At 42.1% G+C, this 144,179-nt stretch overlaps 1 protein-coding gene and 1 pseudogene across 1 annotated transcript; one reads left to right on the plus strand and one right to left on the minus strand.

Moving 5' to 3' along the window:
• Positions 1-10,490: 10,490 nt before the first annotated feature.
• On the minus strand, positions 10,491-87,959 carry SGK3 (serum/glucocorticoid regulated kinase family member 3). Its single transcript, XM_075549610.1, has 18 exons — positions 87,845-87,959; positions 86,730-86,786; positions 71,572-71,787; positions 63,540-63,623; positions 60,794-60,866; positions 48,897-48,972; positions 42,173-42,260; positions 36,547-36,596; positions 33,806-33,863; positions 32,377-32,460; positions 32,118-32,249; positions 30,001-30,113; positions 29,873-29,909; positions 29,364-29,450; positions 26,387-26,482; positions 23,482-23,637; positions 17,926-18,015; positions 10,491-12,300 (listed from the first exon to the last, which is right to left on the minus strand). The coding sequence occupies exons 3-18, from the start codon at positions 71,647-71,649 to the stop codon at positions 12,130-12,132; spliced, it is 1,473 nt and encodes a 490-aa protein (XP_075405725.1). The 5' UTR covers positions 71,650-71,787; positions 86,730-86,786; positions 87,845-87,959; the 3' UTR covers positions 10,491-12,129.
• A 44,380-nt stretch (positions 87,960-132,339) lies between these two features.
• Positions 132,340-133,637, plus strand: LOC142448784 (adenosylhomocysteinase pseudogene; annotated as a pseudogene).
• Positions 133,638-144,179: the final 10,542 nt, after the last annotated feature.

Here is a 144,179-nt window from a genome sequence, read left to right on the forward strand (position 1 = left end):
TCCGTTCTAGGTGGGAAACGAGAGTCCGGGCAAAGCAGAGGGCAGTGACAGGGAACGCTCTCTGGAGACTCGATTTTGGCGGGCAAACCAGGATGGCTCCATCCCGCGGAGTAGCAGCTACCACAGCCTAGAGTGGCTCATAAAAGTGAAAAAGCCCGATAAAGCTCTGGGTGGCCCGTGTGCCGCCACGGTCCGGGGTGGTGGATTAATTTTCCCAAAAGGGAAAAGTGCAGGTGAAGACACGCAAGGCGGTGAGAGTGCCCTCAGTCAGGTACCGGGAGAAGCTCCACGTCTTCCCACCGCCGGCACGACACGGGACGCGCGTCGAGGTCGCGCGCTCCTTCCCTGGGAGCACTCGGAGGAGTGCGTGAGGGAGCGGACAAAGGCAGAACTGAAAACACCTCACGGCTCACGGAGAAAGGCGGGTCAGAGCGGCAATCCCCGTCCAGCAGACAACCCCGCCCCCGGCCCCGCAGGGTGAGAGAACGCGGGCCGCTTCGCACCCACCCGCGAGGCGCGGCAGCCGGCGCGCGCCACCTCAGGACGGAGATCGCGCGCATTGCGCACGCGCGCACGCCCCGCCCCGCGCGCTCGCCCCGCCCCCACGCAACCGCCCCGCCCCGCGCATGCGCACCCCGTCGGAAGGCGCGGGCGCAGGGACTGTGGGGAAGCGGTTTGGTGGGAGCCCGCTTTCAGGAGACTAGCTCAACTGGTTCCTCGCTCCCTTCGGTTGATTCACTCTTGCGAAGAAAGTGGAGGCTGACCTATAGTTTCCTTGTCGTGACGGACCAGGGTGTTGATGTTTCTATTAAACAACAGCAAGAACACAAACGGTGGAATGTCAAAGGTACAGCTTTGGAAAACAATATGGTAGTTTCCCGAAAGGTTAAACCTAGAGTTGGAATACGCCTCAGCGATTCCACGTCGACGCCTGAGAGAAATGAGATTTGTCCACACAGAAAAGTACACGAGTGAGCACCCCGTGGCCCTTGAGGGAATCTGCCAGGATTGTCCCTGGGAGACCCCCTGAAACGACCATAACCTGAGCTCCCCTTTCTGTTCTGAATTGAACTGAGCCAGCAGATCCTTCGGGAGCCACTGTTTTGACTGAAACTTACTTTCAGAACCCAAAAAACTATCATCATTTGTCTTATAGTTGCTTTAAAGGCTGATGGAAAGATTAGCTCTTTTTGAGCTAACTGATATTTTCACAAAGCTTATTTCTTTTGGTACTTTTGAGAAGGCTAAGTCGAGCGAATTGGTGGGAGATTTTGCTGCTATTCACTATTCCAAAAGACATGTTTAAATAAGTTACATCTGGAATAAACTCACGAATGCATTGAAACTCTAGTAGTAATTCTTGTACGCTAGAAGCCATCTAATTGTACAGTTTAGGTGGGTGAATTGTATGGTGTGAGAATTATATTCCAATAATACTGTTACAAACAACAAAAACACAAAACTTTAAAAAATTGTGCTGACACCCTCCCCCCCCTCCCCCCTTGCTGGTGTTACTTTGAATAGTTACCATCTCCGTTTCATTGCTTGGCATATGGGGTAAGAAAAACTGGGCCATTTTTCATGAGAATTAAGTCCATGCTTTCAATCCTTAACCAGGATGAAAAACACCTCAGTTGGTTTAGAGGTGGGAAATAGAAGCAATGTGAGTGGCTGCTGTGTGCTGCTGAGTTCATTAGGGAACTGCCCCCAGAGGATGTCCTAGACTCTAGGAGCAGATGGGCAGGTCTTGTCTCTGAGTCACTGGTGGTGGTTAAACCTTTTGATTGGCAGCTGAGTACGTGACCAATGTGCCTCTAGAGTTCCTGTGTTAGTTAGTGGTACGGTGAAGAAAGTGATTTCCTATGGTACAAATAAATGCCCAACAGCAAAGAAACGATATTTTCTGTACTTAAAGTCTGTGGTCATTAATATTATTTAGATAGGAAGGAGAGGCTATGGTCTGGTGATCAACCTTGTATTTTAAGCCAATACATTTATTCAAGAAGTTATCCATATACTTTAAAGTGTAATTAGCGAATACCCATACGTGTTAATTTCTAGGCTAAAGTAATTATGGATTGTTATATTGACCGAGTTTATGAAACTTCTAATTTGCCACTTTAAAGGCAGTATTTAGTACATTCTTTAAAATATGTCATGTAGTAAAAATGTTATTGCTATAAAATACTTAAAAATACAACCCATTGCTGTGGAGTCAACTGCTCGTCACAGCAAGTCAATAGGACAGAATTGAAAGGCCCTACAATGTGTCCAAGGCCCTAAATCTTTATGAAAGCAGGCTGACTCATCTCTCTCTCCCAGAGCAGCTCATGGGTTCAGCTGGCTCACCTACAGGTAGCATCTGAATGCTTAACCATTGTGCCACCAGTGTTCATGAAATACAGTACTTTATTACTACAAACTACTACTGAACATCACATATTCTCAGGGTAACGTGAGACACAGAAACTTTCTAATAGGTTGAATATTCAAAGTAGATGTCTAATGTGCAAAACAAGTACATATTATGAAAGGAGGATGGTTGACTTTTAGTTATATTCACACAGAGCCTTTGTTGGGAAGACTTATAAAGTTGAATGCTTTTTAACCAGTAGGCTCATCTAATATTTTAACTTGGGTAGTGGTGGTGGTGTGTGTGTATGTGTATGTGTGTGTGTATGTGTAAGTCTCCGTCCCCCCTCAGAGTTTTTGCCTCTCTTCCAGGACCTGCTAGCATGAATTTTTTGAATCCTACCCCAGATTGTTATCTATCCCACAGTGTGTGTCTCATCTTCAAGTTTTCCCTTTGGTCCAATTTCCTGATCTTTTTTATATGTAATATGGTAAAATGGCTCAATATATTTTTTAAGGTGGTGGGATAGCAAATATTTCCCTGGTCTTTATATGAAGCCAAACTAAGTCCACGGCTGTCCAGCTGATTCACGCTCCCCTATAGGGTTTCAGAGACTACAAAAAGCAGCTTTGTCTTCTCCCAAGGAGTGGCAGGTAGGCTAGCAGCCCAATACCTAACCCACAGTGCTTTTAGGGCTCCTGTACCTTTTATACAGCTGACTTAAATGGATATGTATCTTTTTTTCTCCTTTTAGTATTTCTCATTGAGGCACTGAGGTGTTAATTTACAAACAGCAAAATAAACAGATCTTGAGTGTGAAAGTTCAAGAAAGTTTAGCAAATATAAAACTGTGTTTTTGAAATATAATTGATGCACGTTAATATTAGAGTTAACATCAATGCATCATTAAGAAAAACAAAAAACTAAACTCATTGTGGCTGGGTCAATTCTGACTGACAATGACCATACAAGACCGAGTAGAACTTCCTCCGTGGGTTTCTGAGGCTGTAAATCTTTACTGGAGCAAAAATCTTGATCTCTCTCTTTAGCAGCTGGTGGGCTCGAAATGCTGACCTTGTGGTTAGCAGCCCAACATGTAACCCACTACACCACCAGTGCTCCTTAGTCATTAGCAAAGTAAGCTATAATTTTAGCATTATTACTATCACTGAGGCATATGACCAAATTCAAACACAATAAGGCTATACTAATTACTCTCTGTAAAGACTGGAAAGAAATCCAACACTCTTGAGATAAAGCTTAACCATTTATATAGGCCAATTTTATTGTCTACAAACTTTCTGGGTTCATGAATTAACTAAGAAAGCAAACATTGACACCTCATTGTGGAGCTTCCTAGGAAGCTAGAACAAAAGTTGATGTAAAAATTCTGTTCCCCCAGGGAGGGAGGGGAAAAAAGAGGACCCGATGCAAAGGGCTTAAGTGGAGAGCAAATGCGCAGATGTGCTTTACACAATTGATGTGTGTATGGATTGTGCTGAGTTGGATGAGCCCCTAAGAAAACATTAAAAAAATAAACAAAAAAATCTGCTCCCCAATAAAGTGAACAATACTGAAAATATAGAACCCATGACAAGTCTATGAGATAAAGAACATTTACTACAAAAATTTACAATTGATATTTGAATAAAAAATGTTTAAAATTCCAAACACACCTAGTTTTTTCAGGAAACAGGGTTATCTAAAACCCCTGGTGGTTTTGAACTACTGATCTTTCTGTTAGCAAACCATAGTCTAACTCACAGAGCTACCAGTGTTCCTTTTAGATTAAAAACAAAACAAAACCCCTAAACCTATTGTCACTGAGTCAATTCTGAATCACAGGGGTACCCAGAGTTTAGAACTTCTTTGTTTTAAACTATACCCCAAGATTCATAGTAAAATAGTTAAAACAGTCTGGTACTGATACAATGATGGCTTCACAGATCAATGGAACAGAATAGAAAACCCAGAAATAAAAGCAGCCACCCATAGGCAACTGATTTTTGACAAAGGACTAAAAACCAACCAAACAAAACCAGCCCATTAAGTGGGATAGGAACACCCTCTTCAACAAATGATGCAGGAAAAACTGGGCCTCCATCTTCAGGAGAATGAAACAGGGCCCATACTTTGCCCCATGCACAAAACTAAGTCAAGATGAATTAGAGACCTCAATTTAACCCCAGAGCTATCAGGATAATAAATAAGAAAATTGGGGTAAACTTAAGGGCTCTATTTCAGGGCATATACAGACTACCAAATATAATAAAAGCAGCAACAGTGGAAGGCAACATAGATGACTAAGACCTATTAGAAATAAAACACTATGCACACCAAAAGACTTCATCAAAAGAGTAAAGCAGGAGCCAATGGGGTTGGGAAAAAGCCTTTAACAATGACACAACAAACGAGGGACTAATCACTAAAATTTATAGAATCTGTAACAACTTGAGAAAACAACAAATAATCCAATTAAAAGGTGGGCAAAGGACGTGAAGAGATGATTTACAAGGGACAATACTCAAATGGCTAGCAAACACATGAGGAAGTGCTCATGACCACTAGTCTTCTGGGAGGTTCCACTCAAAACCACCATGAGGTATCACCTTTTACCCACAGTGAAAGCCCAACTGAAAACAGAGAACAAGGGCTGCAGAGGGTGCAGCGAAATTGGAACTCATACACTGCTGGTGGGCTCATAAATATACACACCCACTGTGGAAATTGGTATGGCGCTACACCTGGGAATAGAGATACCACACGACCCAGCAATAACTTTGCTGGGCATATATAGACCCCAAAGAAATGAGACAGACCGTGAACAGATATATGTTCTCCCACGTTCATTGTGGCACTGTTCACAATAGCAAGAAGCTGGAAGCTGCCCAAAGTCCATCAGTAAAAGAATGGATAAAGAAATGGATATATATACACAGTGGAACAAAATGAAACCACGAAACACCTCATGACATGGAGGGACCTGGAAACTGTTTTGCTGCGCTAAGTCAGTCAACTGCAAAAGGAGAAATAGTGTGAGTCCACCACTAGAAGGATCAAAAGCAAGATGCAGACAGTCTTCTGCTCTCAGTTCATGTAATCGAATCTGGTTGCCCATGAAGTCGAGAGCCTGCCCACTGCCACGAACCATAGACCACTCCTATATGTACATCTTAAAAACATGTCTAGAGAGCAGACCTTACCTCAGATGGGATCAGTTTCACAGACCATTCAGTTGCTGTTAGCACAATATTGTGCTCAGGTCACCCCAGATCAACAGACACTCCGACAAGAGTGCTAAGGGAACCTTACTCAAGTCAAGATATGGGGAGAGGGCCATGCATGTCTCTGAGAAAACAATTACACTTCTCTTGGTGGGCACACCAGTTGGGTCACCCTCCCGTTGGCAAAAAAAACCCGCTTAATATTTATATGGAAGCCAAGCGGAGAATGTGTCTGGTATTGGACCCTTTTGATCTAGTTTCTATCCAGCCCTTGGTAACCCAGGCTGTGTGCTGTGAACTGCTGGGAAGTTAGATTCTCTCTTCTCAGGGTGCACAACATCCTTCATAGACCACACCAGGGTTTCATGTAGAACCCCTATTAAGCAAATAGGGTTTTATAGTAAACTCACCGGTAGCAGGCTTAAGGGATTGACATACGCCCTTGAACTGAAACATCCTAGTGTGAGCAGCAGATGACTGCTGTCCCAATGGTGGTCATTGACCTGTGGTTCGAATCCTTTGCTTGGAGGATGCCCAATGAATGGTGACCTGGGACTACCATACATTTACTATTTTAATGTTCTCCTTGCTTTCTTATGATATTTATAAGTCTGGTAGGCTATGTATAAGTCTGCCTTTGTGGATGAGTGTTACTGAAAGTTTTGTTCTATCACCAGCTCCGGTTGTTCATGTAAATAGTGTAGTCACTTAAGCATTTAATCTGTACAATAATTCACATATTGTGGTCTGAAAAGCCAGCCTATACATGTATAACTTCCATTTCTCAACAGTGTTTAAAATTCATTATAATTGGTTAATGACACTATTATACCCTGGGGTGATTCATAATGATCTCTATAATAAGATGATAATGATGTCGTTAAAGCAAACCATTTATATACACCACAGATACATGAATAGATTCGGGGCACTTAATTCTAGCCTCAATCTATAAACATTTAGTTCTTATAACATGGCCCTACCCAATAGCCATCCTCATGAAGAGATCGCTGAAGATGTGTGTGTTATAGCCGTGTGGTGAAGAAACCAAATATTGCCTGGCTATCAGAAAGAAGTGTTTGGGGTCTTAAAAGCTGTTTTCAAACAAGCAGCCACCTAAGCAAGATGTCCACATGGAAGAACCACACCACCGGCTTATGTGATCCAAGGACTGTAAATAATCAAACCCGAATCCAAAAGGAGTGGAACAGAGCTCACACCTGGTTTACAGATGGCGATGGATGGCAGTGGAAGTCCAAAATCCATTTGCAGGGCCCCTCAGGTATTAAACCTGTGGTGCATTTCCTGTGACCACAGTCAAGGCATGTGTCAGTAGCTTTGCTCTGGGAGAGCATTGTGAAGTTGATTGTGACCGATGTAGTTAGGTTAACATGTAACACCTTGTCATTTGATCTTCCTTAGGACCCATTTTAAAGTTATTTCAGTTGTTACTATTTTCGTTCGGCTTTTTGATTCGAGTTTGTCTTTAGGTTTTTATTTGCTTCATGTTTTGCATGATTTTCTGCATATGAAATCCAGAACAGGTCAAACTACAGACAGTAACTGGATTAACAATTGACTAGGGGCATAACAGGAGAGGTTGGGGATGGGTGGGAATAAGGAGCTAGCAATATTATGAGAAGAAAATGCCCTGAATTTGTGATGACTGCACAACTCTTAATGACTGAATGGCTACATTGTCTGATAGGTGAATTATATATTTAAAAGATACAAAGTCACCCATCACTTCCTACATAAAATGTAAAAATATGTCTATTTTTCTTTTGTAAGATCATCTGAAGGAGCCCTGGTGGTGTAGTGGGTTGCGATGAGTTTACTGCAGGGTTAGTAGTTTGAGCCCTGAGGGGAAAGATGGGCTGTCTGCTCCCTTAAAGACCTCCAGCTTCAGACGTTGTATGGAGCAGTTCTACTCTGTCCTGTGGAATTGCTGAACCAGAGTCAAGTTGATGGCACTGAGTTTGACTTTTGCTAGGATCATTTTGCTAAATCACTGCTGTAAATATCACTTTTAACTTCTGATTCTCTACTGGCCTTTTCCTGTGTGCAATGTTGCTTTATATTGTTTTGTATTTTGATTTTAGATATATTGTAGGCAAATATACATTTTGAAACACATTTTCTTCCTGGTTTAACTGCTGTAAAAGCCAGCATAATATAGAATAAAACAGCAAAATGAGGATTACCTTTATGCCTGGGTCTTTTTAATGACTAAAGAATGTCTATATATCTAGGTCTATAGATATATAAAGAGATATAATTAATACATAATACCAATAGCTCAATCATATTACAATGGGTTGTTCATAAAGGTTGTATTTTAAAGATAACAAATGACTACAATATCGACAAGACAAAAACAGTAAATGATTCTCAAATTTCAATGCTATCAATAGAAGTCAGCAATTTCTCAATGTTGGTGGACAAAAGAAAAAAAGTAGAACTGCAATCTTTTCATAGCAGTAAACCCTTTGCAGCATTGGCACAAAATGATGGTATATGGAATAAGCTGCAAAAGACCCAAACTCAAACATAAAATCCACAATAAAAGGCAGGTGGCAGAAAATTGCACATAAAAAAAACCTAACATCAAAATTGCATATCTGAAAAATTATCAATTTTGACATGCATTAGTGAAGAAACCATTCCAGTGTATCAAAAATCTTCCTGCACACTTCCACTTCCCAGATAGAACATGGGATCTCAAATAATGTTCAACATATTTTGTTAAAAATATTTTTTAGTTTTGTAATATATCATAAATTATATTTTATAATATGATCCTGTCTGTGGATAATCATTGTACCAGTTAATGGCACACACTAAAAAGATGTTGGTAATTGTATTTTATAGTGATAAATTTAGAATGCTTAATTCACTATTAAAAATTTACCATGGTTGAAATTGTATCTGACTAGTATTTGTTGGCTCCTTTTGTAAATTTTTTTTCTTTTCTTTACATTTTATTAGGGGCTCATACAACTCTTAGCACATCCACACATATACATACATCAATTTTATAAAGCACATCCGTACATTCTTTGCCCTAATCACTCTCAAAGCATTTGCTCTCCACTTAAGCCCTCTGCATCAGGTCCTCTTTTTTTTCCCCCCTCCCTCGCCACTCCCTCCTCCTTCATGAGCCCTTGATAATCCACAGATTGTTATTTTGTCATATCTTGCCCCATCCGGAGTCTCCCTCCCCCCCCCCTTCTCTGCCGTCCATCTCCCAGGGAGGAGGTCACATGTGGATCCTTTTAATCAGTACCCCCTATCCAACCCACTCACCCTCCACTCTACCAGCCTTGCCCCTCACACCCCTGGTAAATTTCTTAAATTAAAAAAATATTTTGGTATATTAAAGAAGGAGCCTGTGATAAGTAGGTTTGTTGTGCCAACCTGGCCAATAGGAACATGTGGGATTAATCAAGTTGCAGTTTGATTGGAGGGCAAAGATATAAATGGCTTGGCAAGGCCTGCCCCTTGCTCTCTGGTGATCAGAACAGTGTGCGGCTGATTTAGCTAGTTTTCTGCCTCAACTTGTGAGCTATCCTACCTGTGGGACAGCCAACCTGTGTAACCTATTGCTAGAGCTTGAGGTTCCTTCAAGACCTGCTTCACCTTGCTGCTGGTGTGTACATTGCTTGAGCTTAAGGCTTGTGGATCCTGTCATCTTGCACTGCTTGAATTCAACATCCCATCCAGGCCTGCTCCGCTAAGCTCCTGACTGTTGGTGACCAGCCCTGCTGTTTGCTGCCTGTGAGTGTACTCTGACTGCATTGCACAAGACTCAGCTGTCTGCTTCCTTGACCTTGGACCCAGAAGCCATCATGAGTTGAAGGACTTCCAGCATATTAACTGGTCCATGAAAGTGAGTTGAACTGAGACTTCTGTACTGCTGTGTGGACTAATTAGCAAATCTATCTACCTAAAATCATAAGTGTCCTGGTTTAATTTCTCTAGAGCAGCGGCTCTCAACCTGTGGGTTGCGACCCCTCTGGGGGTTGAACGACCCTTTCATAGAGGTTGTCTGTTTCAGAACAGTAGCAAAATGACAGTGATAAAAGTAGCAACAAAAATAATTTTATAGTTGTGGGGTCACCACCATGAGGAACTGTATGAAAGGGTTGTTAGGAAGGTTGAGAACCTTTGCTCTGAGAACCCCGTCTAACACAGAGCCCTAGCAGTGCTATTTGGTAAGCGTTGGCAGCTAACCGCAACGTTGGAGGTTCAACCAGTCACTCTTAGGGAGAAATATGAGGCTGTCTGCTCTCCTAAAGATTTAGAGTCTGGGAAATCATACAGAAAGTTGTTATAAGTTGGAATTGATTTGATGGCAGAGAGTTTGGTTTTGGATGTAGAAGGGAACTTCAAAGTCCCTTTGGAAAAAATGAAATGAAAAGACAATGGAATTTTTCCAAGAGCTTTTTGAAACCTACTCCTAGTAATGCATTTTAACTGCTGCTGTATCTAAGTAATTAATACTTCCAAATAAAGTTTATAATTTTCTGTATGGGTTTAGAAAGCACTATACTATACTGTTTGCAATAAAATTTGAGCTATATACATATATAACATGAAGAATTGTCATTTACACCAATGAATATATTTTAATCATGAAATTATTCAAGTCTTCCAAAGGCATAAATATTTAGAAAATATTAGAGAACAGATAAACTTTAAATCTGGATTTTGCCTGTGATATTACAAATCAACTTGGAAAATTTTGCAATTTACGTGTATCCCCATATATTTCCTGTTAATACTTTGTACTTTTCTTCATCATATAATTTATTTTTATAATAATTTCTTGTATTAATTGTATTATTGTATGAATTTCAAATGATGACAGATGTAGTTGGTCATTAATCTTATTTCAAATTTTATTAGCTATGTAGATTTTGGGATCTGAGAAACATCAAAAGTTTATTTAAAATTTGTTCTTAAAAATATACAATATTGCACTTCCATTTTTGGCAGTTTAAGCAGTGGCTGAAGAAGAAATTATACAAGAAGCTAGTTTTTTTTCTATAATAAGTAAAGAACTGTATATAAAGTAGAATTTGCACAAGTTACTTACAGTAGTGCCAAATAAACTAAATACAGTGTAAATATTAAGGTCTTATCTCTGAAGAGACTCAGTGTATTGGATGTAAATAGCATTTATTTAAAAATGTACTCCATCCCTCCTCCCATTCTGCTGAACCTTTTTAAGCCCAAGGGGATTGACGTCATATATTTTGTGATTTCTTTCTTAAGACAAATACATTGAAGGAATGTTCATTCTTAAAGCACCAAAACTGGGACACTACATGCTTTCACTTAGAATGTTTCCAAGTAACCCGAACAACCTTCACACCAAACTAAGCTTAAACAGAATTCCAAGTTAAGCCTTTTAAAAAAAGTTTTTCTGTAATTATTCTTTTACAAGTGTACAAGTTAGTTGCTAGGTAATAATTTTAAGGTCAGTTCTTTTTACTTTTTCTGAAAGACTTAAGATCCTATATAAGCATTTGCTTAATTATTTTTAACTTTTAGTATGTCATAATGATACAATATATCTTTCTACTGACCCAGAATTTGAAACTCACATTTTAATTTTCAATAAGGTAAATACTCTAAGAAGCTCTATTTTTTTTACTTATTAACCAATTAGGAAGATAAATAGTTATTTGCAAAAGCAAATGCCAAGATTTAGACCAACTTTACAGTGTATTAAACATTCACAAGACCAAAAACTAACAATGTGAAAATAAATAGACTATACTTGTAATATAAATACATGACACAGAAACACTCACTTTTGGCACCACCTAAAAAGATTCCCAGCAGTACTTATTGTTCTTCATATCTCTGGGAATATATTTAAAATTTTAATGATTTTCTCCTTTTCTTCCAGAGGGAAACATTTTTGCCCACCAACTTGAATTGGTATTTCAAAAGCCAAGAATTTCCATTTGTTTATCTTTAAACAATCTACAAAAATGAATGGTATTCCAATATGCTAATTATTCTCTATATTTCAATCCTACAGTGACTTGATTTCAAACAGTGATTAAATGTAAAGGATATTGTTTCTTAAACAACCATGTACCAATTGCATAGCTCTGATTTGAAAACAAAAGCCATAGTAGAGTTACAAAGTTGGTAATACATATATTAATTGAGCTGAAACAGGTTATTGAAAATCAGTCTATTTTGGGCAGAGGTTAGTGTAAACTTAGAGGGAAGAAACAGTCAATAGCAAAAGAGTCTTTTTTAAAAAAATAGGTTAATGCTAAGAGAATAGCTTTTAAAATTTCTTTTAAAAAATAAGCTTAATAAACAAGAATACAAATTTTAATCCAAAATTTAGCTCCGTGAAATGCCCTAGTTCTCTGCACACAGCAGAAGGTACAGATTTCATAGTTTTCAACATTACAGTAAAAAGGAGGCACTAGTTAGACATCGCTTTTATAGATTCACACCAGAAGGAATTTCAGAGTCCCATCCACAGGCTTATATTTTTTCGATGTTTTCCAAATGGCAAATTGTTCACAAAAATAAGTCTTCTGAAGGAGGCGCATAGGAGAAGCCGATGAATGCATCGTCGGCCTCTAGTACGCTGGCGTTCACTACAGAGTAGTCAGAAGACACGCACACAGAGTAGGGGACGGCTTCTTCTGTAAACGCTGCATCGAAGTTTCGGATGTCATCTGGTCCGGCCTGAAACATCAAAAGCATACCATTATCATTTCCACTTTTGTTATAAATTGCATTGTGTTCCCCTCTTAGCTGCATGTCAACAGGGCTAGGCCGTGATTCCAATATTATGTTTATATATTCTCCAGTTTTAGATTTTATATCATAATCATATGTATTGTAAATCCTAACCTTTTATGTTATGTTAATGAGGTAGGATAAACCAAAAACCCAAACTCACTGCCATCCAGGCAATGCTGCCTCATAGTGACCCTCTGTGGGTTTCCAAGACTATTTACTGAGTAGAAAGTCCAGGAGCTGATGGTGGTTTTGAACTGCAGACCAAGAGGATGGCAGCCCAATGTGTAACCACTACACCACTGGGGCTATAATCTACAAAAGTAGACTGTACCTTAAATTGATCTCTTGTGAGAGAAGAAAGGTATTAAACAAGTGAGCAGAGATCAGAGGGACCTCTTATCAACAAGAAAGTGGGGAACAGAGCTCATCTATGTACCCTGAACCTCCTAAACACAGGGTAAGATTGATGCCAACAAGATCTCCACAGGTGTTCAAAGGAAACTAGGGTCTTCCCTCCAGAGTTGATACGGAGAGAAATCCTAGAGCCCCGACTTTAAGCCTCCTAACCTGTGAGGGAATGAATTTCTGCTCTTGAAAGCCATCCACGAGCTGGTATTTCTGTATTGATAGTGCTACATAACCCGCTGCGGTCAAGTTGACTGGGACTCCTAATGACCCCATAGGATAAAGTCTGTTCACAGGGTTTCCAAGGCTATCAATTGTTACAGAAGTAGATTGTTACGTTTGTCTGCTGCAGAGCTGACCTTCCGGTCAGCAGCCAAGTGCTTTAATTCTTGCACTAGAAAACTGAGACAGAATTTGGTTCTAGGACTGGGGAGTTTCTGGGTGCTTGTTGGAGGAGCTGGGCTGGCTGACACATACAACATGGTACCTCCTATCAATAGAGCTAAAGATCTTTGCAACAATTGTTTGAGCTAATAGAACCTGGGCCACGTTAAGAGTCCTGAGTGGCTGAGAGATTACGGAACCAAGAAGCAGAAGCTGAAAAGACAAGGAACTCAAGAAAGAAGGGCTTTGAATCATAGTGGTATAGCGGTTATGAATTGGGCTGCGATCCATAAGGTCGACAGTTCAAAACCACCCGTCACTTCTTGGGAGAAAGACAGGACTTTCTACTACCACCAACCGCTAAACAGTCCCGGAAACTCACAGGCACAGTTCTACCCTGTTCTGTAGGGTCCCTGTGAGTTAGAACTGACTCAGTGGCAGTAAGTTTTATTTATTTTTAGTTTGGGTCTCAAAGGCTGACACCATGGCCTCTGGGGTTTCAAGGGATGAACTCACAGTCCACTAGGTTTCGGAGTCCGCTCTTCACCAACTCAGTTCTGGGGTTGCAGTTCATGAATGCATGGGGGATGGGGCCACCTTGGCTGCCCTAAGTTGAAGAGGTGGGGCTGCTATGCCCAGGGGGCAGAAGAACTGGGCCTGCCATGGTGAGGGGATGGGGTTACACTCAGTTGCACTGCATGGACAGGGCCTCCCACGGCTGAGATGGAGCTGCTGTCCTAGTGGGTCTGCAAAGTAGAGCTGTAGCCCAAGGAGGAGGGGTCTTCACCCAGAACCCAGCGAGCATGGCCAGCACCCCGTGTCTGGAGGGAAGGTCCTGGAGAGCTAAGGAAAATGGGTCTGTTGTTTTTGGTCTTCATGCCGGTTAGGTCTTCTACATGTAACAGGGAAATCTCTACCTGTGGCTGATGCTTCTTCCACCACTGTACTCTGGAAACAGTTAACTTTTATTCTAGATTTTACAGGTTCACCGATGAAGAAGAATTTCCCCTCAGGAGATCTCAAACTTAGAGTGGTTTGAAAATTTTTGGTACATGATGGGGTAAAGGTAGTTTACATATAATAAGAACATACGTTTGGGGGGAGCCAAAGGTCAATGTTACGGGATGAACTGTGTCAACTTGGCTGGGCCTTGATTCTCAGTATTATGTAATGATGTCCATGTTATGCTCTGGTATCATGATCCTATGTATCATAAGCTCACCTCCAGGATGTTGAAAAGGCAACATTAGAGGCAGATATGTTAATGAGGCAGGTTGCACCTGGAATACATTTCTTTCTTTTTTGTTTGTTTGTTTTCTGTCAACCTATTTATTAGCCTCAGAGAGTGCTGGCATTGTGTTTACAGGGTTATACCTTTGTCTCCATCACTAGGCACTACATCGAAGAAGAGGAGTAATGCTAAATTAGCCACTCCCTCTTGACTCCGTCTTCCTGAGAAACAACTGTGCTGGTCTTGTTAGATTCCTCAGGTGGGAAATACCTCAGTCGTTGGTCTCTCAAAGAAGCCTAGTTTGTGATCCAAGTGAGTTTGGATACAGGATAGAGGAAGTTTCAGGTTTACACAGGCACCCTCAGGGCACTTCACCCCCACATGTGGCCACCTGAGGCAGAGACACCGCAGCTCGGCCAGGGAGCAGTGGAAAAGAGGACAGTGGGCTTCTGACACTGGCTTTTCAGGGCTCTCCACTGGGAGGTGTGGTTGATGGTACTGGTTGACCCCATGGGCTGAATGAAGCCCAACTGGCCTAGATTGGGGCCCTCCCAAGGGTACTGGTTTCCTGGCTCAAAGGTCTGAATTTGTGCATGGCCTCTAGCTTTGATCGGCTTCCAACTTCCGGTAAAGAGGGAAGGGAGGCCTTAGCGTGTAGAGGGACAACCCCTAGTTTCTGGTTTAGCTACCTAAAAGTCTCAGATCAGAATGTCACTCACATAAATTTTGTTGAACTCCTTAGTTTCTCAAGGTCATGAGAAGGGGACGGATAAGGTAAAAGAATTCTTTCTACCCATTCTTTCTGTTTGTTTTAGCAGTGATTCTAGCTATTCTTTGTGGACGCCTCTTCCTCATTGAAGAGCTGGAATACATTTCTGACAGGTGCAGATCGATCACCAGCTCTTTCTCTAGAGGAGGGGCGTTCAGCCCCCTGACCTCTTGCTTAGTAGGTGAGTACACAACCTCAGTGCCCCAGGGTTCCTTGAAGTAGCCCAGTGCTACTCCCCTGTTTGCGGTTGTCTGCTCCTAGAAAGATTGTCTTGGAGCCCTAAGGAGTGGCTCTACTATGTCCTCTGTTGACCTGTTTTCAGTAGCAATTCTTGAATGAATGAAATTGAGAGATCTACTTCTTGAGATGAGATAAATATTTGGTTATGTAAACCTAACTATAAGGATTAAATAAAAAAATCCAGATATACTCATTTTATCTACTTTAACAGGAAAATGGATTCTGATACTTTCATAACAAAGACTATGTGGACACATGTAACTGAAGTAAATACTTATACATATAAATACTTTATAGCATTTTCTTAAACTACTCCCATTAAGTGCTAGAAGCATTTATCATAGAAATACTAAAGCCGAGTATGTTCAATAACCCAACTATCCCCCTTTCAAGTGACTAATCCTATTTAAAATTTAAAACACCAACCAGATTGAAATATCAATGAATTCAGTTTGTTGACAGTTAGAAAGAATACATATTGAAGATAATCTCTGTCAGCTACGTTTCCTCTGGAGCTATAGCGATACACTCTCTGTTTTGTTGCTCCCCACATTATATATTTCAATTCAATCCATATATCAGAATGCCTAATACACAGAGTTATTTAACTTCTTTGTACATACATTCTTTCTCTTTAACTGTAATTTTCTTGAGGGCATATTTATTTGTATAGTCTACCTAAATGCCTAGGTGTATTTAACTGACAAACCCCATACATAAGGAAAGGAAGAAGGGAACTGATATTGATCGAGTGCCTACACCTGGAAACACACTCAGATGCTTTACAAGTATCATCTAAATTAAGTCTCATAACGTATGCCATGAAAAAGTAAATTAAGGGCTTAGAGGGGTTAACAACTTAAACTCTAATGAGATACTGAAGAGAAGAGCAAGATTCAAATCTGACAGTAGCTGACTGAAATCAATGCTATTTCCAAAGTTGCTTAGAAGGAGTCCATAACGCCTTAGTGTTAGAGGACTCATTTCTCTGACAATACCTAAATGTAATGACTCTCAAAGAAAAAATAGAAGAGTCCTGGGTTCCTAGTATAACCTTTAGAAATCAGGGACAGAACTTGTCCTTCCTAATCAGCTTTGGATAGCTACATGAAATAATTCCGCCTATAAATATCATAATGTAAAAAAGTGTGTAATGTCAGATCTACTAATACGTAACAACTGTGAAGCTAGCACAGGATGGGTCGAGCTGTTTTGTTGACATGGGGTTGACATGAGTTGATCATTACGAGTTGACGGCACCTAATAACAACAGTGAGCTATGTATCAACAGACTGGGTAGATCAAATAATACTTTTCTGCAGTATATGTCATTATCCTGCTCTAACATTTAAAAAGTACTAAATTTTACAGCAACAGCAAATCTTTAAATAAAAAACAATTCATCTAACATTCTGCCACCCCAATGTGGGTTTATATTCTTTTCCCATCTTTAGTTACATTTTTGCAGCGATAATGATGTTACAAAATCCTTAACGACTATGCTTCCATATAATAGGATAAGGATGTCATTCTCATGTACTGGATCAGAAAGGTAGTATGTTTGACAGAAAGAATAATGAAATAGAAGTAGGAGCAAATTTACATCCTTGCTCTTCTGCTTTTTACCTACTTTTATGACATCTTTGAGTTTCTGTTTCCTCACTTATAAAATGCACTGAGTAATAACAAAATTAATAACTTGGTAGCTTATTGGAAGAGTAAATTGTGTACTGTGTGACCGGTGCATAGGCATTCAGCAACAGTTAGTATCATTACTGGCCCAGGGATGATTAATATGAATTCCCCTAGGGTTATGCATTTACCGCATATACTTGTGTATACACCGATTTTTTCCAGCACATTTTAATGCAGTTTTTGTGGTAAAATTAGTTGCCTTGGCTGATATTCAGGTTGGCTTATACTCAAGTATATACGGTATTCCAAAACCTTTCAATCTTGTTAATGCTGTGAACGCATAACTATGGAACACTGTCATATTACCATTAACTCTGCTTGTCTGTACCTGGCTTTATGTAAATCTTGAAAAAATGCATATCAATGTTACTTATATGCTTGTTGATTTAGCAGGTAAGAATATTGTAAACCGAATAATTAATTTACATTAAAAAATAATGGGTTGGCACCTTTAAAAAACATGCTTCATAAAAACACTCTACAATTACTAAGCTGGAAGATATTTTCATCAATCTAATATAATCATACTTTACTGGTCCTCTGAAAAGGAATATCTCAGAAATAGTGAGGTACTAACTCCAATTCATGGAGGTCAGATTTTGAGATCTCTTGCTACAATTATAATGAACTAGTTACATTATTATTTTAAAAATCATTTTATTGGGTTTTTTACAGCTCTTATAATATTTCACACATCAATTGTATCAAGCATATTTGTATATATGTTGCTATTATCATTTCCAAAAACATTTTCTTTCTACTTGAACCCCTGGTATAAGCTCCTCTTTTTTTCCCCTCCCTCCCACTACATTATTTTTTAGAAAATGTTTGGATAGATACATACCACATTAGGATTAAATGGTGGTGGAATCTTCTTTTGTACAAGGTCAGTCCAGCTGAGTGATTCAAAAAATGGATGGCTCTGAATTTCAAGCTAGAATAGTAAAGAAGTATTTTTTACTGATTCTGAAGAAAATTTGAGATGCCAAACCACAAGCATTTTGGCCCTTGGATACACATTTATGCTATTCCTATGATCGAACAGTGTATTGCAAAGACCCACAGGCTAGATATCAAAGATGGCCACGGAGCACCGCCTACCTAAGTTATCATTTTCCCTGTCCCCACTTCCTCATGGGGAACACGGAGTTAGCATTTCTGCACTGGATGCCTCACGAGCTTGTTTTGAAGGTGAACAGATAATATAGAAATAACGGTGCTACAAAAAGCACAATTTATACACTAAGAATTATTACTGCTGCCTGCATAGGTGATTTAAAGAAGTCAGGGCAAGTGAGTTTCCCCCTGTGGGTTAGAGGCAAAGCCAATGTGCTCATTACTACTACCAAGAAAACATCCCGCTCTAGTTAGCAGAGTATAGCTTCCAGTCTTGTTTTCCAGTAAGGTGCCATCAGAGTGGAAAACGAGTTTGTCAGTTAAACAACACTTCATAGGGAAAATGATGTCTGATCACAGATCTAAGGATGACTAAGAATTAGTTGCGAAAGTGAATGGCGAACATTTCAGGTGGAATAGGAAGTTCTGAGGTGGCAAAGAGGTTGGATTGGTCACAAAACGAGAATCCAAGATGGCTGCAGAAGCAGGAAGCCGCAAGACTGTCAAATAGGTGAATTTAAAGATGTAGACAGGGGCCGTGGAGACCACATTCACTTTGCCAAAGGGCAGAATGTTGAGGGTTGGGAGACCAGTAGGGAAGGAAACAGGAAAACCAAGGAGGAAGTGTGACAACTGATGATGCATCATGGTGATACCAGGAGCGTGGAGGGTGGCTGGGGCAGAAAGGGGGAACTGATCACGAGGATCTATACATAACCCCCTCCCTGGGGGAAGGGAGAAATCAAACACTGCAAGACATGACAAAATAATAATAATTATAAATTATCAAGGGTTCGTGAGGGAGACGGGGAGGGAGGGGAAATATGAGCTGGTACCAAGGGCTCAAGTAGAAAGCAAATGTTTGGAGGATGATGATGGCAACAAATGTATAAATGTGCTTGGCACAATGGATGGATGTGTGGATTGTGATAAGAGCCGTACGAGCCCCAACAAAAGGATTTCAAAACAAACAAACAAAATTAATGAGACATCAAAGGGACTGCAATACACACAAAGTGTGTAAGAATTGTTGAACATAATACTGATGAGCTACTCTGTAAACCTTCACGTAATGCACAATTTAAAATCTGAATCTTATTCTAGGGTTATGGGAAACTATCAAGAGACTGTAAGCAGGGAGATGACACAGTTATATTATTATTACTTACGATATTTTGATTGTAACAGGGAAATGGATTAGAGAGTCAGGGCTTTAGAAAGGAAAAATAACTCCTATTGTGCTCATGCAAACATGACAGAAGCTGGGAAATGGTAGGGACAGTGTGGCTAAAGAGGAGTTCTGGGGAAGGGAAAGACGTGGTTGGTACATGCAACAGCACCTAGATGTTGGGTGAATATAAGAGATGAGAATAAAGAATGACTCTCAGGTCCCGGATGTGAACAACCAGATGGACAGTGATGCCATTTAATTAGAAAGGGAATCCCAGAAGACGTTTCAATTTAAAAATGCTAAGTTTGAATTACTTTCAAGCAAACCAAGTGGTGATGCTGAAGAGATGACGATGTAAGTCTAGATCACAACCCCAACAATTCAGATTCAGAAGAGAGGTCTAGACACAAACATGTGAGGTGACAGCATGTTCCTAATGAAAGCCATGGTACTATTTGAGACTGTCCGGGTAGAGATTATAGCAGAAGAAAAGAGGATCTTGGGGAAACCCCAAGAAACTCAAAACTTAATGGTCAATTTAAAGAAGTGCCTAACTTAGTTGGTAGGCTATTGGCGGCCTCAGAAATTCAGGCAGCAAAGTGTGAGATGAGTGTGTGCGCCTGCTAAAACCTAGGAGAGTAGGCGAGAACTACACGCTTACATGCTGTTGAGAGCTCCAGCCAAGGAAGAGACCAAAGTCTCTCCAAACTCACTGCCATCAAGGAGATTCTGATTCACAGCAACCTTAAAGGACAGGGTAGAACTCTCTATGGGAGTGGAATGCCTCATCTTTCCCCTGAGGAGCAAGCTGGTAGTTTTGAACTGCTGTCCTCGTTAGCAGCCCAACATGGAACCCAGAACCACCAGGGCGCCAAGGAACAGAAGTATCCCAAAATTCTGGAAACTATCCTGTGGTAGAGCAGAGATTACGTTTGGCTATGAAGGGAAGATGATATAAGTAGTACCTTGGAAGGCAGTGGGGTTGAAGGTTTTTGATTTGCTCTAAGATGAAGGTGTCATGACTTAATTATGGTTTGGAAAGAACCAGAACAAAAGGGGGCAGTTGTTTTTACAGAAAAAAAGTATTCATAATAGAGTTCCTTGCAAAGGGGTGGGATTTAGGGCTCAGGTAGAAGCAGCTGACCTCCACTAGAAGAAGGCGTAGGTGGGTAAAGATGCAAATATGACAGTAAGAAGCCAAGTGGTTCTATTTTCCTTATCAAACATCTACTAAAAGTGAGGAAGCCACGGAGTCAGAAAGTTGAGCGCATACTTGAAACAGCAATTGCAGAGAGTAGGAGAGAGCTGAGTAGAGCATTGGGGCGGGTGGGAGGGGTGTCTATTATTTGCGGTTATCTATAATTTGTCCCATCAGAAGAGCTTGTGGCTGTTAGATGCCATCAAGTTGATTCTGACCCACAGTGACGCTACGCACAACCACGTCTAACACTGCTTGGCCCCGCAGCATCCTCAAACAGGCTACGTTTGCTCCCATTGTTGTAGTCACTGGGTCTCAATGAGGGTCTCTTCCTCTTTTTTAATGGCCTCTGCATTACCAAGCATGGTGTCCTCCAGGAATAGAGTCCTCCTACTAACATGTCCGAAATATGTAAACTGAGTTATTGACATTGTTTCCAAGGAGCATTCTGGCTGTACTTCCTCCATTCTTCTAGCAGTCCATGGTATGTGCAATCTTATACATCAACACCATCATGCCATGGCACCGAGTCTGCTTGTCATCCTCCTTCATGGGCCCGCTTTCTCATTATGAGGGGGTTGGAAAATATCATGATGTGAGTGCAGAGTGGAGATCCACAGCCCATCTGCAGGCAACTGGACATCCCCTTACAGAAGGGTTTCAGGGAGGAGACGAGGCAGTCAGGGTGTAGGGTAGCAACAATGAAACATACAACTTTCTTACAGTTCTTAAATGCTTCCTCACCGCACTATCATGATCCCAATACTACCTTACAAATCTGGCTAGACCAGAGCATGTACACTGGTACAGATAGGAACTGGAAACAAGGGAATCCTGGGTAGATGATCCCTTCAGGACCAGTGGTGTGAGTGGCGATACCGGGAATGTGGAGGGAAAGTGGGGCAGAAAGGAGGACCCAATTACAAGGATCTACATATAACCTCCTCCCTGGGGGATGGACAACAGAAAAGTGGGTGAAGAGAGACATCGGACAGTGCAAGATATGACAAAATAATAATAATTTATAAATTATCAAGGGTTCCCGAGGGACGGGGAAAAATGAGGAGCTGCTATCAAGGGCTCAAGTAGAAAGCAAATGTTTTGAGGATGATGATGGCAACAAATGTATAAATGTGCCTGACACAATGGATGGATGTATGGATTGTGATAAGAATTGTACGAGCCCCCAATAAAAGGATTAAAAAAAAAAGAATCCTGTTTGTCATGATGCTGTTTACTGATACAGTTGTGAGGAATTTTGTTTCCTTGTTGAAGTCTAATCTACACTGAGAGTCACAGTCCTTGACTTCATCCACACGTTTCAAGTCCTCTTCACTTTCAGTGAGCAATGTGTGTCGTCTGCAAATTAGCTTATTAACGAGCCTTCCTCCAGTGCTGATGCGGCATTCTTTTTCACATAGCCCAGCTTCTTGGGTCATTTGCTAAGCATAGAGAATATATGCTCAGTATACAACAGGTGGTGAAAGCATACAACCCTGAGGCATACCATTCCTGATTTTAAGCAGGTTGTATGTGAGCACAGTTAAACACTCTGAAAGACCCATTATTTGCAATGTTATCCAGAATTTGTAATACTCCACACTGGCCAAGAAGAGTTTAGGGACTAAGATTTTACTCAAACTCACTGCCATCAGGTCGATTCTGACTCATAGCAACCCTGCAGGGAACAGTAGAACTGCTACTCCTTAGGGATGGATCGAGACTGTAACTCTTTAGAGGAGTAGAAAGCCCCATTTAGTTTTGAACTGCTAACCTTATAGCTAACAACTCAGTGCATAACCCATCACATCAGCTAAGCAGATAACCCAGGGCCTAGTTGTCTAACTGTAGTGGTTAAATACTTGGCTACTAACCAAGTCACCAGTGATTTGAAGCCACCCATTGTTCTGCAAGAGAAATATAGGGCATTCTGCTTCCACAAAAGTGTATAGCCCTGGAGACTTCTGGGGGCAGTGCTGCTGTCAGATAGGGTTGCTATGAATCAGAATCGACTTGATGGCAATGGGTTTGGTTTCTTGCTTGGTGTTATTATAGGGGCATTATTAGTCAAAGTCAAGTGGGGAGCAGTGAGTTAAGGTTCAACAGACCAGAAGGTGAAAGATGGTTGGATTCACCCAGGGTTGTGACTTCTGCCACTGAACTCAACAAAAGGTCCGTAGCGTGTGAAGGTCAAGGCTAGTAGCAAGAACGACTGAAACTGGACGGAAACAACGGAATCTGAGTTTGAGGACACAGACTGGGGGGAAGGGGTTGGCAAATACTGGGGGCAGGAGGCAGTATTATTAGAAAACTTCACTTGTCACAGATCAAGTTCAAGATAGATAAACAGCCTCCAAGAATTTCTGAGAGGGAAAAGGAAGAGTCATGTACCTCACTTGTTTGTAGCTTTACCGACACCTAACACAACACTGGTAACTCATAAGTTGATTACTGTGATTTAAAAAAACCAACCTGCAGATTCCTTATCTCAAGGAGGTGTCCCCAAGTTCTCCTAACATTGTGACGTAATGCTGGAGCAAAGCAATAAGTATTATACCTCACAGCAAAAGGAACTCAATATAATTCTTGCTAAACAAATGACTTTACATTTTAGGCAGTTTGAAAAAGATCATACGCCATCCAACATTTTTTCGAAAGAAAGGATAGAAGAGGAAATTTTATAAATTAAATAAACTTTTTATGAAGATCAAATACAAAGAGCATTTGGAAGTATTTTGAACACTGTTCAGTTCTACATAAAGGCTGGCGACAACTGCTGAAACATGCCTGCTTCCTTTCCTGGCGCTTTTCTTTCATGACTACAGTTATGACATTAAATACCACGTAAACTAAGGATCCATTTCCCAACTTTAGAGAAACCAGATGAAGCCAGCAGTGGGACGGATGTTACGTACAAAGTCTTCTTTGGCACCAAGTCGGTTTTGCCTGTCTTTTTCTAAGAGTTCTTCCAGAATGGACCAGGCTGTGAGGCTCACTCCGGGCCTCAAGTTTAGGGGCTTGTGTAGAATATTGTCATACATTTCAGCAACATCTCGGCAATAAAAGGGAGGCTGGAAAAAAAATCAAAATAAAGACATTATGTGGTAAACAACTATGCCAAGACTGGGGTTAGAATAGGAGGGTCTGACCTCAGCCTGCATGTGGTGGTCTGGCTTTGGGGACGTTTGTAGCTGGTCTCCCGAGGCCCTGAGAGGCCGAGGCCTGGCGCACCCCTGAGCTCACGCCATGCTCACCGGGTGAGTTAGGGCCGGCTCATTTGTTCATTCGCACCTTCCGGGCCTGTGTTGGACTGTCTGACTTCTAACAACAGGTTTAGAGGAAGCAACAACTAACCTCCCCACCGGCACAGTGGCAGAATGACTGGAAATAGAGATTCCACATGGACTACACTATGTACCTTCTTGAAGATTTGGGAATAAACTAAAGGAAAAGTGAGATGGAAGCATGGGGGCAGCAATCCTTCTCAAGGGTGTTCTTCATGCTGAGGAGACAGTGTCAACATGTGAATTAGCCAGGTAGACATCCAGCTTCTGTTTTTCACAGGAGGAAGAAAACCTTTACTTTTTAGTTTAAAAAAAACCCCAAAACTATTTTAAGTAGGTAATTAAAAATTAAGCTTCATTTGCATGGCACAAGTATCATATATTTCCTTTGGATTAACAGCATTTTATATGTAGCTTTGGTATTTTCCAAGTCTTCAAAAGAAATTCAAAGAAGGTTGACCTAAGTCTCAAGAAGGTAAATAAGTAGCCCTGGAGAAAACTTCAAGCACCTATCATGTGTGTTAACATTCATAAAACCAGAGTATTTAACATGGGGGTTATAGTCAATGACAGAGATGCTGCTGCCTTTCTTCATAATCTCATCACTATTAGCAACAGGGGAAAATGCTCTATAGTGTACCTTTTGTGCAGAATTTAACTGAGAGCTTCAGTTTTCCGGAAAAACAAGAGAAACCCAGAAACCCAGAGAGGTCTCAGGGACTTCAGGATCTGGCTTGTACAGTGGCAGCTTCAGTGGATGGTTCTCAGCATGATGTTATTGGAGAATAAGGGGGATCAGGAAGGGAGCCTAGAATCTCTTCTGAATATTTCCAAAAGTAAAAAAAAGCAAACATTTACTTCCAATAAACGTGTGTTAGCTACTAAACTCCTGAAAGTGTTTGGTTTTGGTTTGAATGTTAACTCGGTGCAGGAAAACAACTCAAGTTAATCAGGAAACCGTGCTGCCTTTCTGTCCCTTTAATAAAAACTGGGGAAATTAATTAGATAGTAAGCATCGCTTCCCCCCCCCCCCCCCCCGTGAAATCCTCAAGACAGCATTTGTGAGAAAGTAAATGTACAATCCCCAGTGGTGAAAAGCTGAGAATCAATATATCAGTGAAATCCTACAACAACACAAACTACAAGATAAATGCTCTAACACGTTATCTTTGGAATTAAATAATAAACTGATGTGATGAAGGGAAATTATTTGGTATGGATCTTCCACCCATGTCTGTGTAACTTCCACCAAATGTCTGGCTGGGGTCCTGCAAACAGAGTGACACACTAATAGAGGGGACAGGCCCGTTTTGCCATTCCTTTGAGTGTAAGAGCACCCTCTCAGAAGCAGGAGTAGAGAGAAATCTGTGATCATCAGGAAAGAAGAGCCCGGAGCAGGAAGCACGTGGGTCCCCTGTCTGAGACGGCAGAGGCGACAGAGGTCCTGGAGACCACGGCACTGAGGTCACGAGCGAGCAGCAAGGAGCAGTACTGAGAGTATGAGGGAGAGCGATGGCCTTCCCAGCCCAGGAGCAAAGAAAGGGGTCAAAGGACCACAAGGCTGACAATCTGAGGACTAGAGCGAAAGAGGTGCAGCCAGCATGGCTGGGAACAAAAGCACTTGTATCCTTAACATTTTGTGACTTATAAGCTTCCCCCGTAAACCATGATAATTGTGAGTACTGTCTGAGTTCTATGTGGCCAGTGCAATGACTTATCGAACCCAGCAGTGAAGCAGAGTGGCGTGGGGGAATGGCTGGTGTCAGAACAGGGTAAAGGAGGAGAGAAAGATGGAGGCCTCCGTCCTAAGGCCATTGACCTTGGGCTGGTATGGAGTTGGATTCTCCTCCTGTGTACTGAACCCAGAAGAGGTCAGATGTGGCTCCCACGCCATCTCCTCCATTGATAAATACAAAAGTGTTTTCCTTTCATCTTTTTAAAATTACGTCGGCGGGCATGGTATTTGAGGTAAACCAAATGAAAGCAGTCACTGTGATTTTTATCAGAAAGACACCATTTCAACAGTCCCGACATGTACAATCTGCTGGCACTGTTTCCATTTAAGTGGTGCTACCGCTCACCAGCCCAGTCCAAATCCCTCCACCACCCACAACATAAACTTTCCTTGAGCCTTTCCTGTGTGACCCGAGGGGTCACTCCTTTAAATCATACCGAGCTCAAGGCAGGAATGCTTTACCAACTAAGCCGAATTCTTGTTTGAGTCAAAGGAAAAGTGGGTAATCTAAATGCTACAAGCAGGTATCTATTCCTAAAAATGACAGTAGGATGAGAAGAGCTGAAGTAGTGATTAATTTGACATAGAAATAATTATATCAATTAAAAAACTAAGGGCATGATAAAATTACACTTTTTGTGCATGTCTCTGATGTTTTTTTGATTCACTTAACCAAGTTATTATTTTGTTCTTTTGTTAATGTTTTCTAATTGCCCTAAGATTATCAGCAAGGCAGGAGGAGGGAATCCCTTAAGTTAATTGTAATTTATTGAATAGTCATAAAAGCATGAAAATACATACCAATCCATACAGCATTTCGTACAGAACAGCCCCAAGGCACCACCAATCTACGGTATTATCATAGGGCTGCTTTCTGATCACTTCAGGTGCAAGATACTAGATAAAAGAGGAAGTATTAGAATGTTTCAATCAATAGCTCAATACAAATTTAGGAACCATTTAGGTTTAACAGCTTTTCGGCTTTCCTGAAACACAATAAACCTATTCCAGTGGCTGGAGGTGTTCTCATTCTATCCCAGTGTTGGTTAGTCAACTGGGGTCATTTTTCACTTTTTTCAGTCACCTTCCCAGATACTGTGATGCAGTTAAGATAAACCGAAGAGTGTGGCAAATGTCGAATATAAGTGGATAAAATATGTGTTTCAGGAGGAAAGTCTCTCAAAAGATTGATTTTTAGAAGTTAAAATTTAGAATTAAAAATGAAATTTTAGAAGTTCCTTTGGTCATTACGTTGATCACATTCTTTTCCTGCAGATTTCTTAATCTATCAACTTTAATCCTTTTTGTTTACAGAGAAAGAAAAAAGAAATTCATTCTATTTTTTCCCCCACTAACCCACCCAAGGGCAGGGTATTGTTTCTATCCAAGAAATTCATTCTAAATGGCAAATTTCAATATTGATTTTCTAGATACATTATTTGGGAAAGCTGCATAAAAGCTATATGATTGTTGTGGTTGCTAAACGCTGTCAAATCGGTTCCAATTCTTAGCAAGTCCATGCGCAACACACAAAGGAACACTGCCAGGCCGTGCACCATGCTCACCATCTTTCCGATGTCTGAGCCCATTACTGTAGCCACTGTGTCACTCCATGCCATTGCGTCTTCCTCCTTTTTACTGGCTTTCTATCCATAGCATGGCCAAAGTAGGAGATGGCAAGTCTTGCCATTCTCCTATCTAAGGCACCTTCTTGTACTTCCTCTAATATTGTCTTTCCAGATGTCTGTTCTTTGCCAGTCTGTATCAAATTCATATTCTTTGCCAAATACCATAATCCAGATGCACCAATTCTTCAGTGGTCTTCAGATTCATTGTCAAGTTTTTGCATGGATGTCGGACAACTGTAAAGAACATGGCTTGTGTCAGATGCCGTCTAAGTTGTCAAAGTGACATCTTTTAATGAACACTTTGAAGAGGGCTTTGCAGCAGATTGGCCTAGTACAGCAGTTCTCAATCTGTGGGTCGTGACCCCTTTGGAGGTCGAACGATCCTTTCACAGGGGTCGCCTAAGACCATTGGAAAACACGGATTTCTGATGGTCTTAACTGAGACACCACTCCTCTATCCATCTGCAGGCGGGTCCGCCCACATGCAGCTACGCCCACATATGAGTACCTGGTGTGAAGACTGTTCCCTGTGCCATATCATGCTTCAAGACAGGGTTTCATTTATTTGTCATTAGAAATAAATAGTTCACAGTATATAATTACATATTGTTTTTGTGATTAAATCACTATGCTTTCATTATGTTCAATTTGTAAGAATGAAAATGCATCCTGTGTATTGGATATTTACATTATGATTCATAACAGTAGCAAAATTACAGTTATGAAGTAGAAATGAAAATAATTTTATGGTTGGGGGTCACCACAACATGAGGGGGCATGAGGAAGGTGGAGAAGCGCTGGCCTAGGAAACAGATTGTATGACGTCTTGAGGGTTGCTTCCATGAGGGTTGATTCTGGATCCAAGTAAAATGGAATCTTTGGGATCAATCTTTTCTCCATTTATCATCATGTTGTTTGCTGGTCCAGTTGCAAGGATTTTTGTTGTAGCACACCGAGGGTGTAATCTATACTTAAGGCAACATTATTTGATCTTCAATCATAAGTGCGTCATGTCTTTTTCCCTTTCAGCAAGCAAGGTCATGTTGGAGGTTGTTAGTAAACCTCCCTTGGATCCTGATATTGTTTTGTGTTCGTCTTTTAAAAATCCAGTCTGTTGGGTTACCTGCTCAACCTAGATGGAGTACACATGGTGACAGGAAACGCCCCTGGCACATACTCTAGATTTTAAAGGACTCAGTATCCCCCTGATCTGGTCCAAAACTACCTCTTGGTTTGTGAACACTTAAGTGTCTGGAAATCCCATTCTTTGCAATGTTATCTATAGTTTGTTGTGATCCAGATAGTCGAATATCTTTACACCGTCAATAAAACACAAGAAAACGGTTTCTGATAATCTCTGCTTTTAGCCAAGATTGCGCTATACGAGCAATGCTATTTTTTCTTCTAAGTCCTCTTCTGAATCCGGCTTTATTTTCTGGAAGCTTCCTGTCTATGCACTGTCACCATCATTTTGGAATTATTTGCCACAAAATTTTACTTACATGTAATTTTAACAATATTGTTTGATAAATTCTTATTCTGTTGGCCACTCTTCTTTGGAATGGGGAAAAACAGGGATCTCTTCTAGTCAGCTGGTAGCTGACTAGGTAGCTGTCTTCCATATTTTTAGCACCTCCAGCTGAACTGTGGCTTGAAGCATTTCTAGTGGTGTTTGGTCAATTCCTAGGTCCTTGTTTTCCACCATGCCAATGATGCCGCTTGGACTTCTTCCTTCAGGACTTTTGCTTCTTGATAAGATGCTGCCTCCTCAAACGGTGAACATGGACCATTTCTTTGTGGTATAGTGGTGGTGTGCTCATCGTTTTACTTCTGAGGCTTCATGCATAGCTCAGTATTTGGCAATGGGATTCTTTCAATATTGCAACTCAAGGCTTCACTTTACTTCTGTTATCTCATAATCCCAGTTAAAAATATCTACTTCAAAAAATATCTGGTAGATACTATAAAAATATCTACCAAGAAACTCTAAATGTTCATGGAGATGTTTATCAGAAATTTCCAAATAGCTAAAAGTAAAACGACAATTTTTAATTCTATCTTGTTTTTTTCCAAATTGGATTTTACAACTTGTGGTTCACATCGGCATTGTACATATGATTTGTAAATAAAAAATAAAACCTATTTCTTACCTCTGGTGTTCCACAAAATGTTGTTGTGGTATCAGAAATATCAATTCCTTCTTTACAAAGCCCAAAATCAGTTAAGACAACATGTCCCTGATAAACACAGGAGCAGAAAGATAAAATTATGTTTAAAAAACACATAATTCAACAACGATTTTAAAAAAATGAACAAAAGACCTTTTCATTTTGAAATAATTATAATCTCACAAGAAATTGCCAAGTAGTATGCTGAGAGTTTCGGTTACCTCTCACTTCGTTCCCCGCAATCTGGGAAACTGATCCTGGCGCAGTACTACTTCCCAGATGCCCAGCCTAGTGTGGTTCCCACTATTTCCCATGTGCACGTATTTACGTATGTGTGAGTTGTAGGCAATTTCATCTCACCTACTGATCCTTCTAACCACCACCACAAAGGAGTTCTTGGGGCCCCCTCCCCTCTTTTATTCTTGTACTCCCCACCCGCCTTGGTGCCTGGGCCCTGGGGAACTAATGGATTTTTTAAAGATAATACTTACCACTGAATCCAAAAGGATGTTTTCTGGTTTCAAGTCTCTAAAAGGTATAGGAAAGAAATGCTAGATTGACTATCAACGGGGATAAAGCATTAAAAATACAGTGTTACAAGTAATATTTTAAACGTTACCTGTATACTATTTTGATGGAGTGCAGGTAACCCAGTGCACTGGCGATTTCAGCAGCATAAAACTTGGCCCTGTGTTCTGGAAAGGACCGTTCTCTTTGTAAGTGAAAAAACAGCTGTAAAATGGGAGGCAATAAATGTTCCAACTCATAAAACAAAACAAATACATTCTGTAAATAGTAAAACAAAAACTTCTATTATTTTAAACAGGAGATAAAAATGCCCCAAAGCACTGAACTGGGTCACACAAAGCACTCTGTGTCTCCGCCTAGCAATCTTCTTTCCAACCACATGTCTCTTTTCCTTGCTGAAGTTACCGCTCTGTTGCTTTCTCAAGCTTCCAGCTGACAGTAACTTCACTGCTCCGGGCCACAGCTCCAGCACAGCCTGATGACCAACACCCTCGAGTTTGCCCTGCACTTATCTCACTGTGCCTTTTCAAAATATTCTTCCGTTAAAAACCAAACCATTCAGAGGCTGCAAAATTGTGACTGGCAGACAAAGTACAACACACATATATAATTCATATTTTTGTTTCTCAGGGGGATGACTGCAACGTTCGGCTTAAATTCCAGTGTAGTAGCAACTGGCTGGAGCGGATTTATTTTTTTAGAGAAATCCTGGCTAGTCTTGAAGCTGAACTCACTCACATGGCTAAATTTTCACCCAGATAATCTCTCATGGTCACTGAGTTGGTTCAGACTCATAGTGATCTTATAGGACCTGGGGAGAACTGTACTGTACTTGTGGGTTTCTGAGACTGTAACTCTTTCTAGGAGCAGAGAGCCTCCTCTTTCTGTCTCAGAGCAGTTGGTGGTTTTGAACTGCTGACCTTGAGGTTAGCAGCCCAACATATAACCCTATGCCAACAGGTCTCCCAGGCAAACAATGGACAGGTCTCTAAGGTGAACACCACCACTGGGGAGGTATGTTTTCCTTAAAACAACCAACCCTATGAGATCAAAGGGCCGTATTTGTCCAAGTGCACAGTTCAGAAGGCAGGAGGGGTTAGGAAAGATAGAGGAATAAAAATAGGAAACCTGGGGTAGAATTGGAATGAATGATGTTACATTTTGGGGATGAGATGAAAAAGTGGTTGAATGGAACTGTTGAATGGAAAACTGATTTCCCCTGTTTGTTAACTTTCACCCAACAGTCAAAAGAGGAAAGACACAAACCGTGGCTGTTTACGGCAGACCTGTCCTTCATAGGCTTAGCCATTAGGAATCACCACGGAAGCGGTTGAAGGGAGCATTTTCCAAACCCATTTTACCCCAAAAATCTTTATTAGAGGAGCCCTTCTTCTGACTGGCATTGATAGTTCACACATTCTAGAAAAGAACGGGCTGGACTAACAGTTATATGCAAATGTTAAAACAAACTGTTCTAAATTAAAAATGCTTTATTCTAATGTTTCAGGATATTACTCATGCTGTCCAGCTTAATGACAAACCCATACAAGAAGTCTGAAGCTTCCTCCATACCAAGACTCCTTCGTAAGCCTTACCACTGGCACTGTTACTTAAGGAAAGAGCTTGTAGTACACTTCTTTGCATCTTGAATGTGCTTATCTAATACCTCGAGTACTTGAGCTATGACTGCTGAAACATCGGTCTCCTTGACCTTGACACCCGATGAACTAGATGGTGTCCAGCTACCATTATAAACTGCTCTGAAAGGAACCACATTACAAGATCCTGGAGAAAGTGGGTGAAAAATGTGGAACAAAATTCAAAACCATGAAAAAGACCAGGTTACTGGTCAGCTAGAGACTGGTGGGGCAACTGAAATCCACCTGTGTGTGAGAATAATCAACCATTTACGATCAAAAGGGTGGTACGAATCCAAGGACAGAGAGGTTAGGAAAGGAAGGAGCAAGGATGGAAATAGGAAACACATGGAGGAAGTGGGGCAAGTGATGCTACACTGTGAGGTTTGCAATCAAGGAGATGAAACAAAATACACATAAGTTGCTGAATGGAAAACTGATCAGTTCTATAAACCCTCAGCCAGCTCATAACAAAAATAGGGGAAAAAAACCCAAAACTTGTCATGAGAACTTCAGCTTTACGTTATATTTATCAGACATCATCCATATCAGAAAACAACATAGAACTCACCTCTCCTCCATTAATAAAATCCAAGACAAAGTAAAGCTTTTCAGTTGTTTGGAAAGAATAATGTAATCCAACTAAAAATGGATGCTTCACGTTTTTTAAGAGCACATTACGTTCAGCCATAATATGCTTTTGCTGGAAAAGAAGGTAAAAGATTAAGTCATATATCATAAAATAATTCTATCAGTGAGAAAATGGGCTTATGAATGCTCCTAGTTAAAATGGTTTAATAAAAAGAATGCTTATAGTAATCTTATTTTACCTCTTTTCTGTTGAGAACAACTTTTTTCTGTAACACTTTGACAGCATAAAATTTTCCATCCAGTTTCCGTTTTGCAAGAAGAACCTGTTAATAAACATTGTGCACAGCATTTGACACCTCAATGTTCTAGATAGAAATAATTTACTTAATAAATACAGTAGTATCTTTTTGTAAAAAAAGGTAACATTTTTTTGCTCTGAAAATTGAAAAACAACTATTTAACTTTATTTCCATAATTCCAGTTTTCCTTAGTTAAGAAAATATGAAAAAAGAAATAACAACAACAAAAAGACTTGATCATTTGAATAGCCAGCACATTTCTTTGCTATTTACTGTATTTATATTTTAGATTTTCACTAGTGGGACAGTATCTCTACTACTTAAGAAAATCGTGTGTGTGTGTGTGTGTGCACAGTGTACGTGCGAGAGAAAAGAGTAGGCAAGTTCTGAATGCTGAGAAATGCCCTCAGAAAAATAATGAGGCTTTAAGCTGCATGCGTTTATTAAAAAAGAAACAGTGTCTACTTTTAGGTGATCAAAATGCATCTTTTTAATATTCAGATTTTCTTATAGGCCGTGGATTCAGAAGAAGTGGCACATGCAGACGAATCGCTATAATGGGCTAGGCTGCATGCAAACACTTTTAAAGAGATGGCGATGCTGAAGCCAACAGATTTTTTGGGGAAATTGACATATGGATTCTAAAAGTTATATAGATATGAAAAAGGCTAAGAACAGCCTCTTTCAACTATGATTTCATGGGGGGCTAGTGAGTCCCCTCAAGAACATTTTGAAGCCCTCTTGGGTATATTTTAGTGAAAATAAAGTACAACAAAACATAAGACAGTTCAACAGTTTCCACATGTGTAATTGTTTAATTTGGAAAAATTATTCCATCGCCATGAACATAAACTCAATATTCCTAAAAACTCAAAAAAACCTCACCACTTATATTTTCACACCCACCCCTGGGAACCACTTATAACTTCTGGTTTCTAAATGTTTGCTTATCACATGGAAGTAAGCTCATACCACATGCATCCTTCAGAGAATGGACTTATTTGCTCAGCACAATGATTTCACGGTTCACCTCTGTTGTCACATGCACTAGGATGCCAATTCCCATACATTTTTATATGGACTATTTCTCCTACTAGAGTGTAAGTATCACAAAAAGAACACGCCAGGTCAGTTTTGCACAACACTATCTACTCAAGGACCAGCAAGGTGCTCTGCATTCATACTAGGTACTCAATAAATACTTGTTGAATGAATTTTATTTCCAAATTTAAGTAAATGTCTTATCCTCCTAGGTAGTCTGAAGTATCTTAACTCTATAGACTGTATAACAAGCCTTATGGTTTCACATATATAAAGCATACATTCCATAAACACTTATTTACTAAAATGGAAAAATAACTACTCTTACCTTGCCAAAGCTGCCTTTTCCAATAACTTTTAAGAAATCAAAGTCTGTTGGCTTGGCACTGAAACAAAGTAACAATGGCAAGAATTAGCTTCATAGAGACCAGAGATGTTAACTTTTAATCATTTCTTAGCACCTCACTTTATGCTTACTATACTATAAATTTTGGTGAAATTTAGACTGCAGATTAGGTTCCCATTTTACAATTTCTACACATATTACTTAGTGACAGTGGTTACACTTTCCACAGGGCATCAACATCTCATTTCCATCCAGGTGGCCCCATTTCCATCATTCTTGTTTACCTGCCCCCTCTGACCTTCCATCTATTTGCTCTCAAATATACTGCTGCTGTTTGCTTTTTAAAGTATCTAACAGGAGCACCATGTTCATGGGTTTCTTTTATGAGCACAGGCTCTTTAGTTGAAAAGTAAACTCTGCCAGCGGTTTCAGTTCAAAGTGTAAAAGGTGATAGCTTTAGGGGTTCCTTAGGTCTCTGCTGGCCCAAGAAGTCTGGCCTTTTGAAAGACTTTAAGTTTTGTTCTGTAATGTATCCCATTCTACCCAGGGTCTCTCTCAGAACCCTAGTTTTGACAGTCATTAGAAGTAGCCTGGCATTGTCTAGTTTATTTTTGGTTTCTGGATAGGTGAGGCCATAGTTTGTGTAGGCAACTTGTCCCGGTTGACTGGTTCCTTTTTTGAGTCTGGTTTCCTTCTATGTCTTTTGTTCCAGATGAGACCAATAGTTGTGTAGGCTTCCCCTAATATCAGAAAGCGGAGCATTCCTAAAGAATATTTTGTAAGCCAAAATGATGTCAAGAAACAATTACCACTAATATATATGGCAATGTTTTGAGTGTTCTCAGACCCAGTATGACAAAAAATCTAAAATAACACTGACAGACACACAGTGTTCAGAGACAAAGCTACGCAGACTTGATGCTGAGATGCGGGGCACAGCTCTGGGGAAAGTTTGGTGGCACCACTCGCTGACTGGGGTGCACCCTGCTTCTGTAAGGGTTCACTGCAAACAAAGGCTGCGTGCTGGCTTTGTTTTCTCCCGAAAGGCAAGCAAAACTCCTTTCCAGATTTCTTTCTTCAGTTACTGAAAATAGGTCTAAATGTAGGCTGTCCAGAAGACCAAAATGGCCACTGTGAAAAGGTTTTCGGTCAATGTGGCTGGGGATGGATTCTCAGTGGGTTGGCAGCGAGGACCTAATCCCCCACGTTGTGACTTAGCACAATGTAGTCACTGATGTAATGGGTTCTGCTAGGTTTGGTTGTAAGATTAGGGTGCGGTACCTCAGTTTACTCAGGCCCCAGACACGTTACCATCAACTGAAAGACAGTGGAGGAGTTTTGCAAAGAAACGGGGTGTTACAATTGATGGTAACCCTAACTGAAAACAAATTTTCCTTCTTGTGCTGCATGATCAGCGGACAGAAACAGAGGCTCCAAACCAAATCTTCCAGACCTGTTACCAGCCCATTTCTTTGCAAAACTCCTCAATGAAGCTGTTTAAGCTCATGGTCTGTACCTGTTGTCCCCTACTTTATTTCTCTGTTCGATGCTTTCCTGTCAGGTCCCTGGACTTCCTACGACACTGGAGCTGCCCACGGATGGCTACATTATTAAATCCAGTGCTTAGGTCCCAGTCCTCAGTGAACTTAACCTACTGCCACATGACCAGAGTTGATTCGACTCTCCTCCTCGAAACATGTCCTGCCTGACCTCAGGACCACATACTCCTCATTTGCCTCCAATCTCTCTAGTCTCTCTGTCTCCTTCACCAGTGCCCTTCAGGTCTGAATGTGGAGGGCTCCCTGCAGCGCCTCAGGCCCCGTTCTGGGACAAGCTGTCTGGTGTCCCTGTGCTCACTCCTCAAGTGGACAACACAGGGCAGGGGAGAAGAGCAGCCTGGGACAGCAGCCCAGTTATTTCAGAATCAATCTAATATGCCTGCCGGGACCGTTAGAAGCTAGGACGGACAACACTACATTCTTCCTGTGCCCCACAGTCAACACTACTCATCAGTTGGCGCGCCGCTTCAAACGGAGGCAAGAAGTGGCACTGCAGTTCTTCCTCAACCTCAATTAACTGCTGGGGCTGATGCGCAGGATGAAGTTAGGCTATGTCTTGGCTGGTCTTCAGCACTTCTCCAACTGTGTTCCTCAAAAAGTTAAAAAATAAAATAAAAGAAGAAAGAAATTTCCCTTGTGGTAAAATAGCCATGGGCATATGGGGAAGCCCAGCTACAGGACGTTTGATAGCCTTCAATCGGCTAATGTCCATCATACCTCCTCTGAAACAACCTGGCTCAGACCACCAGCAATCGTGAGGACCAGAAGGTTGATGAGGCGGTACAGAGGCTTTTACCACGAGACACCTCACAGGACAGTGGTCCTTTGGGAAATACGATCTACTGATGAGACACACACATGCACATGAGAGAGAGAGAGAGAGAGAGAGAGAGAGAGAGAGAGAGAGAGAGAGAGAGAGAGAGAGAGGTGGTAAAAAGTAGCAGAATTCAATTAACAACTTGTGGATTCGAAAGTCCCTCGGGTTCTACTACAGTAATGAAAAGCGAGAGGACTAAATTAGCCAAGCTTATGAGCGTACTATATTCACCTTAACTACAGTTTTATTTCTTATGCTGCAGGTTAAGTTGGTATAATTACCAGCATCCATAAAAAATATCTTTGCAACCTTTAGTTGAAAGGTTGTTTGGAGAAAAGCAGACTTACTGAGGATTTCCAGACGGTCCCAGGTTGATGGTCTGTGAGGTAGAGTGGAGCTGTTTGGATGGAAAAACAAAACGCTACCATTATGAATGGAGCTTCAAAGATTGCCCGTCAATGCGTGTTTCTCAGTACTCGTATAGTGCTGTTTAGAAACCTAATCAATCAAAACACAGTCATTTTATTATGGTGGGTTCCAATAGCAGTTTTAAAGAAAAAGCTAACCGATCAAGCTTGAAGCTGGCAGATGAATAACGTGAGCTGTGGCCAGTGCTTTGGAAAAGGTAGCTACTGAAACCATACTCTAAGAAGAATCATTGTACATTAAAACATTGGCTCAATAACTGTTGTCCACATTTTAAAAGAAACAGCCTATTCGAGACAGGACACGATGACCACAAACGCTGTACTTTTGACGTTAATCTGCTGACTGCTCCTGGTGGTGGTGGCTGCCATCAAATCTGTTCTGGCTCATGGTGGCGCCTTTTCAGAAGCAGATCACCGGCCTTGCCTTCCCAACGCCTCTAGATGGGTTCAAAGTGCCATGCTTTCAGCTAATACTCAAGAGCTTAACTCGCTGCACCAACAGCACGGCGTACTGTGTTGGTGTGCACAGGCTGTGTTGCTGGGAGCGGCACCACCAGTATTTCAAATACCAGCAGGGTCACCTGGCAGGCAGGTTTCAGCTGAACTTCCACACAAAGACAGACTGGGAAGAAGTCAGAGGTGGATTACTCCTGAAAACCGTGTGCCGGAAGATGAGCCCCGCTGCTTGGAAGACACCCTGTATAGGACCGGTGAGGAGCCACCTCTTCCAAGTAGAGCTGGCCTTCAGTTGTGCGATGGCACAGGAGCAAGCAGGGCTTTGTTCTGCTCCCCGACGGTCGACATGAGTCAGAGCTGCTTCCATCGCGCTTAACAGCAGCAGCAAAGGCAAGTTGACCAGCCGACCTGAACAAACCCACAGCTGTCCAGCCAATTCCAATGCACAGTAATGCTCCACCGGCTTCCGAGGGTCTAAACTCTTCGAAGCAGACAGCCTGAACCTCGAATGAACTATAAACAGGGCTGTTTTTCATCCTAATTGTGCCGTCTGGGCTGGGGGCAGATTTTGAGGGACGCCTTTCTCTCTGCAACAGTGACGACTGAAATGGTAATCCCTGTCCCAATGCAGAAGAAAATGATATGCTTCATCTTTTCCTAGTAAAAGATATTTCCTGTCCAATGGGTACAATATAATATTTTACATGAGATAGACAATTTGATAATTGTGTGTAAAAAGTGATTAAATTGAATTATGTTCTCGGAGCTAACTCAATTATCTTATATTAACATGGCTTTTACTAATTTATTCCGTTCTTCCTCACATTAGTCCAAGTTAACATTTTACTATATTTCTAAAGAGCAAACTGTGCACATCTTTTCCTATTGTATAAAGTAATTAGAGTAAAGATAAGAATACTGATGTTGGGGTAAAAATATGAAGAGCGTAAGTGGAGAGCAAATGTTTTGAGAATGATGAGGGCAACGAATGTACAAATATGCTTTATACCATTGATGTATGTATGGATTGTGATTAAGAGTTGCATGAGTACCCAATAAAATTATTAAAAAAGAAGAAAGGATACTGAGGTTTCCTAGAAACCAAGTGTGAACCTGTGGTATTCTGCTTAGAACAAAAAATGGTGATATAAAATTTTAGTTTATTCCTTCAGTTAGAATAGAGATCAAACTCCATTCACAGTGTGTAACCCTTATATTTTTCAATGAATTGAAAATGTAAAATATTTTTCAATAAGTTGAATATCTACCTTTGAAATTAAATGGCTCACCAAGCAATTATGTGTTTTTTTAGCTGTACGCATTTATATTTTATTGCTTTCATAAGTAAGATAGCCATACTTTCTCCACCATGTTGTAACATGTAACTAGTCGGAACTAAGTGTGGGCTCGAGCTTCAGATCTTCTAGTTAGCAGTGTGGCCCCACGCACGCCCGTTCAGCTCTCTGCCATCAAACAGGAGCAACACTCACTGTTGGCTCACCTGCTTTATATGTTAAGCAGACCTAAGATTTACATGAAAAAGTTTTGCGGAAGTAACTAAATAGTCTTAAACTGCTTTTCAATACTTGGCTGCCATTTTGACCAAAATAAAGATTATATACTTTTAGAAGTACAAAATTCAGTAGCTATACAAGGTAAATTAAAATAGTAAGCTCGGTGTGGTCATTATATAAATTCATGTCAATTTGATCAATAGGATGTCGGGGTGGAGTTTAGCCAGTCAATCAGGTCAAAAGGTCACACCCATCAGAAAGATACTGGGAAACTCCCCTTTGTCTTCCTGTAGACAAGCCAGGTGGAGCTATGCTGAGACCTGAGTGAGCCATGTGGTAGAGACCTGTGGAACAGCCCTTTCCGGCTTCCACTGCCATTGGATCCACTAGCGCTTTCACCCACTGGCCTGTGATCTTCCTGCATTTGGCATCATTACAAACGCTGTGTGAGTCTACAGAATAATTTATGGACTAGTATTGGACATATGGGCTAATATCAGACTTACGGACCTGATCTAGATTGGGTTAGGATGTTTTCTCAATAGACAATTGCTCTTGCACACACATGAGTTTCTCTGGATTTGGTTCTCTAGTCTACTCGAACACACTTGGTTGTAATACTAAATTCATTAACCCCTTACATTAAAAATAATACTAATGATAATAGTAAATTTTCTTTTTATTGATAATAGTAATTTTCATAAAATACTCTATTTAGGATTTCTTGCTTATATATAGTATTCATCAAAATAATGTACAGTGAAAAAGTTAATGGAAGGAGTTTATAATTTTTCTCCAAATGAGATAAAGAATACAGCAAAAAAATTTTTAACTAGATGATCAGAAAACTTGTGATGCCAATGTAAAAGGGAGATGATGCCAAGGTATCCATGTAGAAAAAGAATATTTGGAAACTGTGGTAGCAATTGTATAATTCTGCTTGACATGATTGACACGAATGATATGATTTTGATGTATGTATTAAATCCCAACTAATAAAGAAAAAGAGAAAGTCATACATCAAAGATCAATGACTCTAGAGACATTAAAACAAACAAACAAACAAACAAAAGAAGGAAAGCTCACTGCCACGAGTGGACTCTGACTCACAGCAACCCAACAGGGCAGAATTCCTCCTGTGGGTTTCTGAGACTTCAAATATATACAGGAGCACAGCCTCATCTTTCTCCCAAGGGTCAACTGGTGGGTTTGAACCACTGACCTTGTAGTTAGCAACCCAATGTGTAAGTCCATTACTCGAGACACTAAACTCAGTGCCACTGAGTTGAAACTTAATCATGGAGACTCTATAGGGCAGAGTACAACTGCCCCAGTGGGTTTCTGAGACTATAAATCTTTATGGGAGTAGAAAAGCCTTATCTTTCTCCCCTAGAGACAGTAACAAGCAAGCAAGCAGAGTCACTCACTGCCACCAGGTTGATTCCAACCCAGAGTGATCTTCCAGGACAGGGTGGAACGGCCCATGCGGGGGTTTCCACAGCTTTAACTCTTTAGGGAGGATCAAGTCTCCACTTTCTCCTGTGGTGCAGCTGGTGGGTTAGAACTCAGGCATACCTCACCTCCTTTCCACCTTTTTAAAAAACCATTCTGACACCAGCTGTCCTCCCAGGGCACTCGCTACTCCTCTGGTGGGCTGGAGAACTCCTTGCGATGCCCGTACAGAGCTCAGAGAGTCCTCATGGTTATGAGCTACAATTCAGGGTGGTTACGTAGGGCTGGGTGGTCCAGAGAAACAAAACTAGTAATACTCAAATATATAAGAAAGAACTTTTTAATCAAGAAATAGCGTATATACTCGTGTATAAGCCAAGTTTTCCAGCACATTTTTAATGCAGTTTTTGTGGTAAAATTAGGTGCCTCGGCTGATTTTTGGGTCAGCTTATACTCGAGTATATACATTACTTTATATCAAGGAAGCCTTCTTGACTCAAGTCCAGAAGTCCAAGGATAACTGGAGTCTTTTTCAGACTCATGGCTACAGGCTGATGGTGCAGAAAGGTGAAGCGGAAGACAGGGAGAGCACAGGCCAATGGGTGCTGAGTCATATGGATCCAAGATTGGTGAAATCAAGGCAGAGCACTGACAGTTCCCAAGGTTGGTGGCCCACATGGGGCCATCCCTGGAGGCAGACACAGAGTCCAAGCAGGCCAAGGGCCAAGAGTGAGAGGTTCCCAATGTCTCTCGTATACAAAGGCCACAGCCCCCAAGAAGGCATGACCAGGCTACCACCTGATGGACAGAATAGACTTCACCCCTACCATCACACAGGGCCATCAAGTTGACCTACTCCCTAATGGCCAGAGATAGAGTCGGAAGGAAAGGCACACCTCAGGATACAATTTCTCAGCCAGCTGCTTCTTGCCCCTGTTGCCAGGTCCTCCTGGGACTCTGTTGCTGCTGGGCCCAGCAAGGGCCTTCTGCTGCCAAGTCCTCCATGGGGCTCCCTGGGCAGGTGACAGCCCTCCCACAGCCGTCTTGTGCGACGACCACCCGAGCTTCTGCGGTGCCACAACCTCCTGCCGTCTTCCATATGCTACAGTGCTCTCGCTCTCTCTCTCATAGTTTGTGGGACTATGGGGTTCTCAGTGCACTGATTCCAGGTGCTCGATTTCTGGCTCTTCTTTCTTGTTGGTAGTGAGTCCCACCCTTCTTGCTTCCAGGACGGCTTATTGTGAGCCTAACACCGTGGCAGTCCCTTCATCAGGGTTCCATCCACCTTATTTGCAAGGCCCCTCCCTCACAAGGGTACCATGGACTTAAGTTGCATGATTAGGCTGCGGTTCAATCCCTTGTTTGCCTTCCCTCAATCACTGGCCATGAACAAGTAACCCATGATGGCACTAAGGACTGTTCTACTTATGAAAACCTGACGAGGCAAAGGAAGATGTATGTAATGTTCTACTTGAAAAGGCCTTCCCTGCTGACCAAAATTCACACCACAATTTCAAGTATGCCGAGGATAATGAAGACTATCTATAATGAACAAAAATTATGATCTAAAGCAGCAGTTCTCAACCTGTGGGTCGCGACTCCTCTGGGGGTTGAACAACCCTTTCACAGGGTCACCCCATTCATAACAGTAGCAAAATTACAGTTATGAAGTAGCAATGAAAATAATTTTATGGTTGGGGGGTCACCACAACATGAGGAGAACTGTGTTAAAGGGTCATGGCATCAGTAAGGTTGAGAACCACTGATCTAAAGGAAAGAAAAGATATGAAATTGCATATGGTGCTTATTTAAGATTAGATAATTTTCAAAACATCTATTTATCAAAAGAAGACTGAGAAGAAAACTACTCAAGTATTAACAATTACTAGGACTGGGTGGTGGCAATATGGGTAAAACTTTTCATTGCATTTGCAAAACTTTCTTTAAATGCTGTGTTACTTTTTACAATAAAGTATACTGTCTATAAATTTCATATAGTGACCAGAATGAGGTGCACATGCTTATTTTACATACTCTACAGAGTAAAAAAAACTACTATGGTTAAAACGACTTGACGTAAAAATCCTGTCCTGTAGGCTGCTTCTAATGTCATCTTGGACTACCTTCTGCGTACTTCTTTCATCCTCGTCCTCGGACGGATCTGACTGGTGTTTCGGACTGTCCATCTGCAGGAATGCTCGGACATCTGGACTGAAAATAAAAATGAACGCTGTCAGGACTTCAGAGGCATCTTCCCACAGCGTTCCTCCCTTTTAAAATGAAGATTAAAAATGACAAGATTAGCATGTACATCAAGAAAACCAAACAAAATCCACTAATATTATAAAAGAAACAAAGCTAAATGCCCAACACAAAGGTGAGAGATGCCACTAACAGATGGGCAGAGGAATGCGCGCAGAAATGAAAAGCAACACAGTGAGCAAATCTATGAAGATGTGAGACTTCACTAGTCATTAAAGAAATACACCTGGAAATGATAGCCATGTATCATTCATAATTTTATGTCTATTAAGTGGCAAGAATCAGAACCGGATGAAACCAAAAGGAAAGCAACGGCCTCACATGCTGCTGAAGAGTGCAGGAAAGGGAACTCTTTTAGGCTGCACCTGGCAATGCTTGGTAGCATGGTGGTGCGTTTGCCCGAGCCCAGAAATTCCATGTTTATGCCTTGGAAGAAGTACAGTCAGAACCCTCCTGGAAAGCGAGGAAGGCAAGATTCCATCTAATGTTCTTTGGACACGTTACCAGGGGTGACCAGTTGCTGGGAAAGAACATCCTGTTTGACAGAGTAGAAGGTCATTGAAAAAGAAGGAGAGCACCAAGGAGGTGGGCAGATGCAGTGGCTGCAACACTAGGCTCAACCATAAGAACTGTGAGATGCCCGAGAGATGAGAAAATAAACTATGGTCACTGCCTGTCAGAAAGTATCAGGATGTATTCCAGAACAAAGAACAGGAGGTGCCCAGAGTGCATAGAAAGGCCTTAACAATAGTTATGCCGGAAAAAAAAAAAGTTTTGCTGGAAAAAAAAAACAACACATTGAGATCTATATTATAGTATGCGATAGTTAGGTTCATTGTGCCAACCTGGCTAATAGGAACATATGGGATTAATCAGGTCGCAGTTTGATTAGAGGCCACAGAGATAAATGGCACTGCAAGGCCCACCTCTGGCTCTCTGGTGATCAGATCAGCATGCTGCTGCTTTAGCTAGTTCTCTGCCTCAACCTGTGAACCAAGCCAACCTGTGCAACCTGTAGCCAGAGCTTGAGGCTTTTTCGAGACCTGAATCCTGCTTCCTTCATACGTGTCACTTGAGCTTGAGGTTGGCAGATCCTATCACCTCGCACTGCTTGAGTTTGATATCCCATCTGCTCCTGCTTTGCTAAGCTCCTGAGCTACTGCTTGTTGCTGACCTGCCCTGCTGTTTATTGCCTATGGGTAGACTCTGCCTGCATTGTCTGAGGGAGACTTAGCTGTCTGATTCCTTGCCCTTGGACCTGGCAGCCCTGGTGAGCTGAACGATTTCCAGTATATAATTGTTTCACAGAAGTTGAACTGAGCCTTCTGTACTGCTGTGTGGACTAATTAGCTGTTCTATTACTTCTTGCTGTATAAACCTATCCATATATATATAAAATTAATCATGTGTCCTGGTTTTGTTTCTCTAGAGTATCCTGCCTAACACACAGTACTATTTATATATATAAGCAAAAGGTCCAAGATTCATTCTAAAATTTCCCAAGTTAAACACATGTTAAGGGACATATATAAAATATATTAAAAGTGGGTATCAGTAGTGAAGAAATGAAAAGAAAAACATGGATTTAAATAAAAGAAGGGCATTGAATGGGTTACTGATGATCCTGAAGAATGATTACATCTCTACACCTGAGAGTACCTCCCTGTGTTAGTTTGGGTAGACTAGAAAAACAAATTCATAGACACTCATATATGTATAAGAAAGAGCTTTTGAATATTGAGAAAACATCCCAACCCAGTCAAGATCAAGTCCATAAGTCCGATATTAGCCTATATGTTTGATACCAGTCTATATAGTCCTCTTCAGACTCACAAACACATGCAATGACACTGACTGCAACAAGATCACAGCCAGTGGGTGGGAAGTCTTGTGGATCCAGTGGCGGTGTAAGATCTCAGCACTGGTAGGGTCTCCACATGGCTCCTCCAGCTCAGGAAGCTAGCTGTGTCTTGTCAGCAAGCATGCCTCACAAGGAGAGTCCCACCTCCAGCAAGCTATTTATCTCCTTAGCGCCTCCCAATGAAGTCATCCAGCAGTGACCTGACTGACAGGCAAGCTCCACTCCTTCACTCACAAGTCTCAAATTGACAAGATTATGTAACTACCACTCTTCCCTTTCAAATTGGCCTTAGTAATTAAATACACACACTATATATTCCTTGTAGAAATCTTGGGAAAAAAGAAAAAAATTTTAAGGGTGTGTTAGTCTGGGTAAACTAGGGAAACAAATCCACAGAAACGTATGTATAAGACAGAGTTTTAATATAAAGGGTAAGTGTACATTAAGAAAGCATCCAACCCAGTGCTGTCCAAGGCCGTAAGTCCAACACTAGCCCATATGTCCGATACCAATCTACAAAGTCCTCTTCAATCTCACAAAATGCACACAATGATGCCGACTGCAGGAGGAAAGCCGAATGAGTGTTTATGAATTTGTCTTTCTAGTTTACCCAGACTAACACAGGGAGGTACTCTCAGCACGATCCACAAGAGCCAAAATACAGAGACCCAAATGTCTATCAACCGATGAATGGACAATTAAAATGTGGTATGTGCATACGATGGAATATTTGGCCTTTACCATTATGCTAAATGAAAGAAGATCAACAGACACAGTGCATGGCTCCATGTACGCACAATTTCCAGAACAGACAAACCCGAGTGTGGATTAGTGGTTGGCAGGAGACAAAGGAAGGTGGAGCTGAGAAAGCTAGGATTTGGTTTTGCAGTGATGGAGGTGCTCTGAGATTAGTGACGATGGAAGCAACCGAAACCCACGAACGGCATACTTTTAAATGGTGAATTCTACCCAAGAACAAAATTTCCCCCAAAGGAGGAAGATCTTTATATCTACTACATGAAAAGATACTACCATTACTAACATTTTGGAATATTTCATCTCAATCACTTTGCCTGTCCATCTCCTTGAGGATCTTTCTAGTTTCTGCTGCCCTCTGCTTTATCAAACACGATGTCCTTGTCCAGGGACTGTGCCCTCCTGACGACCTAATTCAGGTACATTAGATGAAGTCTCACCATCCTCACTTCTAAAGACTGTACGCGGGCAGGCCGTGGGATGCTTTATATTCTTTGTCCACCTGCCTCAGAACCTACTTCCTGTGGAACCATCAGAGTGGAACACCATCTAAATGTGTTCCTAGATATTCATGATATGGCTACAATTTTATTTATAGTGAGATATATAGGTAAGTAGGTAGGTAGGGCATATATGTGCGAAGTAGTCTAAAAAGAAATAAAAATAATAAAGGAAAATTAAAGGGAGATATCTGAAGCACTTCCCAGAGTTCCTCTGTCTATATGTGAATGTGACCAAGGTGTCTTTCTAGGCACAGATATGAACATGAAGTAATTTAACAGTGTTTTCAGACTCACCACCGAAAGACCGTATTTTGAAACAATTATCCTAAAAGTAATTACTATATGTGTAGTTTTCTGACACATCTGGGATCACTGAAACCAAAAATAGTTGAGTTGATCAATAGCCCGTTTCCCTGCCCCCCACAGTTAATCCCTTCATGATCTGTGAAACAGACCAAAACCTCAATACCATGAAATTGATTCCAACTCATAGCAACCGTATAGACAGGGTACGACAGCTGCCCTGGGTTTCTGGGACTGTAACTCTTAACTGCAGTAGCACATCTCATCTTTCTCCCACAGAGTGGCTGGATGGTTTGAACTGCTGACCTTCTGATTAGCAGCCTAATATATAATTCCCTATGCCATCCCACATATGTTGGGACTACAATTAAAAAAAAAAAAACCCAAACCACACACAGAGCCACTGAGTTGACTGCAACTCAGAGCAGCAATACAAAGGGTTTCCCAGACTGTAAATAAAACGGGTTTCTCTATCTCAGAAAGGCTAGTGGTTTGAGGCTGCATCCCTTCTGCCTCCCCCAATATGAATTTTCATACACTTAGTAGGACACATAATGTCCCAAAGGGACCCTAGTGGCAAAGTGGATTATGAGAGGGGTTGCTAACTGAAAGGTCAACAGTTCAAACTCGCTAAGTCACTTTCTAGTCCGTAAAAATGTACAGCCTTGGAAACCAATGGGGCAGTTCCATTTTGTCCTACAGGGTTGCTATGAGTCAGAATCAGCCAGATTGCAGTGAGTTTTTGGGGGGCTTTTTGGTATCCATCCCAAGGGGGAGTCTCTGCTGCTGGGGTTGGTAGGATGCGGCCATTACAGACCCCCCACGAGATGGCAGCACGTGCTGAAAGTGGGAGACTGCTTCAACTAACCCTGGGGTCACCAAAAATCAGAAAGATCTTCGAGGAGATGGTGTGGCAGTTATATAATCTCCTGTCAACTTGAACGAAGGAGGAGAGTCTTGTCTGTCAATCAGGTCATAGCCAACGAGGCCTCTGTGTGGGCATGGCCTTCTCCTGAGGATTTTGGAAATTCCTGTCTTCTTCCCTAGAGGCAATACACACACACAGCTTGTTGTCCTGCTGACAAGCTACATGGAGCTATGCTGATGGAGCCAGAGCCTTGGAGCTGGAGGAGCCACATGGAGCCCCATGCCAGCACTGAGATGCTGCCACTGCCACTGGATCCATAAGACTTTCCACCTATTGGCCTATGATCTTCCATTTCATGTACTATGTGAGTCTTAAGAGGAATTTATGGACTGGAGTCATAATATGGGCTAATATCGAATTCATGGACTTCATCTGGACTAGGTTAGGATGTTTTCTTAATATACAATTACTCTTTGATATGAGTGTGTATGAATTTGTTTCTCCAGTCAACCCGGACTCACACAGATGGGATTGGAATAGTGGCTCCAACAATGAACCCACACACATTAATGATTGTGAGGATGGCACGGGACAGGACGTAACACAACAACAAAACAGCTACAGCGACAATGTCTGTCCTCTGAAACTAAGGCTCCTGGAAAAGGAGGTACAATACTCACTTATCTTTGTATTCACAGTGCACAAAGAATACTTCATCAATATTTTTGAATGCATATCAGATCACATAATGAGCAAAGTGCTTTAACTATGTAACATGCAAATTTATTTCACATTTAATCTGCAAAACTAATGCAAGTGCAAAAGGAAGATTTTAACTAGAGCCTTAAAGTGCTGGAGAAAAAAAGAGATGATAAATATCAGGGGGAAAGTGCTGGAGGAAAATTTTACAAACATATTTAGCATGTAACACTCTATAGATACCATACAGGTGAGTCAAAAAGTATTGCTACTGGGTTTCCAGTTCATATATGTATTTATTTCCAACAAAATGTGTGTACACATGTCTTTGTGATCACTGATGGCCACGAACAAGTTCTCTGCAGAATGCAGTTAGATTCACTAAAGGGGTCCTTTTTTCCAAAACAGGATATTTTTGTGCCATGGAAAAAATCTTTATGTCAGGGATAGATAGTATCAAAATGTTAACAAGACTGAAGTGGGTATCTTTTCAAATCACTGAAACTTTGCAACAAGTTTATGGGAATACTGTCTTCAATAAAAGACACTTTTTCAATGGATCAAGTGTTTTAAGGAAAGTTGGGAAGACCTCAAAGATGAGCCAAGAGAGGGAAGACCATCCCCTTTGACAAAGAAATGACAGCTCACTCCCAGAGACTGGAGGGAGAAGGACAGACATACCAAAGCTGGGACCTCACGTGGTTCAACACTTTCCATTTCAAGTGACCCTCCTGGTGTCAGCAAGCTTTTGGCTTGACAGATGTCAAAAGCAATGCAGGTAAACATTAGCTAGCTCAAGGAGCTGACCTTTCCATCAGTCTCAAGGTTAATGAAAATGAATTACAGAACCAGTCAGAACCAGGGACAAATCTTGAATTTACCAATACAATCCAGAGACCCAGATCTAGTCACAACAGTGGCTACACGGGGGATCTTCTGAGCCAGGTCAAAGGCAGGCAGACGTGGCTCAGAGGGCTATGACACCTGTTTCCAGGATTCCCAAGGGGTCATCATGATAGATTTTCTCAAGGACACAGGGTGATGGGGATTTATCAGAAAGAAGTTTTAAGGAAATGGAAAGCTGCATTGCTGAGAAAAAGGCCAGGAAAAATGCACCAGTGGATTTTCCCCACTCCAGCAATGCCCCTGCTCATTCTTCAAGGGCAGCAAGGACTGGCGGACCTTATGAGAATTTCCTTGGGAAACCTCACCCTATCCGACATACACACTGGTCTTGCCCCTTCAGAATTAGTTTCCTTATTTTTTCACAAAACTCAAAGAATATTGAAAGGGACCATGATTTGAATTCCTTGAGGATGCCCAAATGCCACGCTGATGTGGTATAACTTGAATCGTGCAGAATTCTTGGGGAAGGGTTAGAGATGCTGAGACACTGCCTTCAGAAATGGATGGACCTACAGGGCAGAGATGTTGAGAAACAAGAGCTTCTCAACAGTAGTGTTGGCATGTTTGCTAAATAAAGAGAGTCTATGCTTTGTGCAATACTTTTTGACTTACCATTATATATATTAGTATTTTCCCATTCTAAAGTTTGATTTTACTGCCTCCTTAGAAACACAATGAAAATTACTTACTGGTTGTAAAGCTCTGGGTGTCTAACTAAGTTCTGAATGAACTCATTCAGTCCTGCTCTTCTTTGTTTAATAAAATCTGTTAAGAGAGACATAACTATTAGGATCATTCATGACAGACCATGTAATTATCATTAGTGTAGTTATATTAAGAATAGACAGCACAATATATTGAATATTGATTGTTTTTTCTTAATACAAGTTTCTTGGGTTATAGGAGAGATAAATACTTAGAAGTATATATATGAGGGGGCTTCAAAAAGTTCATGGAAAACATCCATTAAAAAAAATTCCATTTCTGACAAACTTTTTGAACTCCCTCATATGAAAACTATAATTAAAAACAGAAATAAAGCAGATGACGTGTTTCTGAATAGAAAATTCAAAAAAAATCTTATCAAGTTTTAAATAGACTTATTATTAAGTCTTATTAATAACTTTCTTATTAAGTTTTAAATAGACTTATTACAAAATCTGGAGCGGCACAACTAGGTAACTAATGTCACGTGACCGGTGGCTGACGACTACATGAACCAATCTAGACGAGCAAATGAAAATCTTTTGCAAATGAAGAATGATTAGCTGAGGCTTGCCAAAACTCTAGATTTAGATTTGCTGCTAAAAACCTTTTAAAAGAAAACTCAACACTGGTATATTGTTTTAACAAATCATTTTCCAGAATCTTCAAAATATTTTATTGTTGATAAGTGAGGCTAAGGTTACAGTTTAGTAAAAATGCTGAAGCACATAGATTTCTTGGAGTCAAAAAACTTTATTCAAATATTTTATCTCTGCGACTGACTAGTTGGCTTTGCACCACGACTAAATCTTTACCTGTAAATGGGAATAACAGACATATTTATATCCGTTCACATTGTTACAGGATGAAGTGAAAGCATGTGCTGAAGTATAGAGGAGAATGCCTGGCACACAGTAAGAGTGAACCGTTAACTATTATTATTTCTAATAGTTGCTAATGTATACTGTATGGGTCAAAAGTCCTCCTTTTAAACTCTAACTCTTAAATATTTTTTTAAAAAGTGATAGGAGAACTGAGACCAGGCCTCCTCACAATGAAATGTCTGGATAAAAACTGTCCCTCTATGAAGGACACTCCACTTAAGAGTAAGCTTTTGTTTAGTATACTGATTTCCACTCAATAAAGGCTCCAATGAGTAGTGTTTGACACCAAAACTATGAGTTTATTTTGGGTCATGTAGGTTTATGTCTGTTTCTTAAATATTATCCATGGCTGTTAAAGAACAAACATAAATCAGGTATGGCCTCTTGGATCTAGATGCACTTGATACTCTACGCCCCTGGTCTAATAATTTCTTGAAACGCTTTAAGAAGGTATGTTGTTTAAAAAAAAAAGAAGTGTGTTGTAAAATCTCTTCCAAAAACATTTTTCACATTGCTGGCAATACAGCGTATGTGAGGCTTGTATTAAACACTACTTGAAAAGCTATTTCCCAGGAACGGGACTTAGCAATAGATTGCACCTGCGTATCTAATGTATGATATGAAGAACTAAATGCGATATGAAGAACTAAAATGAATGACTGCATTAGGGATAGTTAGAAAAAATCTAACATGGAAGGAGCTTTAGCAGGCTCAGCGGTCGCTAAAGGAAGACACGTTTTGCTTTTGGAGAGCAGCTGGGAAGAGAGGAGCTTCCTTTCTTCAATGAGCTATACAGAGTCCACGCTGTACCAAGTGCTACTAGACTTTCCACTTCATTACTGACTTTAACGTTTGCTCAAACCGTACACACCTACTTCTCTCACTCAGTGACCATCTCATTACCTAACATTTTGCATTTATGACAATAGTAGAAAAGGCTACTATATAACTATTTTGCACATTAACAACTTGAGTCTAGCAATAACGAATGTCAAGGTGCATAGCATGAGTCTGGCTGTGATGGTTAAAATTATGTGAACTTGACTAGATCACAATTCCCCGTGGTTTGGCAGTTATGCATTTTGGCATTATGTAATGATGTAGCCACCCACCGCTTCTGAATCATGCTTCTTTTCACATAATGACCTAGTCTTTAGAATGTAATCATGTTGATAAGTGAGGAGTGGGTGTATAAGAAGGGAAAAAGAAAGCCCAGTAGCAGTTAAAATATAGGAGAAATAATCAGCTTAATTTTTAAACATGATGAAAATACCTGAAAAAAACAACAACCAAGTTATGCTAAACTGTGTGCCAGCTGATGATGACACAGTTTTAAAACATTTACATAAGGCTGATATATTATCTTTAATAACTATCCTTGGAGATGAGTACATTTTTTAAAATTTCTTGACTCAAAACTTTTGTGAATGTACCTGCTCCAATTCCACAGAAATTCCAAATAAAAAATTCAAAAGAAGTTAATGCTGCAATGAAAAAAATGAAAGCCCTAGTGTCTGGAATATGCAGCATTCTCCCTATGATCTCACTGCTTCAAGGAAGATCACCCGGGAGGACGCCATCCTCGACAGCAGGATGCCGGGAAGAGTCACTGACCGAGACCTGAGGAGACCATGCCCTTAGTCACAATACTGCAGATGGCCAGAGTGGCGGCCTCATTACACTCGTAACCAAACCTACACACCTTCCAGATTAGGAAATAGGAGACCATTTTTGTAATGGTCCAAACAAGCAATTTCACAGTAAGTCCTGTAAAAGATTGTGAATTTTATTTTTAAAGGCACAGTGCATAAAGCGGACAGTAGAGTACATGGATAAAGGAATGAACTTGCAAAACAAACCAATCTGAATGGGTCCAATTCTGCCATGCTAGCTGGGTAGCTTGGAAAAGTGGCCTAACCTTATGAAGTTTTGGCTTTCCTCAATGAAAGGTTTTTTTTTTAAAAAAGTGATTTTACACTTACAGTGGCAAGTAACAGCACATTATTATTATCACAACTCTTACTATTACAGCAGTAGCAATATAAGAAAAAAACAATTCCTGGGTGATACAAATGGTTAACATGGCTCAGCTGCTATCTGAAAGGCTGGAAGTTCAGTCCACCCAATGGTGTTTCCAAAGAAAAGCCTGGGAATCTACTTATGAAAAACCAGCCAGCAAAAATTCTACAGAGCACAGTCTATCTGGGCACACCTGGAGGCAGCAGGACTCATTCAACTCAACAACTGGTTAAACATACCCTGGAATTAACCCAAGAAGTAACAATTAGCCCCAATTGTTCCATCCGCTGGCTTTGTAATCTCAAACAAACCCCTCCTTTATTTCATCCGCCAAGCAGAGGGCAGCGATAGACGGTCCTGGAGGTCCTGGTCCAGCTATCATGACCCCGCCACCAGTTACAGCATTGTGAGATCATCACAAAGAGGAAGACTCGTCAACAAAATTAATGTACCTAACTTCAGAGCCTCAATGACTTTAAAGTTTAAATTATGTAAGTAATATTTTAAATCTTTTCCCCCCATGGCTTCCCTCACATGAAAATACCTTTAGAAAAGATATTTAAAATCTCTAACCTACTAAAATATTAATTTAGTAAGCTCCCCCAAATGAGTGTCTAAGTTGAAAATGGCATGCATACACTCCTATGTCCACTAATTCACCTATTATAGATAGATGTATATAATGTACATACAGTTTACGCTGAGTCAGGCACGGGGAAGGAATAGTTCACTAAGACAAGGCACCATCCTTAAGAAGCCCAGATCACCACTTCTCAGGCACATCAACAGTAATGTCAGGAGAGCGCCCAAGCTGCCAGTAGGGCAGAGAACAAGCCCACAAACCCACCGAGCAACAAGCTCTTTAAAACAAAATCTGCTGAAGTGGGATGCTCACACCAAGTCCTACACAGATCTGATAGGTAGAAAGCACTAACCTTACGGATTCAAACACCTCAAGGATGAACTGTCTCTTTATTTTGTACCACCTCTCTCTCTCTTGAATTAGTGGAAATAAAAATTGAGGAGTCAGTGGTTTATCTGTGTCAGGAACCTATAGGCAAAATGTTTTTTTAATCATTTTACTGGGGGTTAGTACAACGCTTATTGCAATCCATCCATCCATTGTGTCAAGGCAATCCATCCATCCATTGTGTCAAGCACATATGTACATTTGTTGCCATCATCATTCTCAAAACATTTGCTTTCTACTTGAACCCTTGGTATCAGCTCCTCATTTTTTCCCCTTTCTCCCTCACCCAACAAAAGGTTTGATAGTTGATATTCAGAAATTTAAAGTAAAACTATCTGAGTAAACTCTACAGAAATTTTTTTAACTTAAAAAAATAGTGGCTATCATTCTTATAGAGTGCCTTCAAATATGGAAGGCATCTTCCAGAGGTTGGCAACCGCCATGCTGCACTGAGCAAAGACCGAAGAGCAGCAGCCAGCAGCAGCAGCAGCAGCAGCAGCAGCAGCAGCAGCAGCAGCAGCAGCAGCAGCAGCAGCAGCAGCGTCTCTCCCGCCGGAAGATGCAAGAGAAGTTCTGTTGGACGGCAGGCGGCACACAGGTAAGCTAAAAAGGGGAGTTTTCTGGATATTTTCTTGGGTATGACTCAACTATTTTTTAAAAATTTATTTTTTAAAAGATCATTTTATTGGGGGCTCTTACAGTTCTGATAACAATCTATACATCAATTGTATCAGCATAACTGTTCGATTTTTTTAAACTTTTTAATGTGGAAAAAGAAAATTTTAAGAACACGAAAAGGTGGGACTCCATCATCCAGCTTCACTATATTCCCATCTACTACTTTTTAAAAGCAAACCCTGGACATCCACTATACTACAAACAAAAACAAAACCCAGAATATACCTTTAACAGATAATAGCTCTTAAAAACTACAATAAAGTTATGATTACTAGTATCTCATATCGCCAATAAATTCTTTGGTACTCTTCCTTTCAAGAGATGGAGCTTAATTCTTTTCTTACTGTGGACCAGACTCAATGGTTCGCTTATAGGGAATGGAATATGGTGGATGGGATGGTTTGTGACTTCCAAGGCTAAAAACAGCACTTAGGCTTGTGATCCTCTGAGATCACTCACTCATGGGAAGCCGGCTACCCATGCTGCGAGAATACTCTAGGAGCCACAGGGCAGACCACGTGGCAGAACCTGAGGCCTTCTGTGGATGATCATCAGCGGGCCCCCTCGGAAGCAGCTCCTACAGCCCCAACCAAATCTTCACCTCACCGACAGTCTTTGCCTAGATTCATCAGGGGTTGGGAAGGGATTTCCCAATTCCATCATTGCTTTTGCATTTATTAGCTGTGATTCTCAATGAAGTACTTTCCACCATTACCTCTTGGTTTCACCAGAAATTATTATTTCAGAGAGAAGAGGCAGGATAAATGTTTGATTATTTTCTTCTCTTTATCAATTTTTAGACAATAAACTGACACTCTAATAACCTCAGGGAGCTTAAATTTTTTTCAGAATTTGAACTGAAAAGAGTTTCTATACTGATCTGCTCAACCCACTGCAATAAATCATCTTTGCTTTGTGGTCTTACTGGCTCATTGCTGTCAAAAGAAAGCCCAACAGTTAGCTTTTAAGGTCCTTTTAAGAAAACACCAATAATCTTATAAAGCTGCTTTGCTTTCAGATAAGATGTGAAAGATCATCTTGTCCATTTTCTGTCCTAGGTTTGGAATCAGTCCTTTTTTCTTTAAGAGAGAAATGCTATTTCAAGGTCACATCTGGATGTTAGGGAGTTTCACTGCTAGTGATTTATTATTGCTTCTAGGCCTTTCAGAGGGCTTTACTAAATGTCACTGAGCCAAGGTCAACCCAGAGAGCCTGTGTGACAGGGCCGAGTAGAACTGCTCCATAGGATGAGAGAACACCAGCAGGCCTTTCTCCCTGAGGTCTCATCTGTGAGTTCAAACTGTTTTAGCATCACAATGAGGTCGGAGCTAAGGAATGTGAATAGTTTTTAATCGAAGAAGGATGCAGAGTGAAAGGAACACATCCTGGCCCACCAAGCCCCAAGGTAGATGTTCCTGCTCAGAGCAGACAATGCACACAGAGGACCATAGGGCTCATCCCTCACTGAACTATAGTGCTATGGGGACAACAATGGAGGCACAGTGTGGGAATTGTGCTTAATCTGACCCCATCACACTGGGGTGAAACAAGGGCATGGAACAGAGCAGCAAGGGGAGCAAAGTGATGAAGTCCCTAGGAAATACCAAAATTAGACTTTGGAGACAGAGTGTGGCACCCCATCAGACTGGACAGGAAAACACTCATAAAGGCCAACAAACAGACCTTAAACTATTTATAGGTTTTTCCATTTTTGTCAGTGGCTTTCTTTTTATTGTTGTTATTTTGTTTTTTTCCTGTTGTTGTTATTATTTTTTTGTTTTGATTTCCTTTGTTTTGTATGGCTTTGCCTGGGTTTTGCACTTATTAGTATCTCTGCATGTCTGTCTAGATAAGATAGGCAGGATAAACAATTTGGAGACAAAAAGAATGGGATGAATGGTTTCCCAGAGGATACAGGAGAAGGGGAGGTGGGAGAAAAGAAGGTGGGGGGAAACTAACAGAGGGACAAGGGAACAAGTGAACTAAAATCAATGGAGAGGATGTAGGATGACTATTGGGGCTTAATCAAGAGCAATGTAGCAGCAAGGAATTAATAAACCCGAATGAAAGCCGAACATGATGGTGGGACAAAAGGAAAGTAAAAGGAAATAGAGGAAAGAACCAGGAGGCAAAGGACATTTATAGAAGTCCGAATACAGGCATGTACATATGTAAATATATTTATAGATAATGAGAGGGGAATAGATCTATGTACTTATATCTATCTATATGTTAAGAATTAAGGGTGCAGATGAACAATGGGCATTGACTCAAGTACTCCTTCAACACAAGAATACTTTGTTCTAATAAACCGGCATTCTGTGATGCTCACCTTCCAGACACAATTGCTGAAGATAACATGGGTGCATAAGCAAACGTGGTGAAGAAAGCTGATGGTTCCCGGCTATCAAAAGATATAGTGTCTGGGGTTTAAAGGCTTTTAGATAAACAAGCAGCCATCTAGCTGAGAAGCAACAAAGCCCACATGGAAGCACACCAGCCTATGTGATCATGAGGTATCGATGGGATCAGTTATCATCTAAGACCCAGAACAAACCATACCCAATGTGAATGGGTGCAGTACAGTACCGATGAAACACACAACTTTCTTCTGGTTCTTCAATGCTTCCTTCCCCCTATCATGACCTCAATTCTACCTTACAAATCAGATTAGACCAGACCATGCACACTGCTACAGATAAGAGCCTGCAACACAGGGAATTCCAGGATAGATAAGCCCCACAGGGCCAACAATGAGAATAGAGATACCAGGAGGAATCGATCACAAGGATCAACATATAACCCTCTCAGGGGGAGGAACAACAGAAAAGTAGATGAAGGGAGACAGTAGATGATGTAAGATATGAAATAATGATGAGGAGCTGGTATCAAGGGCACAAGTGAAAAGAAAATGCTTTGAGAATGATGATGGCAGCATACGTACAAACGTGCTTGACACAGTGGATGAATGTGTGGATTGTGATAGTTGTTAAGAACCTCCAATAAAAGTATTTAATAAAAAAGATAAAATGAAATAACAATTTTGAACCCTATATAGTATGAACTACATATCATAACTTTATACTGTATTTCCAAACCAAGTTAAAAGTTGAGTATTTGCACTTAAAATATTCAATTCTATATTTGTATCCCCTCTTTCACTTTAAACCTTGGTGTAGCATTAGCATAATCACTTCTAAGAGAAACAAGGGACATTCAAAGTCTGTGGAAAGATTCCATTATCTTTCAACTTTTCCACACGCTTTTGAAACACCCGTGTATATGCATTTTTCTAAAATAATAAATACAAACAATAAAATTATGGAACAAAGTGATAATTGTTTTGCTTTTGTTTTCTTTTTGTCCTTTGCCCATATCTCCTGGTGGAAATTCTGCTTTAAATGAATTTAACATGATTACCTTCTATGTGTTTACCTCATCAATAAAAAATTATATAGATACTTAGTTTTCTCTCCGTTTCCTTTCAGTGATAAATGGTTGCTTTATCTTCTCTTTTGATCTTACTTTTTGATTGTTTCCAATATTCACATGGCTTCAACATCAAAGCTGTAAGTGAGCTCCACTGAGGGACACTGAAGGCGCATGGCTGCTCCTTCCTCCTCCTCCAAGTCAACAGTTTCATCAGTTTTCCCTTCATTGTCCCATTGTTCCCTTTGGGCCTCCACGCCTTTCCTGCACACATTCATTCGGCACATTGCTCTGTGCACAGCACAATCTGGGCATCACTCCACGGCTAACACTAAAGAGCTTTCTCATCCTTTTGTTTCTAATGCGCAAAGGCTACTTGGATTGGTTCCAGTTTTTGCCTTTAAAAATAATGTCACAATAAATAGCCTGTATACATGTAATTCCATATTACGTATGGTCTACGTGCTCTTAGTGAAAGATCACATAGTTCTGTTAACTATTACCTAATAAATGTACCTCTATCTCACCAACAGAGCAAGAAATTGTTTGCCCAAGGCTTAGCTTGAGGGGCACATTATCAAACTTCCAGTTTTCAAATATAGGGTGTTTCTAAGATGTCTGTGACATACAATATAATTCATTTGTGCCAAGTCATATATAATATGCTCAGGACAGATTTTCAAACTATACTTCAATAAAAAAATCAATTTTTAATGAAATATCATAGGGAATTTGGTCTGATATCTTGCCTTTAACCACCAAGAAGCAATGCCTTTATCTCTTTGACTTACTACTTTGACGAAATGATTCTCTCAAGGGTTCAATTAAGGACCCCATAGAACATCAACCTCCATTCAGCCTCCTGTCATCCCGAACATGCAGTTTCAATTCCTTTGAAAGGTCTTCTGCTACTTCCAAAGAATGCCTTCTCTGATCCTCAGGCTCCTAGAACCCAGTGATTCTTTCTCCACATAGCTTCTTTATCTAAGCAATTACCAAGCTCTGTTGCAGACTTTCTATCTAAAGAATTCTGGCACACGGCTCACTGTTTAGCCCCTAGTCTGAGTTCTCATGATCTAATTCCAGGGCTCTTGAAGCAGCCCCTGAAGCAGCTTCCCTGTGTCCTCCTGGTCTCTTTTCTCTGCCATAATTATTCCGCTTTGTATATTGCTGGCTTCAAGTCCCAGCATCACCTTGCTCCCTAAGGCCCATGTATTGTTGATGAACACAGCCCACAACCACGTTTTCTGACCTCTGCTCCAGGGATCATGTCGTTGATCCATCGATCAGGCACTTCCATTTTAATGTACGCTATCAGATTGCACTGGGAAAGAAGTATCTGCTAGAAACAAAGCAAGAGTAGAAAAGCCACTGGCCTGATCTGACCTTCTTGTGCGAATCCAATTTTTTCTTGCTTCTTTTCATACAACAGGTTGTGTACTTGGTAATATTTATTGACAAATTAGTATTTGCCATGCATTATAAATCAATAAAAAAGACTTGGTTGCCCTCTTCATATAATCTACAGACCACTACACAATAGATTAGCAATTACAATGAAGATGTACTAAATTTTCCCAAGAGGAAAGCATGCCTACATGTAACAGGGGAAGTGAGAAGATTCTCCAGTCCTCTGGTCCGTAACATAGAAAAGAATACAGAGCCTCCATGGGAGAGTCCCATAGTCTCAGGGATAACACCAAGTTTAAAATACAGCCAAGGACGTTAAACAAATATGAAAAAGATGGAGGATAAAGAGGAGTAGTCTGTGATTCCTGGGGAGTAATCCATAGGGCACAGCGTTTGGGAGAGAGAATGGTGCTAAGTTGAGGTCTGAGAGAAGACGCACAGAGCTCACATCTTGAGTTGTGAGCAGGAATAGTAGAGGCATGAGGCATCACAGGCTTAATGGGCTACAGGTTACAAGCAAATTAGCTGAGGAGGTAATAAGATGGGTGGTGGTGGTGTTTGGACAACAGGTCCAGCTTATTGTAATTCATCTGCCACAAAAAAATAGATGGCGGTTCTAATGGGATTTCTGGTGATTTGAAAGACACCCATCTCTCTGGAAGTACCCATTTATGGCTTGGATTGATTTCTTGAATTCTAGGGGAAATGTCCAGTCTTGTGGCTTCAAGAATGTAAATTCCAGGTCAGAGACCTGGTGTTAGTAGACACTAGGTCTCAAGGGTAAACAGTGGGGCATTTTTCAAGTATTGCATTCAGAAGACAGAAGGGTATCATATATTTGATGTTTATCATATATTTAATATTAGGGTTAATAAATTCTTCTGCATGGACAGATGTATGCCCTTCATGGACTTCCTTAAAGTTAGAAAAGTATCTCTGTGGCCATCTAGCCCAGAAGCAACAAATCCACATGGAAGGAGCACACCAGCCTGTGTGATCATGAGGTGCGGAAGGGATCAGTTAATAGGGATCAAAGAACAAAAAATCATATCATTGTGTGCTCACCTGTCCAATAAGACCACTGAAGACCAATGGGTACATAAGCAAATGTGGTGAAGAAAGCTGATGGTGCCTGGTTATCAAAAGATATAGCATCCGGGGTCGTAAAGGCTTGAAGGTAAATAAGCGGCCATCTAGCTCAGAAGCAACAAAGCCCACATGGAAGGAGCACACCAGCCTGTGTGATCACGAGGTGTCAAAGGGATCAGGTATCAGGCGTCAAATTAAAAATATCAAATCATTGTGAACGAGGGGGAGTGCAGACCTAAAATCCATCTGTAGGCAACTGGACATCCCCTTATGGAAGGGTCGCGGGGAGGAGACGAGCCAGTAGAGTGCAGTGTAGCAACAATGAAACATACAACTTTCTTCCCCTCCCACCTCCCCACTATCATGATCCCAATTCTACCTTACGAATCTGGCTAGACCAGAGGATGTACACTGGTACAGATAAGGACTGGAAACACAGGGAATTCAGGACAGATGATCCCTTCAGGACCAGTGGTGAGAGTGGTGGTACCGGGAGGGTGGGGTGGAAAGGTGGAACCAATTACAAGGATCTACATATAACCTCCTCCCTGGGGGATGGACAACAAAAAAGTAGGTGAAGGGAGACATTGGACAGTGCAAGATATGACAAAATAATAATTTATAAATTATCAAGGGTTCATGAGGGCGGGGGGAGCGAGAAGGGAGGGGGAAAATGAGGAGCTGATGCCAGGGACTTAAGTGGAGAGCAAATATTTTGAGAATGATGAGGGCAATGAATACACAAATATGCTTGACACAATTGATATATGTATGGATTATGGTAAGAGTTGTATGAGCCCCTAATAAAACGATTAATAAATAAATAAATAATTAAGAAAGAACAGTATCTCCAAACTATCTTTAATTATCAAATTTACAAGATGCCAAAGTGAATCACTTTAATTTCCAAGTCTTCCATTTCACTCTCCGTATGTGCCCATGGGCAAGTTAATTCACCTATGCCTGTTTCTTTACCTATCACATTACGGTGGTGGTGACGGCCACCTCATAGCTCTGGTGTCACTGTCGCCTAGTGTTGGACTGAGCACACGACAGACGGTTCAAAATCACCAGTTGCTCCACAGAGAAAAGGTGAGGCTCGCAGCTCCCATGGGGTGGAGAGCCTCAGAAAGGATTGCTATGAGTTGGAACCGACTCAGGGGCAGGGGCTTTGGTTCTGTTTCCACAGGCCTATAGTGAGGAGCAACTGAATCAAGTGCACAACGTAACTGAAACCAAGCCTCACAACCTGTAAACACCTGCCGGAGAGCTTCTTTTCATAGAACATGAGAACAAGGCGGTTTACAGAGCCCTGCACTACTGCATAGTTCAAGGGACGTGTGAAGTACTTCTTCACATGCCAAGCAGCACCTCAGAGTCAGTTTATGAAGCTACTTCTTACCTGGATCAAAATTATCACCAAATATCCTCTTGGCAGGAATCTTCAAGGCCATAGTAGGAAACTGTTTCTTCAACTAAAATTAAGCAAACAAACCAAACATATGTGAACTTAACTTTATAAACTTCTTAGACATGTGCACCCAAACGGAATACAATCTGATTTTAAAGACATCTACCCTAAGACAAATTTTTAAGTAAACCATCATCCAACATACAGTGTCATAGTTAAGAACAGATGAAAAAAAAAAACAGAACAAACTGATTAATCATCCTTTGTGTACCAGTAAAACAGTGTTTACGTGACCTTGGGGGAGTTTTTTAAACATTTCTGTGCCTCAATTTCCTTAAATCCTAGTGCTTATCTTACAGATTTCTTATGAGGTTTAAAGAAGGTTATATATATAAAGTGCTTGGACCAGAAGCTGGTGCATGAATATCAACTACATGCCAAAACATCATGTGACAGAGTCCTCCCACTCCCACATTCGCCTGAAGAGCGGATGTCTGCAAACTAAGCAAGACAAAGTCTTGTTGTCCTGACGGTTAAGGAGCTCTATGGCTGCATCTCTTCCGGGGCAGATTTATTCATCCGTCTGGCAGCTCATGATAAATTCTATACACTCACCAATACAACCATTCGAATGAATCAATTAGTCCTCAGTTTTCCTGCGTCACTGTCTAGCTTTTGCTTGTATTTGGGGCAATTGAGAAAAACTGTTTGGGTCAAGCATGACTCAGCCCTCAACGTGGCATCTCTGTTTCAAGATTGAAAGAGATCACTGGCAGCAGATCTGACCAAGGCAACACACAGTCCCCAACTTGTGTCAAACCACAGTAATGAGCATAGAACCAGAGCAGCATGCAATCCAAACACATACAGATTAGACAAGACACTGGTAATAAGACACTGAAAATGAAGCAAACAAAACAAAGCACCCAACTCGTATTTAACACCCATCACGGCGCTGTCAGCACAGAACACCAACGTTGGACATCAGGGCCTCCTGCAGGCAGCCTGATTTCCTGACTGCGCTGCCACGGACGTGAGATTGCTGATTCAAGTAAAATGAAATCCTTGATGACGTCAGTACTTGTCTCCATTTACCTTAAGCTGTGTAGTGATTCAGTTGTGAATTTTCTTTTCTAACGTTGACATATAATCCATACTGAAGGGTGCAGCCTGTGATCTACAGCTCCCTGGGGTCCTCCCTGTACAGATTCTGATTCATAATGTTGCAAATACAGTTCAGATTCCAAGTGATTCCAACGATTAGCCAAGTTTGGGAAACTAGGTTCTACATTCTCTTCTGAATCTAGCTTACATTTCTAGCAGGTCCCTGTCTATGAACAGCTGCAGCCATTTACAAACTATCTTCAGCAAGATTTTGTTTGCATGTGATATCAATTATGCTATGTAAGAACTGCCACGTTCCAGTGACTCGCCTTTCTTTGGAATTGATCACAATATCCTTATCTTTCTCCACTGGGCCAACAGACTAAAGCAATATCCTCTGCAAACACAGGCACCATTGTAAGCTCCAGCCTGCTCCGTTACAGTTACCTGGTGGGCTAACTTCTGCTTCACAAGCTATTTAAAAATGCCAGCATTAGCTTATGATGGACCTTTAATGACGCAATCATAAATAGCTACAGACCTCTTGTATCTCACCCATCAAGGAATGGTCAGGAATTTGGAAAGTCTTAATTGATTTTAGTTGTCTAAACTTCTTAAAATCTAGAACATGCAACTTATCTTTTAAGAGTGAAATTATGGGAACGAGGGTGGCCTTCAGGACACAGATTTTCAGACCTATCATGGGCAATTTAACCAAAATAAGATGAGTCTTAATGATTTACAAGGTCAGTCGAAAGGATTCACTTGTAATCGTCTCAACATTAAAGGCGCCTGGTGTTGCAGCAATGTTACGTGCTCGCTGCTCACTGGCACGCTGATAGTTCGGACTCCCCAGCGGTTTCCTGGGAGGAAGAGGGGGCCTGCTTCACCAACAATTGACAGCTGCGGGACCCTGCAGGGCAAAGCTGTCTTCTCCCATGGGTTATACACTGTAAGTTGGAATCAACTCGACACCAGTGGGATTGAGTTGTGGTGGATTTTTGGGGGGTGGGAGGGTATTTATCACAACAGTTAAATACTCAGCTGTTAACTGAAAAGTTACTAGTTCAAAGCCACCCAGTGCTCTTTGGGAGAAAGTGCTGGCAATCTGCTTCTGTAGAGATTCAAGTGAAGGAGCCAAGTTCGACCTTGTCACATTCGAGTCCGAATGGCTCTCCACAGCTAAGAACAAGACACGACAATGTGCGCAGCTGACCATCTAGTTCCCACAACCCAATGCTTTCCCTGGGACTGCGCCTCTCTCTTTATGAATTCCAAAGTGAGGATACCTTTGAGAAATCACTTACCCCTTTCTGCTGATTTGATAGATACAGCGATTAATTTAAATCAGGGAAATAAACAGAGGGAGCCCTGGTGGTTTGGCAGTTATGTTTCGGGCTATGATCTGCAAGGTCAGTAGTTCGAAACCAACAGTCAATCTGAGAGAGAGAGATGGGGCTTTCTAGTCCCATCAAGAGTTTGAGTCCCAGAAACTCACAGGGGCAGTTCGCTATAAGTCAGTAAAAGCTTAATGGTAGTGAGTTTGGGTTTGTTTTTTCAAAAATGTTAAGTGTTGGGTTTTTCTCAGAGGTTTTGTTTTAAATACTCACTTGCAAAACAGACTATTACTTACAGTGTTGTAGAGCTTATCAAACTCTGCATATCTTCTGAAGACAAACCACTCACTCCTACCCACTGAAACCAGAACTTTATAAACCTATGGAAATTAAAAAAAAATCACAGAATGAAATTTAATTACAAAAAAAAACGAAACTCATTAGCCATTCAAATACATGAAGCCTGTTTTTGTTCTCATGAAACAAATACTAAGTATTAATGTTCATATATGATTAACCAAAACGTATACACTTTTCAACGAAACCACTTATCAGCAGGCAAGATTTTACTTATTTAATGCTGGAAAATACTTCTGGAACATTCAGGGAATGACAGTGCGCACTCCCGCACACACTACTGAGCCAGCTGCCTTCAAGCCTTGTTGGCCACGGGCAGGAATAGACTGTGCTCCACAGTTTTCGCTGGCTTGTTTTTCGGAAATAAATCCCCAGGTCTTTCTTCCAAAGTGCTTCTACATGTACTTGAACTGCTAGCCTTTTGGTTAGTAGCCGAGAGCGTAAACAGCTTGCATTACTCAGAAATACCACCGCTATTTAGATCTATTGCATTGTAACATTTTGGACATTTTCTTGGTACAGCTGGTGGGTGCCCACTGACAACCTGTCTGATAGAGTAAACATTAAATTAAATGATAGTGTTCCCCTCTACAGTAATCTTTTCAAGAATTATTCTCAGATTCCCCAACACCAGTTGAACATGTCTTTGATATTTTCATACATAATCGCAATCCCATGAAGTAAGCAGAATATTCCAATTCCACTATACACTCGAGGAAAAGTTAACTTGCCCAAGTTCACATACTTAAAAAACAAACAAACCAGAAACCTACACATTCATAAAAATAAAATTGAAATCTAAGTCTTCTGTCCCTTCATGCACAAAAACAATATCAAAACCACCACTACTTGTAGAACTACCTTTCATAATTCACCTTACACATATTCCCACATACTCCAATCTTGAAAAGTATAGTATGTGATGCAAAAGATGTTATAAAGGACATAAGAAATTATCGAAAAGAAAAATTACAAAAACCTCTATTTACACACACAGAAATAAAGTAGGTATTTGAGGAATAAAGCTGGTGTGATATAATTTCGTTATATCATAGTAAAGATTGGAGAAAGAGATATGAGTGGTACTGGGATTTATAGCACAATTGCCCATAGCTCATAGCTCAGAGAAGAGGAAACTGTTTGTTTTCGAGGACAGCCACAGAAATGGGTATATCCTTTCCTATAAGAGAGGCAAGGGAGACTCACTCCTAAATTCAAAGTTAAAAGCAACACTAGACCTCCCTTATGCTAGGTGTGACTTTACTGTATGACCCCACAGTGAGTGTAAGGCAGGATCACATTAGCAAGCCCACAGCTATACCCGGGAGCCCTAGAATATGAACCCACACCCCTCTGCAAGGAAGGGGTTAAAGTTTCACCCAGAGGGCAAGGCATGGTCAGGAATCTCTGTCACAGACTGATGGTGATTACAACTCATTTTAAAAGTGACTTAACCGGGGGAGGTGGGGAGGAATATTCTAAAATTGAATGTGGTAATAATTGAACCACTCTTCTTGATGGGACTGAACAACTGAATTGTGTGATATGTGGATTAAGTGGATTAAGTACCAATAAAATGTTAAGAAAACCCCATCAGACTCGACCGGGGGAAAAAACTCCTAAAGGTCAACAAACAGCCTTTGAACTAACTACAAGCTTTCCTTTTTTGTTGTTGTTGCGTTGTGCTTTTTGTTTTGTCATTGGCCTTTTTGTTTGTTTGTTTTCTTTTGCTGCTTGGTTTTGCTCTATCTTGTTTTTGTGCATGGTATCTCCACAGGTCTGTCTAAGTAAGACAGGCTGGATGAACAATCTGGAGGAGAAAACAACGGGACTGACAGTTCCGGGGGGACATGGGAGAGGGGGTAAAGGAAGTGGTGTTAACAAACCCAGGGACAAGGGAACAACAAGTGATCCAAATTGGTGGTGAGGAGGGTGCAGGAGGCCTGGTAGGGTGTAATCAAGGGTAATGTAACTGAGAGGAATTACTGTAACCCAAATGAAGGCTGAGCATGATAGTGGTACAAGAGGAAAGAGCTAGGAGGCAAAGGGCATTTATAGAGGTCTAAATAAAGGCATGTACATATGTAAATATGTTTATACATGAGGATGGGGAAATAGATTTATGTGCATATGTTTGTAAGTTTAGTATTAAGGTAGCAGATGGACATTGGGCTCCACTCAAGTACTTCCTCAATGCAAAAACACTTTGTTCTATTAAACTGGCATTCCATGATGCTCACCTTCCTGACACAATTGCTAAAGACAAAGCGAGTACATAAGCAAATGTGGTGAAGAAAGCTGATGGTGCCTGGTTATCAAAAGATATAGTGTCTGGGGTTTTAAGCGCTTGAAGGTGAACAACCAGCCATCTAGCTCGGAAGCAACAAATCCCACATGGAAGAAGCACTCCAGCCTGTGTGATCAAGAGGTGTCAAAGGGATCAGTTATCAGGCATCAAAGAACAAAAAATCCTATCACTGTGAATGCGGGGCAGTGTGGAGTGGGGACCCAAAGCACACCTATAAGCAACTGGGCATCCCTTATGGAAGGGTCTTAGGGAGGAGATGAGCCAGTCAGGGTGCAGTGTAGCAACGATAACATACAACTTTCCTCTAGTTCCTAAACACTTCTTCCCCCCCACCACTATTATAATCCCAATTCTATCTTACAAATCTGGCTACAGCAGAGAATGTACACTGGTACAGATAAGGACTGGAAACACAGGGAATCCAGGACAGATGACCCCTTCAGGACCAGTGGTGAGAGTGGCGATACCAGGAGGGAGGATGGGGTAGAGAGAGGAAACGATTACAGAGATCTACATAAAACCTCCTCCCTAGGGGACAGACAACAGAAAAGTGGGTGAAGAGAGACATTGGACAGTGCAAGATCTGACAAAATAATAATTTATAACTCAAGGGTTCATGAGGGAGGGGGGAGCAGGGAGGCAGGGTAAAAATGAGGCGCTGATGCCAGGGGCTTAGGTGGAAAGCAAATGTTTTGAGAATGATGAGGGCAATGAATGTACGGATGGGGTTTACACAGTTGATGGATGTATGGATTGTGATAAGAGTTGTATGAGCCCCAATAAAATGATTTAAAAATGTTGAGGGGAAAAAAGAGCATCTCAGTCACTGAGCAGAGATGCACCACTTAGCTTAGAGAAAGCTTGGGCGCCTGTGTGTGCGAAGGAGCAGCCCTCAAGCCTCCTTCAGAGGAAGGTCATGGATGGAAGATGTGAGGTCCAGTTCTAAGGCCGCAGCCTCCTCCTCGGGAAGAGAGCTCAGGGAGGTGCCACGACCCACTCAGGCCCCAGGGAAGTGGGGCCAGGCCGCCGAGACTAGCCACAGATGCACTTTGGGTTTCCTTCTGAAGCAGACTGCTGGAAAAGGATGCGAAACTTCGGGTACACTATGGGATGCTTCTTGCGTGCTTTGTGCTGACTCTCGGGGAGGAGGGCAGGGCTCACAAAGGTGACGCTGCCCACTGTGGCTACGCAGAGTGGGAAGACGAGAACCCACGTTCCGGTGCCAGGCGGAAGCAGTTCAGCTCTAAGCACATTTACAGGAAGTAAAATAAAACCATGTGAAGCTACTGAACAACAGTATGACTTAAGAACAAGTACTTATTAAGTTCCAATAAAACAGCAATAGGCAAAAGACAAAACACACACATACATTCTTTCGCAAAAACACCAAACAGAATTTCACAGAAAGCAGAACAACGCTTATGGGCACGTGAAAGAATCTGAAGGTGACGCTCCCTGAGAGGAAGGGTCTTGCCATTCTGTTTCCCACTGGGTCCCCTCATGCCCAGAACAGTACCAGGGATGACAATAGGAACTCACTGCCAATTTGTTGAATGAATAAATTAAGACATAATTTAGACTTGGTTTGCATCCAGACATTCTGGAATGCCATGCCTTTCTCTGTCAGCAGCTTCATGGTACTGAGCTATATAGAAGACATATGAGAACTAGAGTATAAATAAATTATTGAATATTCAGTAACACAATTTCTATTTTTGCTCTTAAATATAACCGGGACGTCTGGGCCTGCTGGGCTGGAGCCTGTGTTGGAGAGATGTGGGCTCTATGCGAATTAGAGCCCAGTTTTGTGAGGACAGAGGACAGCCACAAACCCACGAGCCTGGTAGTACTTTAGATTCAACATCAGTCCAGCTAATATTCCTTCAACATCTACTATTTCTGTTGTAGCTTTTGGTAAATGCTGTGGTAGTCACATAATTTCATGCTGACTTGATAAGTGTAGGGGTGGAGTTTAGCCCGTCAATCAGGTCACAGCCTGATGATGCCTCCTTGTGGGTGTGGTCGTCTCATGAGGATTTGGGGAACTTCCTCTCTCTCTTGGTCTTCCAGTGGACAAGCCACGTGGAGCCATGTGGTGGGGACCTGTGGAGATGGCCCTGTGATGTTCCACTGCCATTGGATCCACAGGAGTTTTCACCCCTGACCTGTGATCTTCCTGCATTCAGCATCATTGCATGTGCTGTGTGAGTCTGAAGAAAAATTTATAGTATCAGACATATCGACTAATATTTAGACTTATGGACTTGATCTGGACTGGGCTGGGATGTTTTCTCAAGATGCAATTGCTCTGTGATATAAAACCCTCACTGACACATCTGACTGTCTCTGTATTTCTCTAGTTCTACCCGGACTAACACAGAGGCCCTCACCCGAAAGGACCTTGCGTTCGAGTCAGGAAAGGCACACAAAAATAAACACAAAGTGTGCTGAATGGTAATCACAGCTGCTTAAAAATTAAGTAGCGTGTAAGAGGGAACAGCTATTTAAAAATAAAGCAAGATAACATGGGCAGAGAGTGAGAGTGGTGGGGTGGATATGAAGGTGCTAGTCCAGGTGGTTAAGAACGTTTCTGATAAGTGTCACCTGATTCTGAAGACGTGAACAAAGCAGGGTGACTTCAACAGCATCTCTGAAAAGTCAGCAACAGCTGTGGGAATGGGGTGAGGGGTGTGTGGTAGGGTGATGCTATCTTACTCTTTAACAGAAGACAGGAAAATGCTCTGGAAAAATCAAAGGACCCCTGAGCTAGCCCACTGCCTATATTGCTATATATGAACTTCAGTCAAGCACGGCAGAAGGTAATGCCTCTGAAGAAAATGACTCAAAAAAGAAAAGGGTGTGTGCGCGTGTGTGAAAGAAATCCTTCCTTATAGATTGAATAAATCCTTTACTAAGGATCAAATTGTGTGTCCTCGTCATTGTTGTCACCCCCCCCCCAATAATAAGTGCTATAAATTCTTACCGTCTAGGCATGTACTTATAATTCCCCTTGGGCGGGAGTTGTCTTTATCATTGTAAGGGACAAGGTGAGCATAGTGTGTCTGGAGTCAACCTCTTACACAATCAAGGAGAACAGAGTAAGCAAGCCAAGTTGGGGGGGGTGGGGTGGTGGTGGGGAGATGCCAAACTCCGCGGGGGATCTCCAGGAAACAATTTCCACCAGAGCCCAGCAGCCTGCCCTTAAAGCTGGTGTCCCTTGTTCACCGTCATTGTGATAAGCTAAACCTTTATAAGACTATGAAATACAAGCATAGAGTTTATTATGATCCACCCCCACCCCCCCAAACAAGCAAATAAACACAAAACACTAAGCTCATTCCCATGAGGTCATTTTCAACTCCCTGTGACGCTGCAGGGCACAGAACTGCCCCAAAGCTGGGAATCTTTCCAGGCGCAGACCGCCACATGTTTTTCTTCTGGAGGGGCTGGTGGGTTTAGCAGTCAAGTGCTTAACCACTGTGTCACCAGAGTGGCAAGTGGCCAGACACACATGGCCTGCGATGGGCGTCAGTGCAGGGCACACAAGTGTGGTGGTTCAGGGTGCAGAGAGCAGTTTCCAGTACTTTGCATAGGACCGTGGGAGACAGGCAGCCGTTGGGAGGACCTGGCACCAACAGGGACACCCAGCCTAGGGAAGTAGCAGAGTGGAGCCATCACAGACAGAGAGTTTAACCCTCAGCTCTCCTCACTTCCCACCTGACGCAGACTTTACGAGGTGCAAGTCACTGGTCCTGGGGCTCACCTGGCAGAGACCAGGTGGTCTTTGCTAACAGCGAGGGTAGCCCACCTGAGTGAGGACCAGGTGAAGGGTATTTCAGAGACTCTGGGCTCTACAATCACCCAAAGCCAAGGTGAAGCTGAGTCAACAGTGAGTGGCCACCAGTCCCTGTGCAAGCCAACAAAGAACAGACTGCAAGTTCTTTTGTCAACTACCATGCCAGCAGTGGATGCCTGGAGAATGGCAGGGGTGGGCTCGGCCTACCACAGCCAAAGGTTCGCCAGATCTACAGAATGCAGAGCCTCCACCCTGCTGTCTTGAGCTCAGTCACTGACTCAGCACACTGAAAGGAGCCCCTCTCCTCCTGCACCACGGCTCCAATGAGACAGAGAGAGCAAACCTAAAAGGGTGTCGGCATTCTCATCTACAGGCTGAGCATCACCTAAAAATTGGTTACATTATAACCCCAAACTAAGTCTTAAATAAAATTAAGTCAGTGTATTCATACTGTCCCAGGTGAGTGGGGACTGTGAGTTAGAGACAAAGATAAATGTCATTTTCTCAGGGGTAATGGTGCTAAGAGGTCTTTGCATCTATGAAGTGGACGAGTGGAACTAAATAATACAGTTTTCATGACAGTATTTTCTAAGAATAGCCGCTGACAGGCGACTACAGCAAATATCCCTGTACAGGCAGTTGTTCAGACAGGCTTCTGCTCTGTGGATGCAGTCAGAAGTTGGTTCTGACATAAACTGCATACGTTTCTTCCTCAGTAGTCACTGCGGTTGCCTTTTACTGCCAGTGTTTTTATTAATTGGATCTCTGTCTTTGGGGGTTGGCGGAAGAATGATACCATCAGCATTTAGGTGCTGCAATACTGTACAAAGCACATACTACTAACTATAGGACGTTTAAAACTGTTCTTCAGTGAAGTTACTCATAGCTAGAGTATGTGGTTAAGCCGAGGGCTGCCATACTTATATAGTCTGACAACTACTGTACTTAGAACTTATAAAGGCCGATGGAAGATGAGGTTTTGGCGGGGAGGGGCGTCAACTGTAGCCTTCATGCCCCCATGCCGGAGCCTAGTGCTCAATTCCCCGTCAAAGTGCCTCTCCAACAGCCAACATCCCCCTTTCAGTGAAAGTCTGAGTGCTGCTGTGGTTTCCGAAGCTGAATGAGGAGCTTCCCGACAAATCGGAGTGAAGACCTGGATATATCTACTTGTGGAAAGCCTACGAATCGCAGCAGAACACTGTCCAATCTGCAACTGATCACGGGGATGGTGCAGGATCGGGAAGCATTTTGTTCAGTTGTGCATGGGGTTGCCATCATGAACTGGGGGCTGGCTTGACGCTAACTGACAACAAGAGTAATCGCTATGGTGATATGAAAAGTAAAGACAGATGCAGGCCTTGCCTTTTTAGGAAATAAAATACTGGATTAAAAACAATTCTTTTTTAACTGAGCGAGACATCAGAAAATGATAAATGCCCTCAGACAGAGATTGTGGCTATTTTGAGGTCTGGTCCTCAGCGTGGGGCCAATGGCATCGGCGTACGCAGAGTGATGGGCTTGTGTCCCAGATGCACGTGCATATGCATGCTTTTCTTGTGGCGAGTGGGCCTGTCTGTCCCACACTCTTCTCCAAAGGGGAGAATTTATACCTGAAACCCTGCCCGAGCACAGGGAGCTCTATTCCAGCGATAACAGACAGCAAAGGCTGTGCAGGGGAAACCATTTCACAGCTGATAGGGAAAACCTTGATCTGTGGAGAGGATTATGGATTGTGATCAGGGGGGTAACAGCCCCCAATAAAATGACCTTTTAATAGAAAAAGTAAAAGTCCAGCCGATGCAAGAGCAGAAACAGAAATGTCTTCTAGAGGCAATGGTTCCATGTTTCCTGGGACATCCATACTTACAGTAAACCTCTTCTTTTTCTCTCTGTGCTCGTCAGAGCTGGGAATGCTGACACTTGGGCAGCTCTCCTTGCAGTCCATGGTACAAGCTCTCTGGGGTCAATGCCTCGAAGGGCATCAAACCCTGAATCCGAGGAGAGAGTCAGAAGAGGACAAACACCATGAACGAATCCAAAATATAAAACCTCTTGAGGTACTGTTCAAATGCCATCATGCAACCTGAACCAACAGAAAAAAAGAGAATTGATTAGCAAAACAACCTTTAAAATGCCCTACGTTGTCATTCCTTAGTCACAGGACTCATTTTACTCCTGGCAGTAATTTACTTTTGCTCTGAAGCCTAACAAAGGTTCGATTTAGTTTCTCTTACACCTCTGTCACCATAGGCAAGCCACAATCAAACATCTGCACCCCATCGACCTTCCCCAGCTAAAAAGTGCTTATGGCTTATTCACTGCAGTGCAGGTGGGTGACGGGTAGCTCCCCCCTGGGAGAACTCTTAGCTTGATTGATTCTGAGCAGGGGTCTTTCAAGTGCAGTCACACTTCTTGCATTGGGGTGGCCTAATGGAGCTTGCTAAAGAATTCACAATTCTGTGCTCCACACAAGACCTAATGAATTGGAAACTCCCTATTTTTATTTTTACTTAATAAGCATTGGGTAATGTTTTCACATGCCTGGCAATTTACAAACAACCTATTTCATGCTCAGAATGATTATTGGGTCATTTGATTTACCTGTAGTACAAATGCGGCACCTGCTACACACAGAGATTGAACAACACCTACCCAGGATTTGAACCGATGCTGCTTGCCTCTCAAGTTCCCAGTCTTCCCCCTTATGCTGGACTGCATTATAAACAGCCTGTTACACAGTAATTCTTAGCTACTGGACCTCTGATCTGCAGTGTTACTCTAGCTCTTCCGAAAGAACACATGCAATTATGGGCATGTCCTCCTTCCACTCATGAGCAAAAGGCTCCACATGTCACACTCCTATCACCTTTTCTAAACAAAAGAGCCAGTGCTCTCCAGACAACAAGGAAAATCTTTGAGACGTTCAGTTTAATCTCAGGAAGTCAGTCTAGTAGCGCTTCTTCCACCTAACCCCATGCTCGGAGTCTGACCTCCGTGGCCCTCACACCAAGGTACCTCTTACTCTCTGGCTTCTAGCTGGCTTTGGTGGAAATGAGGTACTTGGGGGAGACCAGGGTTGCCCTGGCTAGTCGTGTAACCGTAGTGTATTGAGCTGCTAACCAAAAGGTTGAAGGTTCAAGTTCACTCACAAGTGAACTAGAAGAAAGGCCTGGAAATTGACTTAAGAATCAGGCATTGGTGACCTTGGAGAGCACAGTTCTATTTTAAGGTGCACACACGGCTCACCAGGCAGCAGCATCAATTCAGGACAACTGGCTAGTAGGAGAGCAGAGGGTAAACTACTAAGGCATTGATTCCCCCTCCTCCTTCCTGACGGCCACGCCTCCTACCGAGGGGTCTCTCTCCTGTGGGCCGTCCTTGCTTTCAGGTCCAGGAGTCCGTTGGAGGATGGGAGTTGAGGGAAACTGGGAGCTAATATCTTGTGGGTGTCCTTCACTTTGCCCACAGCACCTCAATAAAAAGCCCTTTGCTGGACTCCAGCATGCTCAGTTACTTTTGAGCATGTCCCGTTTCCTACCAGTGAGCCTCACACAATAATGGAACCAGCTCTGACTCTGGGAGAAGACCTTCAGAAACGAGACGCATCTTGATAGGAACACTGGTGGAGGACGTGGCTAGGGGCTGGTCATCTGGCACAGAGTGATGGCATGTTCAACCAAATGACCGCTCTGCCCAGTCCGTGCCCAGGAGCCCAAGGCAGATAAGAGGCGTCAGATATGGTGCTGGAAGGTCCCGGGGCTGAACAGGCTGAGTTCAAAGACACTGCATGGGCTCGCGCGGCGCTGCTTCTGGCTGTCCCTGAGAATGCCCACAAAGCCAAGGCAAGCTGAAAGCCCTGGGCTCCCACCAGGAGGACAGAAACCCTGAGAGTGGCAGAGCTGACCTACTTAAGGACCAATGCTAAGGACAGGCGAGCCAATCACAGAAGGGGCTCTTTCTTTTATTAAGTGTAGTTTGGACCACAGTTTACAGAGCAGATTAGTTTTCCATGCAATGACATAAACGTAGCTTGTTTCCTGACAGTGGCTGAAATTCCCTCAAGGTAGCAACACTCTTTCCACTTCCTCTCTGTGCTTCCTGTTTCCGTTCATCCTTTCCTAACCCTCCCTGCTTGCTGAACTTTGCTTTGGGACAAAGGCTGCCCCTTTGCTCTCTTGTAGTTGGTTGTGCTTAGAAGTGCATTCCTCCCTGGTGCTATTATTCACGGCATTGGTTTGTCTAGTGTTTGGCTGAAAGCTGAGTCCCAGAGGTGGCTCAGTTCCAAGCTGGGGGGCTGTCTATGGGCTGAAGTCACGGGGCCCCGCCAGTCTCTATCAGACCAATGCCCTCCCCACCACTCCATCACCACTCATTGTCTCATGACGGGCTATGGACCAAAAGAGCTCAGAAATTATTTCTTGGACGAGATAATTTTTTTTATATCAAAAGAAAGAGAGAGAAGAAAAAAATCCTCTGCAGAGGAGCAGCAAATTTTCTCAGGAAGCCAGGGAGGAAATACAAAAGTTCAAGGAGGCTAAAATGGATCAGAGACCTGAGCGTTAAGTCTGGACTGACCCCATTCACAAGGACAGGTGTGCTCACCTTTGACTCTAGACTGAATGTGTTGGTTTTAGTACAGGGGAGGGAGGGTACTTAAAGAGCTGCTGGACAGTCTGGCTAAGCTTGGAGTGAATATGGCTCACATGCAATGAGGCTAAGATGCTAGAACTTTCCTGGCAGACTGCAGAGGAAAGAAGCTGAGAGTGTTAGAGGATACACCCCACCACTCCAACAAGGGCACCCCGCTTTCCCAGCATTGCTGAGGGCTGTGCCACTCTCCTCAAAGAACCCTGGAGCGGAAGATGCTGCACTGGAACCAGGCTCTGATTCCACTGGGACTGATGGGACTCTGGTGTGACAGGAGGGAGGCAGCAGCTTGGCCAGAGATGAGACAGAAGCAGTGACAACAACAAGCCAGCAAGGACTGAGTGAGAGCGAGCTGGGTGGCAGGAATCTGGGCCAGTGACGAAATGATCACAGGCTGCTGGGATGCTCACTTCAGCAGCCTGCATCCCACAAGCTCCCTTGCACTGTGGCTGCTGGGAGGCACAGGAAGGCACAGGAAGGATGATAAGGGGAGAGAGAGAGAGAGAGAGAGAGAGAGAGAGAGAGAGAGAGAGAGAGAGGAGAGAGGAGAGAGGAGAGAGAGAGAGAGAGAGAGAGAGAGAGAGAGAGAGAGAGAGAGAGAGAGAGAAAACGAAAATACCACCACCTATTCATGTGGTTGATGCAAGAACTAGAGCTAGAATTAAAGACAGAGCATTCCATAAGCTCACTGCCAAGGAGCCGATTCTGACTCATAGTGACTCTGTAGGACCAGGAAGAACTGCCCTGGTGGGTTTCTTTTCCTTTTAAAAAACTAGTTAATTATTTATTTATTTCCCGGTGGATTTCAGAGCGTGAAGAAAGCCCTATCTTTCTCCCACACAGCAGCTCATGGTCAGCAGTCCAATCTGTAACCATTACGCCACCAGGGCTCCTTAGGCCAGTGGCTCTCAACCTTCCTAATGCCACAACCCTTTAATACAGTGCCTCAAGTTGTGGTGACACCCCCCCCCCGACCATAAAATTATTTTCGTTGCTGCTTCATAACTGTAGTTTTTTGCTACTGTTATGAATTGGGTGACCCCTGGGGTAAAGGGTCGTTCGACCCCCACGATCCACAGGTTGAGAACCGCTGCCTTAGGTAATCACTAAATAGGGCCTATTAGTGCCCCTCAGGCAGCTTTGATTCACAGCGGTGCATGCACAACACAAAGCAACACCCAGTCCCGCACCAGCTTCAGGACTGCTGGTCACCGTGAGTCCATTCTGGCTGCCTCTGTGTATTCTGAGGGCCTTCCAACCTCGGGGGCTCATCTTCCAGTGCGACCTTGGATAATACTGTGAGCTGCAGGGCTTTCAACGGCTAAGTGTTGGAAGTAGATTGATCACCAGGCCTTGCTTCCTAGTTTGTCTTACTCTGGAAGCTCCGCTGAAGCCTTCCATTCCGGATGACCTTGCTGGAACTGGAAATACTGGTGCCATCGCTTCCAGCATCATAACACTTTCTTAAAACCTCTTCCGAAGAACCCCCCACGACCCTCCAGTGTCCCTTGAGCAAAGCTAAAAGAGGTCACCTAACCCTTTGGCATCTCACAAAACAGTTGCCCAAACCTTCTGCACTCACTTCTCTGTCCTGAATTCAAGTGGCTCGGCAGATGCTCTTAGAAGCCGCTGCTTTGATGAGAGCTTTCTTTTTTTTGGTAAGACATGCTAACAAAACTAAGACAAATACATTACAAGGGGAATCTGCAGCCACCCACTAATCCCAGAGACAGGTTTAGACCCGTGATTTCTGGAACAAGCCAGCACGTGTGTGAATTGGAACCCAAGGACTGCTACTTTTTGAATTCTCCTCTTACCCTCATTTGTTTTGAATTCTTTTTTTTTATTCATCCAAGAACCCCCTCATGACAATCATGACAAAAGGAAGGTAGAGAAAGCAAAAATCCTAACCAGGAGAGGAGACTGACAAGCAACATAAGCCTTGCAACAGGTGAGCAGTCTGACGGCAGCGATGCAGGATATGCTACGAGGACACGGCCACAAGCCCAGCTGTGTAGTCCCATCCTGGCTGAGAAGACAGCGAGGCAGGCATGAGAGCATGAGCTCACACCTGTTTGCCATTTTCCTCTGAGGAAAAGAGACAAAAACCACCACCACCACCACCCCCCCACCAAAAACCCCGAAGCCAAAAATCCTATGTTGGCAGGGAGATGGTGCTGTGAAGAAACACGTGTAGAGAATAAGTAACTTGTCCAAGCTGGTTCCCAGGGTAGCCAACAGACCCAGGACTCAAATCCAAGCTCACCTGACTTTAAAATCCGCTTGTTACACAACATTGCTTCTCCCCAAGTTCAGATTTCCTCTCCTTGTTGGCTAAGCTTATTCTAACCAAAGATTGGGTTTTACCTGTGTGAACGTGGTTGTTCTACACAACAGATGTACTGAGAGGAAACCCAGGAGAAGCTGCAGCACAGAAAGATGAGGTGGCTGCATGGGGCGTTACAAGAGCTAAAAGAGCCCCCAATAAAGTGATTTTTAAAAAAAAGAGAGAAAGATGAGGTAGCCTCCTGGAGGCAGCAGTCAGGATTTGAACCCTGGTGGTCCGACTTTCGGGCCGCTGCCCACCTGGTCGCACCATACACAGACATACACGTGCTAGGAAGCGCCCTCTGAGCGGCCATGAAGACAGCACAGCCACTTATTTTTAAGTGCTTGGAAGTAAAATTATGAAAGGGCAACCCTGCTATTACTGCAAATGTAATGCATATTTATTCTTTAAGACCAAAGCAATTAAAATTCTGCAAAATCATCCTCTGGCCTGGCAGCCAAATACAACTGAACAAGAAGAGAATGGCAATAAGAGGCCCCACCCCTAAAGAAGCACAGGACACAGCACGGCCACTCACGTGAGAATCACAACTGGAACCTTCAGGGAGCTTCACAGGTATGCAGGGCATTTTAGAAGAGGAATGGGGAGAACAGGAAGATCCGCTGTCACATACTGCAGTCACGAGCTCACCGTGTGGACTGGCTGCAAGGTGCAGTGCTGTCCTGGGGGCCGGTCACACAGCTCTACTGAGACTGAGGTCAGGTGCTAACCTGGAATGAGCGAGCTAACCTTAATCTCCAGCCCCAAGTTCTACTTAACCCAGGCCAACAAGACAAAGAAATAGGTTAAACGAGAATTTTCAGAGGTCTAATAAATAGATCTGAGGAAGGACACTGAATTTGCAAGGATAAAACCAATTCAAACCAACAGCTGTGATAGAATCTGTTCCAATTCCCGGTGACTGCCGTCCATGTCAGGGCAGAGCTCTGCTCCATAGGATTTTCAATGGCTGATTTTTCGGATGGGCCAGGCTATTTTCTTCTGAGGTGCCTTCTTTGGAAGGGCTCGAACCTCCTACCTTACAGCTAGCAGCTGAAGGAGAAAGGATAATGTACATAGCGACTCTCAACTAGGGTGACTTTGCCTCCCCACCCAGGGGACATCGGGCAAGGTCTGGGGACATTTTTGGTAGTCACCGCATGGAGAGTTGCTAGCGGGGAGAGGCCAGGGAGACTGCTAGATGACCGACACTGCGCAGGAGAGCCCCACTATTAGAGTTATGTGGGCCACCTTGCCACCAGTGCCAAGGCTAAGAAGCTAACATTTACTGAGCACTCATGCCTGGTGGTGGTCTATGTAGAAGGCTGCAAGGCCAAGACCACCAGCCGCTCTGAGGGAGAAAGATGAGGCTTTTGATGCCTGTCAAGAGTGAGTGATAGTCTCTGAAACGCATGGGGGCAGTTCTACCCTGTCCTAGAGAATCGCAACGAGTCAGAATCACCTGGATGGCAGTGAGTTTTTTGTTTTGTTTTTTCCCTTCTGGAATGACCTGTTTCAAGTGCTTGTACTGAGCACGCCATTTAGCGTCTCACTGCAAAACTGGAGGTGAGCATCCTCCACTTACAGATGGAGATGCCTGGGCTGTGAGAAGCACTCCCCCTGCATGGACATGCAGCAGAGCGCACCCCTCATGCCGCCCACAGCTTTCCGGCGCAGGCTCACCTGAGCCTGCCGAGGAGGGGTTCTTATGTCACTGTGAGGACACACGGACCCCTTAGCATGTGTGGTGTGGTGTGTAGAAGAAAGCCTTCTGCAGAAAGGCCTGGTGACCAACTTCTATGCTGTGGAGCATAGTTCTGTCCTGATACAGATGGGGTTGCCATGTGCTAGAACCAACTCCACAGCCGCTGGGCTTCATTCGGGGCTGTAAGAATGGCGATATGGGTGTTGGTAGGTTCCATGGAGGCAATTTCAATTCATAAGGACCCTATGGGACAGAGCAGAACTGCCCTGTGCGGTTTTGTGGCTGTGATCTTCCTGGGTGCCGTGGCTGCGAAGGGAAAGCTTGCTGATTCAAGCCCACCAGCTGGCTCGCGGGAGAAAGATGTGTCTGTCTGCGCCCTTGGAGACCTAGGGGCAGTTCTACTCTGACTGAAATATCGCTATGAGTTGAAATGACTCATATTATTAGAACTAGTATTGTTTGAACTTTCTAGCCCCGCCCCTACCACACCTGAAAAAAAACCCAAAATCTTTACAGGAGTAGAGAGCCGGTCTTTTCTCCCTGGGAGCAGCTGGTGAGCAAAGTGCCCGGCCTTTCCGTCAGCAGCTGTGTGCCTAACACTTTGCCACCAACAATTTGGGCAAAGCCCTATGACAGAAAACACTGCGTGTTATGCTAAAATTACGCTGTTTAAATACTGCTTAAAATAGGCAAGCACTAGCTAAAGGGTTGTTCTTTTGCTTTGTTTGACCCATTTCCCAACCCCCCATCATCATCATCATCATCATCATCATCATCATCATCATCATCAAGTCCATTGTAATTAATTACATAATTACTGTCCTGGATTTCGTCCATCTCAGAACAGCCGGAGAAGTGCTTTCTGAATGCCTATGGTTCTTTTATCTAGACAAGGAAGCCCACTTCTTCACGTCATTACGGCTGCGTGATATTCATAGAAGACCCTCCCAGATTACAAAGTAGATGCATATTCATAAATAGCAATATCCACCCTTCACTAAGGAAGCAGTGAGTGAGGGTCAGTGACTCACGCCAAGGTGTAAAGGTAGGTGAGAAGCCTGCACCCAAAAGAAGGAAAATTTGGCCTGGAAGATCTTCGGATGTGGGAACTGACCGAGGGAATAAGAAAATAAGTGTGGAGGGGGGGAGGCAGAAATCATTTCTGAGAATGAGAATGGGCTTCATATTAAACTCTAATGAAAGGCCCTACCCAGCAAATTCTAGCCTCAGAATAATTGGTAACTTTCTTGAAATTGTACTCTAACACTGTATCGTCTCTATCTGCTTATTTCCACCTCTCAGGATACTAACTCCAAGCACATCTGAAATGTTTCAATAGAAACAAAGCCCATCTTTGTCACGTCTGTATATTAATTTCATTGCAAAATAGATTAAAACAGGAAAACCAAACTACAAAGGCCCACAGGTCTGGCAATGGAAGAAGATACATAGTAACCCTCCCCACCCTCCCATCACAGGATGAATCAGTTACACTTTTCCTGTTTCCCTTCTTTACTAACACAGCCTCCCTCCAATTCCCACGGCACCCGCCCCCCCTCTGATTTTCCCCTCACTCGGCAATCACAGAGCAATTTTGGTTTTCCTTAGGCTCATCGCGTCTCTTATTGAGGCATAGTTTATTCATCCCGATTCTTGATGGAAATAAGTGACATGGACATTATAATACAGAATATCCAGGGCTGGGATTAAGATAGCCAGCAATATAGCCTGCTCCCAATAGTGGGGGAGAAATGTTTTGGGAACCCTAGCAAACTTTACAAATTAGACTGTTGGTTCATTTTATTTTCCATGATGTGAGAAGAGGAGCAGTCACTGGCAACCCTCTGGTTTCGACACTAGAACCCACATTGCCAGGATCAGAGAAAGGCCCCCTGCTAATTCTGACAACATACTCTCCCCTCGATCCCGAACTGGCAGGGCAGGGTGGCAGGAGGGTGGCTTCCGGTCACCCTCTAGGGCTCCCCAGCACCAGCGCTGCCCTGTTCGTCCTAACTTCCCAAGCCCTTCTGGTCAGGAGGCACACTCAGATGTGAACACAGACCACTTCCCAGGATGCTCCCAGGGGACGGTAACCGTGGGGGTGCAATGATGGGTGGCGTGATGACAGAATATGGCAAGACAGAAATTCACAGACAACTACCAACCTAAACCAAAGCACTGCTGCCTAGGCCTTCTGAGGCTGACTGTCTTTACAGGGAGCACAAAGTTTCATCTTGCTCCTACGGTGGGTTCCAATCACTCCGCCCGTGTGTAAGGAATGACTTCTTACTCAAAACTCACTCCCTTCCATCAAGTTGATGCCAACTCATAGCGACTCTCTAGGCCAGGGTAGAACTGCCCGCTGGGAGATGTCAGACTGTAATGGTTTACCAAAGGAGAGCAGAGCCACTGATGGTTTCGAACTGCTGACCTTGCAGTTAGAAGCTCAACTATCACCACTACGCCATCACTGGTAAAATACTGCTGGTGCTAGATAAAGCTGGTTCTGACCAAGGAGGTTGAGAGGAAAAAAACAACAGGCTGAAGTGGCAAAAATATGAAGCTAAGGCAATAGCCTTCAACATGTCTCATGGAGTTTATGGGGAACCTTTTACGTGGTGTCATGACTTCTGTCCCAACCCCGGCCGATTGATTCATTCTTCCTACAGCAGCCAGAGTAAGCTTTCCTGACTGCCCCTCTGACTGTCTCCCTCCGAGCTGACACCGTCCCTTGGCTCCCCCTTGCCCACTGAATTATTTCTGCAGGCCTGTCAGCACCCACATGGTCTAACCTCTGCCCAAGTCTCAGCTGCACGGTCCCACCCAGTTCACCCCTCTGTCATTAGACTCCAGCCAGAGCACCCCCCTTCCCTGCCCTTCCTGCCATCTCCTGCCTCTTAACCTGTGCCCCTCTGCCGGCCATATTTTCCCTCAGGTCTCCTTCGGCGGGCATTCCTGACCACCCTCCCGGAGTTAATCTTCTGTCATCAAACTCAAAAACCAAACACACTGCCTCCATGTGGGCTCAGAGCAACCCCACAGGACAGGGCAGAGCTGCTTCTGTGGGTTCCAAGACTGGGACTCCTCCTAGGAGCCGAACGCCTCGCCATTGCCCCTCCTCTGTCATCAGCCTGCTGACGTGCTTCTGAGCATTACGCCCCGCCAAGACACCACTGTTCTTGCTTACTTGGGCCCTCTCCCCCCAGAGTGCAGCAGCTCTGACTTACTCACGGCCGTGCGGTTGCTGTTGATAGGTGCCGAAATCAGCTCTGACTCAGAGCGACCCAGTGTACACTAGAACCCAACACTGCCATGTACTTAGGAGGTCAAAATAAACACGGGTTCGCTTCATCTATTCACAAATTCCAATTTGCCTCAGTGTGTAAGGGAAGCCCCTCATTCATTCTTTTCTCAGCCTCCAGAAACCTCAATTTCTCCTTCTGTACTGGATACATACTAGTCTGCTATAGCTGAATAAAACCCTGCCTGGAAATACAGATTTAACAAATGGGCTCTTGGTGGGGGTGTGCATACAGATGGCCAGTGTGCTAAGCTGCTGACCAAAAGACTGAAGCTCACGTCCATTTGGGCATCCTGAAAGAAAGGTCTGGCCACCTACTTCTGAAAAAAAAAATCAGCCACTTAAAACATCGGAGCAGTTCTACTCTGACACACATCGGGGGTCACTATGGGTCAAAACTGACTCAAAAGCTGCTGATGTGGTTCTCATTTGGGTGTGTGGTTACTTAAATACTTCCACAGCACTTACCATGTACAGAAAATATCATTAGTCTGTATCTCAGGGTTTTTTTTATTTGTATGAATGATCTTATCTGATAAGACCTTGAGCCAAGGCTTTTTACAAACAAGGAGAACTCAGGGTAAACACAGAGGCTGATACGTGTGATAAAGGAAACCCTACTACAAAGCAAATATTTGCTTACAAGAATCTTTTTCTGACAGGAGAAGCTTACATTACTAGGACATTATCCAAAAACATTCCAAAGCCCGTAAGTGACAACCATTTAAACATTTAAGCTAAAGTACTTGTTTAAATTGTCACACATTCATTTCAAATGCTGATGTTACATGGGCTATGTTACTAAAATAAAAGGCAAAATTTTACCCTAAGGCTTTAACTTTCCCAAAATGCAAACACACATTTTCCCTACCATCTCTTCCCTCTGAATTGCATCTTCATTCCAGAAATGATCAAATTCAGACCTTTACCAGTAAGTACTCAAAATCGAGAGCAAAATAATAATATGAACTAGAACGGGAAATCCTCAACCTAGGTTCAAGCGGGAAGAACGGGAGAAAGGCTAAGTTTGAAATATAGGATCCATTACACAAGTTCAAGGATCAAATTTTAATCTAAGAAAGTCACAAGATGAAAACACTAACTTGATTAGAATATGTAAAAGAATGTTTGTAAGAAAAATGAACCAAAATATGGTCCTAACTACTGATAAAAGTTTTAAAATAAAATCAAATTCTTCAACAATAAAAAATGCAACTATCTTATCTCCGTCTCCTTTCCCCAATGATCTAAAAGCTTCAGGCACATACTGGACCTTCACCATATAGCCAGGAAAGCAAAAAAAGGGGGATGGATGTTTTTTTACATCACTGAAAGAAAGGGAGATGAACTACTTTCTGCAGACTAGAGACGAGAAGAGACTGGCCAGTCCGTTTCGCACTCAGCAAACAGTCATAGAGAGTATTTGTGTGTGCGTGTGTGTGATAAAAACAGGGAGAAAGAGACAGCTTTCTGCTGTCCCAAACAGTTACAGTCTCGGAAACTCAAAGGGCCTCTCTGCCCTGTCCTATCGGGAAGCTGTGAGTCGGCAACAACTCAATGGCAGTGGGGTTTTTTTTTTTTTGAGAGATAAAGGCAGGCTTACAATATCAGCCCAACCCCCACACAAAAACTCAAGAGCTGCAGGCCTTGCAGTGCCTTAGCATCTTGTTCTAATTGTTTTCTCAGCAATTTGTCTTTTTTAAATGGTCCATCGCTGTGGGTGTTTGATATGCTATGCTATTCTCTCTATCCCACCCCCTCCCATTAACCTAGATGCTTGGCTCTTCTTTCGTATCTTTTGATTTACCACTGAATTTCTGCCTGCCTTCTTCCTTAATTACCCCTTTGTTATGGCCCAATATTAAATGATTGAAAGGCCTAGAAAACAGAAAACTTAAGGTTTACTTTTATTTAAAAAGCAGGTAAAGTGGGTGTGGGCCTTACTTTTCTTTAAAAAGTAACTGTTATTTGTGGGTACGTGATTCTTGTCCTTTGGGAGCTTGTGCTATGTGTAACAAAAAAGACAAAAAGGACAAGATAAAAATGTCCCAAGAATTACAGCGCAGAGTAAACACTGATACAGTCTCCAAGAGAGGTATGCCAAGTCACCAGAATCAGAGAAGGAATAACTGTACTTCTGGCTGAGCTAATCTGGGATGGCTCTGCGGTGGGTGACATGCGAGAGAGGTTTTGAAGGACTGGCACTCTAAACAGAAAGGGCGGCAGAACACACAGCCTTGAGGTGCGAGGAGCGTTCTCAGTACAAACGGGGACTAGCCTCGAGGCCAGTCTGTCCCATCCCTGTCCACATGGTCTTCTCCCCAATACTGGTTTGTTTGCTTTTTAAAAAGAAACAGAAAGAAGCTGCCCTACACCAACAGCCAGTCACCTTGGGATCTGATGGGGCACTGCCATCAAAGCCTTGCCTCACTCGTCTTTGCAAGGGTTTATGTTGGAAATGACTCGTCTTGCCACTGGAGACAGGCTGGAAAAGGCGATCTGAGGTCATATTTCTAGGGTCCTCACTGTTGGCTCCATAGCCAGGACTTCCTTCTGCAGAGGAGGGCAAGCCTCTGAAAAGGGAAACTGCACGGCTGTACAGTGTTGAGAGTGGTGGGAGATGAAGAAACGGAAGGTTGGCAACAACAGAAGTGACAGGATTGCAAAATATATGTGCATATTTATTGCGTCGCTGGAAGAAATAAAACTGGCATTCTCCTCAGAGGCCAGGATGGCAAAACTTCCCCTTGCCTATTACTTTGGAAAAATCCTTGGGAAAGACCAACGACTATTAAATGACTTCATGTTAGGCAGAGCGGAGGCGGGGGCGTGGTCAGTGAAAACAAGAGATGGACTCGTTAACGCAAAAGTCACAACAGTGGCTTTAACAAGACTGATGATCATGACGAGTGTGCAGGACCGAACCATCAGGTGTTAGGTATCAATAAAAACGGAGGGAAATAACTAGATGGGGTGGGGGGTGGAGAAGCACAGCAGGATGATATGCAACAGGCTTTGGGAAGAACTGACCATGCTGGAAATGTCTGCACCAGAGTCCCCCATTGGACACGTTCCACGGGGGAGGCACTCGGGCTGTCACAGGGAGCATAACAAGCAAGCACACCGGCCCTCATGGAACTTACTCTCCAGTGACACACTCATCAATTAATAAACACAAATACATACGTACACACATATAGCTATAGGTCCTTAGTGCAAATGGTGTACTCTCAGCTAGTAACCAAAAAATTAACAGTTTGAGCCTACCAAGCTGTATCACGGAAGAAAAGGCTGAGGATCAAGTTCCATAAAAGAACCCTACAGAGGGATAGTTCGACTCTAACATATGGGACCATCATAGTTGGAGTCGACTTGGTGGACACACACACACACACACAAGCATATATGCATGCAGAGAGAGACAAGTTCATGGAAATGAAAGGAAAAGAAAATAGACTTTCCCATGAACGTCTCCATAAATGTATGTATATATTTATGGTTCTTTTGTTTTTGAATTATAGTGTTGCCCAAAACTGAATATGCCATGGACTACCAAGAGAATTACAGCCACAATACTCTTGAGGAGCAAGAGCAGTAAGACTTTGTCGAATGTACTTTGTTGAATGTACATCATCAGGAGAGACAGGTTGCTGGAAGAGGACATGGTGCTTGCCTGGTAAAGCAGAGGGGCAGCCTGAAGGAAGACTCTCCACAAGGAGTGACACAGTGGCTGCAGCAACAGGCTCAACCATAACCAATGTGAGGATGGCGCAGAACCGGGGCTGCTATGAGTCAGAACCAACTCCAAGGCACCCAACTATAGCCAAACTTTATCTTGTGCACTTTGGACCTGTTATCAGAAGGGATCAGTGCCTTGAAAAGGAGGATATCGAGCATGACAAAGGATTAGCATAGAGGAGGATCCTCAGCAAGGAGCAGCAACTACAATGGGCTCAAACACAGCAATTACTGTGAAAATAGCGCAGAACTGGGCAATGCTTTGTTCTGCTCATCCAGTTGGATGGTGTTTAACAACATATGATAGGAGGCTTCAAAAAGAGCTTCTGGAAAAATGGAGTTAAAATATAATGGATTTTTTCATGTACTTTCTGAAGCTCCCTGGTCTAGGTAGGTGTGTGTGTTAGAGAGAGACAGAGAGAATTCAAAGTTGTGTGCAATTTTAAGGAGGCGGATCTCACAGAATAGGTGACATGTGAATAAACACCCAGAGGTGAGGGAGTGAGCTATGCCAAGAGTCAGGAAAGAGTCAACAACACACATACCAGTGTCTCCAAATAATGCCGTCCTCAAATGCTTTGAAGTGAGCAGCTACATTGCATCATACCCCTTTGGTGACCCCGTCTAAGTGAACATACAGAGTTGCACTTCCGGACTCTATCCTGCCCAATCAAGCACACCTTGCAGATAACAAACTGCCTAGCAGGTCCATTTGTTTGTATTGGCTATTTGCGCTCCCACCTGGGAGAAAGGGGCTGCATTTTAAGCAACAAAACAAAAGCAATGTGAGAACATGTTTGTACAAAATCTAAGGAGACACTCATCTTTTCTCAGAGCAATAATAGATGCAGCAACTTTGAGACTTGTGATTTCAATCAAAAGTGCTGCAGAATAATTATGAATCGTGTAATTAAACTACCAAGCAGGATGTTGCTAAGAGAAAAGCCATTTACAGTAGCACGAAATTGTCAAACATAAAAATAGTACCATCATCAAACATCTAACTCATGTCATCCCCTGTATACTGTGCTCCTCAGCAGCGTGGCACTGTGCTCTAAAGCTCTGGCAGTTCTTGTGCTGGGGCTTGTGGGTTCATCCTGAACTATACCGGGTGGCTGGTCTCTGTCAGAACCCTTTCCATTCTGAGCTTCTAGGCAGCAAGTTATGGGTTCTATAATATTTAATTTGTTTAAGTCTCTGGGTGCTCTGGTTAGGCAGTCTTACAATAATAATACAAATAAGCATCCACTCCAAATAGCACAAGCAGTAAATTCCACAGAGTACTAAGAATTCTTTGAAACAAACCTTCCAAAACTTTAATGAGCTGTCACTCATCATAAACGCCCTGCCGTTTTCATCCTCCTGTAAAAAAACAAAACAGCCTTCAAGACTCGGGGGTTTCTGAATCATTGGAGAGCAGGTTGGAAGATCACAGAAGGTAAACACCCTGGTGGAACCTAGTCTGTGGAAATGTTCCAAAGACGTTCGTTCGTTCCCCAAGCAGTTCCCCAAACCTCAACAGCTCTGTACAAGGCAAAGCACAGGCTTTCCAGTGGTGGGGCCTTGGTGGCCCAGTGAGTTATGCGGTTCCAACTCACCAGCGGCTCCGTCTGGAGAGAGAGGATTTACAGCCTCGGAAACCTTATGGATGGGATCCTGTGAGTCGGAATCGACACGGTGGCAGTGGGTTTGGGTTGGGTGAATGCACAATGCGAGAATTAGCCAATATTGTGACTTCACTCTGTTCCAGCACTCACTCATCTGATCCTTAAAACACCACCATCAGAACCCTCGTTTTTTATAGGAGGGAACGAAGGCGTAAAGAAGCTACGCAAATTGTCTTTTAAGTGTTCTCCGCTAGTGAGCCCAGATCCAAGCTCTGGCGATCACGCTTCAAAGTCTGAGCGCTCAATCGCCATGATACTGTGACTTTTTACACCTGGTGTCCTGTTTAAATAACAGTCCCATTTGTAGTCGCACCCTTCTTGTAAAACGAATTACACGAAACTCAAAGGCGCGCTTCATGCTCACTGAGTTTCTCATCCAGTTCCGAATCATGAACTATAAATATACTTTTTAAAAATACAAAAACCACAGTACCTGAGGCTGCTCGACATTTGGGGAGGGAGGTTAGCGCGAGGCAAGCGTTTTGTGTCGGGGGAGGGCCGGATCCAGCAGAGCTGCCAAGCTGGAGCCCGACCCCGACTGGGGTCCCTGCGGGGCTGGGTTCAAACGAGGACCCCCCCCGCACCCTCCCTGGCGCGCTCGGCGCGGAAGTAGCGCTGGGGCCCGTCCCTGCCACACCGCACCTGCGCCCAGGGCCTCCCGCGCGCCCAGGGCCGCCCCACCTGAGCCGTGCGCGGCGTCGAGACCCCTGCCCGCCGGCTTCTCCGGAGGAGCTCCGCGGGGCTCTCGCTTACCTTCGCGGACCCACCCGCGGGGCGAGCGGGAAGCGCCGCCAAAGCTCCGCCAGGCTCTGCCGGGCGCCGAGCCGAGCCGAGCGGAGCCGAGCGGCGACCCGCCCCCTGCGGCGCCCGCCGCGCTGCCCAGCGGGCTCCGCCCCCGCCCCCGCGACAGGCACGCCCCGCCCCTAATCAGGCCCCGCCCCGCTGTTAGGGCCCGCCCCCGAGTCAGGACCCGCCCCGCTGTTAGGGCCCGCCCCCGCGGCAGGCCCCGCCCCCGGAGGGGAGGAGAGGAGGAGCCTGGCAGGAAAGGTGCCGGGGAGGAGACTTACGGAGGTTAGGAAAAGGCACTATGCCCTGGTTCGCGCTGAAACACTTTTAAAAGACCAGAGGTTCACTTCTTCAGGGCGTCACTTCTTCAGGGCGTCCGTGCGATCTCAAAGACTGTACACGGATTCAGTGTCCCAAGGATGAGAAATAAGCTCTGGTGGCGTCGTATGCTTTGGAGTGTTAACAAGGTCTGCAGTTCGAAACCACTAGCCACTGCAAGGGCGAAAGATGAGGCTTTCTAGTCCCGTGAAAATGCAGAGGCTGTTCTACTCTGTTCTGTAGAGTGACTATGAGTCGGAGTCGACTCCAGGCCAGTAAGAAGGATGAGAACACTTCTGAGTGAGGTTCAAGGGGGCCCAAAATGGAAGCAATGTCGATATCCATCACCCAAGCGTGGTTTTCAGCATTTTAAATGTTGTGGAAACTGACCCCCAGGAAGAATTCCTACCCCAGGCTTAGCTTAATGTTAGTGTGGCCTCTCCTCAAAGAGCTGAGGCACATTTCACACAACAGACCGGACCCATTACACCCAGGTGAGTTTTTTTTCTGTACATCGGGTAAAACTGTAAGTCTTGCAGGTGAGAGGAGAAAATCAGACCATTTTCCAGGAATTATTTTCACTATTAAGGTGTCCCACTTTGGCAGGTAACCTACAAGCTGAAGTCAGTTAACTCATTGAATGATTCTGGTGAAACAGCTAACCAGAGCGTTTCAGAAACATGAACCCAGATGCGTGTTAGCAAGAACCTCCGGAGCTGTGTGGCCTCGGGGGCAGTGACAATCTCTGAAGTCCTCAATTTCCTTATCTGAAATGAAGGAATTGAGCCTGGGGAGCCTCATGATCTCTAAATTCCCTTCTCTACTCCAGAGTTCACCGGCCAGTCTCCACCCTTAAAGGAGCAGGACTACAGGACTACAAGAGAGGGCTGTCCAGTCAGGCTCCACGTGGAGAAATGGGAGCTTTCAGGGAAAGGTGAGTTACTGGGATCACGCACGATCTGCTTTCCTGTTAGTACTGTGAACGTGGCTCCCCACAAATCTCACCCGCTGCTGGTCTTTCTCCTTCAAGGGGTCACTTCAAGGACTCCTCTTGGGCTTCCCTGTCATCCTTGTATACAGTTCAAATGTTCACAACGCACGATCTTCTGTCTCACCGTAGCCGACCTTCCCGTGTGCACCATCTGTCTGTCTGGCAGAGTGACTCCTCACTGCAGTGTATTCACAACCTACAATGCATATTCCTGTCACTGCTCACGCACGCCCACTGCGTCCAGCATCAGAACGCCCTCTTCTCAGCCCAGCAGTCTAACTTCCCTGGCGCCAGTAGCTCAGTTCCGGGAGCCTCTGGGCAAGAAAAGATAGCAGCACTCCGAAGCTACTTGGTGGAGATACCTTGCTTAGTTTTCTGTCATTTATAAAGTTTCTAAAATTTCCCCTGAAACGAAACCATGTCACATGCTAGACGATCCCAGGCAACTGGGAGGATACATGTTTTCAGTATCTAAAAAGACCTAAAAGAAGTCATGTGTCCATCAGTAATTAGGTGGCTCAGGTTACCTAGAACACCAACATCCTGCTTTCTGTCTGAAATGTTAATTTTAAGTCATACCAGATAATCATGTTTATCTAGACCTTGAATAGGATGTTATATGTAACTGATTTGTAAGAATAGAAAATAAATGATCATATAAGATATGTTTCTCATTTAAGATATCTTACTTAAGGTATGTTGAGAGAAAATCTTTGATTCATAGAGGTAAAAATTAAAATAGCCTATCCATTTTTCTTGGCCACTCAGTTTTTAAATAAGTGATAGGTTCATAGGAAATACTTAACATATTTTAATAACTCTATAATTATTTTCAGTCAATAATAGGATAATGTACATAGCTCCAGAAGGAAGACCACTTAATACAACTATTATTAAAATTATGCACCAATCTTTACAGCCAAAGATGAATAAATTGGAGATTTTTACTAACTTCTGCAGTCTGAAATTGATCAAACATGTAATTGGGATACATTGATAATTATGGGTGAATGGAATGCAAAAATGGGGGACAGACACCTTGTTAATAGAAATAACTCAGGAGATTACATATCAGAATTTTGCAAGATCCACAATGTATTCATGACAAATGCCTTTTCAACAATAGATACTGTCTAGACCTTTGGCTCTTACACCATGGAAAACACAGGAATCAAACTGACTACATCTGTGAGCATTTTGTTGCTGTTAGGTGAATGAATCGCCCAATCCGGTGCCATCCTCACAATTGTTCTTATGTTTGAGCCCACTGTTGGAGCCACTGTCTCAATCCATGTCCCTGAGGGCCTTCATTTTCACTGCCCCTCCACTTTACCAGGATGATGTCTTTCTAGGGACTGGTCTCTCCTGATAACATGCCAAAGTCCGTGAGATGAAGTCTCATCATCCTTGCCTCCAAGGAGCATTCTGGCTGTACTTCTTCCAAGCAGATCAGTTTGTTCTTTTGGCAGTCTGTGGTACTTTCAATATTCTTGGAGAAGTTCAATCCCATCAGACAACTCAAAGGCAGGGGCAGCTTTCATGCAAATTAAAGTTGAAGCGGAGCAAAAGTAAACCAATTCCAGGAGAGCCAAAGTATGCCCTTGAGTATATTCCACTTGAATTTGAGACCGTCTCAAAAACAGATTTGACCTATTCATGACTAATGACTGAAGACCGGCAGAGTTGTGGAGACATTAAAAAGACAGCAAAGAAAAAGAGCAAAATGGATGCCAAAGACCCACTGGAACTTGCGCTTGAACACAGAGTAGCTAAAGTGAAAGGAGGAAATGATGAAGTCAAGAACTGAAAGGAAGATTTCAAAGGGTAGTTCAAGAAGATAAAGTATTATAATGAACGGTGTAAAGACCAGGAGTTAGAAAACCAAAAGAGAAGAACACACTCTGCAGTTTTCAAGCTGAACGAACTGAAGAAAAACTCAAATCCCAAGTTAAATGACTGAAGGATTCCACGGTCAAAATATTGATCAGTAAAGGAAGCATCACAAGACCATGGAAGAAATACACAGAGTCACTGTTCTAAAAAGAATTAGTTAGCACTCAACCATTTCAGGAGGCAGTATACGATCAAAAATCTAAGCTGCATGGAAGGGATTGGCAGGAAAACAAGGCTGTGGGTTAATGGAGTACCAATTGAAATATTTCCACAAACAGAGGCTGTGGTGGAAGCACTCGCTTGTCTGTGTCAGAAAATTTGGAAGACAGCTACTTGGCCAACTGACTGAAAGAGATCCCTATTTGTACCCATTCCAAAGAAGGGCGAGCCAACAGAATGCACGACCAAAAAAAACATAAATTTTTAAATGATGAAAGACTTGAGTAGACAACTAGATGTATAAATGGATAATAGGAACATGAAAAATCTCTCAGCATGATTAGTCATTAGGAAAATGCAAATCGAAACCACAATGAGATACCACTTTCTCATCCACAAGGATGATGGTAATTTTAAAAGTAGGAAATAACAAGCATTGGTGCAAATTTAGAGAAATTGGCTGCCTCAAACATTGCTGGTAGGAATGCAAAGTGGGAGCAGAAAGCCTCATCTTTCTCCCTCAGGGCAGTTGGTGGTTTTGAACTGTTAACCTTGCTGTTAGTAGCCCAACAAGTAGCCCCCTATGCCACCGTGACTCCAAAATAACAGATACCCAAGCAACTACTGGTGCACACATGTTCACAGGCAGTATTCACAACAGCCAAATGATATAAATGAACTGTGGGGCACCTATTCAATAGATTATTGTTTCATGATAAAAAGGTATTAGGTATTAAGTACTGATACATGCTACAATGCGGACACCCCCCCAAAACATTATACTAGGTAAAAGAAACAAACACACAAGAGCACATACTATATGATACCATTGATATGAAATATCCAAAATAGGTAAATCCATAGGTACAGATGGCAGATTAGTGGTTGACACCAATTGGTGGTTGCTTACTGGTTATGGCATTTTATTTGGGGGTTTTGAAGCATTTTGGAACTAGGGGAGAGTGGCATTTGCACAACATTGAATACACTAGATTTCACTGCATGGTTCAATTTAAGTTTAAAATTTCAAACTTAAGTTTAAAGCCCAAACCAACCTCACTGCCATCGAGTCAGTTCCGATTCATAGCAACTGTCCCATTGGCTCCTGAGACTGTAACTCTTTTCGGGAGTAGAAAGTCCTGTCTTTCTTCTGCACGGTGGCTGGTAACCACCTGTGCAGTCAAAAGAGAGGCCAATGATAGAGTGAACAATAACACCAGTGCGGTCCACAGCACTGAGGAAAATCAACCAGAAGAGCTCAAAAGGGGCAGCCATTGCCCAGGGATAAAGCTCAGAACTCAGGAAGGGAGAGGGAAAAAGGACAAATGAAAACAGGAAACATGGTGGGGGGAGGGAGGAGTGGAAAGAGTGCTGGTACATTGTGGGGAATGCAATCCAGGTCACAAAGCAAAGTGCATATGAATTATTCAGTGGGAAATCAATTTGCTCGGTCAACTTTCATCAAAGTTACAACTTTTAAAATTTAAATTTTAATTTGAGTTTCACTTCAATTTTTAAAAAGTTTTTTAAAAATTATGAATTAGATGAAGTTTCACAGAGCAGATCATCAGTTTGACATTTAACTGTTTGTACACATTTTGTGTCAATTTATCCATTGCAATCCCTTCAATGTACCATTATTTATCTCACTTCCTTCATGTACTTCTTGTTTTCTTTCCTCCTACTTTCCTAACCCTCTGAACTTGCCCTTGGGTAAATGCTGCTTGTACATGGTTGATTATTCTGTCATAGGGATGAATTCAGTTCCAGGAGCAAAAGGGTATAGGTCACAAGGGGGTCCCAGCAGTTACTAGCTGAGCAGTAAGCCCGGTCTCTTTTATGATTTTGAGTTCGTTCTGCATTTTTCTCCCACTCTATGCACAATTTCCTAATATTATTCTTTTCCGAGTAGTTGGTTGCGATTGCAGGGCATCGTCTACTTCCTCTGATCTCGGGTCCTGGAGCTTGCTGTGTGTGTGGTCTGTTACTCCACTGGGCTCATTGTTTCCATACGCCTCAACTTAATACTTTCATCACTCTGCTTTCCCTTCTGCACTGGCCATTTTCAGATCACCATCACTCATCCTGTTTCGGGAGACTTTCACCAATCCAAGTTCATGGCCTGTTTCCCATCAACCTTTATGTGAAACTCCACTCTAACTTCACCCTCTTCCTCTTTCATGATGACCAGAGCCAGAATGAGGACACCTCATTTTTTTTAAAGGAAAAGGCTTATTGATATCCAACCGAGTGGTATCTCTTAACAAGAGGATCTTACAAGGCGAGTGTAGTCAATTCTGTATATCTAACTATCATGCATCTTTACTCACCCTTTATGCACCCCGGTTTCCAAGCAAAGCAGAAGTGTTTACAACATAATGCCTCACTTCACTGCTTCTGGAAATGCTGCTCATCCTTCCAGGCATCATTCAAATGATACTCCTTCAAGAACTTTCCTCATTCCTTCGGTGGGGAATACTAAGTAGGAGGCCCTGTTTACAGGGACTGACCTCTCCTGACAACATGTCCAAAGTAGGTGAGCAATCATGCCATTCCTGCTCCAAGTGGCATTCTGGCTCTACTTCTTTAAAGATAAATTCCTTAGTTCTGTTGGTAGTCCATAGTACTTTCAATTTCCTTTACTGGCATCATAATAAATGCATCAATTCTTCTTTGAGCTTCATGATTAATCAACTTTCACATGCATATGAAGTGATGGGCAATACCATACTGAGTCAGGGACTCCTCTTGAGTGCCCGTTGGTTATTTCTGAAAGTAACCCAAACCAAACTTACTGCCATCGAGTTGATGCCAACTAATCGTGACCCTGTAGGACAGGGTAGACTGTCCCCTGTGAGTTTCAGAGACTGTAAGTGCTTACGGGAGTAGAAAGCCCATCTTTCTCCTGAGGTTTTGAACTGCAGACCTGTCTGATCACAGCCCAGCTCATAACTACTATGCCACCAGGCCTCCTCTCAATGTACCATCCTTGGTTTTCAACACTTTCAAGGGGTCTTGTGCAGCAGATGAACCCAACGCAATGCATCGTTGATCTCTTGGCTACTGCTTCCATGAACACTGACGGTAGATTCAAGCAAAATGAGATCGTTGACTTCAATTTTTTCTTCACTTGTCAGGATGTTACCTTTTGGCCCAGTGGTGGGGATTTTGGTTTTCTTTATGTTAAGCTATAACTCATATGGAAGGAATAAATCCTGGGTCTTCATTGGCAAGTGCTTCAAGTCTTCCACGCTTGCAGCAGGCAAGGTTGTGTCGTCTGCATATCTCAGGTCGTTAATCAGCCTTCCTCCAATCCTGACCCTTTGTTCTCCATCCAGTCCAGGTTCTCTGATGATTTGCTCAGCATGTTGAACGAGTATGGTGAGGACACAACTCTGCACACCTTTTGTGGTTTTAATCCAAGAAGTATTCACTTGTTCTGTTCACATTATTGCCTCTTGATTCATATACAATATAATACTGCTGTATCCTTGAGTTATTTATCCATATGTCTTTTATTAGCCAATAACTGTCAGCAAGATCCATATGTGATTCATCTGCTTATCACCAGACTCTTTAGCATAGTTGCTTACACACAAAGCATGCACTGCAGTATATGACTGAAAGGAAAATTAACAACGTATTTTCTGCATATGGATGACCTTGGCTGTGGCACAGTTGCTACACGTTGGGCTGCTTGCCACAAGGTCATCTGCAATTTGAAATCACCAGCGGATCCAGGAGCGAAAGACAGAGTTCTGTACTCCTGTGGAGTGATCTTCTTGGAAATTCATGGGTAGTTCTATGGGGTTGCTATGAGTCAGTACTGACTTAATAGTAGTGAATTTGGGTTTGTGTTTTTTTCTTTTTGGTTTATTATGAAACTAGAGATGTATTTTTTATTACGTATCTTATCTGTTTTACTATTACTGCTATACTAGAAATACCATAAATGGTATTAACAAATATAAATTTATTCACTCACAGTTTAGGAGGATAGAAGTCCAAATTCAGAGAATCAACTCTAGGGAAGGAGGGTTCTGGAGGAAGGTCCTTGTCTCCTTTTCACATAGATGGGCCCAGCATGTCTAGGAGATATTGTGAGTCCTGAACAGGGCTGATATGAGTCAGGATCTACTCAAGGACAGCAGGTTGGGGTTTTTTGTATGTATATGTATACCCATGTGTGCATGCATATACATTTATATATGGGAGGTTCCAAAAATTTATGAAAAATTTCCATTATCTTTTATTTCATTTTTCCACTAATTGTTTGAAGCCCTCTCATAATAAGACACATAGGGGTATCATTGTAGATACTTCTTACAAATAATCAAGTCCCTCATTGGATTCGTTTTCTGGGTTTGAAGGTTTAGGTTGATAGTCTTGTGGAACAACTCAGTCAATTGCCATAATGTAGTCTAAAAAGTCCATGTTCTACATTGCAGTTTAATGAGTAGGATCTGGAGCCCTAAGAGCTTATCTAAGATGCAATTATCAGTCTTTTCACACCGAGAGAAAAGAGAAGGAAGCCAAAGACTCCACGAACCAGCGAATCTAGAGAACTAACAGTCTTTGTAAACTACTTCCTCATCTACCCTGAGCCTGGAAGAACTAGATGATGCCCAGTTACCACTAATGATCATAGTGATTGGAGTCATTATAGATGGATCTTGATCAAAAGGGGGAAATGTGGAGTAGAACTCAAATTCTTTAAAAGTCCAGATTTTTCAGACCTATTGAGACTAGAAGATGCCCCAGGACCATGGCCCTGAAATACGCCATAAATCTTCAACCAAAAACTACCTCCTGAAGTTATCTTTTAGTTAAATAACAGTTTAACTCATATAATAAAGACGATGACCAGTGAGCAATATACAGCTTTGAAAAAAATCATCTCCCCATATGATTCTTACATATTTCAACCATTAAAAATTACTCTAAAGTAAAAATGAAAGAGTAAGAACACAGGGACTAGATTACTGGAAATGGAACATCCAGAACAGAATTAGAATGTTGACATGTTGTGAAAACTGTAACCAGTGTTACACAACAATTTGTATCATAATTATAAGATGGGAACCTAATTTTCTGTGTAAACTTTCACCCAAAACACAATAAAGTATTATTTTAAAAAGAAAGAAGAAACAGAAGAACATGTTAATTGGCATCAGAGGAATGCAATCAGACACATTTTAGTGTGAAATTCCACAAGATAAATAACTTTTTTTCTTCATAAATTGTATAGGGGAAGTAAGAGAGGTAAACTCTATATTAAAAGGCTTAAAATGAATATTGGGGTAGTGATTGTATAACACTTATTGATATGACTGGACTATTGAAGTATATGAAGTTTGGATTGTGTCCCAATAAAATTGTTTATAAAAGATAATAAATTAAAAAATATTAAAATACACAGCAATGAAGAACAGGGAAAAAGATGCATTATTTATCAAATGATATTATTTGGGCCTTGATTGGACTAAACAAACTGAAAAAATAATGAGCAACTGGAGATATTGGAATAAGACTTGACAGTTTATATTAAAACCTAATTGTTCATTTGTTTAGGATATCATTGTGTTATATTTCAGTGAATTTATTTTAGAGTATACACTAAGTATGTGTAGATGAAATAGCCTCATATCTGGGATTTGTGCCAAAATTATATGGGAGAGGAATAATTAGCTGAAATAAGATATAGAATTACTTCACTCCCAAAGAGCTCAACTCATAGTGACCCCATAGGACAGAGTAGAGCTGCTCCTTCGGGTCTCTGTGACTCTGAGTCATTATGGAAGCAGGCAGACTCGTCTTTTTCCTTTGAGCATCGAGCGTGTTTAAGTTGTTGACTTCGTGGTTAGCAGCCCAATGCTTAATCCACTGGCTCACCAAGGCTTTGAGTTTAAGTTACAGTAGGTAACTATCGAAACTGGGCAACATGGAGGCTAATTGTACCCTTTAGACTAATGTGGCATGTGTTTGGAATTTTCTAGAGTAGAAAGGTTTTTTTCCTTAAAAAGGAGTTTGAAGACATGAAAATAATAATAATTAATATTTTATCAAGGTGTCATGGAGCGGGGGAAGAGGAGCTGATACCAAGGCCTCAATAGAAAGTAAATGTATAGAAAAGAATGATGGTAACATATGTACAAATATGCTTGATATAATTGATGTATGGATTGTTATAAAAGTTGTAAGAGTCCCCAATAAAATGATCTTTAATTTAAAAAAAAGAAAAGAAAAACCCAGATGACAATTAAAAAAAAAGTTCGATTCAAAAGAATGTTGAGGAAGGAGGCTTGCTTGATGTTATCAACCCTCTTATACTAGGTATTTCACTCTTTATTTAAAAATATATCTATATATTTTATTTCTAAGGAAATGTCCATATCGATGAGATAAAATATTCTTAGGTTAAAATTTTTTTTCAAGTCTAGGATTTCATTATAAATTGAATGTGTGGTCGGTGGACCCCTAAAAGGCCCTAAGACCCCTATGTAAGGCCAAGCTGTTTCATAATAACATTAAGACCTTACTTGCCTGTTTCACTGTGGGAACATTTGCAGTGATAGTGCAAAAGTGATAGTAGGCAACATGGCGGAGGTGCCGGCATGAATCAAAGGAAGACACTTGTGTATTTAGTAGTCAGTGTGGACTTCACTATCATGTACTTGTTAAAAAACAAAACAAAACAAAAAAACCCCACCAGGTTCACTTACAGATGTCTTTGCGAACACAGTAAAATTAAGTGTTTTTCCTAAACCTTGATCCTTGAAATACATTTAAAATGGGATGCATGCATGAAGAACTCCATCTTTATACCAATCCTAAAAATGATTGGAAAGAAGATCTTCATACGAGTTGCAAACTGAACACTACTTTTACTTGAAAGAACTATTGACAAGCTATGGTATTTGCCAACCTTGGGGATTTGGCAGACGTTTTCTTGAAATGAACAAAGTAAGCCTGTCACTTCAAGAAAAACAACCCAATGTATTTGTTGGCAACATTAAAATTCAAGCTTTCAAGCGAAAATCTGGATTTTGGAAAATTTGTTTCTGCCACCATGAGCTTGTGTGCTTCCCTGACACTTAAAGACATTTCTAATGTACTTAATGAGTAATATTAACAAGTGTGATTTTATTGATACTGCAAATTAAACATGTCAACACTTGAAAGACCTACATAACTCAGGGAGTGAACCAATATTTTCCAAATGCATAAAGTTACAAATTTGCGTGAATCAGAGATTTATTCAAAATACAGAGGACCAAATGGTGGGCTAAATGTTGGCCCCTCCAAAAGCTATGTCCGTGCCACGCTCCTCAGGCCCTACCTCTGCACCTTTATTTGGATAAAAAGGTCTTTGTGGGTGTAATTGAGCTAAGGGTCTCAAAATGAGGTCATCCTCTCATCTCCCATTACCCAGATAGGCCTGAAATCCAGCCCTAACTGCCCTTATAAGAGAGAAAAGACACAGGGACATATGAATAAGGCCCCGTGAAGACAAGCAGAGTTATTCAGTCACAATCCACGAAGTCACCAAAAGCCAGAAGAAGCAAAGAATGATTCTGCTCGAAAGCCTTGGAGGAGACTTGGCTCCGCTTGATGTTAGACTTCTGGCCTTCAATCTATGAGAACATAAATTTCTGTTGTTGAAAGTCAACTAGTTGGCATTGTTACTGCAGCCCTAGAAATGAATAAAATGTCCAGTAGATTTCAATGTGAAAGAGAAAAAAACAAACTCACTGACAATTCCTAGTGACCCTATAGAACAGGGTAGAGCTGCCCCTGTGAGTTTCCGAGACTATAGAAATCCCCCATCTTTCTCCCATGGAGTGACCGGTGGTTTCAAACTGCTAACCATATGGGAAACAGCCCAATGTGTAACAACTACGCCACCAATGCTCCTCTTTAAATGTAACGCAGTGCAGAAAGTGTGTTGATATGGATTCAGAGTTTACAATGCATATAATTTTAAAGAAACCACCACTTGCCAAGTTTGGGTATACTATCAAAGATGAATATCCACATTTGTTTTTTGAAAAATAAACTAAACTATTAAAATACCCTTGCTTTTATCAAAAGCACATATCTCTGTGAGGCATGTGCAAATATATGTGCTATGTTTACACCACACTCACTGTCATTGATTGGGGCCCTGGTGGCATTGTGCAAGGTCAGCTATTCAAAAATCACCCGCAGCTCTGCAGGAGAAAGATGAGGCTTTCTACTCAGTAAAGTTTTCAAGTCTCAAACCCACAAGGCCAGTTCTACTCTCCTATAGGGTCACCATGAGATGGCCTGTATATACACACATATATACATCCAAAACCCCAAACCAGAACTACCTCCATCAAGTCAAATTCCAGACCACAGAGAGTCTATGTGAGCCATAACTCCAAGGCCTTAAATCTTTACGACAATAGATAACTTCATTTTTTTCCTGTGGAGAAGCTGGGGTGTGTGAGCATTTCATGAATCATATTAACCCAAGGATTCAGTTTTCAAATTTAAATTTGGACTAATGAACTAGTAAAGTGTGAGATCACTCAATATTTCACTATTTTTCTTTTCCTTTTCAAATTGTTGGACCCAAGGACATGTGCTTTGGAGATTTCATTTTATTTTACTTTATGACCTCAGTAGCCCACCTCTTCCATGATAGTGCAGTAGGGTATGTTTGTATATGTAATCTTTTATCTAACTTTTATGTAGCTCTGTGAGGCAAGTATATGTGTGTGTATGTGTAGCTATAAAAGTTCATGGAAAAAACTCAATTGAAATTACCATCAAGTAAAACATAAATATACATATTACATATATATTTCAACCCAATACCATAAGAGTTTGAATATGAATCAATTTCTAAGAGTTGATAGAATTAAAAGATTAAAAAGATCAAATATAAACAATTAGGAACAAAAAGAAACCAGAGAGCCAAATCAGGGCTGTAATGTGAATGTCTACCGATCCCCTTTTAAAAGTTTGCAAAATCACTCAGATCTGATGAGAACGTGGTGGACAAAGATTCGGGTGAGGCTTTTCCTGGCGTATTTCTGCTAAGGCTTGGGCTAACTTTCTCAAAGCACGCCAATAATAAGCAAATATTGTTCTATGGCCCTACTCCAAGTCAACAAGGAAAATGCTTTGAGCATCCAAAACAAAAATGGACAAGTCCATTTTTATTTGACCAGGCCACTTGCATTCTGGGTAGCCATCGCATTGATGGTGATTTGTCTTCAGGATCAACTTGGAAAGGCCATGTTTCATCTCCTGTTACAATTCTTCCAAGAAATTGTAAGATTTCCTAGAAATCTTCTAGGATCATGATTTCACTTGTTTACAGTATCCATTTTGAGCTCTGCTTGTGTGTGCAACTGATCTAGAAGCAAGGGTGTGGGCTTCCATTGAGTGGGAAGTTTACGCAACTTTAATTTTTCAGTCAGAATTATGTAAGTTGACCCAATTGAGACATCTGTAGTGTGGTCTATTGTCTCTGTTATTAATCATCGATGTAGGGCCCAAACAAAATTGTTCGAAAATTGATGTGGCTTCATCTTTAACACCATCCATCCCTTTTGAAAACACGTTTCCCACATCTAAACTGCTGATCTCTTTGGAGCATTGATCCTGTAAACTTTTCTTATGGCATCAATGGTTTCACATTCGTCCACCATAAATTTGATGTTTCTTCTTTTGACTACTTTGAACTCTGAATGAGATTCTCTGGGGCAGAAAGGAGAAGAAGGACCTATGTGTACATACTATGTATCTTTAGAAGCAGGGAAACAGGGCTGTTGATACATAGATACTTCATCTTTCATATCTAGATTATTAACTTTTGCAAAATCATGCATGAATTACTTAATGTCATGATTTTTGGTTAGTCTTTTGAAAATCCTTAACTTAAAATTTTTATTTATTTTGTAAATGTGAACACTACGTTATCATTCACCTTATTTCTTATGTTCCAAGAAGTTATTTTTCCTTTTGGTAACTAAAAATCAATTATTTTTCTGACCACTTTGTCTACTTTGGTCACTTTGTCTGTGAATCACTATCATAGCTCAAGGCTGAAGTTTTCAAATTCTAATATTAGATGGATAAACTTATAAAGGATGAAATCACTCAATAGTCACTATTTATTTATTTTTCTTATTAATTGTTGGACTTATATGGGCATGTGCTTTTGGTATTTCATTTTACTGTACTTACTTCTCCCCTGCACCCAAGTTAATATGTGTCCATCTAATCTATGCTTAGTGATTTACCCTCTTTCCCCTCACGCCCTTGTCAACCATCAAAGAAAGTTTCCCCAGTGTGAAGACTTTTTCTCACTTAGTATTTGACCTTTTGTGATGAACTTAATTCCCTCAGCATAGTGTCTTCCAAGCCCATCATGTTATGAGGCGTTTCTCAGATTCATCATGACCTCTAGCACTCTGAAGTATATGAGTGAATGAGGTCTTTGAAATATTAAACTAGCTGCCACACTCTCCTCAGTCTTGATACATCTGCTCACTCTCCCTGGAGCATTCATCCTTCAACTCTTTGCTTGCCCAACTCCCACTCGTCCCTTGGGAGTCAGCGCGACTCTTACTTCCTCCGGGAACCTTTCCTTGGCTCAGTAGGTACATTAACCAGTTGCCGTGGGGTCCACTCGGACCGTGTGTCAGAGCCAAACTGGGGTTCAGTGTTCGTAAGGGCTGGGTTTTTTTCCCCCCCTGGAGTGTTTCTCAACCTGTGGGTCGCGACCCCACGTGGGAGGGGGGGAAGGTGGTGTTGAATGACCCTTTCACAGGGGTCGCCCGATTCATACCAGTAGCAAAATGACAGTGATGAAAGTAGCAACAAAAATAATTTTATGGTTGGGGGGGGGGGTCACCATCACATGAGGAACTGTGTGAAAGTGTCGCGGCATTAGGAAGGTTGAGAACCACTGGCCTTGAGACTGACCACTAGGTTTTTATTCTGAGGTGTCTCAGTGTCCTCAAACCTCCAATGTTTGGGGGAGCAGCAGACTGTGTTTGCATTAATCCAGCCTTTGGTTAACAATAGCGATAAAAAACCAACCCCACTGCCATTGAGTCAATTCCAACTCATGCCAAACCTACGTGGGGTTTCTGAGGTCGCACATGCTTATGAGAGCCAACCGCCTTCTCCTTCTTCTGCAGAGCTGCTATTGGGTTTGAACTGCTGACTTTGCAGTTAGCAGTCCAGCACTGAGCCTACCAGGGCCCCTCGTTTACATGCAGAGCCTCCTAGGGTTATGTGGTTCTATCCGTGATCCCACAAATGTACTTCAGCGTTTCTAGTAATTCCTCCTTCCACACCCTAAACTTCCGGAGGGCAGAGATGATCTCTGTCTTGTCTAACACTGTATCCTCATGGCTTAAGACGATGCCTGCCAGGCTGGGGTTACTCAAGGAGTGACGCTTGGAATGTTGTGTGTCAACACAACACATATAGATGAAAGGTCGAAGTCTGTGAGACTGTCCGGAAAGCATCTGAGTACTGAGGCCACAGATTTCCACAAGAGACATGCATACCAGCTATTCTGGACTACGTCCCCCCAAATATATGCTGAAGCACGAACTGGTACATATGACCATGAGTTTGTTTGGAAATAGGGTGCTATCAGTCATGCTGCAGTGGCAAGCTCAGGGAAGCAACTGGGGCTGCCTAGAGTTGGGGGACACAAGAAAGGATTTCCCTCTGGTCGAGTCTTCGGAGAGAACATGGTCATGCCCACACCCTGAAATTGGAGTCCTGGCCCCCGGAATGGTGAGGTGGTAGATGCCTCTGTTCAGAAGCTACCCAATTTGTGGCACTTTGTCACTAGCAGCCCTAGAAAACGATTACACCGGCAAATCAGTAATCCTGGTGATTAAGTCTCACTGGTGTTTAATCCCCCGGGCACACTGGGTTAAGAGTGTGGAGATTTACCTCTAGTCCTGGCTCAATCATTGACTAAGAATATAAATAACAACACAAAGTTTAACTTTTCCTATCTGTAAATGCTGAAATTACCCAAAGCCACAAACGGTCACAATTTAAACAGAAAATCCCTAATGTATGGATGTCATAAAATCCCAATCTGTGAATGTCATACACATATAAACCAACTCTACAACTGCTCCTGGGAACCTTGTTTTCCTTTGATAAAAGGTCAACCCCAACTTTCACAGCCAATTCTATTGAAGCTACAGGGCCCCCACCATTCAGTCTCTGAAGTTTTCTCCCATACCACTAAAACATTGCCTAACTCAATTCCTATCCATAGAGGCCCCAGAGGACAGAGTAGAACTGGCCCTAAGGATTTCCAAGATGCAATATTTGTGGGAGCAGAAAACCTTGTCTTTTTCCCGCAGAGCAGTTGGTGTGTTTGAACTGCTTGCTTTGTGGTTAGAAACCCAACCCATCATCCCCTACGCCACCAGGGCTCCAATCCCATGCCCTTCCTACCACAGTGGTCCCACAGGGCAGGGTAGCACTCTCCTGGTGGGGTTCTGAGACTGTAACTCTTTTTTTGTTGTTTTATAAATTTTGATAAATCATTTTATTAGGGGCTTTCACAGCTCTTATAACAATCCATCCATCCATTGTGTCAAGTACATTTGTACATATGTTGCATCATCCTTTTCAAAACATACCCTTTCTACTTGAGCCCTTGGATCAGTTCTTCATTTTTTTCTCTCCCTCCCCCATCCTCATGAATCCTTGATAAACTATAAATTAATATTGTTTTCATATCTTACACCATCCGCTGTCTCCCCTCACCCATGTTTCTGTTCTTCGTTACCCTGGGAGGGGGGTGTTATATGTCGATTGCAATCCGTTCCCCTTTTCTCCCCACCCCTCCCACCCACATGGTATCAGTACTCAAAGTTATTGTTCCTGAGGGGGGTATCTGTCCTGGATTCTGTGTGTTGAGAACTCTTTTCTGTACCTGTGTACATGTTCTGGTTTAAGCAGCTTTGTAAGGCAGAACCGGGGTCATGGTAGTGGGGGGCGGGGGGTGGTGGGGAGGAAGCATTAAAGAACCAGCGAAGTGTTACATGTTTCATTGGTGCCATACTGCACCCTGATTGGCTCATTCCTTCCTTGTGACCCTTCTGTGAAGGGATGTCCAATAGTAAACAGATGGACTTTGGGTCTCTATTCTGCACCACCTCATTCACATAGATAAGATTGTTTTGGTTCTTCTGATTTCTGACAATTGATCCTGTCAACACCTCATGGTCATACAGGCTGGTGTGCCTCTTCCATGTGGGCTTTGTTTTTCCCTGCTAGATGGCCACTTGTTTAACTTCATGCCTTTACAACCCCAGTTGATATGTCTTATCAACCTATTTTTTCAATAAATATATTTTAATTTTTAAAAACTACCAGCCACTCCACCAGAGAAAGATGAGGCTTTCTGCTCCTGTAAAGATGTACAGGGTCTTTCAGACCCACAGGGGCAGTTTTATAAAGTGCCCTTTGTCATAAGGTCCTATGAGCTGGCCCAGACTCGATGGCAATGAGAACTTAGTTGATCTCTCCTACACATGGCTCCAATCATATATCTTGACTACCTATATGGCTTTGGGCAAGATCCTCTGGGTTACTGACTCTCATCTGGTCAAATACATTGTAAGAGATGGTTTTGAGCGTCAAGTGAGGTGGATTAATGGCAGAGGTTAAGAGTGCAGGGTTTTGCAGAAGCCACAGAATCCTTGTCAGGGACCTCTCTAAGTCACTGTGTACCTTGTACCCTTGTGTGAAGTTTACTTCTTTGTGTCTGGTTTCCTCATCTGCAAAACAGAAACAATGAACAGTATCAGTCTCTTAGGGTTGTTGTGATGACCAGCTTGAATTGGGTTGGTACAACTTAAGAATCTGAGATAAAGGAAGTATTAAGATGTATTATCTGGGGGTTTGTTTTGTTTTAATGTTTGGTAGTTTTCAGAGACTCAGTTAATATTACCTCATCTGATCATCCAAAAACCTGTGATTTCCTCATTCTCGTCAAATGCCCTACCCCCGTTCCTTCCTCTCTTTCTCAACAATCTTCCAGTGTCACTGAAAACACACAGGCCACCAGACTTAACTTCTCTCAAAATCTCCCATATCCTCAAACCACTGGTTTAAGCACCTAGGCGCTCTACCCCAGACCAAATAGCTACTTCCCCTTCTCTCGTTTGAAAAATAACTTGCATTTCTCTAAAAGCCACAGACTGGAAGCTCTCTCTGCCTGAGATATTCTGCCTCCCCGTGCGTTTTGCTCCTTTCTCTGGAGGCATTCCAGCTGGGCCCCCTTGCCACAAGCCCCTTTCCCTGACCATCCTCACAGCCTAGGAGGTATCCCTATTTGTTGCAACAGCCCCTTCATTTTATGTCTGTCCTAAATTCATTATAACCAAAATAACCCACTCTCCTCCAGTCAATTCCAGTGCATAGGGACCTTGTCACGCGATAATTTCCTGTTTTCACCCCAATTTGCCTAGGCCTGTCCTGGTTTAGAATCCTTGGGTGGTACAAATGGTTAATGCTCAACTGTAAACTGAGAACTTGTAGGTTCAAGTGCAGCCAGAGGTGTCTTAGAAGAAAGGCCTGGTGACCTTCTGAAAAATCAGCCATTGGAAGCACGCTGGAGCAGTCCTTTCCCATAGATGGAGTCAGCATGAGGGGAGCCAACTTGACAGAAACTGATCTGGCCTTGGTTTTAGCACCGAAAATCTTGTGTTCTAGGAAACTGTGGCCCCAGGTGGCTGGTCATCCTCCTGTACACTCAATCCTTTTGATTTAAACAACAGACTACACTTGTCTTTTCTTGTTCCTCTACTATTTATTCTTCAACCCAACATCATCAGCTTCCACCCGAGACTACCCTGACAAGGAGCAAAGTGCTCTCCTCACAGCCAAATCTATTGGATACTTTATATTCCTTTTGGACTCACGTAACAATACATTTTTTTTAGTTTCAATTTTTATAAATGATTTTTAATCATCAGTGATTTAAGTCTTGCTTCTTATAGTGAAGCCAATTGTGGCAGTTACATAATCTCCTGTCAACTCAAGTAAAGGGGTGGAATGTAGTCTGTTAATCAGATCATAGCCAGTGAGGCCTCTGTGTGGGCATGGCCTTCTCCTGAGTATTATGGGAACTCTTGTCTTCCTCCATGGTGGCAGGATACACACTCTCTGTTTGACATTCCTGTTGACAAGCCACATGGAGACACTGATAGAGCCAGAGCCCTGGAGCTGGAGGAGCCATGTGGAAACCCACACCAGCACTGAGATGCTCTACTGCCACTGGATCTATAAGAATTTCTGCATTGCATGACTGCGTGAGTCTAAAAAGGAATTTATGGACTAGTATCGGTTATATGGGCTAATATCAGACTTATGGACTTGACCCATACTGGGTTGGGATGTTTCTTAATATATAATTGCTCTTTGATATAAAGTTGTCTCGTACACATATATGAGTGTCAATGAATTTGTTTCTCTACTCACACTAACATTCCAATATTAAACTATTCATATTTCTTAAATGGATGAATTTATGTAGGTTCCTGGTACTGTCCTATGTGTTTTCCATAATTTTAAATGTTCTGTAGACTTAGGATTTCATTAAACTAATTATAAGACATGATCAAAGACTGCATATATTTTCAGAATAAGAAATTTCCAGAAGTCATGACTCATGGTATTAAAAAAAATACTTAGAGCAATGAGAAAAACAGTTCTCCTTTTTCATGGAATCCAAACAAGAAAATAAAACAATGGTCTACCTTTTCCTTTTAAGCTTGGCAAAGACATATACAGAAATCACTTTTAATGAATATGAAGACAGTAATACATGTATTGAGTATTTTATTTTTTAAATCAAAGAACAGTTTTCTTTATATCTCAACAAATGAACTTTCCTTTAACCCATTTCATTTCTTAAGACCAAATATTGACCAGCCTTATCAAAGAATAAATGCTTCTTTACATATCCCTCTCCCCCATTGAACTCTTAGTTCTTTGGACCCAGGACTTGAAGTTGTTTCTTCCTGCATCTCTAGCACCTGAATAAATAGCTGCCTTTACAGACAGAGACAAAAATAAATATCCTAGGCAGAAAAATAGGAAATAAAGAATTTTTTTAAAAAGAGAAAACTTTGTAAAGCTGTAAAACAAAGGACTGTTTGGGCGGCATTATATAAAAAAGTACACAAATTTCATGTGACAAACAGGTAAGTGAAAACAGGAAAGCACTGAGCATAAGCATGAATTATGAAGTTATAAACAATTATGATAGCCATACTGATTCAATATTTTCTTGAATTTGTAGAATTTAAAATATCACAGGAAAAAATGTACTCCAATTCCAAAAAGTGACTTTACTTCCAGATATTAGAAGATGCACTGGGAACAGGGGTCAGTTGAATGTCAAGAGAATGGCTTCCCCCTCTTCTGCAGACAACATGAAATCTAAAAGCATTTTTTTTCATTTCTCATATCCAGAGAATCACCCACACAAACAAACCAAAAACAACTTCTAGGCGAGGGCTAATATTCCATTGGCAAGTAGCTGGACTATCATCCAGTTTCGTACACGCTCAATACCTTTTTGTTGTTGTTAGGCGCCTTTCAATTGGTTCAAACTCAACGCCCCCCAGTGTACAAGAAAAGAAGCACAGTCAGAGCTATGTCATGCTCACAACTGCTGGATGTCTCAGCTCCTTGGTGCAGCCAACCCATCTTCCTGAAAGTCCCCCTCTTTTGCCGATACTCTCTTTTACCTAACAGAATGTCCTTTTTAAAAAAAAACTGGTCTCTTAAGAAGTTAGCCATTATTGCTATTATTATATTTTGGTTCTTGAAATGAAAATTGACCATATTTTATTATATTATATCTAGCTGTTCATCTCTATATAACTATACATCTACATATAAAAAAACAGCTGCCATTGAGTTGACTCCAACTCATGACAATCTTATGTGTGTTAGAGGAGAGCTGTGCTCCAGAGAGTCTTCAGTGGCTTCTTTTATCTCAAATAAATTGCCTGGCCTTTCTTCCAAGGAGTCTCAGAGTGAACTTAATTCTCTAACCCAGTGATTCTCAACCTTCCTAATGCCTCAACCCTTTAATACAGTTCCTCATGTTGTGGTGACCCCAAACCATAAAATTATTTTCGTTGCTACTTCATCACTGTCATTTTGCTCCTATTATGAATCAGGAGACCCTTGTGAAAGGGCCGTTCAATCACCAATGGGGTCGCAACTCACAGATTGAGTTTAATGGTGCTAGAGATGCAGGAAGAAACAACTTCAAGTTCTGGGCCTAAAGAACTAAGATTCAATGGAAGAGAGGGATATGTAAAAAAGCATTTATTCAACCTGTTACTGACCAACTGCATTAACTATTTGTACCACAAAGGGTCTGCATATCTATCTATCTATCCATCTATCTATCTATTGATCTCTATCTAACTAAATACAGTCAAATTTTCTAGATTTTCCTACTTCTTGACCTTTCCGAATAAGTGATGTCTAAATAATTACAAAGCAGACCTTTCTTTTGAGAGACATTGCCCAAGTTGACACAAAATCATCAAAACACTAATTTGAATCAATTTATCTCAATCCTAATCCTCCTTAAATTCAAAGATAGGCAAGTTACATTTCAAATAAGATTCAGAAATGAAGCAATTAGCCTAGCAATTCAATTTTCCCTCAGATGTATCAAGAGACATGTATAAGAAGTCATTGTTTCCTTTTGCACTAAGCAAAAATATACCAACAGCCCAACTCTGCATCCAGAGAAGAGTAGATAAATAAATGGTGGGGTATACATATGTGATAGTTAAACTTTGTGTCAACTTGGCCCGGCCAGAATTCTCATTGTAGTTTGGTAATTGAGGTCTCCCTCTGAATGTGATCTAACATAATAAACAAACAGCTCCAGGATGGAATCTGCTGTGAGCTCCAAAGCAGTTGTAAGAGGATTAAGGAAAAGTACAACTTCCTTTCTTAAGTCTCCACTTTTACTCCTTTCTAAGCAACCCTGTGGGAAGCCTTCTCTCTGTTCTTGTTGGCACAGATCCTGCATTTGGTCCATAGGCCCACCATATTGCCCACCGACCCTAGGAGCTATCAGTGGCCTGCTGTACTGCTTGCTGAAGTTGGATTCACTTGACACTGTAGTCATGACAGCTATGTAAATCATGAGCCTAGCTTACACCATCCTGTAGTCTCCCTGCTTCCTCGTTCATCTTTCTGCTTCCTGGTTCATGTCCAGCAGCTGTGAAAGTCAGCAATAGCTTCTAGCTTACCATCTGACCCATAAACTTGAAGCAGACTGGATTTAGCCTCTTCTACAACTGTGTGAGCTATTTTCTTGATATAAAGTACTTTGCGTGTGTGAGAGAGATTGGTTTTCCTTCTCTAAAGAATCTAGCCTAACACAGTATAAAATGGAATACTCTACAGAAGTGGAAATGAATGAAACACAGCTGGAAAATCTACATGAATGGATGTCCCAAGAACTATGTTAAAAGTAAGTCTCATGGAAATAAAAGATAGCATTTCTATAAGTTGTCAAAACAAAAAATTGAACAATATCTTCCTTAGGGATAAATGCAATGTAAAACTGGTTTTACAAAAATCCAAAGGAATAACAACAACAACAACAACAACTTATCATGGTTGCTCAGAGAGTTGGAAGGAGTTGGACTGAATTGGAGACAGCACACATGGAGGACTAATGTTCTGGCGCAACTCATGTTCCATTTCTGAGACTGAGTGGTAGACACATGGTTGTTTGCTGTACTGTTGTCTTCATTATCTAACGCTGCCGTAACAACAACAGTGAAACACAAATGAGTGGCTGTAAAGAACAAATCTATTATCTTATAGCTCAAGAGACTGGAAGTTGGAATTGAGGGCTTACCTACAGGAGGAGGTCCTTCTTAGTCTATTCCAGCTGCTGGCAATCCTTAGTGTTCCCAGGAGCCTATCTTCTGCTGTGTGAGTCGTTCTTCTAATGGCATCTTGCTCTGTGTCTCTGTGTCTACTCTGTTCTTTTACAACTCGGGAGTGATTAGGTTAGGACCCATCCTCCTTTGGTATGACATTATTAACTTAACAAAAGAAAATAATTTCCAGAGTCATATTTGTAAATATAGCAGTTAGGAATTCAACATGACTTTTGAAGATACAATTCAATTTACAATTACTGTTATTCTTTTTAGGATGCACACACGCTGTAAACATTCTCTCATATATGTTAGTAACATTAAAATATAAGAATGAACAGAAGACTATCAAAATATTTAAGGAATATAAATCTATGTCCATTCAATGCTTAGGATATTTAATTTTTAAATAAAATGTACAAAAGTAGATTAATAGTTTAATAAAAAAGGGTATCCAGAAAGCTGCATATTTGCCTTTAAAATTTAGATTAAGGGCCTTCCAAGTGCAAAAAAACCAAATAACAGAAACCAAAACCAAAAACCAACCAATCCAGTAATAATTTTCTATGAAGCAAAATGTGTCCATTTTGTCTGTACTGTCCAAAGGTAGTTCATTTAAGAAAGTGTATTTTAGAATAATTATCAGTGGGTGAAGGGAGACGTCAGACAGGGCAAGATATGACAAAATAATAATTTATAAATTATCAAGGGTTCAGGGGAGGGGGGGCGGGAAGGGAGGGGGAAAATGAGGAGCTGATACCAAGGGCTGAAATAGAAAGAAAATGTTTTGAGAATGACGATGGCAACAGATGTACAAATGCGCTTGACACAATAGATATCTGTATGGATAAGAGTTGTGATAAGAGTTGTATGTGCCCCTAATAAAATGATTTTTTAAAAAGAAGAATTATCAGGATAATCCAAAATGGGGCTATCCCTTACTTTCTTCATATTATCTTCCCAATTCTTTCATATAGTTATTCACACAACTAGAATACGTTATGAGAATTTCACAGGTTAAAAAAAATTTTAATAGCAAAATTAAAAGTCCCTAATGGCAAATTCTGACATGATGGCTTTCAAATCGATGACCCCACCACCTTTGTAAAAGCAACTCAAGCAAAGAGCGCCCGCAGGCCGCTTTCAAATGAAAATCAATGCATCTGCTCTTTCTGCTTGTCAAGGAGAGAGTTCATTGATCTCACCAGTAGTCCTGTGAGAGGGACGCCCTCGGGTGGGACTGGCCGGTTCAGGCCCCTCCGCAAGGACTACCACAGGCACCAGGATCACAGTGCTGGCAATACTGGGACAGATTGCTCTGAGGCAGGAGGAGCCCAGCACATTTACAACGTATTTGCATAAATAGGAAAAAGGTCTATCAAGATTTTGACATAAATCCCCCCCAGGTAATACCCAAAGCCAGCATAGGGTGGCAAATAAATTATTTCAAAAGTCTGGGGTTGCCTCCAGCCACTTTTGTTTCTATTGGTTTTAGAGCTTGCTAATCAGCCCAGGTAAGATCAATTCTCTGGAAAGCTCTCAGCATGAAATAACTATGTCCTCTTTCATGACAGTATTTGTTTTTAATTCACCAAAATGATCTCCTAATTAAATCTTCTAGGAGTTAGAAAGACAGATCTACATTATATAACTTTCTCCTGGTAGTTTTGAATCAGCAGAACATCCCGAGTCAGTGGGAGGAGACGTGGGAGGGAAAGGCAGTGTGCTGAATGCTTTCCATACCTCCACAAGAAGCGCTAACATCTCCGTCACCAGGCAGAACGCTCATATATTACTGCATGTAATCCCTCCAGGAAAATCTTACCATCTCATTTTTACAGATGTGAAAAGTAAAGCCTCGAGTAACTTGTTCAAACTCACTGAAATCCAAACCTAAACCCCAAAATCAAACCTACATTTATTACAACTCATTTTGCCCCCATAGGACAAAGTAGAACTGGCTCATTGAGTTTCCAAAGCTATACATCTTTGTGGAACCAAACGCCTCATTTCTCCAAAGAGCAGCTGCTGGATTTCCATCACTGACCTCTTAGTTAGCAGCCAAATGCTTAACCACACAACCACGAGGGTTCCTCTGAATTCAAGCCTCCAAACCAAACCAAACTCACTGTTATTGAGTGACGCTATAGGACAGGGTCCGACTGCGCCTGTGAGTTGCCAAAACTGTGACTCTTCATGGGAGTAGAAAGCCTCATCTTTTTTCCTGGGGAGCGAAGGGTGATTTTGAACTGCGGACCTGTGTTAGCAGCTTAATTCATAACTGTGATGCCACCAGACTAGGAATATTTAACTCTACTGCTGGGTTCTGTCTGCCACAATAGGCTCTGCATTTATCTGGGTCAAGGTTTAACAAAGTAATTAAGGAGAGCAGGAACAATGAACTGTTGAGAAGCCAAGAGACTATGTAGGTTTTAAAAACTAGGTTTCCATATCTGATCGGAGCACACGGGAGCAGATAAAGGGGGAGCAGGAGAGAGTGGAGCACATCCTGGCCCACCAGGCCTTGAGGATGATGTTCCCGATTAGAGCAGCCAGTCCACAGAGAGGACCACATGGCCAGCCCCACTATGAGACATGATGTCCCTCACTGACCCTTAGCCCGACAGGGGACAACACCAGAGACACAGTGTGGGAATTGTGCCCGATCCGATCCTGCCACCCCGGGGCAAAACACTAAGGTGGTGCAACAGAACAGCAAGGGAACGGAGCGGTGAGATCCCCAGGGAATGCTGAAGGTGCACGTTGGGGCCAGGGTGTGGTGCCCCAAAAGACTGGACTGGAAAACACTCCTAAAGGCCAACAAACAATCCTTGAACTAACTACAAGATTTTCTTTCTTGTGTTTTGTTTTGTTTTTTGTCATTGGTTTGTTGTTGTATATCGTTGCTTGGTTTTGCTCTGTCTTGTTTTTGTGCATGTTATTATCTCCACAGGTCTGTCTAAATAAGATAGGCTGGGTAAACAATCTGGAGGAGAAAACAACAGGACCAATGGTACGGGGGGGGACATGGGGGAGGGGGAGGGCAGGGGGAAAGGTAGTGGTGTTAACTAACCCAGGGACAAGGGAACAACAAGTAATTCAAATCAGTGGTGAGGTACGAGACCTAGTAGGGCGTGATCAAGGGTAATGAAACCAAGAGAAATTACTGAAAACCAAATGAAGACTGAACATGATAGTGGGACAAGAGGAAAGTCAAAGGAATAGAGGAAAGAGCTGGGAGATAAAGGGCATTTATAGAGGTCTAAATAAATGCATTTACATATGCAAATATATTTATATATGAGGATGGGGAAATAGATCTATGTGCCTATATTTATAGGTTTAGTATTAGAGTTGCAGAAGGACATTGGGCCTCCACTCAAGTACTACCTCAATGCAAGAATCCTTTCTTCTATTAAATTGGCATTCTATGATGCTCACCTTCCCAACACAATCACTGAAGACAAAGTGGGTGAATAAGCAAATGTGGTGAAGAAAGCTGATGGTGCTGGACTATCAAAAGATATAGTGTTGTGGTCTTAAAGGCTTGAAGGTAAACAAGCAACCATCTAGCTCAGAAGCAACAAAGCCCACATGGAAGAAGCACACCAGCCTGTGTGATCATGAGGTGTCGAAGGGATCAGGTATCAGGCATCATCAGAACAAAAAAATCATAGTGAATGAAAGGGGGAGGGTGTAGTGGAGACCCAAAGCCTATTTATAGACCACTGGACATCCCCTTACAGAAGGGTCTCGGGGAGGAGAGAGCCAGTCAGGGTGCGACGTAGCAATGATGAAACATACAACTTTCCTCTTGTTCCTAAATGCTTCTTCCTCCCCAGCTATCATGATCCCAATTCTACCTTACAAACCTGGCTAGACCAGAGAATATATACTGGTTCAGATAGGAACTGGAAACTCAGGGAATCCAGAGGACAGATGATCCCTTCAGGACCAGTAGTGTGAGTGGCGATATTGGGAGGGTGGAGGGAGGGTGGGTTGGAAAGGGGAACTGATTACAAGGATCTACATGTGACTTCCTCCCTGGGGAATGGACAATGGGGGGGGCGTGTCAGACAGGGCAAGATATGACAAAATAATAATTTATAAATTTTCAATGGTTCATGAGAGAGGGGCGAGCGGGGAGGGAAGGGTAAAATGGGGAGCTGATGCCAGGTCTTAGGTGGAGAGCAAGTGTTTTGAGAATGATGATGGCAATGAATGTACAAATGTGCTTTACACAATTGAAGTATGTATGGATTGTGATACGAGTTGTATGAGCCCCTAATAAAATGATTTTTAAAAAAGAAAACACAAAGGCAAAATAAAATAAAAGCTAGGTTTCAAAGGTTATTTCGGTTTATACTGCAGTGGCCCACCTATCAAAGAACTTAAGACATTGGGTTGAGGTTTTTAATCTGTTTTATTTTGTTATTGTTAGTTGTTTTGTTTTTTAATGTTTTTCTGTATATTAAATTCAGGATAGATACAACTCAAGAGACAGTGACTGGATTAATGGTTCCTTGGGGGGAGGGCAGTGAGGCTGGGGGGAAATGGGGAACTAATAACAATTAGCAGAAGAATGAAGAAAATTTTCTAACACTGACGGTGGTGATGACTGTTCAACTCTTCTTGATGTGCTTCAACTATCGAACTTATGATATATGAATTATATGCCAATCAAACTTTTTAAAACAGCAACTTAGACATAGTGGCACATAATACCATTCTTCTATAACATGATTAACATACCAGATTCCATCTCCTCTGCCTTTCTATAAGACTAGCTCAGGTTTTCCCAAAACAGGCATTCTGAACTAAAACAAAACAGTGTGGTTACTCACACTACTTGAAAATCATCTTTATGAAAAATACAACTTTCCTGTAGTTTCTAAATGCTTCCTACCCCCCACCACCCCTATCATGATCCCAAGTCTCCCTTGCAAGCCTGGCTAGACCAGAGGATGTACACTGGTACAGAGAGGAACTGGAAACAAAGGGAATCCATGGTGGAAGATCCCTTCAGGACCAGTGGTGTGAGGGGTGATACTGGGAGGTTGACAGAGGGTGGGGTGGAAAGGGGGAACCAATTACAAGGATCTACATATAACCTCCTTCATGCAGGATGGACAACAAAAAAGTGGGTGAAGGGAGACGTCAGATAGGGCAAGATATGACAAAATAATAATTTGTAAATTATCAATGGTTCATGAGGGAGGGGCGAGCGGGGAGGGAGGGGGAAAATGAGGAGCTTATGCCAGGGGCTTAAGTGGAGAGCAAATGTTTTGAGAATGATGAGGGAAATGAATGTACAAATGTGCTTTACACAATTGATGTATGTATGGATTGTGATAAGAGTTGTATGAGCCCCTAATAAAACAATTAAAAAAAGAAATCATCTTTAATATATGAACAATTATTTTGTAAATAATTTTACTAACATTACTGAAAAGTAAAAACTATTTTCATAGGCTCAAAAAAGAAAAAGAAGAATATTAATAGGAAGGTAAAACTTCCAAATCCGTTTTAAAGGTTAACCTCTCACCTTACTAGTAAGAGCACTAACAATTTTTCACTGTTATTTTTGGCTTGGGTCGTATTCTGAATCATCTCCTGATTTATACTCTACGCTTATCTGAATTGGTTATGAGAGACCACCGAATACCGACCTAATAAATCTTAAGTGACAAGGTTGGAGTGGGGAAGGGAAACCTCTCCTTTTTGAAATGATAACGTGTACAACAAAGTGATTTAAGAAGTGACATCGCATTCCATCTCTGGGAGCTCTGTTCCTGGGAAAACCACATGCTAATTCACATTTTAATTTTTTTTTGAAATTTAAGATAACCTTGATGAAACCTTATTCCTAAATTTTTATTTATTTGCCATTATTTTTGAAACTATACACAGCAAAGCATGCACCAATTCAATAGTTTCTACGTGTAAAATTCAGCGATGGCTTTCTCTGAGCCCACCTTTTCTAGGTTGTTCCTCCCTCAGTAACATAACCTCTCCTCTCTGCCTGGTCTTGTGAGTCGCTGTTGTCAATTTGACCCCATACAGATATTTCTTAAAAGACGATAGTACTCATGGGAGACATTTCTTTTTTATAATTTAAAAAAATTTTTTAACACTTTATTGGGGCTCATACAATTCTTATCACAGTTCATACATATACATACATCAATTGTATAAAGCACATCTGTACAGTCTTTGCCCTAATCATTTTTTCTCCTTTCTTTTTTTACATTTTATTAGGGACTCATACAACTCTTATCACAATCCATACATATACATACATCAATTGTATAAAGCACATCCATACATTCCCTGCCCCAATCATTCTCAAAGCATTTGCTCTCCACTTAAGCCCCTTGCATCAGGTCCTCTTTTTTTTTCCCCTCCCTCCCCTTTCCCCCATCCCTCATGTGCCCTTGGTAATTTATACATCGTTATTTTGTCATATCTTGCCCTATCTGGAGTCTCCCTTCCCCCCCTTCTCTGCTGTCCCTCTCCCAGGAAAGAGGTCACATGTGGATCCTTGTAATCAGTTCCCCCTTTCCAACCCACTCACCCTCCACTCTCCCAGCATCGCCCCTCACACCCTTGGTCCTGAAGGTTTCATCCACCCTGAATTCCCTGTGCCTCCAGCCCTCATATGTACCAGTGTACAACCTCTGCCCTATCCAGCCCTGCAAGGTAGAATTCGGATCATGGTAGTTGGGGGGAGGAAGCATCCAGGATCTGGGGGAAAGCTGTGCTCTTCATCGGTACAGGGAGACATTTCTTACTAACTATGCTGAACGATTGCTTGGTTTGAACAGGGAATGGGTTTTTTTTGGTTTTTTTTACTGTTCCCCCCGTAGGGAATGGTTTTAGTGTAAAGCTTAAGCATTATCTCAGGGTGATAATTTCAGTTTTTTGTCCCATCTCAGTGGCTCCAGAAAGGCTGGAGGCCGTGACAATTTGAAATTTTGTTCTCCATATTTTCCCCTCTTAACCAGGCTTCCTCTAGACAAACATTTAAGTCAAAAAGTAAGCTACAAGGGTTCAAGTTAACACACACACACACACAGGTTTATTCAAAACTAATGTTTTCAAACTTGTCTCTGCAATCCGTGGATGGCTGCAGATAAGTTATCCGAGTAATATATTTTTCTTAAGGTGTCTTTAAAAAAAGATACTTTTTTGTTTTGTCATATACAAAAACAATTTTAAAAATCATTTCATTGGGGCTCATACAACTCTTATCACAATCCATACATACATCAATTGTGTAAAGCGCACTTATGCATTCGTTGCCATCATCATTCTCAAAATTCACCTTCCGCTTGGGTTCCTGAAATTAGCTCCTCATTTTCCTTTTTTCCCCTCCCCCTCCCCCTCTCTCATGAACCCTTAATAATTTATAAATTATTATTTTATCTTATCTTACACTGCCAGGCATCTCCCTTCACCCACTTTTCTGTTGCCCATCCTCCAGAGAGGAGCTTATATGTAGATCCCCGAGATCGGTTCCCCCTTTCTACACCCCCTTCCCTATGTTTCCAGATCCCATCTGTACCGCTGTGCATTCTCTGGTCTAATCAGATTTGCAAGGTAGAACTGGGATCAAGATAGTCGGGAGGAAGTGTTTAAGAATTAGAGGAAGGTTGTGAGTTTCATTATTGCTACACTGAACCCTGAGTGACTCATATTCTCCCCACTACCCTTCTGCAAGGGATGACCAGTTGTCTACAGATGGGTATTGGGTCCCCACCATGTGCTCCCCTCATTCATGATGATATGATTTCAAAAACAATTTTTAAGTCAGGTGTAATGTAAAAAAAAAAAACCTTAAGTGGACATCTTCTCAAATCACTGAAGTTTTGCCATGGGTTTACATGGACGCTGTCCCTCATAAAACAATAGTTTTAAGATGGACCAATCATTTTAAGGAAAGCTGGAAAAATTTACATGTGAGCCAAGAGAGGAAAGTCCATTGAGCTCATCAAACTCAATGAATGAACAAGCTGGGGCTGAAGTCCACAAACTGGTAGAATACCATAAAATTAGCATTGCTACAATAGCTACTGAAGTTGGGGTCTCACATGGTTCAGCATTTCAATGTTAAGCAGCCAGCTCGGCCTCAGAAAGCTTTCAGTGTGGTGGATGCCAAAAGAGGTTCTCAAAGATGAATAACCTCAGAGTCAATGCTGCCATCCGTCTCTTAAGTGATAGCAAAGCTAATAAAGATGATTTTATACAATGAATCAAAACCAACAACGAGTTTTGAATCTACCAATACAACCCAGAGAGCAAGGTCCACCCAAACAAGAGTTTCCCAGGGGATCTACTTAACCAGTTAAATGCAAAGTGGGGAGATCAATTCAGAGGGTCATGGCAACTACTTTTTAGAATCTAAAAGTGGTCACTTTGATAGATTCTCTTTAGCAAAAGACCCAGGATGATCGTGGAGGCTTATTAAGAAGAAGTTTTCAAAAAGATTGAAAACCTCACTGGAGAGGGAAAAGCCCCGGGGAATGTTTTCCATCGTGACAACACACGCACGGAGTCTTCCAATGGACTAAGGGCTCTTCCTGGGAGAATTGCACTGGGAAACCTTATCCCATTCACTCCGCAGTCCTGTCCTGGGCCTTCAAATTCTTTTTATCCCCAAACTCAACAAATGTTGAAAAGGAGCACACTTTGAATACCCTCAAAGGTACAAAACACTGCAGTGGGTGCAGCATGAATCACCAGAGTGTAGGCTCCCTTGGCAAAGGGTTAGAGAGATGGAACATTGCCGTCAGAAGTCCACAGAGCTAGATGAAGGACATGGTGATTTTGATCGTTTTGTTTAATAAAGGATTCTATGATTTTGGAGCAACACTTTTTCACATACCCTCTCGGCATCCTTGATCAACATGTTTAGTCATGGTAGCCAGGCACCATCTGGTTCTGGCCTCGTGGCAAAGGAGGCCCGTGTTTCAGAGTCAATTAGCCCCACATTCCATGGTCTCTCCCATTCTCGACTCTCCTTCTTCTGTGGCTCCATTGGATAGCAACCGTTTGTTGTGCCTTAGAGAACCCCAACTACACAGCCAGAGAAGCACAAAACATTACTGGGCTTATTAACTGGGATGTCTCATGAAATCAGGATCCTAAACCTCCCAACCAAGGAATCTAATCCCATGAGGTGTGCATGTATTTCATGAGTTTGAAGAGGACTCTATAGATTGGCATTGGACATATGGGCTAATATATGGACTTCTGGACTTGATATGGACTGGGCTGTGATGTTTTCTCAATATTCAATTGCACTTGTATATAAACTTCTTTCATATATATATGGGTGTTTATGAATTTGCTTCTCTAGTCTACCCAGACTAACACAAGGTGCTGGTTTGTCTTTAAGCAGCCTCAGCCGCTACTCTTAAAAAAGAAAAAAAGTCACTGTTGTAAACATATATATTATACAACTTTTGCTAATTCAGTTTTTTACAGGTGTACAACTTACTTATAGCCGCTAATCAACTGTGCGACTCTATCTTTAATCAATGTCAGTTCTCCATCACCCGTAACCCTTCTTAACCACTAATAAACTTTGGTCTCTGCACACTTGCTTTGTCTTATCCTTTACATACATGGGTCCCCTAACGTGTCCTTGTGAGATTGCCTTATTTCACTCAGTGTAATGTCTTCAATCTCTGCCTACACTGGAGAACGCACCAAGACTTTGTTTCTCTTACTAGTTTCTGTTTACCAGAGTGCCTTCATTCTTCTGGGCATATAACTCGGAATTTCTGGGTCATATGGTAATTCTATATTAAAATTCCTGAAGAACCAACCCATTGTCTTCCAAAATGCCTGTACCATTTTACATTGTCACCAGCCAAGTGTTCATTTCACCACAAACTGGCCAATACCTTTTTTTTCCTTTAATCATTGCGTTGTATGAGGCCAAGATGGAAACTCATTTTGATTCTGAGTTCTGGTGGCACTGTGGGCTAGGCACTGGACTGCTAGCCACAAGCATGGAGGTTCAAAACTACCAGCGACTCCACAGGGCAAAGATGAAGCTTTCTGCTACCAACAACGATGAATAATCTTAGAACCCCTAAATGAACCATTGTGAATCAGAACCGACCGGATGGCAGTGGGTCTGGTAGTGGCTAATGCCTGAGGATCTTTTCATGTGTAAACCGTCTGAATACCCTCTTTGCTGAAAGTCACTTCAGCACCTTGGCCCATTTTTGGATGATTTTTTGTTGTTATATTATAAACATATTTCACACACTTTGTATAGTTCGACCAATATTCCCCATATATGTTGTTTTTTTCTTTTATGAAGTAAATTAATTCATATTTATACAATTGTATTTACCTGTTTTATCTTTAGCTGCTTGTGCTTTTTTAGTATTTTTGAAATCATTTCATTCGGGGCTCATACAACTCTTTTCACAATCCGTACATACATCAAATGTATAAAGCACATTTGTACATTCGTTACCCTCATCATTCTCAAAACATTTGCTCTCCATGTAAGCGCCTGGCATCAGCTCCTTATTTGTCCCTCTTCTCTCTCTGCTGACCCCTCCTCCATGAACTCTTGATAATTTATAAATTATTATTTTGTCATATCTTACACTGACGTCTCCCTTCACCCACTTTTCTGTTGTCCATCCCCCAGGGAGGAGGTCACATGTAGATCCTTGTAATCAGTTCCCCCTCTCTACCCCACACTCCCTCCACACTCCCAGTATCGCCACTCTCACCACTGGTCCTGAATGGATCATCCACCCTGGATTCCCTGTGTTTCCAGTTCCTATCTGTACCAGTGTACATCCTCTGGGTTAGCCAGATTTGTAAGGTAGAATTGGGGATCATGATAGTGGGTGGGGAGGAAGCATTTAGGAACTAGAGGAAAGTTGTGTTTCATTGTTGCTACACTGCACGTTGACTGGCTCATCTCCTCCCCACAACCCTTCCATAAGGGGATGTCCAGTTGCCTATAGATGGGCTTTGGGTCCCCACTCCACACTCCCCCTCATTCACAATGATATGATTTTTTGTTCTGCTGATGCCTGATATCCAATCCCTTCAACACCTCGTGATCACACAGGCTGGTGTGCTTCTACCATGTGGGCTTTGTTGCTTCTGAGCTAGATGGTCACTTGTTTACCTTCAAGCCTTTAAGACCCCAGATGCTATATATTTTGATAGTCCAGCACCATCAGCTTTCTTCACCACATTAGCTTATGCACCAGCGTTGTCTTTAGCGATCATGTCGGAAAGGTGAGCATCAAGGAATGCCAGTTTAATAGAACAAAGTATTCTTGTATTAAGGAAGTACTTGAGTGGAGGCCCAATGTCTATATGCTACCTTAATACTAAACCTATAAATATGTGCACATAAATCTATATCCCCATCCTATATATATAAACTATTTACATACGTACATGCCTGTGTTGGACAGGGTTCCCTAGAGAGACAAACCAGATTGCTAGTAATTATATATAAATATATTTATAAAGATAGATATATAATACAAGAAATGAACCGTTACATTATATACAGATAGATAATACAAGAAATTAACAGTTAAATTATAAAGCAGTGAAACACTAGCAGTCCTTTAAGGTTTGAGAGCCGCCAGTTGCCAGTCCCCCTCTGTAGAGAGAGCTGGGCTATATATGTCCAGGCAGCAAACAGCAAGGCAGGTCCCGAACTGTCATCAACTGTCGGTCCCCAGCTCCAGAGATGAACATTTCAATTGTGTGGGCTTAAAGGGACCTCACCTTACAGCGACACAGTCCACAGGCTAGGCATCCCACAGGTAGTGTACCCCTTTAAATTGAGGCACAGAACAAGCAAGGCGAGGCTCACCGAGCCATTTATGCCTCTGCCCTTCAGGTAATCCTACTTGTGTTTTTAGACCTCTATAAATGCCCTTTGCCTCCTAGCTCTTTCCTCTATTTCCTTTGACTTTCCTTTTGTTCCCACTATCATGCTCAGTTTTCATTGGGGTTTCAGTAATTCCTCTCAGTTACATTACCCTTGATCATGCCCTACCAGCCTCCTACACCTTCCTCACAACTGATTTTGATCACTTGTTGTTCCCTTGTCCCTGATTTTGTTAGCACCACTTCCTTTCCCCCACCTCCCTCTCCCATGTCTCCCTGGAACTGTCGGTCCCGTTGTTTTCTCCTCCAGATTGTTCACCCAGCCTATCTTATTTAGACAGACCTGTGGAGATAATAACATGCACAAAAACAAGACAGAGCAAAACCAAGCAACAAAATAAAACCAAACAACAACAAAAAGTCAATGATAAAATAAAACCACAACCCAACAACATCCAACAAAGAAAAGCTTGTAGTTAGTTCAAGGACTGTTTGTTGCCCTTTAGGAGGATTTTCCAGTTGAGTCTGATGGGGTGCCAAGCCCTGGCCCCAAAGTCTATTTTTGGTATTCCCTGGGGACTTCGTTGCTCTGTTCCCCTTACTGTTCTGTTCCACGCCCTTAGTGTTTTGCCTCGGTGTGGTGGGGTCCGATAGGGCAGAATTCCCACACTGTGTCTCCAGTGTTGTCCCCTGTAGGGCTATGGATCAGTGAGGGATGTCATGTCTCATAGTGGGGCCGGCCATATGGTCCTCTCTGTGGATTGGCTGCTCTGAGCAGGAATCTGGTCATCCAGGCTCGGTGGGCCAAGATGTGCTCCACTCTCTTCCTCCCCCTTCATTTGCTCTGATTGCCCCCTTCATTCTCATGCAGCTTTAGTGCTGTTCTCTGAAATAAATTCTTCTGGGGGGTGGGGCAGGTGTCCACGTAGTTGGGATTGGGGCCTGCCCCTCTGAAAGTCTAACACTAAAAACTAGGTCCCAAGCCTTGCCACTATATTTTCTCTTAAGGATTTTATGATTTTGGATTTCATATTTAGGTCCTTTGGTCCATTTTCATTGGCTTCTGTATATCGTTTGAAGCTTGCATCCTGATTCATTTTTGTACATTTGAAAATCTGAATTTCCCAGCACGATTTATTAAAAAGATTTTTCCTTCCCAATTGAAAGAACTTAGAATCCCTTCCAAAACAAGTTGACAATAGATGTATAAACTTCTGGACTCTAAATTCTATATTATAATTGGTTTATATTTGTATTACTCTACTAACCCTTGGCCATTTTAGGAGTCCTAATGACACAGTGGTTAATTGATTGACTGTAATTCCATTTATGCAAAGAAGGCTGTTAAAATTTTGATGAAGATTGCATTTCAATAAATCTTTACAACTTAACCAATAGACAACATCATGATACATGAAGAAAAGACTGAAGTTGTCCAGGATGTAATTTTATTTGGTTCCATGATCAATTCTCATAGTAGTAGCTGTCAAGAAAGCAAACTGCTTGGGGGAAAAAGTATTAGCTGCACGAGGCCCCTTGAAAGTCTTGAAGAGGAAGGATGTCACTTTGAGGACTGAGGGGTGCCTGGCCTAAGGAATGGGATTTTACCTCCATCACCTCACATGTATATGGAAGCTGGACAGTGATTAAGGAAGAATGAAGAACTGATGCATTTGAATTATGGTGTGGGTAATGAATACTGAAAGTACCCTGGGCTGTTAGAGCAGGCACATCTGTCCTGGAAGATGTACAGCTAGAATGGTCCCTAGAAGCTAGAACATTGAGACTTCATCTCACATACTTTGGACATGTTATCAGGAGAGACTACTCTCTGGAAAAGGAAATCGTGCTCAGTGAAGTGGAGGGTCAGAGAAAAAGAGGAGGATTGAGATGGATTGACACCACAGGTGCCACCATGGGCTCAAATCTAACCATCACTGTGAGGACGGTGCAGGGCTAAGCAGCGTTTCGTTCTGCTGCACACAGGTTGCTATGAGGGGGAGCCTGCTTGACGGTACCTAACAACAATAGCAGTGCAATAAACGAATTGCTCAACTAATCGATTAATGGATTGCTTTGAGTAGTGCTGACATCTTAATTAAACAAATTAAACCTCTAACCCAGTGGTTCTCAACCTTCCTAATACCATGACCCCTTAATACAGTTCCTCATGTTGTGGTAACCCCCAACCATAAAATTATTTTTGTTGTTAATTCATAACTGTCATTTGCTACTGTTATGAATCGGGTGACCCCTGTGAAAGGGTTGCTCGACTCCTAAAGCGGTTGAGAACCACTGCTCTAACCCATTAACACAGAACATTCTTCCAATTATTAGATCTTCTATGATTTATTTTAGTAATATTTCATAGTTTTCTATGTATAACTCTAGCATCTGTTATATTTATTCCTTAGTATTCCATCTAAGTTGCAATTGTAACTTGTATTTTTAAAATTTCCTTTTCCACTTGTTCACTGCTGATGTATTAAGACCTAACTGATATTTTTCATGTTAACCTTGAACTATGTCCTTTGCTGAATGGTCCATTGGGTCTAATAGCTGTCTTGTAGATTATTTGGGGTGTTTTCTATGTGTTGATATAGTATATCAGAAGAATGAAGGCATTGAAATTATGGTGCTGGAGAAGAACACTGAAAATGCCACGGACTGCTAAAAGGGCAGACTGATCTGTCTTGGAAGAAGTACAGAGTGCTCCTTAGAGGAAAGGATGGCAAGACTTCATTTCACGTACTTTGGACATGTTGTCAGGAGAGACTAGTCCCTGGAGAAGGACACCATGCTAGTAAAGCCGAGGGGCAGCCAAGGAGAAGGCCCTCAACACGATGGATGGACCCAGTGGCTGCAACAATGGGCTCAAGCAGAGGGATAATTGTGAAGATGGTGCTGCACTGGGCAGTGTCTCCTGTTGTTCATAGGGCTGCTATGGGTCGGGACCGACTCGCCACCTGACAACAACAAAGGCTCAACAGCTGGAAATCCCAGGGGAGGTTAAAGGCCAGGCAGAGGAAAGGGTAAGTCTTGATGAGCAGCAGTAGTAATAGGAATAGAAAAGCAGGTTGGAGACGAATCATAAACTGCTCGAAAACTACACTAAGGATGCTGGCATTACTTGAAAGCAGTGGTTCTTGCCTGTGGGTCGCGACCCCTTTGAGGGTTGAACGACCCTTTCACAGGGGTCGCCCAATTCATAGCAGTAGCAAAATGACAGTTATGAAGTAGCAATGAAAATAATTGTATGGTTGGGGGGGGTCACCCCAACATGAGGAACTGCACCAAAGGGTCCACTGCTCTAAGGGTAATGGAGACCTAAGGAAGGTAACTTGTCACAAGCAGGACGCAGTAGTGGTGTGCTAGCACAACAGTGAGGTGTGCCTCGCAAGTGTGACTTACTCATTTTCCATGCATAAAAATACATATATGAAAACAACATAACATGTGTCTAGAAATGAAGCTCAATAAAACGAGCAACCCAATAGAAGTTTATTTTATTCATTTTTGAATGTTTTTCCTCGTCAAACATACATGGGTTAAAAAATAAGTTCCCGCAAACAGATTTTAAAAGAATAAGCAAGTCCCTAAATTACCAAATTAAAACTAAATCCACGGCCATAGAGGTGATTCTAACGCATAGCAAACCCCATAAGGCAGAGTAGACCTGCCCCTCGGAGGGTTTCTGAGGTTGTAATCTTTCTGAAATCAGGCTGTCTCATCATTGCCTGTGGGTGGCTGGTGGGTTTGAACAGCTAACCTTTCCATGAGCGGCAGCCAATGCTTAACTCACTCCACTACCAGGGCTCCTTTAGACCCTGATAGGACAAGAGATTTCCTTTCTTTTGTTTGGTAAACTACCAATAATAGAGAGCCCTCTTGATCCCTGAGACCCAGCCTGAAGAAACTTCTCTTATTTTTTTTTGAGTGTATTGTGTCTTCTTCCTGGTGGTGTTTTCAACTCAGATTGACCCCTGGTGATACAATAGAGCTGTCTCATATGATTTGATTTCCAAAGCTGCAATCTCTCAGTAGAGGTCAAATTCTAGAGCATATCGGCTGTGGAACGTTCTAGTCTCCAGAAGAGGACCTAAATGCACTTTAAGTCTTGCCATCAGTGCAGACACTACTCAGATTCCTTGTCACTGCCCAAATGCTTGCTCACCGTTTGAGTTCAACAACGTGGCTACGCTGACACACGCTGGGACAGTATGTCCTCAGGAAGAGTGTGGTTGAAAGTGTATCCTGCCTTAAGAGACTCCCAAAGAACTAGGGAACTTGACTTGGCCACTTACCAAAATTAGCCAATCAGACACTTTATTTAATTTAGTACAAGAGTTGGAGTCCAGTGACTATGACTCAGGGTCACTCCATCAGAAGTTTTACGCAGACCAGCACAGGCAAGGCAGGCAAGCACAACCCCAGAACCAATCCTGAAACCTTTTTCAACTTACAGTTCTGAAAATGTCCCAATCACGAGCCTCTCCTCATTCTGAAGTCCCGCCTGTGACAAGGATTAATTGATCTGCCACCAATCATTAACTAGAGAGGATTCCTTTGTCCTCCACCAGAATGAAGACGGAGCTATGAATGAGCGGTTCCGCCAGCCTCCTACCCTGCGCATGCTACTGGTCCCCTTCATCCTTGGATGCCTTCTTTGTCATGTGTAAGGCTTACTAAATGGAGCTCTAGAAAATGACTGAATCGGGTGTCTTTTTAAGAAGATCTCTGCAGGAACAGATCATCTGGTCTTTTCTCCCAAGGAATAGGTGGTGGGTTCAAACCACTAACCTCTGGGTTAGCAGCTGAGCACTTCACCATTATGCCACCACATCTCCTTCTCTTTCCAGCAGGTTTTACACTTACTGTTCTTACAGCTTGCTGCAGCTCGACCCTCACTGCAACACACTGTTCTTCAAATGACATTCAGTTAGATGCCACCAACCCTGCAGAGCCTTCCCAGATCCCCAGTCTGGGCTAGGCGCCCTTACTATGGCTCCTATTTTCCCCCTATTGTAACCTCCTGTATCCTAATATTTTTCACTCGGAATATAACTGTTTATTGTCACAAATAGACCAGAATCTTCATGTGGGCAAAGCCTGTGTTTACTGATTATCAGAGAAGCCCCCCATTCAATGACTGGCAGAGTTCCATGCCCATATTCAATAAACATTAGGCGCATACATTGTTTTTGTTAAGTGTACCAACAAATAATTCTAACATCTATGTAAAACCTAGTTTTGACAGTTAAAATCTGCTCCAAGTGAGAACAAGCAATCCATGTTCTTTGTCTCCTCTGCCTATTAAACACTGTTTTAGCTGTAGCAGGCTTATTCTATAGAAGTGCTGCTGCAAATTAGGTTGGATATGTAAAGACAGGGTGAGCAGTTTGGGCTTGATCAAATAAAGAGCTATTGTAGGTAAGAAAGGTAGGCATGCAATTAAAATGGGGCATTAAGGAGATTAGTCTCTTCTGGTATGCAGGATGAAATGGGGGAAGTTTTCCCTCTACTTTTCAATCGTGTTTTTTTTAAGGTGTGAGCAGATAACCACATACCAAGAGCAGTCACCCACAAAGGCTGAATTGGCATGAACAGAGTCAGTGTTCTATAGTAACGCAACCTATCTCAATCTTGTTTGAGATTCTCCTACGTTCTGCGAGCTGTGCTACGCTGTCAAATGGCTTCCCACCCTCGCACTTGGCATTTGATGAGAGCGGAGCCACATTCGTGCTGGCATTCGGGTGGAGTAAGGGGAGTCAGGGATGCTTAGGGATAAAGGGAAATGAGTCCATAAAAAATAACTGATTGTAATATCACTTTCATAGAACCTAATCGTACGTTTACTTTTCTTATTTTGCTAGTTCTCCTGTATTAGTATAGTATTTTTGATGATGCTAGTGGCTCATTTCTGAACGTAGGCAAAATAAGAAGAACCTTCACTCAGCTGAAGGTGTCTTGGGGAACGTAATACCTCGCATGGACTGCAAGAGTGTGGAGAAAGACACCTCAAGAGGTAATTCCAGTACAATAGTGTCTGAGCTCAGTAGGATCCAGAGGTCACTGCGGAAGCCCAGAGAAGCACATGGCACTATTCAGGGAGGCAGGAAAGACAAGGACGTCGAGGAAAGGAGATGTCTCTTCAGATCACCACTGTACTAACAGACAGACAAGTTACCGAGCAGCAGAGGAACACCACCCCAGGCGTTCAGGAGTGAATTACCATAGTCTATGTGAAAGTACTAGCTATTGTTACTTAGACTTGAGAGCATGAGTCCAGGAACGGCAGGAGCTCAGCAAAGAGGTCACAGTGAGTCAGCAATGACGGCATGGCAGTTGGTAAGTAGAAGGCAGAGGGTCGTAATGAGCTAGACACATGAAACTAAGGAGATGACAGTGGATTTGATTTGATGAGCAATGAAAAAGTTGTACAAGCATTTATACTAGGAATGAAATGTAGATGTACATTTTAGATACCGTTGGAAAGCAGTCAGGAGGATGGATGAGGAGAATCAAGATTGGAATTACAAAAATCACGTAAGGGAGCCATAGAAAGACACGGGAGATGATGAGGTCCTTAAGAATTATAGCAGAAATGGAACAGAGGGGACGGGGTGAGGAATAGTCAGGAAGTAAATAAAAAAGACTGTAAATGATAGGATGCAGGCAGTAGAAGGAAGGGAGTGGAGCCTAGAATGTAGTCTCCACGCATAAAGTGAAATCTAGGATATCTCTCAGTTTTTTTCGGTGAACTGTGATACCATAAGGTGAATGGGGCTTTTGTTCCTTTGACAAGCTCTTTAGTGAAAGCAACAATGACACTGAATAGGGACAGCAAAAGGCAGAACAAACTTGTGAAGGATGAGGGTGATGGACCAGGAAGAGCAGAGACAATGAATTTTGTTCTGTGCATGCTCAACGTGAACCATGTAAGGATGGAGGTAGCACTGTGTGAAGCTAGGTATCTAGCAGCGAACAACTGGACACACCAACCTGAAAGTCAAAAGCTAAATGCCAGGTAGGAGACTTGTATTGGGAAGCATCAGCACTGAAGGACTGTGAAGCCATGAAGAGTACCTTAATCACTCATAGAGAACTAGGGTGGACTCCCCAAAAGCAATGGGCTGAAGTCAGACCCAACATGAGAGGAACTGACTTAGCACCTCCATGCTTGTGTCAGGCGTCGTCGCTAAAGAATTCTCCCTTCTTTGCTGTTCTCTAGACCTCTTTCCGCTGTAACTTTGCAGGATATAATGTGAAGCGATCGTTGGGTTACACATCTTCCTGTGAAGAAAGGCATTAACAAGGATGAAAACAAACATAAAGCCATGAACTGTAGCCATGAAGAAGATGACCAATGGCCGACATTTATCGAGCTTCTGCTTTGTGGCAAACACCATCCTTTTCCAGTACTTTGTAATCGAAACTTAGTACACAGCCCTGAAGGTGCTCTTGCTGTGCTTGCTCGGTAGATGAAGAACCCAATGTACAGGTAAGACGCGCCACCACTTGAGCTAGGTCTGCGTAGATCCAGAAGCCCCGCTGGAAACACTGTTTGGTAGAACCTCACACAGGAGGGTAGAATCGATCACTTGAGCCAGCCTGCTCTTTCTACACACAACAATGCCTGCCAATTCCATTTATTCCATTTATGACCGTCTTATAGCAGAGACAATGTAAAGTATTGTTTTTTTTCTCATATGGTTATACTAAAGTTTGGACAAAAGTTTTAGGAAACATCAAAGTCCAAAGACAAATTCTGTTACAATCACAGAAAGAAACACCAAAAGGAAGGCTTTAATGACAGCCATTATCCTAAAAGAAAGTGGCTTTTTAAGTCCAAAATGTTCGGTCTGTAGCTGACTACCTTAGGTGTAAAAAGGTCAGAGTGCATATTTTTGCTTTCTCCCCATAGACACGTGAAAGCTAATTTAATGTTTTCCACTAGGAAAGGGCTAGAATCTAGAAAACGTCCAAGGGAAGAGCTAACCAGAGCAAGACAACACTTAGCCGCGAAATGTACTAGTGTCATAGCCTTCTACACAACCACTGACCAAACATCTTCAGATGGCCCAAGCTTAGCAAGTGCATGCAAGGAGCCTTGCATTGAACATTTATGCCCTCCTTTTCATGGAGGATTTAGGGAATCTGTCATGTTAAGAAAGTTGTATATCTGATAGAATCTTCTGTACATACTTACCCAATAAGCTATAGTGACTCATAGTCTCCATCCATTACCTAAGCTAGTGTTTCGCAATCTGTTTTCCACTTTCCCCTCCTTTCAAAACTAAAGACAATGTACATATAATTATGATAAACAAAACTTGACTGTAAGTTAAATAAAATTTACAAAAACAAATAGTTGGGTGGTTTGCTTCCTGGGTTTCCCAGAAAACTTCAAACATAGCTGTAAAGTGTATTTCTTCAACATTCTATTAAAACCAAACAGCGATTTCCTTTAAAAGCAAAAACTAACCAGCCAGACCAGTCTCTAACAGTCATACCATGCACCAACAAATCAAAATGATTTTTTAAAAGCTTCTAAAATTTACATCATTATTGGGAACAGAAACCACACATGCCCAAAGATAACAAAGAAACAGCAGTGGCTCCACATTTCCAACCTGCTTTTTGGTGTGATTCCTGCAGTGAATTTCCCACCAGTACATTTAAGAACTTTTTCAAAGTAAGTTCAAAGTACTTATTCACCTCAATTCATCTCTGGAGCTCTAAATTGAACTCTAAATTGAAGTACAACTGTATTACTGTTCTCTGATTAGTGTAGAATAGTTCTTAGATTCAAGGCAATGCCAGGCTAAATGACACTGTGAACTAAGAAACCCTTTGTTTTCAAATAAATCAGTGCTTGGCTTTGGATAATGCCATAAAGAATCTTATTCATCTAGGGTACCCTAATTAAAATTGTTAAAGTGGAGAACAACAATTTTTAAAAAACACACTTCCACCTCTATTAAAAGAATAATCTAGAGAAAAAAGATGATTAGGGCAAAGACTGTACAGATGTGCTTTATACAATTGATGTATGTATATGTATGAACTGTGAAAAGAATTGTATCAGCCCCAATAAATTGTTAAAATAAAAAAAATAAATAAGTAAATTTAAAAAAAAAGAATAATCTTTATTTAAAGTTTTGGTCTTTTTCTATATGAATTTAGTAGACCCACAGAATTTCAGAGATGGCAGGAAACGAGCAATTTCCAATTAAAGAAAACAAAGCTACTTGCGAAGGGTCACTGAAGCTGAGAGGAGATCCAATGCTAGAACCCAGGCCTTCTAAATTCCCTAGCCCAATGGCTGTTAAATATTGTAGACCATCATGATTAATTTCAGCCAACATATATCAAGTGCCTACTTTGTGCCCTTCAAGATGCCAAGCAGTTTCACATCCGTCGTCTCTTTCATAAATCAGTTCCTAAAATTAGAAAAGACATAATGGAAAGATGGTTCACCACTCCTCTGGACATTGAGTGTTGCCAGCAGGGAGCACTGCCCCATGACTTAAATGGAGAGAGATCATTCCATTACTGTAACCATTATACCACCGAGGAGAATGTGTTCCAATGGTACAGACACTCCACTCTCTAAGATTTCCTCACCAGAGTTAGAAATAGATTGAGACGGCCCAGGGAGATTATATATATGGTGCCTGCTTCTCTGCCACGGTCCTGCTACCACCACCTCCTACTTCCTCCACTTCCATACCTTTCCTGCAACGGATTGTTTTTCAGTCTATGCTTTCTTTCTTCCTTTCTTTCTTCTTGAATTGCTGTTGCATTTAAATTTTAATAGACTCAAAAGCAATGAAAGTAAATGATGTTCAAATGCAATTTCGTTGAACCTATTATTTAAGCTAACTTCCTGGGTCATTAGGAGTTTACATGAGAATCACTCTACTCCCAAACTACAAACTCATTGCCAGTCAGTGCAGGTGATGCTGGTGACCATACAGAACTGCCCCTGTGAGGTTCCTACACTGTAACTGTTTATGGGAGTAGCAAGTCTCTGTGTTCCTCTCACTGAGCAGCCTATGGTTTTGAACTGCTGACCTTGCATTTAGCAGCTCAACATGTAATCACGACACCACCAGGGCACCTTTTTGAATCACTGCCTATAATAACTTCCTATATTTGTACTAATGTTAACATAAAAAATAACAATTGGCCCTGCCCGGCTAGCCCAGTGCTTCCCAGCTTGAGCCCGGCCCCCTCCACGCCGAAACACCGCCAACATGACGGTGAAACTGCCCTACAAAGTCGCTGACATCAGCCTGGCCTCCTGGGGACGTAAGGCCCTGGACATTGCAGAGAACGAGATGCCTGGACTGATGCGCATGTGCGAGATGTACTCCACCTCCAAGCCGCTGAAGGGCGCCGGCATTACCGGGTGCCTGCACATGACCGTGGAGACAGCTGTCCTTATTGAGACCCTGGTCGCCTGGGAGCTGAGGTGCAGAGGTCCAGCTGCAACAGGTTTTCCACCCAGGACCGTGCAGCAGCTGCCATTGCCAAGGCTGGCATTCCAGTGTATGCCTGGAGAGGCGAAACCGGCGAGGAGCACCTGTGGTGCATCGAGCAAATGCTGTACTTCAAGGATGGGCCCCCCAACATGATCCTGGACGACGGCGGCGACCTCACCAACCTCATTCACACCAAGTACCCACAGCTCCTGGCGGGCATTCGAGGGATCTCTGAGGAGACCACGACCGGAGTCCACAACCTGTACAAGAGGAAGGCCAATGGCATCCTGAAGGTGCCTGCCATCAACGTCAACGACTCTGTCACCAAGAGCAAGTTTGACAACCTCTACGGCTGCCGGGCGTCCCTCATCGATGGCATCAAGCGGGCCACTGACGTGATGATGGCCGGCAAAGTGGCCGTGGTCGCAGGCTATGGCGATGTGGGCAAGGGCTGTGCCCAGGCCCTGAGAGGTTTCGGGGCACGTGTCATTATCGCCGAAATTGACCCCATCAACGCGCTGCAGGCCGCCATGGAGGGCTACGAGGTCACCACCATGGACGAGGCCTGTCAGGAGGGCAACATGTTTGTCACCACCACGGGCTGTGTCGACATCATCCTTGGCCGGCATTTTGAGCAGATGAAGGATGATGTCGTGGTGTGTAACATCGGACACTCTGATGTGGAGATCGATGCCAAGTGGCTGAACGAGAACTCTGTGGAGAAGGTGAACATAAAACCTCAGGTGGACCGCTACGGGCTGAAGAACGGGCGCCGTATCATCCTCCTGGCTGAGGGCCGGCTAGTCAACCTGGGCTGCGCCATGGGCCACCCCAGCTTCCTGATGAGCAACTCCTTCACCAACCAGGTGCTGGCGCAGATAGAACTGTGGACCCACCCGGACAAATACCCCGTTGGAGTCCACTTCCTGCCCAAGAAGCTGGATGAGGCAGTGGCTGAAGCCCACCTCGGTAAGCTGAACGTGAAGCTGACCAAGCTGACGAGGAAGCAGGCCCAGTACCTGGGCATGCCGGTGGACGGCCCCTTCAAACCAGATCACCACCGTTACTGAAAGCCCGGCCTGCCTCTCCCCTTCCAGCCGGTGTCCCTGCCCAGGCCCCGATTCTCCCCAAGAACACATGCCACTAATATGAGACTGGCTTGTCACTGGTCCCTGCTTTGTCCCCTCTGACTGTTCCAGTGTGGCAAGGGGTATTGAGAAACTCCTATGAAGACGCTGGTCACGATGGAGGAGTGTGGGAGACACCCCTAGGGAACCATGACCTGCTCGCTTAGTCTTTACGCTGCAGTTGGCAACAGTGGGCAAGCCCATGCACGTGACGTCTAGTCCTCACTGGGTCTTAGGGACCCAGGTCACGTGCTTGGTGTGCAGCTTACTGGATCCTGGGCCCGTGACAGATGACAGGGAGAGCTCAAAGGGCCGCAGCGAGAGTTTGAATGCTCCTAGGCCCCTCGCTGAGTGATGGACCTTCTCGTCAGCCTCAGAACAGTGAGGTTGGTACTGCTTGTCCCTATTTTACAGGGGTTAAAATAGATTTGTCAGGGACAGCCAAAAGAAGTGACACCTATAGGTTAGGAGGGGTCAGAAAAAAAAAACATGAGAAGAGGTGTAAGTCTGCCCCTATGTTGGTAATATGCTGGTTCCTGTCACAACTCTGGGTCAAAAAAGGTTAATTTTGTTTACAATGTGTTGAAAGAGGGCAGGAAGGTGGGCTAATAAAGAATTTGGTGCCTAAAAGGATAAAAAAAATACCAATTGTTGGTGAAGAAGTAGAGAAATTGGAACCCTCTACATGGTGGAGGGTATGTAAAATCATCCAGCTGTTGTAGAAACCAGTTTTGAGATTCATCAAAAAGTTAAATATAAAGTTACTGTGTGACTCAGTAATTCAGCTCCTAGGCATATACCAAACTAATTCAAAAGAAGAACTCAAACAGATACTTGTACTATAGCGTTGATGGTACCAATATATTCACAATAGCTAAAAGGTGGAAATCGCCCATGTGTCCAGATGAGTAGATAAAAAATGTGACACTCACAGGCAAAGATACAATGGAATGCTACTTGATTTTTAAAAGAAGTGAAGTACTGATTGATACATGCTACAACATGGGGAAAAATGAAAATACTATACGTGATATAAACCAGACACAGACAGACAAATAATATATAATTCTGCTCATAAAGAGATATTTAGAACAGGCAAATTTAGAGAAACAGAAAGTAGATTAGAGGTTAGCAGGGACTGCAGGGAAGAAAAATGGGTGGTTATTGTTTAATGATTACAAAGTTTTTTATTTGGGATGATGAAAATTTTGAGGAATTGATAAATGGCAGTGGCTGTACAAAATCGTGAATATGATTAATGTCAGAATTATACACTCAAAATGGTCAAAATTAAAAACTTGGGGGTTATTTCTATTTTACCACAATAAGAAAAATAAAAAAAGAATGAAGTACTACCTGGTACAATCTGGAAGAACCTCAAAAACACTTTACTAAGAGAAAGAAGGCAGCCACAGGAAGTTATATGTAGTACAGTTCCATTTATACGAAGCACCCATGTAGTTAAATTTATAGAGACAGAAATCAGATCGGTGGTTTCCAGGAACTGGAGGTGGCCAAGAAGAGGTAATGATTGCTTAGTGAGTATGTGGTTTTATTTTGGAGTACGGTACATACATGTGTATAAAACGAGTTTTCAGCACATTTTTAATGCCGATTTTGTGGTAAAATTAGGTGCCTCGGCTGTTAATTGGGTTGGCTTATACTTGAGTATATACGGTAATTGAAATACTTTAAAATTAGATAGCAGTGGTGGGTATACATTATGAATGTACTGAATGCCTTTCGATGGTACACTTAAAAATGGTTAACCTTACGTTGTTTTTTTTAAATTTATTTTATTATTTTTTTATTTTAACAATTTATTGGGGCTCATACAATTCTTTTCACAGTTCATACATATACATACATCAATTGTATAAAGCACATCTGTACAGTCTTTGCCCTAATCATTTTTTTCTCTTTTCTTCTTTTACATTTTATTAGGGACTCATACAACTCTTACCACAATCCATACATATACATACATCAATTGTATAAAGCACATCCATACATTCCCTGCCCCAATCATTCTCAAGGCATTTGCTCTCCACTTAAGCCCCTTGCATCAGGTCCTCTTTTTTTCGCCCCCCTCCCTCCCCATTCCCCCCTCCCTCATATGCCCTTGGTAATTTATACATCGTTGTTTTGTCATATCTTGCCCTATCCGGAGTCTCCCTTCCCCCCTTCTCTGCTGTCCCTCTCCCAGGGAAGAGGTCACATGTGGATCCTTGTAATCAGTTCCCCCTTTCCAACCCACTCACCCTACACTCTCCCAGCATCGTCCCTCACACCCTTGGTCCTGAAGGTATCATCCACCCTGGATGCTTCCTCCCCCCAGCTACCATGATCCGAATTCTACCTTGCAGGGCTGGATAGGACAGAGGCTGTACACTGGTGGATATAAGGGTTGGAGGTACAGGGAACCTTACGTTTTTTAAATCACACCTCAATCAATAAAAGGTAAAGGGGAACCCCTAGGTCAGCAGTTCTCAACCTGTGGGTCGTGACTCCTTTGGAGTTGAATGACTCTTTCACAGGGGTTGCCCGATTCATAATGGTAGCAAAATGACAGTGATGAAGTAGGAACAAAGATAATTTTATGGTTCGGGGAATCACCACAATGTGAGGAACTGTATGAAAGGGTCGTGGCTTGAGAAAGGTTGAGAACCACTGACCTAGGTGGAAGAGAAGAGGTGAACCTGATTACAACTTTGCAAGCCAATTAGACCTAAGAGATATTACAAAATACACACTACGCATTCTTCTCAAGTACACATAGAATGTTGTCTGCAACAGACTGTCCACCTATTGCCATTGAGTCAATTCCAACTCATAGCAGCCCTGTATGGCAGAGTAGAACTGTCTCAAGGTTTCCCGAGCTCTAAATTTTTACAGAAGCAAACTGCCTCATCTTTTTCCCAGGGTGACTAGTGGATTTAAGGCACTGACCTTAGCAGGTCAACTCTTGGTCTGTATGCAATCAGGACTCCTATATTAGGTCATAAAAAGCCTCATCAAATTTAAAAGGACTGGAATCATACAAGGTATGTTCTCAGACAACAAAGGAAGTAAATCAGAATCAATAATATTTTTTGAGAAATTCAAAATTATGTACAAATCAAAGAACACATTTCTAAAGAACCAATGGGTTAAAGATGATATCACAAGGGAAACAAAAATTCTTTCAGTTGAGTAAAAGCAAAAACAAGGTAAAACATGTACAACATAGCAAAGTGCAGTGTTTAGATGGAAATTTATAACGTAAAAGTCTATGTTAAAAATGATTATTTCCATATCATTGAAAATGTGGGTGAGTGCAGAGTGGAGACACAAAGCCCATTGGCAGCCAACCAGACACCCCCTTATTGAAGGGTTGTGGGGAGGAGATGAACCAGTCAGAGTGCAGGGAAACAACGATGAAACACATACCTTTCTTCTAATTCTTAAATGTTTCCTCCCCCCACTATCGTGATCCCAATTCTACCTTACAAATCTGGCTAGACCAGAGCATGTACATAGGCACAGAGAGCAACTGGAAACACAGGAAATCCAGGACAGAGGACTCCTTCGGGACCAGTGGTGAGAGTGGCGATGCCTGGAGGGTGGAGAGAATGTGGGGTAGAAAGACGGAACTGATTACAAGAATCTACGTATGGCCTCCTCCCTCGGGGAGGGACATCAGAGAAGAAGGTGGGGGAGACGCTGGACAGTGTAATATATGAAAAAAATAATAATATATGAATGATGAAGGGTTCATGAGGTAGGGGGCAGTGGGGAGGGAGGGGGAAAATGAGCAGCTGATATTAAGGGCTCAAGCAGAAGGCAAATATTTTGAGAACGATGATGGCAACAAATGTACATATGTTCTTGACACAATGGATGTATGTATGGATTGTGATAAGAATCGTACGAGCCCCCAATAAAATGATTAAATAAAAAATGAAGATTTCAAATTAATAATCTTCCATCTTAAGAAATTAGAAAAGTTAGAGCAAATTAAACCTAATGCAAGCAGAAGGAAGAATATAATTAAGATTATGGTGGAAATAAATAAAATACAGAAAGAAAAACAACAGAGAAAATACATGAAACCATTAGTTGGTTCTTTGAAATTATTAGCAAAATTGGCAAACCTTCATCTAGACTGACCAAAGGCAGGGGATGGGGGCAAGACTCAACTAACTAAAATCAGAAATTGAAGTGGGGACATTGCTACCAATCTTACAGAAGTTTAAAAAATTATAAGAGAATACTATGAAGTTTTAACAATAAATTAGATAGCCTAGATGACACAGACCAATTCATAGGAAGATACAAACTACTAAATTAACTTAAATTTAAAATCTGAACAGATTTATAACATGTAAAGGGATCAAACAAGTAATCTTTATAAAGTCCTACAAAGAAAGGACCAGTCCAGATGGCATCACTGTTCAGTTTTTCCAAATGTTTCAAAAAGAATTGATCTCTCATATAATTTTCAAAACTAGAGAAGTATACTTCTCAACTCATTCAGTAAGACCAGTATTATTCTGATATCAAAATCAGAGAAAGCTATCACAAGAAAAGAAAACTAAAGACCAAAATCCTCAACAACATACACTCCTTAGAATATTCAACCATAGAAGAGCGAAAGAACAGCATTTACCCAAGGGTAAGATCAGCAGAAGGAAGGGGAGGCTAGATGGATGAGTGGAAACTCAGAAAGGAAGTAGGAAGAACCTTATTACATCATGGGGATTACAATCAATATCATAAAATGAGATGTGTCTGAATTATTGAGTGTAAAATCAGTTTGCCTTGTAAACTCACCCAAAACACAATTAAAAACATTTTTTTTTTGTCTCAAGGAAATTCAAAGAGCTTAGAGTGGTCATATCAATCTTGAAAAATTAAAACAAAGTTGGAGGATTTTCAGCAATCAAGGTAGTGTATAATGATAAACAGATAGCCATGCAGTTAACCTGAACAGAATTAAAGACGAAACCTTAAAACTCTTAGAGGAAAACTTAGACCAAGTCTTTGTGATGCTGAGTTGATATAAAGATGTCCAAGATGATTTGACACCAACAGGACAAGCAATAACAACACAAAGAAAATTCGAATGGAGCAAAATTAAAGGCTTTTGTGCTTCGATGGATACCCTCAAGAAATGGTGAAATAAGGTAAGTGGTTAAGCCGTGGCCCTCCAGTCACATAGCCTGGCTTTGCCCACCTTTGTCTCCTTCAGGCCCCCTCTCCAGAGTAGTCATCTATAACTGGACTTATCACATGTGTGATGAGCACATCAGTAAATCTTAGCTGTTATTATTATTATGATCATAGTTTCTAAATTAAAAAAACCTGGCAAATGGATGGTCTGAAACAGAAAAAGAAAAACCCCTCTATTTTCACACAATACTAGTTTTTTTGCATAACGACCTGGACTTTGGCACCTAACCATGTCCATAAGTGAGGAGTGGATATATAATATATTCATACAATGGAATATTTTTCAGCAATGAAAAAAATAGTTCTGATGCATGCTTCAACATGGACAAACCTAGGAAAGATTATGCTAAAAGAAAAAAGGCAAAAAAAAAAGAAAAGAAAAAAGGCAAACACAGAAGTCCACATATTGCATGATTGCCTTTTTATGAAATGTCAGAACAAACAAATCTACAGAGGTAGAAAGCAGATAGGTGTTTTCCAGGCACTGGGGGAACATGGAATGGTAAGTTACTGCTAAATTTAGAACATTAAGCCTTTTTTTTTTATTAAACCAAAATGTGCAATCTTAAAAATACTTTCAGTCAGCTTCCTTTGTGAAACATGGCACCAATTTTTAGAAGAAAACAACATTGTCTCAGAATAATAAAGTCAAACTGAAAAGCCTGTTTCAAGTTCATTTCACCACTGCCTTTATCAGCAGATGGCAACCTGGATTATTTGTGCCCCGTCCCTCTGCTGAGGCATTACAAGTGTTAACTTGTGCTGACTGTCATTAGCAGGGGCACAGTGGGCCTTGTGGGAAATCCGGAGAGTGTCGGTTCAGATAAGCTAGACTATATATTGTCCGTGTATTATCCTGCATATAATCTTCATAGCCTTGTTCAGCCACAAGGCTCTCATCGATAAAGTGAACTTACTACAGTTATTATAAGTAATGTCTCTAAAGCATCCAACATAGGTTATGCACTCAATAAGTGCCCGTACTTTTCCCTTTGCTCTCGACAAGGTAAAATATAGGTCACAGTGACAAAAAACTATAAAAGTGTTAGAAGATATTTGGCTGTTGACCACTGAAAATGGCAGAATTATCTAACTGCTAAAAGTAAAAATCAACCGTTGTGTTCTAAAAACACCCAATCCTTATATAATCTTAAGTAGGCAAATGACAATAATGGTAGGACACGATGTTCCCAATTAGAGCAGCCAGTCGACAGAGAGGACCAAAAGGCCCGCCCCACTATGAGACATGACGTCCCTCACTGACCCATGGCCCTGCAGGGGACTACACTAGAGACACAGTGTGGGAATTGCACCCGATCGGATCCTGCCACACCGAGGCAAAACATTAAGGGGTGCAACAGAACAACAAGGGAATGGAGCAGCGAGGTCCCCAGGGAATGCTGAAGGTGGACTTTGGGGCCAGGGCATGGTGCCCCAACAGACTGGACTGCAAAACACTCCTAAAGGCCAACAATCCTTGAACTAACTACAAGCTTTTCTTTCTTGTTGTGTTTTGTTTTTGTCATTGGTTTGTTGTTGTGTTGTTGTATATTGCTGCTTGATTGTGCTCTGTCTCGTTTTTGCGCATGTTATTGTCTCTGCAGGTCTGTCTAAATAAGATAGGCTGGATGAACAATTGGAGGAGAAAACAACGGGACCGATAGTTCCACGGGAACATGAGAGAGGGGGAGGTTGGGGGAAAGGTAGTGGTATTAATAATCCCAGGGACAAGGGAAAAACAAGCGATCCAAATCGGTGGTGAGGAGGGTGTGGGAGGCCTGGTTGGGCATGATCAAGGGTAATGTAACTAAGAGGAATTGCTGAAACCCTGGTGGGGACTGAGCATGATAGTGGGGCAGGAGGGAAGTCAAAGGAAGAGGGGAAAGAGCTGGGGGACAGAGGGCATTTATAGATGTCTAGATAAAGACATGTACATATGCAAATATATTTATACATGAGGATGGGGAAATAGATGCATGTGCATAAATTTATAGGGTTAGTATACTCCCTCAATGCAAGAATACTTTCTTGTATTAAATTGACAGTCTATGATGCTCACCTTCCCGACACAACCATTGAAGACAAAGGGTGAACAACCAAATGTGGTAAAGAAAGCTGATGGTGTCCGGCTATCAAAAGATATAGCGTCTGGGGTCTTAAAGGCTTGAAGGTAAACAAGCGGCCATCTGGCTCAGAAGAAATAAAGCCCATATGGAAGAAGCACACCAGCCTGTGTGACCACAAAGGTGCTGAAGGGATCAGTTATCAGGCATCAAAGAACAAAAAAATCATATCATTGTGTGCTCACCTCCCTGATATGACCGCTGAAGATAAATGGGTGCATAAGTAAATATGTCGAAGAAAGCTGATGGTGCCCAGCTATCAAAAGATATAGCGTCTGGGGTCTTAAAGGCTTGAAGGTAAACAAGCGGCCATCTAGCTCAGAAGCAACAAAACCCACATGGAAGAAGCACACCAGCCTGTGCAATCACAAGGTGTCGAAGGGATCAGGTATCATCAGAACAAAAAACCTTACCATAGTGAATGAGCAGGGCAGTGCGGAGTGGAGACCCATCGCCCATTTGTAGGCCACGGGAGATCCCCTTACAGAAGGGTCTTGGGGAAGAGATGAGGCAGTCAGGGTGTGATGTTGCAACGATGAAAAATACAACTTTCCTCTAGTTCCGAAATGCTTCTCCCTGCCCCGTCATGATCATAATCCTACCTTGCAAGTCTGACTAGACCAGAGGATGTACACTGGTGCAGATGGGAACTGGAAATACAGGGAAGCCAGGGCGAATGATCCCTTCAGACCAGTGGTGTGAGTGGCGATACTGGGAGGACATAGGGAGGGTGGGTTGGAAAGGGGGAACTGATTTCAAGAATCTACATGTGACCTCCTCCCTGGGGGACAGACAACAGAAAAGTGGGTGAAGGGAGATGTTGCACGGTGCAAGAGATGACAAAATAATAACTTATAAATTATCAAGGGTTCATGAGGGAGGGGAAAAAATGAGGACCTGATGCCAGGGGCTTGGGTGGAGAGCAAACATTTTGAGAATGATGAGGGCAACGACTGTACAAATGTGCTTTACACAATTGATGTATGTATGGATTGTGATAGGAGTTGTATGAGCCCCTAATAAAATGATTAAAAATATATATATATAATGGTAGGACAGACACTAGATATAATGGAGGGAAAAATAAACTAACTATGGAATACTTATGTTGGTATTATCTAATAGTTTGATTACAAAATAATTGAGAATCCAATTGGGAAAACACTGCAGATAATTTCAATTAAGTAGTTTATTTTTGTTTTAAATTTTTTTAGTAAGCCAAGATTTGGCTGTATTTGCATTATCAAATTTCCTAATGGAAGGCTTCATAATGAATCTTAGCCATAGCACTTAGGGCCGGGTGCCTGCAAAATAGTACCAATCTCCTTTTAAAAAGCCAAACAAAACAAAATAAGCCCTCACTGCCATTGGGTCCGTTCCCACTTGTACTGACCCTATCGGACAGCATGGAACGGCCCCTGAATGGTTCTGAGACTGACTGTCTCATCCCCTCCACCTGCTAGTTTCTCTACACAGAAGTAGCCTACACTCTGTTCTGCACCTCAGTGACAAATTTTTTTAATCCTAAAATGCCCATTGAAAGCAACAAATAATTTCATTAAGATAGGTTTTTGTTTGTTTTAATACATTTTTAAAAGGGAGAACAGAAATAAGTCATGTTGATGTTAGTAAGAATCCAAAATGAAGGAAATATAAAAAGGGGGACACAAAATGTTAGGGGAAAAGAGAGGTTCTGTATAATCTCCTTAGAATTCTCCACTAAAACATCGGGGTGTCTTACAGCCCAGTAATTTAAAGAATCGACAAGCAGAAAACAATGAAGCTAAACAGTCCTGAGAAGAGTGAATGGGGCTAAAGGGGATTGAATCTCAAGGGAAGGTATTGTATCAGAACGAACTAAATAGTCATTTATGTACAAATATACGCACCCGAGATCACCAAAAAAAAAGAATAATTTAAAATAAGTTGATGTATAGAAATTTTCACTCATAGATGTTTGTTAACAATAAACCGAATAACCCACACCATCACTACTGGCTTGATTCAACTCCTGGTGATGCCTTGTGTTACCAAAGAGATTGACAGGCCTTCCTTGGGTGGTGTAACACGGTGAGTTCAGACTGCCCGCCTTTCAGGAGGAGCTGCGAGCAAACAATTTAGGGCAGTCAGGAGCTTGTAATACATACAGTACTCGTGGTGGCCTTCAGCCAGGTCCCAACAGTTTGGCAGAACCAATGCCTAATGTTTTGTTGATCAGGTTGTTAAAATGGCACTTAGCTAATCAAGGTTCACTCGAAGGTGGGTAGCTGGGTAGTTGCTCAGTGTGGAAATCACAATTGGACATCCCTTACTCTTTTCTAGCGTTCATCTGCACGGCAGTGTCCTCTAAGCGCCCATAGGAATGGAACGATGCTTGCAATATTTATTTATTCATTTCATAAAACTCATTATACTTTTGATGAAACACTATAGTTTATTCCCTTGCATTTGTTACTTCAGTAAGCAAACATAAAATGTCAAGAGCAAAAGTGCCAAACACTCAGAGAGTGACGCACTGTCGTTCGTTGCAGCTTTGTGTTAAGCCCCAAATCCCCACAAGATATTATTATGAGTGAATTATGCAATCCCTGAACATGTCCAAAGAGCTAAACATACTGTCAGAGCAATTTCTCTCAGTTCAGCAGAAGCGGAAAGGTGTTTTTCAAAGATGAACAGAAAAATGTTCAGAGAAGTCGCCTGTTACTGATACATTAAACACAATGCCCATTGTCTAGTTGGACTACTTCTAATGGAATGGCATCCCCTCCGACGGTGAATACATGGGTCAGAATAAATCACGCAGCTGATGATACTTGGATAAAAATGAAAAATATCACGAGAGGCTGTCAATCAAAAAGCAATATGAAAATATCTTAAATAACAAATTTATTGGTTTTGGTCAGGTATTATTTAATATTTTTCATAATATTTTAAAATTCTTCTAACAATCTAGTTTTGTGTACTTCTCGTATTGTTCTTATTTAAGTACTGACTGTATGAAATAATAAGCTACCTTTATACTTAAAAGGGTCTCATTAGGGGAGCAAACCGATTGTTAAATTATTTGAATCCCACCATTGTATTGTACCCATTCGAATCATACAGTTCCTTTCATGTTTAAGCCATCACCATGTTGTTTGGAGACTGAAAA

Source organism: Tenrec ecaudatus, chromosome 5 (genome assembly GCF_050624435.1).
Source record: "Tenrec ecaudatus isolate mTenEca1 chromosome 5, mTenEca1.hap1, whole genome shotgun sequence".
Taxonomy (NCBI): Eukaryota; Metazoa; Chordata; class Mammalia; order Afrosoricida; family Tenrecidae; genus Tenrec; species Tenrec ecaudatus.

What these genes read in the sequence shown, in the direction of transcription:
- SGK3 (XM_075549610.1), bottom strand. Translation starts at nt 71,649, where the DNA reads ATGGACTGCAAGGAGAGCTGCCCAAGTGTCAGCATTCCCAGCTCTGAC. An exon ending in GAAAAGGCAGCTTTGGCAAG is followed by an intron (nt 32,461 to 33,805) that starts GTAAGAGTAGTT and finishes GTTTATTAACAG; the next exon opens with GTTCTTCTTGCAAAACGGAA. An exon ending in ACGAAATGCTGTATGGATTG is followed by an intron (nt 23,638 to 26,386) that starts GTATGTATTTTC and finishes TTTTTTTTCCAG; the next exon opens with CCTCCCTTTTATTGCCGAGA.